Source organism: Homalodisca vitripennis, chromosome X, assembly GCF_021130785.1.
Source record: "Homalodisca vitripennis isolate AUS2020 chromosome X, UT_GWSS_2.1, whole genome shotgun sequence".
NCBI lineage: Eukaryota > Metazoa > Arthropoda > Insecta > Hemiptera > Cicadellidae > Homalodisca > Homalodisca vitripennis.
The window spans coordinates 112,723,298-112,867,476 of record NC_060215.1 but is presented as its reverse complement, the minus strand read 5'-3'; the positions used below and the strand labels follow the sequence as shown (position 1 = coordinate 112,867,476).

The window sequence follows — 144,179 nt, the reverse complement described above, 5'->3', positions numbered from 1 at the left end:
AGAGTACTCCAAATCCAATATCACATTTTGTTACATAATACGGTGGTTAGTTTTACTATACAATCTTTCAATAAAAAAAGCAAAAATTTGATTTATTGTAATAATAATAAAAACATCTGACATACTTGGTAAATATATAATTGATTAAGTCATTTTAACAGTCTTTTAAATCACGTTATTTGAAACCAACTTTCGTACCATTGTCAAATAAAAAATCAAATACCACTATTACCAATATTACACCTTACCTTACTTTTATCATATGTTAAAATCGTTGGGTGGTTTTTAAATAACCATTCATTGGTCAAATACAAAAACAAATTTTTAATGAGCAAAATTAATAAAATAAATAAAACTAAGCACTACTTGTTACTTATAAAATCAAAACAGACTGTAAATTTACTTGACCTTGAACTTAATTTACATGACGCTTATTGTCATGTACCTGTTTATATAAGAGGTAATCAGTTTGTAATTTATGTTCATAATATTTTAATCATTTGTGGCACCTGTCCAAAACTCTACATCGGCCAAACCAAGACGCATTTCCAGAGTCTGTGACCAATCTGCGATACTAAGAACATTTTCCAAGTGCAAATGTCAACCTCACAAGATTTTTCAAATATTTGGTTAGCAAAAGCACGAACATAGGAATATAAACACCCCTTAGAAATAATTCAACTAGCTCTCAAAGCAGGAAACTCAATACGTTAGAACAAATTCATGTGTATAAAGCAGTCAAAACATTAAAAAAAAAAAATATTGAATGACCAAAAGAACTTTCATAGTAATAAATAATATCTTTGATATCTTAATGAAGCTTAATGAACTAAAATCATATCTATTTATACTCCTGTGTACAGTAGCTATATAGCAATAAACGAATGTAAACAACATGAAAACACATTATGTACATTCTAGTTCTATTGATTTTGTTCATTTTAAATGTTTCTACCAATAAATTCGTGTATCAATACAACAAAAGGATCCCAAAAGGGCGATAAAATTTATGAAATATAGATGAATAAGTCTCTCTATACGGCTTTTTGACCGAAGTTGAAAAAATTATACCGGCTCAAAATAACCGCACTTACAGGATTGTTAGGATGAGGTTTATATATAGAGATCATTTAGAGGCAACTTTTCCCTTTAAAATGAAACGTCTCTCATAAGCATAGCAAACAATAAGGTGGTAAGCGTGTTTTAAGTTAACAATGTGCGTATGGGCCTAAAATCAAGTCGGCCGACAGGACAGAAGGGTCTTAAGTTTTGGCTTTACAACAGAAAGCGATGTACCAAAATTGGAGCAAATTGGACGCAAAACACTGCTCTTAGATGTTTACAGTTTTTGCCGCCAATCGAGTGTTAGGCTTCAGTAATAACAGCTTTGCAGCTCATAGCTATCCTGTGTTTTTCTAAGTAGGCACTGGATTCCTTGGATAATACTTTAACGATTACAGTGGTAAATTGTCCTTCCGGTTCAATTTGACAGGAAAAGTTATAGTTATAGTAATTGATATGTCGAAAACCGTTCAAGGTACGAAAAACTGTTTATTACTAAACGTTTAGTTATAAACATTTTCCAGAACACTTGTTATTTTATCACGAGATTCGTAAATAGCGGAATAGTAATTTTTTAACGGCCGTTGTATTTTTATAAAATTTCCGGAGTGGAAGTTAGGTACGTATAAGATAACATTTTATACCAAATTCAGGTTTAACTTCGATTACCGTTATATTGGAACGACATGGCTGGTCGTACTGAGCTGTTCAAAAGACGCAACTTGATATTTTTATAATATCAATTATTTACCTTTTTTAATATGTTTAGTCTTTTTTGGGACTTTTTTTGGACAGTTATTGTTTCCACAAGTCGCGTTACATAGCATAGATATAGATTTTTGGAATCTATAGTCTGGTGGTTTTAGGATCTGGGGATCATATTTATTTGTTGACATTATCTCGAAATTTCTCCAATCTCGAACATTTTCTTTTCAAATATAGCAGGTTTATTTTATTGTGGTTGATGTTATAAACTTCTATCTCATGAATAGTTTTGTTATTACAGAGGTTATTACTGTAATATTGCATGTTCCAATAAAGGAACAGCGTTCCTGTATAATTAGATAAAGCAAGTGCATTAATCCTCTCTAAAAGCACGTGTACTGAAAGGAAATGTGAAAACAATAATTAAAAATAAATCAGAAGCGTTTAAAATAAAGTTTTTGTATTTCAAAATACATGTAAAGTTTACATTACAGTACAAATTATTTACAAATTGTTATTTGTCTCTAAGAGAATAGTTATTGTTTTTTATGAAAAAGGACGAAAGACTTAGAATGTAATGCAACATTGCACTTGACACATTTTATGGTTCTATTATTTTGCATTGTCCACATCTTTTTTGTTTTCTCCATTTTAAATAAGACTGTTTGTTTTGTCAAAAAGAACTGCCTCAACAGATGAATATGATTTTAGGTATGTCATTGAGGCTTCCCTTGTGAAAGGAAAAGATCCAATTGTTTTTCCTTGTAGGTATTTATCCAATTGTAAAGTTTCCAGGCATTGTTAACCGGCATATTTATGGGAAACATAGGTAGCTTCCAATACCACTTTTTGCAACGAATACCATGAATTCGTAGTTTTGAAACATTTTCATAAAGTCTGTCTACATCACCCATACACTAATTGTAAATTACAAAACAGAATGTTCAGAATCTCATCCAAGGAATACCTAAAAAAGTTCGGTACATATACTTTGCTTGTAACGAAATCAATGCAAATATTTGGTAAAAAGAGCAATACAGAAAAAACTAATTCAGACCAAGGCTTCTTGTTTGTGTGTCCCCTGGTAATTAATAAAAAAGTGTAATGTATATAAAAGTACAAATAGAACCGAAACTCACATTACATTTACATGTGCCCCTTCGTGACCACTGTTCCATTACTGCAACGCTACAATTTATAAATATAATTTATTTAAAACTAGCACTAGACTACAATTACTACTGATATTGTTTCAAAGTATCTTTTAAACTTTCATGTATTTATATACCCTTATGTTTCACTTGATTACATTTTGAAAATAAATTATTACATGCGGAGAAAGACAGACAACACAAACCAGTCATCTAGGTGTCCATCGTGTTTAAACCTTCTACAGAATAGCCAACTAAATACTTTAGGAAGAACAATTCCCTTCTCTGAGGAAAATCCCGTTTTAGCAAATTATTATTTTAATGTTCCATTTTTTGAAGAACGGAACAACGAGTTAAGTACTACCATGATGTCATTAGCAATAGGCAGATTGTGTATACAAAATCTATCATACGTATCCGATCAAAAATAAAGTCAGGACGACAGTTTGAAGTTAAAATTTGCCGTTTGGAACCAAGGTAAAGGTGGTTTTAGCACGATATTCAATTATTGGCTGTCTCTACCTCAGAGGTATGATGCTAAATTAATACCGTCGCCTTTTTATCTTGCACGTTTGATGCACTAAACGAGGATTTATGGCGAATCTCGTCTGCCATGACTAAAGAACTACGAAACAGTGATATAGACTTTATAAGCTGTAAAATATGTCCACTAGGGCCTCAGCAGGTTGTGCGGGTTTTACTATATGTAAGGGTTTGGGGATTAAGAGGATTTCATATTGGCAGTAACAAAGACTTTACTGCCATACACTTTCGCTCTTATTCCCTTCCTTCCCAGTATGTTATCGTTGTTTCCATATCTGGCAACCAGCGATGATTTTTACAATTAAATGCCTAACCCTTTTTCTTATCCACAACACTCATCTGAAAATTCTTGAATAAAACTTTTATGTTTCGTTGTACAAAACTATTCAGAGCCCCTATTCAAGCCCGGGAATATCTATTAATTTTTGTAAAAATTTTAAACCTTAAGGACCATAAACAACGATGAGTTATCGCACATACAAACAACGAACGAGTGATTTCAACCTCCTATCTTATGTATCTCAAATGTCCTCTAATTTATTAAAATAAACAACGCCACAATGTAGTTAAAAGCAATTGTTAGTTTTAGTATTCTTATAGATTAACGAACTTTAACTTATTTTTAAATTCAGATTATTGTTTAAATGGTTGTTATTTACAGTATATATTGAAAATCACGAATATTTCATCTTATGAAGGAACTTTCCCCCAATCAGATGTGTAGTCATTGGGCGGGAAATATTCTACAACTACAAAATTTAAAACTTTTTAAAATTATATTTCTTGAACGAATTGTTTAGTGTTGAATTGAATTGACCCTAACATATATAACTAAATAAAAAACATTAGAATAATTCATCATTTTACTAAGAAATAAGTTGTGTTTGTTATAACATATTTGAATTCGCGAAAACATCGATTTTGCTTGAGTCATTAATTAATAATAGTGTACTAGATGGCATGCTCCTACATTGCGTTCAAAACCAGTATTACATGCATTCTTTTGCAATATTCTGAAGTATGTTCTTAATATATTTCCCTCTTTTCTCCGAAATTAATATTTAACAAGATTTTGTTGTGACCGCAAAATCAAAATATTCCCGTTTATTTAATTTAAGCAAATATTACTACCACCACTTTTGTAAATGCTACTAAACTAGTAATGGTCTCGCTTTTCCAACATATTTATAATTGGCTTAATATAATATGTCATATTTTCTATCTACTCTACAAAGACTTATTCCTAGGGAAACGTAATTATCAATGCTTTAAAAGTTTGTTATGTGTAAGTTGTTGTCCAGTTTCACTTATTGAACGTGAAGCAATTTTAGGTTTTAACTGGACCGTTTCACGCGAGTCCGATACATTTAACACACTTTTTATATTATCAAGGAAATTAACAAAATTGAATAAAAATATGTTATTTAAACAGCCAAAGTCACGAATTTTTGATCCTTTCTTACTCATTTTATGGAAACAAATGTAACAGAGAGTTGGCTAGCATCAGTACAGTTCGTAAAACATCAAACTTTCTATAGTTATATTATACAATTTCGGGTTATAGAATTAGCAAATAGTTGTTGCTGTTGGTGTCCAGGTAGTTTATACCAACACACCGGGCCTCTTTTGTAAATGGGCCCGGTGGCCCAAACCCAAGGACGCAAGAGGTTTTAAGGTTTTTTGGAGCTAAAAAAAAGATCTGTATATTAATGAGCGAAATAAATAATAACAGTGAGTGCAGGCGTTCACCTGAAACTGGGCCATGATGTAATAATATTCCAAATGTGTCAATGTTAACTGTAATTATATCAAAGTGAACGTTTTTAAAGACGGAGACACACGTCTTTCTATGAATATTAATATTCATAGTTTGCAACGCTGGGAGCTGGGATTCGGCCATGAGATCGGGAAGCAAGCTAAGATAAATCTTCTCAAAGTTTGTGCATGACAACTCTAGTATCAACGTACTGAAAAGGATGACACTCATTTCTAAATTCATTGTAAATTATATATACATATATATAAGAAAAAACGAATGGCTGCTTAGACCGCATTAGAATCTGAAACGTGTTTACCACTGTTGTGGGTTACTTTATATACACTTTATATGATTTTATCTTTAATAAGAAGTATATGCGTATCCAGAGGGAGGGTGTTTGGGAGTTGTAACTCCTACTCCCCAATGTGTTAAACTTAAACTACAATCGTAGTGAAGCAATGTATCGTGGTTTAGTTTTGCTTGATTTTTTTTAACTAAAACAGCTGTCATGCAGTAAAACACAAGACTCATGACACAAGACTTTGTAATTGTACGGAATAACGATTGTTCTGCGATCAGTAGAGTTTGACAAACATTATACAGACAGACAATGTCGCTTCCACACTTCCCGCGCTTCAGGCGAGAGAGCGCGAGTAAATGGCCATGAACATCTACCGATCATCTCTATGAAAGACTAATTTGGCCTAGTTCTCATCACTTTCGTTGTTGGTGCTAGTCGTGTATTAGTGACTTTTGTTGGTAAGGAATACCGATAGTGGTTGTAATAGTAACAAAAAAGTCAAAGTCGAAGACCTCTAGTTTTCTGATTTTACTATTTTGAAATATTTTATTTCCTAACATTGATAAAGTTTAACTCGTGGTTACTGTTCCACTTCTCAGATATGTTTTCAACCTAAATTATGTAACATATATACAAAATTATATGCTCATCAAAACGTGCTTTATAGCTGACCTACCTTTAAGAATAAAATAATTAACTTTCAACTCATTTGGTGGTGAACTTCTGATATATTATGTAACAACGCATTTGATTTATTTTATAATATATTTTAATCAAATGTTCCCAAAAAAAGGAAGTCCACAATCAAAGTAAATAAATATCGTGAATTTCGTATTTTTAGTGCATTTTACACACTTAAACATGATTTATTTATATCAATTCCAGGAATAGAATATAAATAAATGATTATACGTTATGCAGAATAATAGCATTTTCTCAAATTAAAAAAAAATGGATTAATCCATAATGGCCTCAATCTATGAAGGTTAAAATTTCAATTCTTTAGGATCAAGATGGCTTTACTAATCTTAAAATCAATTGAGAAAACATCCTGTGTGTTTGGAAATTTTAACAAACCAGTCAAGCATGGAGAAAGCTTAAAAACATATTGTTTAATTAATTAGTGAGAAAGGCAAAACAAAATCAGTAGTAATACTCACGTTGATGCCTTCAATAGTTTGTTTAAAACTGTAACCAAGATTATCTAATATAGCATTAGTGTATTTGTTATGACTAGTAGGATGACATTAAAATCGCCAACAAACACAATAGATTTTTCGTCTATTTATATTTTTATACTGTCATCAATTATTACGATAGTTATTTAGACAACCAATGTAAGGAAATATCGTGCTTTGTAAATGATATTTAACTTGAACTTCATTTTATCTATATTTGTTCATCGTTACTGACACGTCTATGCGCAGAGCACGCAATGGATATCAACCGCTCAGCGGCGGTAAAAAGGCACAAAATTATAAATTTCATCTCTCAAAATTTGTATAGTTGTATACACATCTAATATATCCTCTATAAAAATACATACAGGATTTATTTCCTAATACTTTTAATCAGTGATGGCTTTGTTTGAAATTAAAGAACACTTAAATGTACAGTACATATTATTTAAGTAATACCATATTTTCAAGTAAATAATATGTATCCTGGAAGCTCATTTTAGACCTTATAAATTATAGGTAAACGGTAGAGAATGTGTCTTGTAGTTCTAGAGATACAGCCATTTCCACGAGCCTCTGTTTTATTTTTTAAATTCTTTTGTGTTCTCTGGTGGTGTTCAAACGGTTAAATGTTCGCTTATGTTATAGAATTTTTGTTGAGAGCAAAATAAGAATAATAATAATGCTTTCAGACAGTGTTCTAACTTACAATGTTAAATATTATTAGCATTTAACACATTCGTTCTTGGGGGAGGGGAGGGGTAGCTCCCGTGCCCCAGCTTGACTGGTTAGTGGTAATTATTACATCATCCTAGATACGCCTATGATAAGAAGCAAATCAATAAAGGATTATACTTCTGAAACTGCAGGCCTCAACTTAACGAAGCGTAATAAGACTACAGATGTGCATTGTCAAAGGCTACGCAATGCCATCAAATATGTCGATGGTGAGCTCTTTCCGTAGAGTATAAATTATGCATGCCATTAGAAAATCATAACATAGTGTATTAAGCATAATAAGACTACAGATTCACAATGTCAAAGGCTATAGAACGAAGGTCGATTTATCTTTTAAATACCTTACTGGTTTTAAAAGTAAACATTTTGCGAAATAAGAATATTTACAGCTCTAACATGGATAAGATTTTGGAGAAATCTACCTAATTTTGCTAGTAATTAATTTTATGAAACTTGTTCATTTACAGTTTGCATGATTCTTATACATGGACAAGTTATTAGATCTTTTCGATAATGTAGGGAATACGACTTGAGGAATTGGTTTATTGCAAGTTATTACCAAAGTTGCGATTTCCGATGGCAATATTCTTATAAGGAAATTCGGAACAATATCAGCAGATCAGTTTGCTATCAAAAAGGCTATTTAATGCGAAACTTAAATACTAATGTACTTATTGACGTTGCACATTTTAACTTTGAAATGCAGGTATTATGATTAGTGATTGAATAAAAATAAAACCAGCCTCTTTATTTGGATGATTCCAATAGAATGGCGCGCGAATGTCACTATTGGATATAGAGACGACGTATGCTAACCCCGACCCTGCCACATAGTCACACACATAATTTCCACACAAACACAGGGGATTGGAACCGGCCACATTTCCGCCCTAATGTTCACAGAGTGCACTTCCCCAATCAAACACAAATTTTTGTAATTTATAATTTTATCTTAAAGTGATTAGTATATATATAAATTGTAAACGTCATAACGAGACAACTGATACCAAACTACGTATAATACACTGAGTATTGAATACTCGTGAGTATAAGATGCTACTGAACAACCCCGGACAGAAAACCACAGGTGCCGGGCTGATCCCAACCCTCTGCTCTGTGAGTGTGGAGATGTATGCGTCCGAGGCTACTGCTATCAGGCACTTTAGCCGCAACCCTATTTGCTAATACTATAATTCATAAATTGGTTAAACTATTTCAACCAACTCAGAGGTTAAATTACTTAAATTCTAAGTTTCCTTTTCATAAAACCTGTGCATTATTGTGTCGGGAGAATGACCCAAAGAGCGGCTCCACATAATTTCGCGATTACGTACGTAATCAACGGAAAACTACCTGGAAAGCCCCGTATAACATGTTTATTTGTTTACTTTTTATTGTTGATAATGATAACACGATAACAGGATTGTTACGTCTAAGTCCACCTTTAAGTTAATGCGTAGCGATACAGTGTTCTCCCATATGTGTTTTCGTAACAATTGTTGGATTTCTGGCACTCTTTAATAAAGAAACCGAAGTAAAAATATCGTATCTCTGCCAAAAATAAAAAAAGTTCCGTTTGTCATTTACTTAGTAAATGCCCAACCAAATTTCGCCCCACCTGAGGAACCACGGTAGCCCTTGGTGTTTGATAAGCATGATAAGGCGCCTCGGAGCCGGAAGATGGTTAGGACGTCATTTCCGGTTGTCTTCCATGACGTCACTGTCACCCTTATCGGATGTAGTGGGTTAGGGAAGGGGGCAAGACACCACGGGAAATTGAGTTATACACGCCGACTACCTACGAGCTGGCAACAAATAAAGATGTCGCCTCCGCTCCCGACTGGTTATGGCCGGGTGCTGGGGGGAGGAGGGGGTTGTGAAAAGGTTGAGGAAGTCGGGTTTGTGTCGTCAACACCAGTCGCCAACCTTGTTTCCAGGTCTCTTATCAGTGTTTCCTTCCTGCAACGAAGAAAAATATCTGAGACTGCAAAACATTGCTTTCTTTGGGCGAAAGTCCCTTCTTGCTCCTAGATGCATCTCCTATTTTGTTACCCACCTTTCGTTAGAAATTGTATTTTCAAACGAAGTGGGTTAGGTTAATATTATATATTGTATCAGATAATTATATAAATGTGGTTATAAATTAGGTTACGGGTTACGGTTTGGTGTATCCCGAATTCATTCTGAGGTTCAGAGCAAGTAAGTGGTGGAGAGAAGAGAGAGGTAAAAGGAAGAGTTCAAACAGGAATTAATTTTTAAAATGATGGTCGATGACAAAAGCCGTAAAATAATGCATTTTTATTGACCTTAGGATACCGATGACCAAATTTGTTAATGTTTGTTAAAATTAGTGATGCAGTATTCTTCAAATGTATACTGAAGTGTGGTTTATAATATATGCATGTAAATCATACAATATTGATAGTGAAATACAAATCATAGTTTTTTATATTTAACTAAGTTCTCAGAGGCCATGATGCTGTAAAACCTACTTCCCAAATGACCATTTTGTATTTTACACAGATTAACAATTTTAGGATGACACAAATGGATTTCCCTTGTGTTCTTTTTTATAATAAGTTATAGTATGATTATTTTTTTCTGTAATATGTAAATTTTGAGTTTCTCTTCCTCTTCCATATTTACCAATGGCGCGAATGTCAAAAACGGATTTTGTTATGAACCTGGGCATGGAATAAGTTTGCTTGTGAGAGATCTCAAACAATAAAATAGGTTAATAACTGAGTAAGATATTACATTTGATTATTCTTGTGGATTTTATAGTCTCGCATTCGGTAAAATTAATGAAGATCCTAGGTTTCCTTAATAATTACTTACTTACTCATAGCTTTTGAGTGCTGAGTCCAATTGAAGAAGGACTTTGCGTGTTGATACCAAAATACAAAGAGGAAGAATCTATTCTTTCAATATAATAAAGCTCTTTTATTCATTGCATGTTATGTAAATCAGTGCATAACATGCTGATAAAGGTAAAAACGGATCTTTTTTATATAACAATGTTTTATTTTTGTATATCTTTGCATTTACCGTTGTACCAACCAACCAACTTTGTTTGGACATGTAGAACTATTGTTTCAGTTAGATTTTATAGTGCTTGAATTATGCTTAGTAATTGGGGCAGTGCTGTTCCCCTTCCCAGAACGGGTTTGTGGAGGATGATTCAAGGATGATTTTACTATAAATAAACCCCAAATTTGTGATTGCTCATTGTCTTGATAAAAAAAGAGTCGTGGAAAATGAAATTCTTAATGTGACCCGGTCTGAAATGGCGTCCTATGAAAATTCACTCTAAACCTAAATAATTGTAATTTTAAAGCTATAATTAAAAAAGAATAATTCTAATATCTTTTCAATAAGGTTTAATATTAATTCAAATCCTTTAATATTAAAATAATTTAAATACTTATGTTTGTTAAATGCCTTCAATGCTTTAATGTTTTGAATCATGATCAGACAGCAAAACTTATGCAGAGGCAGTTTTGTATCTCTGATGGACATATTTCCACTAACGTGCTATTTGGTTCGCTAAGATAAGTGTAGCAATTCCTATATATTATATATATATATATATATATATATATATATATATATCCTTGTTAAGCTTTTAAGTGTTACCAACAATTGTTTTCATTTTATTTTAATACATTCAGACGGATATTAAAGTTGTAACTATCTTATGCAATCAAAATAGTAAAATTATTTAAGCGCCGGCTATAATGAAGGATCTTATAGTTTATCATCACCCATGAGAACAATGTTAAATCTCATACAGTTTTACGTCTTTGTTTTTGAACGTGGCGTTACACGAGAGTACTCATCAAAACTGTTTTTTGTTGTAAAGTGTATAATTTTCAAATATCTAAACGATCAAGTATAAACATGTTGGAGAATTCTTTTTGAATAGCCTATAAAAATATCACAAAATAAAAAGGCAGTTGGATGAGTATTAATTATATCTTTATAGTGAAATACTTCCCATTAGTCTAACGTAGTAAAGGCAAAATTGTAAAGTCAGGTCGTAAAATTGTATGAGGGAAATATTGGGAACATTGTTTCTTATAGGCTGTAATGGAGATGTATACATTGCATAGTAGGCTGTTAACGAGAGATATACAATCGATAATAATTAAGATCATAAGATGGTTAAAATCAACATTATACAACACACAACAAATGCATGGAGCAGAAACAATGTAAAAATATCAGTAATATAATATAATAGCAACATAATGTAATAGTGAATTTTTTGTATAATATTTTATTCATGAAGAAACAAAATATAATAGAAAATCGAATACATTAAGTTTGAATTAACGTCAATAGGAGAGGAGATACATACTGACCTCCAGATTTCAACATAATTATATTGTTTCTAATATCTGTAAAAACAATAGATTGAAATATTTTAAGTTTCCCTCGTCAGTCATATTGGGAAACGGGCGGAATTGGCCTATTCACCAAATAATCATAAGTTTAGGCTCTGCACTCGTTCTAATGTTAAATGTTAATGTTCTAATGTCACAGTTTTCCTTTCTTTTAAGGCGAGGCGAACTCTCTTTTAAGCTGGATTCTGTCTCCGGTCCCTTTTTAGTCCTCCTTACATGTGCGAGTATAAAGTTCTCCTAATATATTACTATTTTTAATACTCTAGCTAAATATGTAAAATTGTATGTTATGTACTGTGAATAAAATGTTATTACCATGGGATAGCTTATTTTTGCACTTAATGTTTAATAATTGCTACTAGGGATTAATCGTTAGTCTTTGATGCAAGTTAATGTCGTATAAAAAAAATCACGTCGTTAAATCAAATTAGCACCTAAATAAGAAGCGTTTTTTATTGTTAATGAATTTATTGTTATTATTTGTTTAAGCAGCTTACAATCGATTATTATATCATTTTACTTAACCTAGTATTTGTTATATTAATAAATGTGCTTAATGGATTTACCGTTGAAAATAAATAAAAAAGGGGAGAAGTGGACACAGTGCAAAGTCTATGGTAATGACAAAACTAAGGTCACAGAGAGAATTTGAACCTGCGATATCTGATTCAAAGGGGCCTTAGAGAGTGAGGCCACCGAATCTCCAAATTAACTGCAAATGTTATTAGTCTCCTTAAGGCCATCTTTGTCTACGTCGCGCGATACAAAGATGCCAACCACACCAATGACAAACAGTGAAAAGACACTGATAAAATTTATCATAAAATGTCGAGAAATTGGGAAATGGGGTGTTGAAAATGCAGCTTGTATTGGCTTGTCTTAATTTAATCAGTACATTGAAAACACACAAGCCAATATTGATTATCGAAAGGCCTCTCAAAATAAAACGTTATCAGTATTGGTTGGTGTGTTTTCAATGTAATGATAGAAGTTCATTGAATCCAGCAATGAAGGAGTTAAAATGATCTAACTTTTTATATAATTTTTTACCAGAAAGTGTCACACTTTAGGCGTGAGCTAACCAAAAGTTATGGGGTCTAACTGAAACACCATTTACCAATAGTTACAGCTGTTTATGCTATTTTCTATTTTATGATATTTTAACAATTTTGATGAGTTTTGTTATTTATAAACAATTATATACGTAATAAAATAATTTTATACTGAATATCACTATTCACCTTAAAAAGTTGTAGGGATTTAATCTTAATTCTCTGTAAAATTCGATTAAAACCGCGTTAGAGACCGTACTGATTATGATTAGTTTTTAGATAATTAAGATGTTGTGTTTAAAATAGAAAAAGCAGTAACAGATTTGGTCTTTCCCAAAAACCAGCTTAGAAAAGGATATAACCTTCTGATAAAGGTGTACTATAATAAGGGTATTACAACTAATAATTATAGTACTAAACTAAACTGAGATATAATGAGTAAAATACGAGTACTCATCTGAATTTGTGTCTACTCATCTGAGTAGATTTTAATAATTTAATAACTTACATCTAATAAGTCCTAAGATCGGACGAAAATCCTGAAATAGTGACATCTGGGGGACGGTGGTACAAATGCAACATCAGGGTAGTTGCAGTTTAGACTCGTACAGTAAAGTGTTTTTGACAAAAAACCCCTTTTGTTTTACTAAAAAGCAAAGGCGTCACCGAGGCTGCATACAAAATTTCAAATCTATAGCCATAGCCTATGTGTTGAATGTTAACATATCATATGGTTGTATTCAGTTTATTTAAAAATCAACACGTTCTACGATTTTGTCGTTGCCATGATCTCTATCCCTATAAGTCCGATATAAAAATGTTCACTAACGCTCAGCCTTTGGAATGATATGCACCAATCATCGAATTAGATTGTGAGATGAAGGATCATCAAAACTTTTTGGTCTATAGGTCAGTTCGTTATCAAAATATCATGCGGTCAGAAATCAAATATTTCCAGTCCCTTAAGTCAGCCAGTAAACATGGAGAGGACATTTTGAGTCATTCGTATATACAGAAACAAAATTAAATAGGCTACAAATTTAAATCTAGTATTATATATCACCTACTTGGTTAACAAATAATCTTGCGTGTGTCTGATTCGAAAATATTCGCTGAGATGACCTACACTCACTAAAGTTTGGGGAAGTAAATATAGTAGTTAATTCTCTTTATCCTCCACAACATTTAGATAAGTACATAGCTACATACTCATCACTGAGTAAGTACATATAATTGCAAAATAAACTTTAGTTCAATTTTTATAATAACTACTTCTGAAACGTTTGACGAGTTTTAGTTATTTAGTATCTTTCGAAGACAATAATTTCTTCCATCCATGAATTATGAAATATAGGCGCGTAGTTACAGTTTATATTTGTAGTAGTAAAAGGGTTATGTTCAGCAATACGCCTACATAAGTATAAGCCAATGCCACCTTGCGGTGAAACCTTGAACTAATGGCAATGCACTGCAGGTGTCTACTACATGCAGAACACTTACGTTACGAGTGGATCAATCGCTACATTTATTTCAAACACCAAACTCCTACAATAGTGTAAGATTTCACTTTCTTTTGCCCCTAAATCTGAAATATACACCCACCCTCGCCTTTAAACTCGTTTGTGGGTTTTGTGAAAATTGTATTATCAAACTGTTACACAAAAGAATAAATTCGTAATTCTTGTGAAAGGTATCTTTATTAAATGTGAATTGTAATTGTAAATTAAACGAAAATGTGTTATTTTTTTATACCCAAACCATGAAAATTTATTAGCTCGTGTTAAAGTAAACAATATAAGTCACTACACGTTTTTCTTCCTTTCTTTGATGAAAATGACCTAAGAACGTCATCAGAGTTCATGTAGATAGCATTTTTCATTTACTTTAAAACTGGTCAGATTTATAATTTCCTTCAATTTTCTAGTAGGTCTTAGAGCCTTTTAGTAATCCTCAATTACTTACAATATAAATAATTACTCGGTATCCCAAACTTTGATGGTATACATTTTCATTGAATTAACCTGTGTTTAACTGTAGAAAGATGAACAAACATGTTTTTTTTTTTTTTTTTTTTTTTCAAAAATTGATCGATATCTATAAAATTTGTTTATTATCTATGCAATGTTAACCTTCGCATTTACATGTAATCTTTTCACTTATTGATATCGGTGTTAAATTTCAGTGTAAAAAGTGATAGAATCGATAAAAATAATATTGTTTATTGTACAGATAAGGGATCAAAGTCAGATAATAAAAGTTATTAACTGTAGTCACTAGATACTTATAACTGTATGGAAATTTACCGATTTTATCGGTAAATTTTATTATTATTTTAATAATAATGGAAATTTACGCCTATGCAACGTTTCGTTCTGGATTATAGATTCAATGGTTGATTATATGCAACGATTTGTGGTAACTAAATATGGACGCCTATGATGACTTTATTAGCACGCTGTCTGTTGTCTCTCGTCAATGGACGTTACAATCATACTTTCTTTGTACTGTAAAAACATAAATAGGGGGCATTTAAAAATTCTTTTATGTTTTTGTCTCCCATTTTAAAATGCCCAAATACCATGGTTACGTTAGAAAATGTAATAGTTATTTATTATCTACAGCAATAATAATACTTATGTTTTAACATTAAAACCGGTAAAAGGTAGACTTACGGTTTCGCCGTAAAAACAATTTTTTTTCGAAGAAGTACGATTATAATTGTGTAAATATGATGGAACTCTGCATTTCAATTTCTTGCCCATTGAAAAGTTATGCCCATTTTAAACTTTTCAAAGTACAACATTTTTTAGGACCTGGGAAACTTTGAGTAAATAAATTCTTGTACCACGTAATTTTGAAAAAGTCATTTTATAAAAAAAAATTGTTCATTTCACTGTTTATTTTAAAGTTTACAGAAAACCCCAAATTTAATCTAATCTATCAATTTTGTTATGTTTTGGTCTGCCATTTTGCAAACAAACTGGCATTTGGCATTTTGGCATTTGGTAAAATATTTGAAAACAAACTTGACTATATTTTTGTCAAATAGATCTTTCAATTAATGTGCCACATATCATAAGTTTATATATGAAATTTTGGGACTCGAGCCGAGGACCACCAGTTTTGGTACCTTGTTCCTTAGTTTGGATACAATTATTGTAAATAAATTCCCTGTACGCATTTAGGGGAGTTACATTTTGTTGCTTTATTATAACCATATCCGTTCTCCTAGTATACTTCTGGACACGTTATCTGGCTAACGTTGTTGGATATGAACAATATACTATAATTTGATACGGAAATCACGATTGTGTACATTTGAATGTGTTTACGGCTACATAAATAACATGATAAATTTCGCTTACATTTATTGTACATGGTTGTAAATAGTAAATTCTTCATTGTGTTTTCCTAGTGAACAATTGAATGATTTCATATTTTACATCTCATTCACGATGATGGTGTGAGGGGGTCTGGGGATTGGAAAGACATAATTCGTCGAAGATTCTTAAATATGTATCTTACGTCATTATACCTTTTTCTATACATTCTTGCTTCAGAATTAGCCGAAATTCAGAGCTTCTTAACATAACGCTTTCAACTGAATGGATATGTATTTGGACGCTCTTGGAAGGTACAAGGGAAAAAATAATTTTCTCAATTAAGTTTAACATAAATGATATTTTGTCTAATAGAGAACCTCCAGAGGAAGGTTTGGTATTCGCTTTGTGAAATGTTAGGAAATTTCACATTGATAACTTAAAAAGATTTAAAAAAAAGTTTCTTACATATATAAGGAACTTATATATGCCCACTTATGGCACTTAGTTTCTTATGGGAACTTTTATTTTGCCCATGCGGAGCGGCTAACTAAGTCTGAACAGGGGTTAGACCCCTTTATAAAAATATTTTAAATAATAAATTTAATAATTGTTTATTTAATAATTAATAATATGTGTTATTTTTCATACTTTTTGGATATGAAAAATATCTGCAATTTTCACCTCATGACTAATACGACCTAAAATAACATTGCAGGGTATGTGACTAAAAATAAAATACTTTCAGCCAAGCATCTTCTTTGGGGAGGTAGTTTTGTTAAGTTTATTGGTTGAGGATCCATTCTTACCATTTCAAAGGCGTTTATATATTCATGCACATTATTTTAATACTGTATCTATTATGAAAATAAGAAAAAAAACCCTTATAACAGGGTAATATGGAGTGTTCAAAGTAGAGAATTTCTAATTTCCAAAACATTTTTCACAACTAAGTGTTAAACGTATTCTTGAAAGAGCAATAAATTCCCGCCTATGGGAAATACATTGTTCAGTACTGAAACCGTACTCCGTAGCTCAGTACTACCTCCCGGTAGTGGGATGCTCCGGATAATCCTAATCAACGGTTGCCTGGGCCGAACTAATCGGCTAATATTTGTATTTGACTAAGTTAACAGTTGGGCTCCGGCGCGATTATGGCTCGTCACGGCCAGCGACTGGCACTGGGCAGGGGTAGGGGAGGGGTGAATAGGGTAAAGGTAATAAATATCCTGGTGACATGTGCCTTTATTGCAGGGGCCCGGGTTCGAGTCGAGCCAGCTGCCAGTTTTAGTCAGCCGGCCCACTTCCACCGAAGCAGCGCACTTAGACCCTGAGGTGCGCTGTGCTCGGACATTCAACGAGCTGTGCCTCCGTGGATGTGTTCTTATTCATTGTGACTTTGGCAGCAACCGTTTTACACCTCTTGGAATGACCCAGAACGCAATTTTGGTAAGTAGATTGCGACTATTTAACATTATATTTTCTTAGACTAAACAAAGCATATAACACCGTTCAATGAATTAATACACTATATATTTTTAACATTAATAGCTTATGTCATCAATATCTATATTCTTGATTCATACTCTTAGTGATGAATATAATAAAAACTTGATTTGGTAAAGAACGCGAATTTGGTCAAAGAGCCGAATCGATCACGTGCTTAATTAATTATTGAATTCACGAGTGAATTGAATGAAGTACCCCCCAAAATGAATATTATATTAGTTCTAATTCAGAGCGTTATTTTATCGTCGCATATTTCCCTGAATTCAACTATAAATAGAAATTATGTTAAGCTAAAAAAGTATATTTTTATATTTCACTATTTTGAACTGCATATACTGTAATTCATTACAATACAGATGTGATAAATGTAATCTTACAGAGGGCGTACACAAGTAGTTATAACTGGTGCTTACAGTGCTTTATTATTATAGCAAATTCCTGCAATTTTAAGTTAATTTAGGGGGAAAATATTTCCCCAAATGTAGTGTCATGTTTATTTATATTTTTAACGTTAAATGTAATGTTTAAATTTAGTTATATTTATTTAATGATATAATTTTGTGATAAAGACTTGCATAGAACTTAATTTATATTCAGGATTTTGTAATTTGTTTTAGTAGGGACGGTTTTAACAAAAACTGAATTTGTTTCCACTATACTTCGTTCAATAGCTTTTTTCCCTTTTCTATAAAAATAAACACTGTATGTAATATAGGATGTTTTTCTATAGGAAATTTCACAATCTTGATCATTTATGCAAACTGCAATAGGATAAGACTTATCCTACTTGAAGGAGGAACCAGTATGACGCATTTTTATTGCTAACATGACCTAATATTGCTGTTATAATGTATTTGTTGTTATCATGATCCACAAATCTTCCTCAATTTTTAAATTGAAGTTTCAATTGAACACTATATGTAAAATGTATGTTTCTGTACATCTGTAGAAATTTAATGGGAGCGGCTTTGGGAACTACGGTTCTGGATTTGTTGATTCATAATTAATTCGCTCTTACTGAAATATATATTCTGCAAGATCTACCACTATATCAGATCAGTAGGCTGCACCTTACAAGTCTACCTCAGCTAGGAATTCATGTCTCGCGTGTTTCAAGTCTGCAAAATAATTGACTTTCACTACAAATCAGTGTTCTGAGAAGAGTAGGGAGTTGGCGGGTATAAAAATGCTTCGGACATATAACTAATTCACTTTCTTCGCATTTGAAACATTTAGTGAATCACACTTAATATGTCCATTAAAATTAAGTACACTTATAAAATAACCTAATCTGCTTTCCTACACTACACAATTACCAGGTTTTCTTCAGAACAATTACTTAATTGTTCATATTAAAATTTCCATTGTTTCTAAAACAGCCGAAATGCACATTAATGAAATTGTTATCGGCAAATTATTACGCTCAAAATTTGCTTAATGTATGATTTTACTTACTGCTTTATTATATGTTCAGAACAGAATGAATAAGCAACCGAAAGGTTCTTTATACATACAAACTGTATAGTAACCATGAATACACTGGGAAATATCATAGTAAATTAATAAGCTAATTTATAACACTGTATTCAATGTAAGATTTATTTATATAAAATGTGAATTCAGTAAAAATTCATTCTAGTAGGTGTAACCCAATTCGCTGGTTTCTGAATTGTAAAAGTTTTATATGATAGTCTATAGATTATTTTATATTTTAAAATAAAACATAATGACGCAAATATTTATGTTTCAGTTTATAATCTTCTTCCGGACAGAGCAAGGCTTGTTTATAATTATATTGACTTGAATATACTATTTCTGAAATTCATCTATGTGACGACCGTAAATTTTAATAAATAAATGATTAATTATAAATAATAATAACTAGACTAAAAGAGACCGTCAGAAAGTAAATACCCCAAAAAATATTCAGTAAATTTCTTATTTTATAGTTTTCTTTATCACGTTTACGATCAAAGTATAAAAACTTAATATTCAAAATATATTTTACAATTATAAATAAATTAAACATTCTAAATATAATATTAATGGATTTTCACAATGTTTAAGTAGTTTAATACTTTCAACCAACTTTAAGAACTTCCAGTCGTACTAGTCTATTCTCTATTTATGTTAACAGACCGGCATTTGTAGAAGATGTATTTTCAACAGAATCTCATTTTGAACAATTTCATGGTGTGTTCATGACGTTTTGGAGCCAATTATCTGTTTCTTAAATGCTTTATTATTGAAAATGTAGGAGAGAAGAATATAATCCTGACCATAATTATATAATCATTGTTTTCCAATGTATTTTATTTTGCAATCATTTTTAGTAACATTTGTATAAAACTATATTATTTGTACAAAAATTACATTGCAACATATAGCACGAACCTTTTCGACGCATAACCAATCTTGCAGATAATATACTCAAAGGTACTTACTACTCAGTACGCAACAAAGTACAGAGCCCACGAATAACATTGGTTAATAAGCTAATCGCTTTGTTGTTAGTTCGCAAAATTTAAAATAAAAGTTAACATGCAAAGTTGAAAGTATACAAAATTATTATCTGGAGTGTCTCAATTAAATCGTTAAAATTGTTGCACTCTCCTATACAATCCTATACAGCAAACAATCCTCTTCACGCCAGTTAATATGTATTAATGTTAACATTGCATAATAAATATTATCTACTGTTTTTATAGGTACACATTTTATGTTGTTTATTCATTTTGTTCATTATGGTGCGTTCCTGCAAGTATATTAACCAAAAACGTGTCCTGTGATGGTTACTTATTTATTGCAACATTTAATAACAATATAGAATATTCTTTAAAAAATACTAGAACACCAACAATTGCTAAAGGTCTATAAATAGAACTTAAGTATAAACTCTACGAATAATTTAATAAAGTACAGGAATATTAAAAAAGTTTAATTCAGAGTTATTAGAACTGATAATTAATTTTCAAATTTTCAAGTAAAATACCACGACCCGTTAATGTTTATTACTGTAAAACGTTTTACATATTTTTGTTCTTGCAGTTAGTCTCTATAAAAAGTATAAATTCTACTGTTTACAAAATTCCAAATAAAAGATGTTTTTTAAAGATGTGGTAACTGGAAAAGCTGTTCTTATTCCCAAAATGAAACAAAAATAACTCGATCTTAGTACTCAGATTAAAATAGTCTTGGACATTAAAAATTTTCTATTACCTGTTTTTGTTGACAAAAATCAAATTAGTTATGACCAAATCTTTTATAGAAAATCTGTGTTTTGTTTGGTATAAAAATGCATGTAGTACGAAACAAAAGCACAAAAATTATGTTTGCTTTAAAAGTTAGTACTGTGATGATACGTATTAATTATTGCATAATAGTTCAGGGTACGCTTTGTTAACTGAACATATTATTTTATTCTATTATTAATGTTTTATGCGTTAATATATAGGCACATTTTCAGTAACAAAAATATATCTACGAAGCACTGGTAATAGTTATTAAAAATGAGGCTGTGAAAACAAGAAGTGGAAGTAATCTATGCAAATGTTATTATAATGTCAATAGAGTTAGTATGTATATATACGCAGTTATTAAAAAATATTTTGCTAAACTTGAGTCATCCGTGCTCTGCTTGTCTGGCGTCGAACCTTGTTCTCCTATAATGTTATTTTAATAATGGTTATAATGTCACTTCAACCATACTAAGCTGAATAATAGGTCCTTCCTTGTTGTAAGCTGAGCGTAGGTAAACAAGGTGAACACAGAAATCAACATCTACGCACTCTAGTAGCGGTAGATGGAACTGCTTAGTCGACTGCTGACGCGACTATTGGCCGAACATTGTCAGAGTACCTCACGGCTCTCGTTTTGTGCTCTCCGAACAATGATCTCCCCCGAATCGTCCCTCTCCCGGCACTGACCTCCCTTTCTCACAAGGGGCTTTAACCCCCTGACCCACTCGCAGAAATCATGGCCGCCATTAGGGAGCAGGACGTAGTCACCCTTGTCCTATAAAATGGGCGGCGGGACGGTTTCAATGGGACAATCAGATGATGCGAGAGTTAACAATCGATTTCCGTATCGATTGACATCAGTATAAGTAAACAGAAACTTGGTGAATTCCTTCTGAAATTCCTTTATTTTATCGTGTCAAACCAAACTAAAGAGCAGATTTAACATGTAAACTGATTATTGCTTTACATAATTCTAATATCCTGAATCAGCATTCAAGGTGTCAAAACATTATCGTGGTCACGAGTCAAAATGCATCCATCTAGTACTCAAGCCATAAAGTCGGTTACTATGTTTTCCAAGAATATTACATCGCCAATTTATTTCTTTGCGCAATTGTAGAATAATAGATAAAAATAAGTGGAGCGAATAGTAATAATTTTCAACGACTTGATATTTACTCATTCTAAACCAGGAGTAATAGAACTACATAGCTAACTCATAAGTTATTAACTTTGATAACGAAAACAAACTTTCTTGCGATTGAGCTTATGGTGGAGATCAATATTATGTACATAGGGCAGTGATCCAAGATATGGGCATATATTTACATTTAATTTATTAAGACGGCAAACAGTGGCGTGGGGGTAATTGCGTGTGTTTCACGTGTAAGATATTTATTTATACCCAAAAAGAGAAGTGGGGGCCTCGGTTCAACACTTTTTTGACAAACTACTCTTCATTGTGAGTTAATTACAAGTTTATACCTTGATAAACAAATAATTACTTGTTTAAATAGTCAGTTTTAGTAGTAGACCTAGTAATAAAACATCTCTAAGTGTAAAGGAAGATAAAAACAACTCAAACTCAACCACGACTTGATAAATTAATTCACGGTAATCTATGATTTTTAGTAACTCTTCGGCTGACTTTGGCTATGAAACATTACACATAACACGATAAAGTAAGCTAGGTTACTACAAAGTTACAAACTGATGCATTCATTAAAAGTTTTATTCACGATTTGTCATAAAGAAATTTTCACGTATTATTACTTTATGAAAATTACCTTTATGAATCACTGAAAATTATCTTCTTATTTAAAACCTTATATACAAATATTTTAATTCCGATTCTGAACAACGTTGTGTTAACTTTTTTTTAAATAAAAAAGTGTGTAAACCAATCTAGGTGTTATATTCTAATATAGGTACCATTGTCTTAGTACTATGGGTTTTGTGATAATTTTCTATGTGTTTACACTTATTTATTATTACTGTTCTTAAGTTATTTCATGCATTTGAAACCTTTCACCTCGTTTTTATAGGAGTTATAATTCTTTAATCACAGGTATTTTAAGCCTTATTTCTTTTAAACAAAATGCTTGTTTGTACGTAATTATGCGCAAAATGAAGTACATCACTGAATTTATCATTTATTTCTTCATAGTTAAAAGTAAAACTTTGCCCAAAAGTTCTGAAAAATTAAATTAAGCCAATCCTTGCCTTTTGATTTTCATTAGAAATGCCTGATAAGTTATCTTTATTGTGTTTTCCTTGTTCACGACTCACTTGAGGTGTTAAATTGCCGCAATAAGCTTTAAGGTTTTACTGTATTATTAGTATCATTGTTTCTAGTAATTTTACATTTCTAATTCATATTTATCTGGTTATAAATATAATAATAACGAAATATTATTTAAATAATTTTATATAACTATATTAAAATAATTATTAAAACCCACTTATCATGTAAAAGTTCTGAAATCTAAAATTATTTTATAAACTACTCCACAAATCAATATGTAAATAAAATAACGTAATACGGTTACGGAGTTACGGTTTGAAACTCCCTACTCATATTTATTTCGCATTGACCATAGCTTTAAAAGCATTAGCTCCGTATTCAATCTAAGATATATTGCACGATAAATACATGGTATATTAACAGCTTGGAGCTTCATCTCATGATAAATAAACGGTTTTTTTTTTAATTTTTATTGCACTTTTTCAGATGTTAGTTATTCTGAATTAATTTTATGCCAGTAGTTAATGGAAACTAATTTAAGTACGGTTTTTGTATTAATTTACCTAGATAAGATTTAGTGGTTATGTAATCTTTTAGGCGCATGTTACAGAAATAATGTCTCTGTCCCGGTTTTGGCGGATTTACTGAATTCAATTTAAACAGGACAGGTTTAGGTATGTGGGTATGTAATGAAATTTAAACTGGTTTCTTGAAACTAGGAATACATATTTTTAACTGAACCCCTACACCATTTAAAGTTAAAACAATAGCGTTTCATTTTTTTATAAGACCATGTTCGATATAGGTACGTGTTTCTTGGGATGTGTGAATCCTCGACGAAATCTGTCTCCGAATTCTAAATTTTGATATAGAAATGTAGACGAAACATTAATAGTTTTAGAACACTTTTGTTTAAAAGTATCTTATTAAAAAGTAATGCTGGTATCTAGTGCATCTTACTAGAACTACATTAACATCGTATATCATGTAAAATATCATTTGTCGCGTAAAAACCATAAAGTATTGAATTATACAAGTTAACTGCGTTTCGCTTCTCTTGATGACCAGTTTCGATGAGCTGACAAGCTTCATCAATTAAAATCGATGTATCTAACGTCGATTTTGATGACATGTTAAAGTTCTAACAATTGAATAAAATCACATTAAACCAATTATTATGGCTTCAGATTGGATGCTCGATTACCCCATTAGAATATAAATAATAGGTGTATGGATAGATTATATTGCATTACAAATTAATAAAATCTCGTTTTTACTAAATAACTTGAACTTAAAATTAGAAATCGTTGTTAACGTTTATATCGTATAACCAATTGCCTATAGAGAATAAATGAATAGGGAAAGTACACTTAAAAATACTATTATAGTAAATATTACTTATTCAATCAGGATACAATACATATTACACTCAGAAGTAGGCCTTGTAACATTGTCATTGCAGCTAAATAGTTTTGACATATCCATGCGTTGGTTTGGTTTAATTCAATTCAATACCGTAACTCGCAATTTCCGGCGTAATGTATGAAAATATGTCAATTCCGCGTAAGCAAAGTGATTGAAAATCCATGTAGGTTTAAATATTAGTATTGCTTTGGACATTTTGTTTCGACGCCTCCGGAGATATTTTAAACCAGTTTTCTGCAAAAATGTTTCCTTCTCAAATTTTTAATAATTTATCTATGAAATACGTGACTAAAGGGCTACTGAAAATAATCATAAAGAACGCCATTATCAATTTTACTAATTTTACATTAAACATTTTTAATGTCACTAATGCGAACTATAGTAAATATAACGTGTAGTGAGTGACTCGCCAGCCAGACAGTTATATACAGAGAACAGTTGACTGTCGTATTCATTTTTAACTGTTCCCAACGTAATTAAGTCATTTTATTAGATAAAACCAAATCTCTTCTATTGGAGTGAACCACCATAAGACCACCCCGGCTGCTGTCTTAGTTATTTTTTACATAAATAACCAAATTACATGTTTATTAAATACAGGTTGGTTAAGATATAAAGTGGTGTAATACAGTTTTCTTTGGAATTTTTAAATTCGTGGGCTATTTAAGATAACTTTCGTGAACGTTGAAAAAGGATAAACAATTTTCTTAAACATTCCATGAGGAAGTACAGGCATTTAAAGTAGGACATTTCGGCAATTCTGCTATCAGGACCAAATGAAAACTGTTTAGGACAAAAATATATTATAAAACATGTCATTCTTCTAGCCACTTTTCATGTATATGCTGTTAAAACTTTCAAATTCTTATCTTAAACAGTTTTTCTTTGCACCTTATTATAAGCTGTCCAAAGATTCTGCCTCAAATTTCTACTAATCCTCGTGGAGTAGTAAGAAAATATTATCTTTACTTTCCTCTAAAAGAAATAATACAAATAGTAATGGAATGGGTTATGTCATATGGTGTCTTAAAGGATCGTGGAAAATATTGTCTTAAAAATTAAAAAAATCCATATTAAAAACGATTGTACCACCTTAATTATAACGTCGTAAAAGGGATTGAAGCTTATTTTGACGTATTTGTGCTAGATATTTGCTATAAGCCACCAAAAGGTTTAAGAACATGTTTTGAAATCGCTCCCCACACCATCATCTAAAAAGCACGCAGTGCCGTATAACTCCGTGCTGTGCCAGAGCGGGCTTGTATAGTGTTTTTATACTTCCTCCCGTGTAAGAAACAAACACGGACTGAGGGTGTTAATTACGATGTGCTGTATATCACCATGGGTGACGTGCACATACAAGAGATACCGGCACGCCTACGTCATAATCCCCTCCCCCTCCTCCTGCCACCCTAATCTGCTTCCGTTTATTGTTTAAGACGGTCGGTTCAAGATTAGTCTTAAGTGAGAGCTGAAGGACGGCAAACGCCTTTTCACCGATCCTTTCATGATACTGTCAAATGGTAAGTTGAATCTCTTCTTTTCAAGTTTGATAAGTAAGTTTTGAGTAATTTTCCAACGTGCTTTTTTGAACCTTTATACATGCATACTATTCAAAAGTGAGAGTCTATGAACCTAGAAATTATTTACATAGCAAACAAGATTGATTAATGTCTTATTCCAAAACTACTCATACAAGAGACGTAGCCGTACATTATTAAATAAAAGTATTAAATTCAAACTCTGTATTTTCAATGACACCATACAGCAATGAATGACAATTACATGGCAACATCAATAATTAATTGATTCAATCGTCGAGATAATTATTGCTGCAAGACATTCCATGAGAATATTAAGGCGTAAGGCCAATTTCTTAACTTAAAACAATTAAGATGTAAATATGATATGGCCATGCATTATTTCAAACACAATTTTTAATAATAAAATAAAAGGAACTAAAATTTAAATAATAGAGTAAACATTAATCGAAATTTATAAACATAATGACAATAAATATATATGTACTGTATACAAAGGATTACGTCGACACAAAGAAATATTGTAAATTATAAATTATTGACAAATATTCATGAAAAGCATGTTACCGAATAATAATAAATAAATTTATGTTTATTAACTATCGAGTTTTTTTTAAAATGTATACATAAATTCATTAAATAAATCTATTTCTACTGTTTATCTATTATGTATTATGTGATGATATATGTATTGCATATTAAATATAACAAGAAATTAGTCATTAAAGGTTATTTAAATCTTTCTGTTCAAATGTGCTATATATGAAGTTCATTGAATAAGTTTGCTTCATGAAAGAAGAGATAAAGATTTGATAAAACGTTTATAATATTAAAAAACGAAAGTTTACCTTGGTAGCTACGGGCAGAGAAAGATTGGACTTACATATAAGCGAAATGAATCTGAATAGAAATTCCTCTGACTAAAATTACGTACAATTTTTATGATGTCATAGTGTAATGACCTAAAAAGTTCAATAAAACAAGTTTCAGAACTCTAGTACCCTTAGTTGTTGAGAAGCTGATGTTAAACCTTTTGGTGAAATTGGGTTTAATGCTTCAGGTGCAGTAACTTCAGTATATGACTTACATAAATACAAAGAACTAAAAAATAACAAATATGTTATTAAATGAGCCAACATATTATTATAGATAAAATACAGTTTATTGGCATTGGTTTAATATAGCAGACTTATGATCATATGTGATAAATGTTATTACTGTGAACAAGTTGACTTAATTTACATCAGTTTCAAAGTCTAACACCTCTCTATTATTCATTCACAGATTGTATGCTTTTACTAGAATTAAGTAAATTTATTGCACTTAGAAGATTAAAAACACAGTTTACTGGAACTAATGGATGTATTGTTCTAGACTATATCTCATTCAAATGTTTACGTCAAAGCACTCTTAAATCAGGCTTACCGAGTTATTTCAGTTTCAGAAATTTCATTTCCTGTTATTTGATTTTCGAGTTATTTAGATTTTTTCATCCTTGCAGCTAACATTTATGTAAAAGGTTTTGATTTCTGCAACTAGAAAACTATGGTAATTCCTATTTTTAGAATCACCTCGTAAAATTATTATCATTCTTCGTAGAACAACCTGTACATACTTATATTAAACAGATGTATTTTTTAGTTAATTGAGTACGTAAAATTTCATAAATCTTACCATAACTTATGTGTATTATAATTTTATAAATAATAAAAAATAGTTTTGTATAACCATAGGTTCATCATATATATTTAAAACTCTGAATTACGAACAACCAAGAGATAATTTGTAATTGCCATTTGTAAAACCAATTTTGTAGCATTAATTACCTATAAACCACATCCAGATACATAGTTTCCAACAACTAAGTTAATTACTTAATCTGAAGTAACTGATGTGTTACTGATGTTTTAAGATTTAAAATTTCAGAGTTTGTGTATTTAGAACTTTACTGAGCTGACAAATTCCTGTGATATAGCTGTAAATCTGGAAATATTATAATAAAAAAAATAAAATTAGTAAAGCAACTACAAAATTAAATGTGCGGAATACCATATCATTAAATTAATATCGAAAATAGTGTTTAGACAGTTTACATACGAACATTTTATTTTATTCCATACAATAACAAATGTGTACATAAAAAGACACGAAGACAAATTCCTTATTTTTATCATAATAATGTTAAATCTGGACACTAACACAATTTTTTTTTTATTTTAGCCACTTAACTACTTAAAATTTCAAAATAAACTATATCTGTTAATTCCGAAATGACAAATTGTCAGCATGCGGAACAATGCAGAACTAGTTTTTGGCCACCAAAGATCCATCTTCAGCTGTAGATGTATTTTTTGAGTTTAGTTCCAGTTCATCTTTCTCTTACGTGCATCTGATGCTTACAGAAATCTGATGAGACAATGAGAGTACCTCTTTATCTAGATTGCTCTGCATTTTTAGTGTAGACGTCTCTGATGTCGAAATGCTGCAAAGAGTTCGTTTTGAGCTTCTTCGTCCTTCGTCGACGAACCGAATTTTTGGATCCTTTCAGACGAACAAGGCTCCAGATTTCATGAGTGAAGTCTGCGATAGCATCAGATTTCAGACGCTGCACTAAGAGGAAGGTGAACCGAAGTGAAACTCAACATTCGCATTGAAGCAACTCTTCCTATCATAGCTGAGTCATGTGTAAATGGACTTTTATAAAATTTGGATCCACCAACCTGCAGCTGAAGATAGGATGTTGACGGCATGGAGTAAAGTTTTCATTGTTATGATATTTTGACAATTTTAGCTATTAGTACAAAAGCTTTAAATCTGTTTTATAATATAATATGTTTGTATATTAGGACAGCTAGTAGCCTAAGTAATCGATGAACTTTTTTAATCACGCAAAGGGAAACAGTTACTTTGTTTATGCACCCGTTAACCTGTCAAGAAGCCAACATTAGTGAGCTTGTCAGCTCATTAAAAAGGTTTATCTAAATGTGGCTATATCTCATGATTTATCATATCACTGGGTCATGATAAAATATTACTCTTTGTTTCTTAACTTGATAACAAGTGCACACTAAATCTAGTAGCTTACTCTTATTTCAGATTTGTAACATAGTAGTATATCTGAACATTTGTAGACATTTGAAGAATTTGTTTATTCATGTTGTGTCTTAACAGACAATACTCGCCCATCAAAAATACAAAACTAGGAATACCAACAAATATTGATAACAATACAGAATAGTGTACGAAACATTGTTTTAAAAATATTATCTGGAATATATTTTGTACCGAAATTTTTGGATACGTAATTAGAGTTGGTACGATGTCGTAGAATGACATGCTTATGGCTTCGTTTGGCGGAATCTTTTTTTGTACTTTTGCCTTAATTTGTTATTATCCTTAAACTATACCGCGACCGTTCCTAAGTTCTCTGGCCTCTGGTTACAAATTTTCAACATTACCAATACATCAGCACACCCTAAATATGGCAAAAGGGGCATGGCACTCCCCAGTGAAGAATATAAAAATAGATCTTGGCAGGTGAAAGGAGAAGGTCCAACGGCATCCCTGCAGAGGTCATACTAAACAATACCAAACTCTATTATGGGGGTGAGTGTAATAATATCATGTAGAATTTCATTATACTTCAGTTCATTGGAATGTAATCAAATCTTTACACCTCACACAATCCAAAAGTGTATATATTAATTACAGTACACCTGTAGTAATTACAAATTATACAATGTTATACATTCTGCAAGTTTCATTATTTGGGCAGAGACCCGTTGCAAAGTAAACGTTTTAAAGGGTTGGTAATTTTTACTATTTATATTTTAAAAAATGTTTATTTATATATGGAATGGCCTACAAATACGTGATAAATTTACTAGCTATTATATTCGGTTATTAATTCGTTAACGTGAAATAAAACTATTTTAAGAATTCTTATATAATTTGCTTGAATCTTAGTAACATGTAGTAAAGGTTTAGTAAGCAAAGGTAATACCCCAACCCGAACAATGATTATATTAGTTAGAATTGAATAGGTTTTTCACCTTTTGTATGGATTTATTTTAGTGTATCTCAGTGTATTTATGTTATATAGTGTGAAGTATGTCTTAATTATGTAACCACATAAATTTACATTTCTTTCGACCATGTTCTACTATAGAGGGAACATTATTTGGCGATATGTGTTATATGTGATATTATAAAGTGGTACATGACCATTTACTTTCTTATCCATACACGTAAATTTACTTGATACATTGCTGCCTCACTTCTAGACTTCTTCTAGTGGCAATAACAGAACGTAGCTATACTTCCAAATATAGAACGATAGAGAAAGTTGACTGCCTTACCCAGCCTATTTCTGTGGTGCTCGAGGTTATGCCCGGCTGAATTGGAAACAGTAACAGAATCTATTCCTTCCTCCCTGTCCCATGCCTTCCTCTTTATACGGTCCTTATTTTATTTCAACAAATTTTACTTTAATTTCAAGGCAAGATTTAAGTTTCTTATCTCGTCTATAGATGAGCGTGTTACATGAGATAACTCGAGTTGAACAGTAGCTCATAAATAACCGCCAGGACTGTGATAATTATGAGTTGCCTGCCTGTTACATGAAGATGAACAGAGTTGACTCGAAAAATAAAGTTTTTAAAAAGGAAACAGTAACTTTTAAAACATAAAAATTAGTAAGGGCTTTAAAAGAATACAAGTACTTTGTTGAATTTACGTTAATAAGTTTACGGCTTTACTGAGTACTGACACCAAAATGTGTGTTTAAATGCGTAACATTCAAGTAAATTCAAATATAAGTGAAACATATTTCAATTTATTATGAATAGCGATCAATACCATTACAATTATATAAAATTAGATTATTAACAGCTTAAATAATAAAATATTATGTTTATATACAGGTTATATATAGTGCGATAGGCTGCTGTTTGTTTGGCACTTTAGACTGTGTTTCGCTGTACTATATTTCGCAGATAAAAACGTAACGGAGACAAAACATAAATCGTCAATTTTGAAGAACATGTACTGTAGCTTATTAGGTTTCTGGTAGCTTCATTCATTTCCTAGCTTTCTAAAACTCAGAATAAAAATTAAGTGTATAATATTACACCACTGTACCACCAAGAAGCAGAGATAGTTACGATTTTCTACCGTTTAGTCGTGTATTATTTAGAATATATTATTTCTCTCACCCATTGACAATTAGTAACAAAGAGAGCTTTTGAGGTTTAAAGGCAAGAAACAAGACCTGTTTTATTAAACACTAACTAAATAATCAAGAAATATTAATCCAGTAGCGGTATATGTAGTTAAAGCTCATATTAAAGAATATACCTTTATACCACAATTCTTGTTTGTTTTTTTGTACTTTATGTATATTAAAAATCAGATTATTAAATAAAATATAATAGTTATTTATTTATGGATTAGTTTAATGTTTGTTTGGTAAAAGCCAATATCAAATTTGTTTTCCTTCTGTTGTTAATAAAAACGCTAAATTTCTCTAAGGAATTTATTTTTTAGTAGGAATACCCTACCTGCTACGTTTGTAAATTGAACAAGGCTTTTTACGCCTTTTTAAAACAAAACTTTCCTTTTTCAGTTTATTTTATTCTCTCTTAAATTAGCAAAAAATACTAATTTGCTTAAATATTCTCATTACATAAAACGGTTTTATTAAAATAAGAATTCTAAATTACTAATACACCACCTTTATTGTTCATTTGGTTATAATGTATGCGTCATCGGGTATTTGTCTAAATTGAATTGATGGAGTTGGTTCTGCTCTTTTTAAAACCTATTGTTACTTTAAGAAATCAGCACTGGAAGCACTTTGGACTGAACAGTGCTATCCTCTGTGAGAGAGAGCAGGAACTACAAAGAGGGTCAAACAGCTGATTACAAAACACGGCGTCACTATTGCGTATGATCCTCCTCAGTCGGTCTCGTTCACTGACGCGACCCGTTCAGTTAATCCGGTCATTGCTGAGTTACTGAGTCTTCCCGCTAGAATGTTACAGGTCAAATGAGCATAATTGTAATATTATAAGTTTTGACGACTCTTCAAAGTAAATTATATAATTTACTAAGAAACTAACAAATATATTCAGTTGATGGGAAAAAAATGAACGAAACGTTCGTGTGAACGGGTCTTTTTAAACATTGTGATCCAGATCACTAGTTCATCTGACTGACCTGTTCGAATTGAACGGGACACGACTGAATGACACATCTCCAGTCGCCACATTGGCGGTGACAGCGTGATACTGTGAGGCTGTTCTTGGCTTTGGTTTGGCAAGTCTGAATGGGAGACTCGGAATATTACTTCAGAAAATCTTGATTAATTTGCAACAACACTTTCATAGACGCGTGAAAAATTACGTACTCCTTTTTTGTTTCTTAAGAGTGAATAGTTGTATCCAGTCCTTTTGGGACAAAAGCAGTTTAAATTTAATTCAAAATAATTTTAAATCTCCATTTACTGCTAACGGCATGACCAAAGGCACCTTTTTGTACGTTTTGGATTATAAATACAATGATCATTAAGTATATTTCTTAAGAATTTAAATAATTTTGTTCGTATTATTAACAAGGTTCTTTGTTAATAGACATTTCAAAATTAAGGTTTCAACACTTATCAATATGACCAAACTCTATATTTTCTTGTTCCAATGATATTTTTGGTAATTCGTAAATGGTCTTGTAAATCATCCTTATTACAAATTTTAAAAGGATTAGACTGTACAAATAACAAATAGGTGATTAATATTCAACCATGTATCTTACTTTCTAAACATCGTGATTTACAACTCAATCTATTAGAAAGAACGTGGAAGTAATGCTAAATATATATGATAAAGAAAAAAATTTATTTTTCGGCTATGTTAACTTAGTGTATGTTTTGTGAGAAAACCCATTACTTAAAAAGCAATTTTTGTGTACAAAACTATTGAACATTATAAAAGCATTAAAAGCTTTCACTTTCAAGTAGTTGTCCGAAAACATTATTCGTTGTTCAGGTTTACGTCATAATGGAATATATGTTTTACCGTTCCCCAAAGAATATGCAGTGTTATTTAAGTATTACTGTGGATTATCATTAACTATTTAGTGTTGGAAAATTAATTCCGGTAAATACTTAGTATTCAGTGTAACATATCATGCTAATACTACTATATTTTAATCCACCGCGCTGGATCAGACTATGTGGTAAGATATATATGTATGAAGACTACCATATGTCTGAACCTCCAGCTTTAGTCTATTATTTTTGTAAATTAACTTCTGCAAAAGATCCCCTCCTTTTTCTGTAAGAATATAACAATAGAATTACTTAGTTCGTTGCCATTACGCTCACAACATTAAAATAAGAACTAAATAGATAAAAGCCCTGAAGATGTGTATTGGAATACCTTCAAAACTGCTGACAGTTTTAAATATTTGATATAAACCATGCAAATTTGTATAATATAGTTCAATCGACTGAAAGACATAAAAACGCAAAACAATCTATCTGCATTTAACAAGCACATTTAAGACAGGTCGATGACTTTTGAGCTTAATTAAAACAAGTCTATCGTCAAATCTTTATTCCCTTCTTTATGGAAATTTACGTCATTATGTCAATCTATTGTCAGTAAATCTTAAAAAACAAATTATATTATCTCTTAACTTACTTTTATTTTCTCTTTAGTTTTAGCTTGCTTTAGTTTTCTGTTTCCTTAATATACTAAATATTTTTACATAAAAACAAAGAAGACTTTAATACATTTTTCGAATTTCTTCTACGGTCCTGTTCTAATCCAGAAGGTGAGCACTCATTTAGGTAAATAATTGTATCTAACTTTAAGGTACAGTATTTTATTTTTCTTGAATATATATACATTCCGGGTTTTTTTGGTCCTGATTATAAGATGGCCGTAGGTTCAAAAATCTTTATTCAAACAGTTTGAACCTCCTAACCTCAGGTCGTTTGTTTCTCAAGTATCTCCTGGAGACTATACAAAGGTCTCCCAACGAAGGGGGTTTCTATATGTATTTTAAAAATTCTTCTACAAATGCCTACCACTTCACTAGAGTTGTAAACATTATTTTTCTTTAACAAATGTTTTATTCTAAACAATTATAACAATTATTCGCATTGATATACGAATATTAGGTTTTATTTAAATATATTTTTAGAATAGTTTAAATTGTTAAGGCTTTCTTCCTATAGACAGAATTGTTAATTGCCATTTCTGTCTTGTACTCTTGTTGGTTAGAGCTTATTATTTATGACTGTATTTGTTATTCAGGAAGATGAGTAAAATTATATTCAAACCTAAATGTTTTAAACTTATTTTATTAACATGAAAAGAATTTTAAAAATCATAATATTTTGTGTGCAGTTGTGATTTAAGTAACTATGACTAATTTTAAATTGAAATACAGTAATAACTGTAAATGTGTTTAGTTTTTTAGTATATTTATAACAAACCAATCAATCAAGAGTTGTTTTCCAATTGCACATTTTAGGAATGAAATTTTTCAGATTAATGTTGTATTAACAACGTTACGTACAGTTTTGCCATGTCTCACACACGAAGAAAATGTGGGAATAGATCAGCAGGACCAGACACGGTCACGGGTACGACTGAATGCCGCTGTAGAACAGGCCAGGGGGACAAAAATCGCACCCTTTTGTCCTTAAAGTCATTAATCAAAAGTTCGACAGTTCCTGCTGGGGTATAGGGCAGACAGCTGAGCAGCGGGACCTACATCTGGGCCTACCCCACAGCACAGTGGTTCTGTACTGCCCAAACAGTGAAAGCATCATCTATACTAGGTGGCAGACACAGCATGACGCATTCCATAGTTGCAATCTGCCCTCAGTGCTTAGTCACAGTATAGTGACCATAGTATTGTTCAAACAACTGATATTTCAAAAAAGCATTCATCAGATTATCCTAAAAACTAGCGGATCAGCATGGCTTCAATTGCATTTAATCGTGGCTTATCGCAAAATAATAAAAAATACAACGACTAAATAACGAAACAGGAGCCAAACAACAACCCTAGTGTTTCTACCGTCATGCTATTGAAATAAAAAAAATTGAAGCAGAAGAGTAAAAGTCTTACAAATGTAAAGGTGGTATTTAAAGTAACACCAATACTTGTGGAGAGACGAGCTCATTATCTTCAGTAGTTCCTAGGATTTAAGTAACTGTGCGGAGCCCGGACTGGAGAGAAACGCCTCATTCAGTGATCACCTAAGCGGTAAGATTATATCTGATCAAAATCAATGACATGTTATGTTCAGTACTTTTGTTAAAAAAATTTTCTAAATTGTTAAATTGATAAAAATTGAATTAATGGAAACCTATATGGTCCAAGTACAGCTGAAGCTTTAAGATTGAAATCTGAAATAGTTAGGGGCATGTAATGATGACAGTGAGTTAGCGGGTTTTCGCGGATTTCCTTAGATTGATTTTAGAAACCGGCTCGCAGAGAACTCCTGTAGCTTTTAATGATTGCGGAAGTCGAAAAATTGTTCATTCCTTAGCTGTAAACAATGGGGGGGGGATTTTGTGGCTGATTGAAATGCTGGTGGTGTAATATTATCTCCCACTGTGTACCCAGAACTGAGACTAACATGTCTTAATTTGATATAAATCCTCCTATTAAGGTTTGACCCTGAAGTATTTGTGGTCATCGGAAACTGACAAATAACTATATATTAAAAGCCATTAATTTATTATACTACACAAAATCGTCAAATGCTGGGTATTGAACACATTCACTCCTTATATATTTAGTTTAAAACTAATAAAAATTACGTAATAAAAACTTAAAGAGTGAAATTCAATATGTTATTTTTTGACAAAAAAAGTTTTGCAATACTGCAGTACTGATCACTGGTGTGTAAAACGGTTTGTATATTTCTAACCCTCAAGTGAATAGTCTTATACATTGTACGGAAGTACCTATTATCGAAGCTGAAGGTACTTCCCACTCCCCAACCCCCTCCAAACCATTGTACCGATCAGTATACGAGCACTTTTATAGAGGAGCATTCAACTTCAACCTCAACAGACTTGGTAATGGTTTCGCTCAAAATCACTATACTGTTTTAAAAAAGTGTTTACCTTAGCTATCAATGTTGGAGTGCAAATTAGATTTCGTAATGCTAGCCCAGATCTGTGTTTTTTGTTTTCAAATATTAGTTATGGTGCTCGTAACAGATTCAGATATATGGTATCTGACAATTAGCATACTGTAAGCAACTCTCAACAGAACTTAGTGAACCCATGGTATCTGGAAATTACCAATACAAATAAAATGAGGTACTGAATGTAAAAATAGTATTTACAATTACCGCTTAATTAACATTTATGTTAGTTCAAGAAAAAATATGGTACGGGATAAAGTTAACAAATGTTCAATAATTTAAAGGTTTGAGTGCTTGGGTAACAATGTCATTAAATATCTTTAAAATGAAAGTATAAAATATTTAAGTCAAAACTTTAAGACCCATTCCCCGAAAGTTACTATTATTTACACGCATCAATTAAATAATATTAATTGCCAATTTCCAGATTCTTTGCTGTTTAGATAATAACGTATAGTTCCGTCGCGTCGAGTCGGCCTGTTTACATGTTACATGTAGTTTATACTGTAATGAATTTCGTATTGTATCCGTTATTATTTAAAAATTTGGAATAAAAAAGAAAATTAATGGCGATTATTCCTTACCATAAATTAAACTATGATAAATAAATAGGGATACAATGCAGAGCAACATTTATCATTTACTTTGAACTAATTTACATAATTAAAATTCGAATATCCCCCATTACGTTCCTTGTCATACTTAATATAATATGTGATCTTTTTCATTTGTTTTGGAAAATGATGATGTGTCTTACTATTTCACTAGAATGCCGTTATAAATTACAATGGAACCAAAAGTACACACACTCTTTCAGTGGCGTAGCGAAGGGGGGGGGTCCAGGGGGTCCGGAACCCCCCCCCCGAAATTTTAAGACTTATTAAAAAATAAAGCATGGAGCAGGAGAAAGAAGGACAGTTATCATTACTCTTGTCTACAAACATTAAATTGATTGATTTCACTGATTGAAGTGACCGTTGTTAAAAAATATAAATTGTCCTTTCATCATAAAGTATCAAACGATACTTTTGGGCTCGGCCTTTCGGATAGTTGTAGTGTAATCACGGTATTTCTATACAGCGCGGTCACGTGACGTCGCAAAGTCACCTGAACCGTAACACGACGAACAGTTTTAAATTAGCGACCACTTCGTTTCAAATTCGTCGTGGGGACGTAAAGTGACTGCTTAGAATTAAGTTACGACGTTGATTTTAGGTGTCATTAAATTTGTAAACGTGTATATAATTATTGAAAAAAATCACTTTCGTACGGAAAAATACACTTGAAAACTCTACTGATTAGAACTTCAACTAATTTGAACTTCAATGATTTGAGGCAAACGTGGGGTTTTCGATTGAGTTAGGACGACGATTTTTGTTATCATTAAACTGTACACCGTACCTATATAATTATCGAGGAAAAAAATCACTTCCGGTCGGTAAATACCGAAGAAAAGCTCTCTACAGATTCAAGTTTTGACAATTTTTGGATTTCATTGGTTGAGTGGTTGAGGTAAAAGTAGTACTTATAATTAATTATGTTTAGGACATTGAATTTAGAGATTAATTCAACGCCGACTAATAAATATATAATTATCGAGAAAAAAAAACAAAAATAATCACTTCCGATCGGAATATACTAAGGAAAATAAAAAAAAATACCTCAGTCAGTGAAATCCAAAGTAGTCGGAACTTCTTATCTGTAGAGTTTTTTTTTCCGGTTAATCACTTTAAATTAGCGACTTTTTTTCCTATGGAGTCCCACAGGGATCTATACTTGGACCAGTCTTGTTCCTTGTGTACATCAGCAGGCGGAAACTCATCGCTCCTGAGAGGGAAAATGGTCCAGTATGTTGACGATACAAACGCTCTGCATTAAAGCTCCAACAAAACATGAATTAGAAATCATTTTCCTTTTTAGAACTGAATTCATGTATTCAGTTTTTTTTCTAAATTAAATCTGAGGACCAACAACTTCAAATCAAATGCACTAAATTTCTGTTTGCGGCAAAGAGAGATTGAGGATCGCGCTGCTGTGATGGCGGACGATGTCTTCATAGAGGAAACTGATTCCACCAAGTTCCTCGGAATGTACCTTAATCGAAGTCTGAATTGAGACAATCACATTGAAAGTACCTGCTCAAAGGTTTCTTCAGGCATTTATGCTCTACGGAACCTTTCAAAATTTGGATGTACTAAAAATGGCCTACTTCGGCTTTGTACACCCCCATCTAATGTACGAGTTGAGGCTATGGGGCAGCTGTTCTAAATACAAATTTGAGCGAGTATTTAGAAGTTAAAAGAAAGCTGTCCGCATCATTTCAAAATTGAAATCCCGAAATTCGTGCAGAGATGCCTTTAGGGAGCTTGGATTTCTAACTTTGCCCTGTCTCTACATCCTCGATGTCGCCCTGTACTGCCGATTTAAGTGCGAGTTCGTCCGGGGCAGGGACGTCTATCAATATGGGACAAGAGGCAGGGACAAACCTTCGGTTACATCCGCACAGAACAGCCACATTCAACCGTTTGCCATCCGAGGTTGGTGTTAAGCTGATCAACAAGCTCCCTGAGGAAATAAAAAATTTGAATGAACCAACAAAATTTAAAGCTCGATTGAGACACTTTTTGGCGTCGGAGGGTGTTTTATTCAGTGGAAGAGTTTATGATGAGCCGCTGAGATGAAATTTAAAGTAATTCGGTCATCCTCTATTTTCTGGTGGTAAAATTTAGAAGATTTTAAAACGTATGGCTGTAAGTATGTATCAGTCTTAGGAATGAGTGTGGACTGTGTATGAACGGGTATGAATGGGGGCAATTTAAAATAGATATACATATTTCTAAATAATTTTAATTTGACGATTGTACGCAATTTTTATTATTGTTGACACAATAAAAAGTATTATTATTATTACCTCCGGTCGGAATATACCGAGGAAAAGCTCTACTGATTCAGATTTTGACGATTTTGGATTTCACTGGTTGAGTCGTTGGAGATAAAGTGGTACTTAGAATTATGTTAGAACATTGATTTTAGGTATCAATTGAACGCCGACTAATATCTTTATAATTATGAAAGAAAAATTGAAAAATCGCTTCCGGTCAGATAATACACCGGAAAAAACTCTACAGATAAGAAGTTCCGACTACTTTGGATTTCACTGACTGAGGTATTTTTTTATTTTCCTTAGTATATTCCGATCGGAAGTGATTATTTTTTGTTTTTTTTTTCTCGATAATTATATATTTATTAGTCGGCGTTGAATTAATCTCTAAATTCAATGTCCTAAACATAATTAATTATAAGTACTACTTTTACCTCAACCACTCAACCAGTGAAATCCAAAATCGTCAAAACGAATCAGTAGAGAGCTTTTCTTCGGTATTTACCGACCGGAAGGGCTTTTTTTTTTCTCGATAATTATATAGGTAGTCGAGTACAGTTTAATGATAACAAAAAAATCGTCGTCCTAACTCAATAAAACATACCACGTTTACCTCAATAACCAAAGTCCGAAGTAGTTGAAGTTCTAATCATTAGAGTTTTTCAGGTGTATTTCATTTCCGACCGAAAGTAATTTTTCCGATAATTATATACTCGTCTACAGTCTAATGATACAAAAAATCGTCATTATATAACTCATTCATAAATACCCCAATCAGTGAAATCCAAAGTGGCCGAACTTCTAATCAGTAGAGTTTTTCCGGTGCATTTTCCGACCGTTGCGTTAGTTTTGATCTGTACCCGAGCAACGCTCGAAAATCGCTCTTCTTTTCTAAAGGGTTTTCGGCCGTCAGTGGCCCAATGTCCCCGAAGGGGTATTTCATTTTCTCCACAGAATATAGTTGAGTCAATTATACGCTTGAGTGAAGCTCTGTTGTGTTCTTTTTCTTTCTGTCACTTTGGTGCCTTCTACCCGGCCAGAATCGAACTTCGTAAAGTTTCTGTAGCTATACAAGAAAATTTGTGGTACTAGAGTTGCTGTGAGAGTTTAATTTGCCTATAACATATTTCCACTTTCTATAAGGCGTAGTTTACTAAAGCTCCATGTTTTTGGTATTTACCTTTTACCAGTGAATTCATTGGCAAATAACACACAAAACGTCCCCGATCCCCCGGTTTCGGACCCCCCCCGAACGAAATTTCTGGCTACGCTACTGCACTCTTTCCAATACCGTGCAGGTAAGAAAGCACGACCAGTTCTAAACTAGGAAGTGGCGCTGAGTGATAAGATAGTAAGAGGGAGAAGGAAGAAAAGATTTCTTGAAATATCTTTGTCTCCATCCAACTATTTAGTATACAAGCAATGTTTTAAAGACGGATAGTACACATTGGGCAGTGGGTAACGGGCAGTTGAGGGATGATTTTATTTTTCTCTCGCCTCTAGCAGGGTACACCAATTTCGGAGAAATAATATTTTGGACTAACGATATGCCCCGCGGTGTCCCCACCAAACCCTTCTTGAGAGGAGGCCGTCATCGAATTTTCGTGCTGCAGTAATAATAAACTAAATTTATGAGAGCATTAGAAAAAAATATTAAACACGATAAACTTAAATTGTTTTATTTTCAATAGCTTTTTTGTGGTTCTTTTTACAACCTTAAGATCCGTATAATTCACATGAAAGTATTAAATAATCATGATTATGTTTTTATTCCAAAAAGTTCGTATTTAATTTTACAAAAAATATATTAATGCAATTACAATACACTAGTAAGCGGCATAATTTCAATAACACCTTGTGTAATGGCTCTGACATTTCGTACAAGGACACGTCATTGCCGGTTGGTGGGGTAGTGTGGGTGGTGGGTTAGCGAGTGGTGGGTTAGTGGGTGGTGGGGTAGCGGGTGGTGGGTTGCGTGCGGCGGTGGTAAAGAGGGATGCGTGAAGAAACACCTTGTGCTTTGCCACCCACCCACTCCACCCCGTAACTACCAAATCCTGTGTTTCGTTGTTACATTATGTACACTTGTGCTCTTTAACATATCACATTAAAGATGTCGTAAGTACTTCATATTACCAGCAGATGGTGTTGAAGCGAGCGGCGGTGTATCGGAAGGTAGTTGTAGCGGTGGTTTAGAGTGATGTGTTAGGATACATATTGTGTTTTGCCATCCACTACTCAAGCAATTACCAAATTTTGTGTTATTTTGGTACATTATATTCACTTGTAATATTAAATGTAATATCATTTCGGAAATTTGCATCGGTACACGTACAAAATGCATAACACAACGTTTCGAAGATCTTCCCACCTGACGAAGAGGATAGATTTTAATTCTCGAAACGTTGTAGCATACATTTTGCAACGTATATCATGGCCAATGGCCGAAATATTACTATCCTTTCTTTCCATCGTCAATAACTAACTTTAAATAAAGGACATTATATATGTCGTAACTACTTTATATCACCAGAGGGTGTTGGGGTAGCGGGTGGTGTAGCTGCGAGTTGTAATTGTGGCAGCAGTGAAGAGGGATGCGTTAAGAAACCTAATTATAGTGCTCTGCCACCCACTATTCCATCCTAAATTACCAAATCCTGTGTTATGTTGGTACATTATGTAAAGTTGTGCTCTTTAACATATTGTATTAAATTTGTTCTAACTACTTCAGATTATCCGCCCGTTGGTGGTGGGGCAGCGTGGTAGAGTACATACATGTTGATGGGTTGTGGCGGTGGTAAAGAGAGATGCGTGAAGAAACACCTTGTGCTTTCCCTCCCACTACTCTACCCTATAACTACCAAATCTCGTGTTATGTCGCTACATGATGTCCACTTGTGCTCTTTAATATCACGTGATGTCGGAACTACTCAAGATAACCAGCATACTACTCGATAAGTAAGCTAACACTGAGTTCCAAATACGAAGTAAGGACAGTTTAAATTAATCGGGAACGGTTAACTAGCGTCTTGGGAATTTACGGTAAATTTAACACGGTTTTCTTGAATATTGCTCTTTGTTGTAATGATCTTTTCTTTCGCCATAAAAAAATGTTAAAACAGCCTTTATTAGTATAGATTAATTGTATGGTATACCACATATTTTAAGCTATTCAGTGAATAACATATTTACTTTTAGGACTGTTTCAAAATAATAAATTACGCAGCCGAACATTATGAATGAAATTGAAAGGGACCTCGTAAGAACTTGCAATACGTTTATTTAACGATAACCAGGATATTTAAATGCATATGAGATTTATATGTTTGATAAAAACAACTGATACCAATTGGTTAATGTCTAGGAATTAATTTTCTGGAAGTACCGGTAATTGCCATGTTCACTGTCAGACATTGGGTCTCTGAAGGGCACAATTTAGGTCCAAGTCCTGTCTGTCTTTGACCTAATAATTGTTTATCAGTAGGTACTTTCCATCTGAAATGTTCATGAGTTCAGGGAGTGACATGTTTTATTCGTTTACTACATGGGTTTTTTTTCAAGACTAAAGGAAATTGTATTTTTGATAATTAAATGAAATTAATATTTTTTAATAACTGCAATTTTATTAAATAAGTATATTTTCCTTAACAAAATTATTATTAATTATTTTAATAAAAAAATGTTACTCTCTGCTGTTACTGATGTAAATTCTGCAAAGATTTCACATTTATTTTCAGCTGTTTTCATTTGGGCCTAACTATAAAATGCCTAACTATGCAACTTTCAATACCTTGTCATTTAACGTGGAATGATCAAATCTATTACGTTTTTTTTTATTCATAAAGAACTGTGAATTTAAAGTGAAAAATAAATTGTCGGAACCCAAAATCTATTACAATGCTACAATTTTCGGCCTGTTGAGCGACCAGAAAGAATCACACTAACACTAGAATTACGTGCACTCCAATAGAATAAATAATATAATATACTAAATGTCTTGCGTATTGAATCAAAAATAATAATAGCAGTCGGGGTAAGGAGGGGCGGAGTGCGCATGCTCGTATATGGAGGGGCGCCCCAAAAGTTCCGCCCTTACTACTATTCCTCTCATTTGAAAATCATACTCTATTGCGTATGTCCGGAGCCACCAACATCAAAGTAGACTGGAGTCTGTCGACCTTGTCAGGCCAGCCGTTGCCACAAGATGACGGCTCATGTAAGCAAATAGAGTAATATAATTGGTTTCCATTGAAGTAATGACCTTGGGACAAGTTCCCATCACATGTTCGACTGCCGAGTTTGTTTACCGTCTGCCACAAGCTAACGGCTTATATAAACAAATAAAGTAGTATATTTGGCTTCATCTGAAATAATATTACTAGATGACTTTGGGACAAGTTCCCATCGCATGTTTGGCTGACGCATGCCACAAGGTCACGGCTGATGTAGACAAATATAATAGTATAATTGGCTTCCTTTGATACAATATTACGATATGACCTTGGGTTCAAGTTGGCGTACATTTTGCGTATTTCAATAGGGCTCATTGAAGGAAGTAATGTTACTAGATCGCCAACCGATAATTGTTTATGATTTGTCAGTCGCATGCACATTGTATGATGTTTAAAGTTTTTTTTTTATGAAATAACCTGGTGAAATTACCTCATTTTTAGTATGCAACTTTGACAGGCGTTATTAAATGGCAAAACTAGAGTTACGAAATAATCGTAATAATCGCACTCGCTGTAATAATATACTCAGCCGTCTATTCAGCAGTTGCTACTATATTGATAAAAAATGCACATCCCTAACTCATTCATGCACTGCAAAATTTGTAAACAAATCTTTAATAAATAACCATTGAATTTAACTTGCACCTTTAAAACCAGATATACTCGTATATTTAATATATCTTACTCTAATGAAAAGATATTCAAACGACTGTTAATCATATGACTATACTCGTAATCTATACAAAACTATCTGGCTGTCTGACCAGATACTCGGTGGACTTATTCTCATGAAAGAGAATTAGAGTTATCGTAATTGAACTGAAAAAGGAAACAAAAAACTCCCTTAGTTCCTGTGAATACTAAAAAGTTTTCTAATTAGAATAGTTCATATATTCGAGCTGGTCGTTGTATTGGGTGTCAAACTGTGGTGCAATCTTGTATCTAATCATAAAGGCCATGTTTCCAACCCACCCTCCCCCTACCAACCACCCATTCAATGACATACCGCCATACACTTGCAATTGAAAACAGTTCTCTGTGGTACATTCTGCCAATACTCCAACAATGTTATACATACTACACTTTATTTTATTTAACTAAACGTAGTGGCACTATGGATTTGCTATGAACAGAAAAGTATGAAAATACGAATATTGTACTACTACATCTAGAATGGAAAATCAAATGTTTTACTAACAAGCGGAATCCGAATATTCTAGTAATTAATATTATCATAATCCTTATGTTTTTTTTAAATATAGCTGGAAAAGTAAAGTTTTCAGCAAAAAGGACTGAAAATTAATCATATGATGACTATCTAACACACAATATACACAACTGACGATATCTTCAGGATATTAGTATTTAAAGTTCTTTATCACTGAAGGAGGTCCATAGCGATGTAAACCATAAGCTTTTGTGCTCCTCTAGCAGTTCCCATTACATTCTGTTAACTTTTTCGGCGAACATCTCTCACAACCAAGAGCTGAGGGAAATATTTTCAAACCCACTTTTGTTCTCGCTTTGAGATTGTTGGACAGTACAACTAAATGGATGCCTGGATGCCACTGAGTGTACTTCGCCATAAAAAAATCCTTAGAGTCTTGGCCTTTTGTTATAGGCTATTACAATTTCCATAAAAACAAAATATTTCTTTTGGTAAGGTCAAAGCCATTGTACTCGTATTTGTCTTTCCCAAGAAGGTTTCTGAAGAACCCTGACTGTTTCTACAGTAAGATTGCAATTCTCACTTCTTCACAAATATCATCCCGTAATTAAGGAGTAAACCAATTCGAGGTCCGGACCTGTCAATAAGGACCTTGTTCCATAAGGCCAATTTCCTATTTTCTTTCAATATCTTCACTACCAATCAATGGCTTTGAATGAAAATGGAAATTTTTTTACAGATTGTTCAGCAAATAGTGAAAGCTTTGCAACGGCCACGAATAATACTTAGACCTTTACTTGTAATTACACAACTAGTACAGTCAATGATTAGACGAATTGGCTATGTAGCTACCCTAATACTTCCTGTCGTTTAACTTTAGGAATTTCATATCTGTATAGAAATAATTACCCCTTTTTCCATCTTTGTCTCTCTGCTAGTGGATAGTACCAAAGAACTGGTTTCTTAAATGTTTTAACTGCTGAAGGTGAATACTCTCAATCCATAGTTAGTTTCTTCTTTATGTTGTTATCAAGGACTATACATTTCTTTGTAAGTAGCTGTTTTTCCGTGTAAGTTGTTTTCTTACTTTGTGTTGTATTGTTCTTGTCTAAATTTGACTGGCCCTTTTATGCAATAATACTACATGTAGGTTTTTAAGAACGGTGCCTGAACTAAATTATGTGGAAGGTAAATTAAACTGCAATAAAGTATAAGCTTTGTGGACATTTGTGACAGTACACTGATAACATCGACATCTAATTCTCCACAATCGATAGATTTTAGTTGTGGTTGATTCCGGTATACAATATATCGTTTGTCAGGTGTTCATATTTTCTGAGTAAAGGTTTTAAGTTCTCGCAGTCTGGAAGCATATATATATATATATATATATATATATATATATATATATATATATATATATATATATAGAACGGTTAAGATCAATGTCCTAGACAATCTGGAAGAGCTGTTTCTCACAAGAAGTTACCATTCATAGACTTCCTAAGTGGTACAAGATGTACTACTTGACATGATGCGTGTCAGTATATTGCATGAAACAAAGGTGCAGCTAGTTGAATTCGTATTGATTGGTATTAACAACTTGAGAAGAGGTCTAATTTTAGGGTATTCTCTAAATGTTGACGAGAACTCCAGATCTATTGAAAGTCTGGATCTTCGAAATTCTAATTCTACTGGGCTTGCGATTACACCTCTACAACCAACAGCAGTCATCAGAAAGCCGCCAGGCAAACTTCGATCCCTAAAAAAGATGACTGGCGCTTCACAAAAAAATATGCAAGTATGCCGCCCCTTACCGAAAACTCCGCACATCGTTGCCTCGTTCCCGGATTGGTACTAGTTGCAAATCTTGGCCGTGAGTTTCTCTGTTTCTAGATGTGGTGTTGTTTTGAGACATCAATTTGATTCCTCAACAAATCAACTTTCTGATGTCGGTAACAAGTATATAATGCTTACCGTTCAGTGCACTACAAAGAGTGATTTATCGCTTTGAACAATGGTTTCAACATGTAAATTTTGTCCCAAGGACTGTTCTGTGATACGCATCCTGCATGAAACAGCAAATGTATACCCGCGGTTGTGCGTCAATATTTATGAATAGTACCAGTAGGCAAAGATGTGGACGACTTGCAGTCCCCGAAAATGTCGCGCCTCCGTGCAAAAAATGTGCGGACGTCGCAGAATTCTCTCTATATGTAAAACACGGGACTACCTCCGCCACAATAGGTGCGAATGGCAGGATGCTCCCGCCAGTTTACACGGGACGGTTATGAGGTGCCACGCGGATATGAGGGAGTGAGAGGGCACTATATAGCGGGCACGAGTGGGACAGAGAGAGGAATAGAGGGAGCGAGGCGGCCATAGTTGGCACAGTGAATAATTAACAGAGTGACCAAGAGTGAACGACGCGAGCGCTAGGCCAGGCTGTGCGGCGCGAGATGGGATCAATATAGGGCGCGTTTGCCGCCTCCTCGGCCCACAGCCCGCCATTCCGCCCGGAACTTCGCTCGCAGCTTACCGAGCTCACTGCTGTCGGCCAAGTATATGAAGACCCAAGCACCTCGGGAAAAAATTCATCCGATTACGTCTGAACAAACGTGAAGTGGAAGCTTCAAAATATTTTGTAATATGATTCATATTTTTTTCAATTTTATAAAAATCCAATAACATGAATTCTAGAAATGTGTAACATTAATATTTACATGTTAACACTAATCGTTAACATGTTAACTAAATAAATATATCATATTTTGTCTTAAATCTTCTTTAAAACTGTAAAGTAAGAGCACTTTCACCCTAAAACTGTCCACTAAACACCGTTGTCGCCAAGGTAGATTCATCGCAGCATAAACAACCCCACTATTCAACTATTCAACCAGTGTGAAGCTGGGCTTATCTGTAACACAAGCCACATTTTCGGCAAGTTTTGAAAGTTTGTTCGCCGTTTGTTGTCGAGCCTTTGTATGTGGCAGTAAGCTACTTGATTTCAGAACTCCAGAACTCAGAGCTCCTCTAGCCCACGTGTCTTTCCTGACGTGTCTTTCCTGAATTTTCAAGAAAATAAGGTAAATGAAAAGTAGGTTTATTTAGGGTAACGAGTTACAAAAGTTTATACAATTTTGTAAACTTTTCAAGAAAATAAACTAGGCACTATGTGTGTGCATGAATAACAAATATTGAGACAGCCAATGATTGAGCGGTCTAAGACGTCTGAGTTAGATATAGCGCAGGTTTAACTCCTGAAAATAATCGAAGCAAATTTTATCAGTACCAATGACCAACTTACGTCCTTATTCAATTTAATAACATACTCACACAGGCCAGAGGTCCATGAGGACAGGTGGAATAAGGCTATAAAGGGGAGCGACCTCTCCTGTAAACAAATAACTATATATGCGCAGCTACAACTCTACTGTATACAGATAAACGTGGCCTAGCTGCAATAATAAAATATAATAAAAACAAAAAGTAGGAAAGTAAAGTATTGATAAATGTATTAACTTGTTAAACGTAGAACATATAATGTAATATTTTATCTATCTGGTAATCAAAATGAAAGTAATAATTGAAAAATTAATTTAACCTTTTTTCTCCTTTTTCAAATTTACTTTGTATATGTGTTAAACAGTTTTAGGCAATATTTCGTGCAGTACCGGTTATTTATCACATACATAAAAAATGTTATGTGCATATGTGTGTAATCAACATGTGATATGCTTTGGTAGGTACCAAATGGAATATTAACGGTATAACCTGCTAAATTTATACTTAGGTCATTGACGGACTTGCAATTTTCATGTAAAAATGTTTCCAGTATTTGTTCAAATTATCTTGACTGTTTAACTGTTTTAATTTGTAAGCATTAATTCGTTTCTCAACCTAGAACGTTATAAAATAAATGTGATATAATTAGCAATAGGTTTTTGATATTTGTTTTGTAAGTTGCATAAATATTGCTCTATAATATTGTAGGGATTATCTATCTTGCTTTGTCAATGTTTTAAAAAATTTGAAAATTTTCGTGTACAATTGTCTTAACAATAAAATAAATATCTTGAAAGAATCCACATAAAACGCAGTTATTGATGCATATGTACAGATGTTGTGGTGTATTGCTACATGTATTTGGATGCTTATTTGATGAATATAGATTTATTATTATTATTAAATTATAAAATAAATAAACTTACAAAACATTAGCAATTAAGTAATGAAGTAGAAAGTAAATGGAGGACGAACCGTTAATATTGAAGCACTTAGTGATTGCTTTAATGGAATGTAAATGAGATAAATCTATTAGGCTGGTCAGAGCTTGGGGAGGGACCATCGTCGCTGCCGCCTCCAAAACCTCCAACGTCGACCCCAACTCTATAACTTCATATACCTTTTATTCCTATTTTCTAGCCACAACCCATAAAAACTGTGTGGGTTTATTTGTTTTAAATCGTTTTAATTTGATCTTCCGGTGATTAACTTTACTTTTAAAAGTTATACATAATTTTCACTTAAAACAAAAAAACACAAGTAATGTACTGCAAGAGCCTAATTTGTGTATGAGTTATATTTTTAAAGCGCTTAGCGTTAAATACATTTTATTAATTCATACGATATTAATTTATACAATTGGGTGGCTTCTTTGGAGCTCCTGTAAAATGATTAGGGCTGTCAAGTTTTCATCTTTTATGTGTTAGGTGTATATAAAATATAAAAATAAATATACAATATAACTTCTTCTAGAATTTTATTGCATTGTTACCTTAAGTGCTTGCATTGGTATGCGTACTTTCGAAAATCCTGGACCTCGGAAAACTTTAACTGTAGTATGGTCCTAATTTTTTAAATTATAAAAATGTTTATCATTTATACACTTGATTTCAGGTAATGATAAGATTTCGAACAAGTATTATTACACAACATTTAAAAATATAATGTCCTGTACCCACCAAACTATTTAAAGATATATCTTAAAAAACATTGTTAATAAGGTCTAAAAAATTAAGTACAACGAAGTGGATTACATTAAACTGTTTGGACCAAAATAAACATTATCATGATTTGACTGTATTACGCTCTATAAATAATTTATATTACTAAATATTCCATTTCGTAGTGCTAATTCCATAACATGGGAAATGACTTCACTGTATAATTACTTGAAAAACAATGTTTATATATTTATGAAAAAATTAATTGTACTGTGTCATTATTTGCACAGTCTGATTATTTTTTTAAATTTTCCAAGATTTGAATCAGGTATTTAAGGGTTCCTCTGGGCTTGTTTAGTAACTCAGCAGCTACCGAATAATTTTTCGGCGGTACGATTCATCTCATCAAGACCTTCATGACATATACCTATGCGTACTGTAAGAATGTTTCTTAGCATTCATAAGAGTGGGGATAATGAATTCTTTTTAATTGCATCCAATAACTCCGTGAGATGAAAGCTTTAACTCTTTATAGTCATTGGTCAAAACTAATGGAAACGTTGGCACTTTACGGAAGCTCTATACACAGTTCAACAAACCGTATGCTACATTGAATAATTTATTTGGACAAGCTGGGTTCTCATTATCAAACTGATGATGACAACATAGCTTGTCGAATCTGATTACTCTCTACATCATTTGTATTGCTATGTTACACAATGATACCATGAATATCATTATATGTGTAGTCTCCTAATGAGATCAAAATTTTAAGAATTATGCTCTTTACAGCTGTTTTGACCAACTTATTTCCAAAGTAATTTGAATTTATAATTTCACATACTAGTCCTTTTATAATTAAGGAATTTTCAATAAAATTAATTAAATTTTTCGACTCGCTCTAAGAAAATATGCGTACTTAAAAAAGTTTCTTAGATTACGTTTGACATGTCGGGTGTCCAGGTCATATTGAATTTTTTTGAAGAGCTCCATTAATGCATTGTTTTGTTTTAAAGACACTCTTCTATTAAAAAAGTAATCTTGAAATACATAAATGGATAGTAAGATTTTAAAGTCTCGTGGACGCACATTTCATGTTCTGATTCGTAAAAATCCTTAAATATTATAAAATGTAATGAGAAGAATCTTTTGCAAACAAACACAAAAATATGTACAAGTTTAATTTTTGTATGTTTTTGACTAGATGCCGGTCCCTTACTCCAAAACTTTTTTCCAATAAGTTATGATCAGTTGAGTATATTTGTTAGCTCTCTCAGAAATTCTAGATCACCTAACAATGATGGTCTAGGATCGATAAAACTTTTATGACGTAAGACTTCAAAATTGTAGCGGCTAATCAAATCTTGTAGAACTTTGATTTGTTACGCTATCAAAATACTTTTGCTGTCAGTGTTAGCCCGTTCAGACACTAGAAGTGTCTGAGCTTGCTGAGTGTAAAGAGCTTGTGCTCAGATAAAGATGGACTAAAAGAAGAATTTAAGAAAATTGAATCGGATCTCAGAAGCAATGGATGCCCTCAATTAGTAATTAATAAGTGCAAACTAACCAGAAGAATCATTCCTGAGTCCGAAAAACAGAATTTTGATAAATTTGCGTTTATTTCAATCCCTTATGTGCTGGGATTATCGGAGAAAATTAGAAAAGTAGGTAGAAAGTGCAACATTAGAACCACGTTTAAAACACACAACAACACTCTTAGACAAAGTCTCGTAAAAACAAAACCAAAAAATGGCACACAGGATTCCAAAAACTGTGTTTACAGTATAAAATGTAGCTGCAATAGGGAATACATAGGCGAGACAAAAAGACCACTAAACGTAAGGATAAAAGAACACAAAGAAAACACGAGAAAGGGTTTCACAGAAAAGTCAAAAATTGCACACCATTGTTGGTCCGAAGACCATCATATGAATTGGGATGAAGCCCACATAATACATCGGGAACCACATTTCTTCAAAAGGAAATTAATTGAGGCAACATACATTAAATTGGCAGGCCAACCAATCAGTCAACCATCAGTCGAGATTAGGCCGCTTTGGTTGCCAATTCTAAAAAATGAACTAAAGAGAAAACCAAATGTATCAAACGGATCGGATATTTGTAATAAACCAATGCGGAGTCACAATATGGTTTTAAGAAGTTCATCTCGCATGAACCAATAATAACGAAAGGGCCCATTCCTGTCCCCCTTCCCTTGTATTTCCGCCATCTTGTTTTAGCCAGCCGTCACGATTACCATTGGCTAGTCCCTCTGGTCAGTCGTAGGTGGTTAGTAGACGAGTGAAGACGTATTGTGACCTGTATTCCGTAGTTTAGTTTTAATGATTAGTGTTTGGTATAGTTTTGTATTAAGTGCATGTCTTTAGAGTTAGTGAAGTTGACAAACAACATGTAGGTTGTGATTTCTGACTTAGGCGTGCCACAACGCTTTAGTAAGATTTGTTTATTTTAACCTAGTTTGTAATTATGTATTAGGTTAGTTCTTTACCTGAAGAAGAGATCAGATTGCAGATCTCGAAACGTAGTGTTACTGTTTTCTTGTTTCACTGAACGATGGCAAATGTCCGGAAAAATCCTGTTTCCTTCACTAGAAGTACTTTCCAATCTTTCTATTTCAGTCATTAAAATAACACCAAAAAACTGCGGGCCTTTTCAAAAACGACCCAGCTAAATTTATGTAAGGTATTTAAAATATATTTAATTATTTACATAATTTTATAGAGAACATCGTTATTAAATCTTATACGTTTAAAACCCCTGAAAATCGCCCCAAAATATTTGGATCTTAGGGGCTCGGATCTTAGTTACATCTATTTCTTGATAATTTCTTGGCAATTGTAAGAAAGAAATTATGAAAGTTACGACCCTAACTTGAGATTTAGTGGAAAACCTCATATATTCAACCTCAATTAATTGTAAAATATATCCCTTTTGATATATGTTAAAATATTAAAGGTAGAGTTATTTAAACGTTAAGCAAATTATTTTGTAAAACCAATGCTAAAAGCTTGGAATTAAGTTGTAACTCTCAATTCAATTTTTCACAAAACTTTGACATGCGGAGTGGTGTCTGGACTGATCGCAAGAGCCCAAATCGTAAATCTTTTTTTTAGGTTTTCAGCGGGTTGGACCGAGAGTCATTTGGGTCCGACCGTCCACGTTTTGAAATGAAGATAAATGAAAAATGTCTTTGTTGTACAAAAAATTGGTCAGTTGACGAGGTTAGGACTATTTAGTGTATATTTTTTTGCACACGGAGATGCAAGAGACACGGCAGCTCTAGACCCTGTACAATCATTCACTCACTCTTCTTTGAAGTTAAACAGTTAAACAACTGCTACGACAATAGCATATTTAACTGGCGGTATAATACACACTTATGAATACATAGCTACACTGCTATGATAACTTAACTGGACTTAACTCATATACACCCAAAAACTAGAGAAATTTACAATTGAAACCAGTTTCCTAAGGATTCCCTTATTTTTCCTGTAGAGATGTGTGGACATGAATTAAATTTATTCGTCTTATTCTAGGCTTCCGATATATCAAGAGATTTAGAATGAGTAAGGGAGGGTGATTGGGGCAGCCTACAACCGAGATCTTGTTTAGAGCCACCATGAGGAGGGATAGTGGACACTATCTCTGCCATAACACCTTGGAAAAAAGGGAGGATTTCTCTTTTCAGCGTCTAAAAGGGACTGGGGTGGAGGGCTCGCTCACGTTTAAGCTTGAAAAAAGCCTTTAAAACTATGGAAGCCCTTACTCCTTCAACAGTCGCCCTGTGCTTTAATCTAGACTTATCACTCAAGTTACCACATCATTCCTCCATGCCTCATATATTTGAGGATAATACTGTGAATAGTAAGCTGAATTCGTAATAAAACTAACAATATAAGGATTAAATCTACTGAAGCAAAACCTGTTTTGTTAAAAATAGTAGATAATACCCGCTGGATGGGTGACCGTTGAAAGAGTCTGCCCTTGTAAAAATTTGCCTTCTTGGCCATGTGTGGAAATTGGGAAATCACTCTTTAAGTCTTTGGATATTAAAGAGCTTCTTAATCCTAATTTCTACTGGTAAATTGAGAATTCCTGCAACTTTTTAAAATAGGCAAAATTCTGAAGCGAGACGGCTTTTATGGGAACCCACACATCATATGAGTTTTCTTTCAACCCTCCACTTTGTATTCAACAATATCTGTTGGTTAAAAGGCAAAAGATCACACCAAATATATTCATCATTTACATCTTGATGTCGATAAGAAGAAATCTTTCAGACAATCGATTTCCATGTAACACCAGAACCCATTCTGATTGACTATACAAAAAATAACTGGAACATTATTTTGATGTTAAATTATATTTTATGATATGCCGTGAGGATATTAATGCATCATAGTTATTTTTAAAATAATTATATTAAATAAATAGTAGTTATTAACTAATTATTATTTAGTGTTGTTAAAACTATCTGATATTGTTTTTGCTCTACATCAAATAGCCCACACACAAATTCATAACACGATTTTGTTGCATATTTTCATCTAGGTTCATTGCATACCTAACTAGCAGATATTATTAATTAACATTGCCACACTTATATTATAAATGCAAAATAACATGACATTTATTCTGCTTGAATTTACTTTAAATGCATTCAAACCGAGAATGTTATTATTAGTTGTCTTTCAGTTATATAATTTTAATTTTGTTCTCAATCGTATATTTTACGATTACTATGATATTGTGTGATTGAAAACTCGATTGAAGTTGGACTCGGTTCTAACACAAAGGTTTTTGTACATGTGAGAACATTCTCGAGTAATCTGTTGGCTGTATATTCATATATATGTTAATCAGATAAATAAATAAATGTAAATGTAATTGTATTTTTCGCAGTATATTATTTTCCGCTCATCAATAGATGCAAAAAATATGTAGATTTTACAATAGGAGGTTGGCATATAAAGTACACATAAAGATAACTGAATGAAGGTGAGGTGGTTTTAAAATCAAAACTGTAGCCAAAGAGCAAGTCAAAGCCTAGCCCAATAGAGAAGTTGGAGTGTGCAGACATAAGAAACCAATGGCACAGAAAGAACCCAGTGAAGACGCCCAAATGTGATGAGACAATCGGAAGCGTTCACAACCCGTCGTAACCCACTTATCCCAAGTTGAGGCAACGTTTACGCGACCGGGCGCGTCACCCAGTTTTTCTCCCTTTCTACCGTCACATTTCTATCACGCTTAGGCGACTCAGATCAGAATTTGTCACCATCACATTACCACAGCAGCCTTTCTCTGTGCCAAACCACTTTTCCTGTTCATTTGGCTTTTGATTCAGTAGGAAAATTAATACGACTTAATATGTTTGTCATCAGAAGGGCAAATGTAGAGATCCACTCTTTAATTAAATAACGTATTACCATAGAATATGCAATATAACTTACATAAATAAATAATAATGTAGATCAAAATAAACACATTTTTGCGTAATGCTTATCCGTTTATTCTATTTGATAACTTCCTTCCATAAAGCTATAGCCTATACAGAGTTGGACGAAATAAACCAATGAACAAATATCTCCTTGAAAATATGCCGGAGGATAGTATTATATACTATGTAGTACTGATTGCTTTAAAATTCGTAACTTACTCTTACCTGATTTTTAAAGATCATACAATCTATAAATTTAATCAAATTTTTGAGATATACCACCCCATAACTGGTTTTTACAACAATAAACTTTTGTTTAGCAAAAATCAACGTTGTAGTTTTGCATTAATATTTGTGTTCTTATAACGATCCAAACCAGGGCTGGAAATACAATCAATAAGATGATATGGATTCTAAAATGGCGATGGTTTTACAAATGTGATGAAAACTCTACATAGCAGCAAATCCGTGGGAAGAAACGTAAAAAGACCCCGAATAACACTTTTATTTTGTTAATATCGACATGAGATACAAATACATATCACATCCAATTATTATTTATCTCCTTTATACAATCTTGTTTACAAATAATTAAAAATATTACGAAATTATTTGTAATCCATCTCTGACAAACTAATTCTTATTTGTGAGATATTTTCTTTTTTTTTTAAGGAAAGAATAATTTTAACTATGAAGGTTATTTCAGAGACGAGTAATATTGTTTTAAATCAGAGGAAAAAAGGTTATGAAAAATATAAATTTATTTACGAGAAGCTGTGATCGATAAAATCTTTAGAAACAGCTGTGCTCCAGGGCCGTACTCAGCTTTAGCGGACCCGGAAATGATATTCGCCCAGGCCCTATCATTTCCCGCCAACGCGCCCGTTTGTCGACAAGGTCCCTTCAAATTGTTTACCAAAACCAGATTGAGTGGGGGCCTGGCTTTTACCGTGTATTAAGGTAACACAAATAAAATGTAATACTTATTGTGGGTTTCTGTAAATTTCGATGTCCTAACACGCAAAATATACTATGAACCTGAAGTAAATTGACTATATTTTATCTTGAATGCCTATCACGTAAACAAGACCACGGGACACCCTGTTAATATAAAACATACCCGTCATGTATTGACTGATTAATAAAATTGGTATTTACACTAAGTTTAAGGGCGAATTTAACATTATTTTATCAATGTTATCATCTTTGTAACGTATCTAAAGAACGTAACAAAAGTATTTGGTTATTGGGGGAGGGGGAGGAGAGCTGTATTAGCCCTTTTTTATAACTTGGATTTGGAAACATATATAGGCTACTGCTCAACCTTAACAAAATTGAATATAGGTTCAAAAGTATTGAATATTGTGTAAGCCCATCCCATTTTTCTGCAAAAGAACGTAAAGTAAAGGAGTCTGAAGTTTTGTATCAAACAAAATCTTAATTTCCATAATTTTTACGATTATCCCTACCCCAAATTATAATATGTACTGCAATACTTATGTAATAAGTTTCCAATCATCTTTTAAGGCATTACTAAAGCTCAAACATTTATGTATTTTCCTACTTAGAGTTAAAGTAATAATAATATGTGTACTTGATTGTAAGCAGCTATATAAAATTAAATACTACTTAAAATAAAACTTAAATATTAATGCCAATAACTTATCTCAAGTCAAACACCAACAACTATTTATTCACTTGGTACAAGCAATGTAGGAAGTGAGGAAGTTTTATTAAATGTAAATATATTCTGAGCTGAGTTTGTGTAGACTTCTTCAATTTATTGTTCCTTCAACATGTCGGACACAAACACTGAACTTACAGAGAGACGCAAACAATGTTTTAACATAAATATCTTAACTACAAGATTGCTTATCTTTAGATATAATAACACGGCGCGGCGCGGCGCCTCCAGGCGGCAGGCCTAAGTAGTTCACCTTAAGTAGTTCCATCAATTCGTGTTGCAAAGTTCCACCAGAGTCCTCGGCTACTTCAGAATGAGTTTCAAACTTTACCAATCATGGAACTAGAGTGAATTAAATGATGTCTATTGCTTTTTTGGACCGACCATTTTTTGTGCATCAATCCTGGGTAAAATTCCGTTACATCTCCCCATTCCTTAAACTTACCCCATTCAAACTAAATTTAGTTTTGTACTGATGTGCCACTAATAAATATCATTGTTTGACTTAGTAACTGCTTAGTAATGTCAGATAAATACTCCCACGAATCAGGCGCATACAGTGGATGCATTATTAAAAATTAGTCCAATAATTAATACCTGAACAGGACATGCAACTAGATTTAAAGATTAGTTTTATTTTCATTTTGGAAATAATGGAACAAATGTGTTTGAAATTAAAAGTCAAGGAAAGGGGGTACAATAGAAGAATCTGACCAAACCCTGTAACAGGTGTGAATGAAATAACACCACACAATAGCTCTTCCTCAACTGCTGTTTTTGTAAGATCACAAATGGATCGGATGTTTACTACTTAACATTCGATCGCCCTATATTAAATATTATTTTTATAACGATGGGAATATGTACTTTGAGCTTCTAATACACCAATACAATGAAGAGTAGCAGAACCTAACCAAATTTAAGGAACGTCTTTACCGAAAGTATCAGTCTTAGGTTAACGATTATTTTCAATATATTCAGCTGTCACTATATTTTTTGAAACCTACCAATCCAACCACTTGTAGAAACTTCATCAAATTTGTTGGAGTCACCATCATCACTTTCAAAATATACTTAGTTTGCTTAAAAATTTCTTTGTCCCTCGGTTTTTCACGCCTTTGTTAGACCCATGTTTAACTGTTAGAATTGTATTACTTTTAACCTTAATTTTGACCTTTTTACCTTATCCGCTCTAGGACTCCCCTATTAAGAGTTATTGCACAGGCATACAACTCGATCTTAAGAGGGGTCTGTCGGATCCTTAATAATTACCTAATAACAAATGTTTGACTCGCACAACCCTGATGAGTGATTCGAACCAGCTAGTATATGTATATTGCATTTTAAACCTAGAATAACTACCAAACGTCTTGTGTATTTTGTAAATAAACTGCTTGCTTTAGATTAAGTTAATTGCACTTATTACTTTTGTAAAGTTAAAAATAGTCCTACAAACATATTCGAGATCTTGTAAGTTTTCAATCTGGTTTAAAAATATTGATTAAAGTTTTTTTTCAAATTCTTGGTTATTTTTTCCAAACTGTGTACCGCGTTTTACCTTTTATATATGTTTTGGATTACAAGCTTGTTGTTTAAATGTTGTTTTGGTCAGACATTTACCAAGAAAAATAATAAGTTAATCACATAGAAGATTAACAAATATAAAAATACCGGGTGTCCCCCCCTTATTATATTTCTTATGAATAGAGATGGAGTGAATTACTTTTGTAATGTTTATATACAACATTAGACTTAGAGGTTTTATTTATGTATGAAAACTTCTTCCCTCCCCCCACCCAAAGAGGTACTTACCCAAATGGGTGTAAAATAAAACTTTTAAATAACAACCATTAGCAAGTGACATCTCATTTTAAAGGTATTAAAAAAGAAGAAGAATGCACAAACTAGAGGTTTCTATGTTACTATATCAAATTTAGTGGCAAATTAAATTTTTAGTTTTTTATAAAACCTTCACAGTTTAAGTTACATATAAAGTTGTTGTAAGGCAGATAAAACTTTGAATTATTTGTTATTTTGAGAATTTATGACACGAATAATAAAACAAGTTATCAACAAACGTCAACATTCATGATTAAAATAGCATTTATTAGGATTTGCTTTGTCTGCCCTAAGCCCATTAGGAAGTCCAGTGAAAGCTGGTTTGCCACGTTACGTCTTATTGGTTACAAGTTAGTATTTGAGACACATTCAGTCCAGTTACTGTGTCAAAATAGCTCAGACAAAACAAAACGAAGGACACCTGTTATATTTTAAATTCAGTCTGTAGTACAGAGTGGTGCCGATTTGGATTTTCAAAACTAACCGATTGTTGTATTCAAGATTCAAGATTTTGCTATTGCAAAACTTAATAATAATTTTAATGGCTGTGTCTTAGGCTGGAAAAAACCACAAAGTTGTATTAATTTCAGCAAAAGTATTCACTTAGGTTTTAAATGCAGTTGTTTATTGGAAAGTTCTTTTTAATTTAATAATAATAATGATATAACATTTTACCGTATTATTGTTAATGGTTCAGGTTACAATAAGGAAAATTTGCCTTTCAATTTAAATCCTATCAATCCTTTTTTTTATGCTGTTGGCGATTTTTACATTCTTGGTAAAAAGGCCTGTAGGGATTGATGTAAGATGATAAATGTAACAACAAGTTATTTTGTATAAAATTTATTAACGGCATTTTTGGGGGTAATTGGGATAAAAATTGGATTGGACAATCAGGTAGAAAATAGTGACGTTATAAGAGTTTTCTAGTAAACCCTAAATAGGGTATATTACTGTACACTCAAGTGTTGCAAAACAAATTCAAAAAGTAAAGCTGGGGCCTAAAATCTGGTGTAACACAGGATTTCCTTAAAAGGTAGATCTATTCTATGAGTGCCTCCCCCAACCCCACAAATATATGTGTAAACTTCCTGCAACGTATTATATTTAGGTTTCTTTATTACAAATTCAATTCTTGTATAGCATGATATATTGTATTTCCTTTTTTGTATTAAAACTTTATATGGCCCCAGTTTTTTTATTATTACCAAAATGCAATGTTTTTATGAACATTTTAATGATATCTTAACCTTTAAAATTATATACTAAGTTATATAAATATAATTATTATAAACCATTCTTGGTAATTCTTTACTTTGACAAAGTAAAACAACCTGTCAGCGAGTTGTGTCATATATTCCGAAAAGCATATGAGACTCGCTAGGGATACTGGAATTTGCATGAGGGAGTTATATTAAATAAATAATTATAAGCACCCTTACCACTCGGCTGGCTTATACAGATTTGTTCTAATGCAATAATTGTTTATTTTTCAGATACCATTGGTCCATGGAGGATTTCAAAGGTAAATGCTTTGTTTCTCAATGACCTAAAACTACTTTATATATTTATTGTGCCGTGTTATTAGTACCTGAAGAAATACTTGTATTATGAAACACTCTTGTATCATGTCATATATGTGACTTTACTATGTGACTGCTATTTTAGATTATTTAATATAAATTCCAACACGATATCATTACTACGTGTACTTCTGTAGTAATATGAAATGTAACTTTGTAGGATTTTCGCACGAAGTATTATTTGAGAACTGATATGACTTTGATTACACGTAAAGTTGACACTCAAGAAATCAGTTTTATGGTCGAGAGCAAGGAAAAGCTCCGCACTTGACGACAATGAAAAGTTGGATTTATCACCATTGAAAGTCAATGTCGGATTAAGTTTTTCCGCGTTCCGACCAAATATTTGGAATATGACACCCGATTCAGGGAATAACAAAAAACCGTATCTCCACGTCGTGGGGTGCAATGTTTCACTATCGGGACCAAAATGAATATAACAATGACAGTATCGTGATAACAAAGTCGGGAAGCTAACCCGTTTAATGATTTTACATTAATACAGCAAGTCGCGGGGGGAGGGGGATGCGCGGGCAGGCAGTGTGTGCGACAGAGAGTGAGGTATAGGGGAGAGAGAGGGTAGACCGGCCGACGCCCATAGCAGCAGCATCCCGGACCTGACAATGATCTCACTTGGATCCGCGAGCGTTTCTCTTCAAATGCCCTCCGATTCCATCCTCCGTTCGGTGAGTTTTATAGCACTATCATCAACTTTGTACAACACATTGTAGTTTGAGCACAACCACAATTTTGGCACTGTTTGTTTATGAAATGACTGAACTCGACCAGGATGCCATCTTAAGAGAAGCGTTATATCCTTCTATCCACTTTGATTCCACCTGGGACATACTTCTCGTATTGATGTTAGTGCACTACTGCTGGTCAAAACTTATCAATAATACCTTTAATAAATTAAAATATGTAAAAAAAAATTATTTAAAAAAATGCATGAGTGTACTATATTAAAAGTATAACGAAAATACTGTCCACCATTTTTTATTACTATGTAAAAGTTACTATCGTTTTCTGTTGGTTGGCATATTTTAAATATATTTATACTGATTTGATTGTATATGGTAATGGAAATATTTACATATTTATTACAATTTGACTGTAAACAATGATGGAGCTCTACGTTTTTGGCTATTTGTTATTATTCAGCACAAAACTACTTGTCATAATTTCATACACTTCAGTAATTTCAATGCTTAACAGGTTTTCATCGGAAGTTGTGATCATAAAGCATTAATGGTGGGTCACTCTGCGCTGAATCCATAAAAGCAACATTCTGTGACATCAATTTTGTTGTCATCAGCACTTTTAACTGCAATCGATGAACGTTTTCTCTTTTTGAGACTAACTGGAATAAAATCAACGAAAAAATTTTATTAAAATTAAATTATGAGATTAGATTTATTACAAATGTTATGTGAAAATGTTACGCTTCCTCTGGTTGTATGTTTAATGCAAAACTTTCCATTTTAAATGTTTGAAATGTACTCAAATAATACTAATTTCGGGAAATAAATATAAAAATAAAAGTAATAGATGAAAGACAATAGAATATAGCTGGATCAAAAATGTAATCAAAATATCCTATTATAACTGCCAAATTTATGCATTGTATTATATTAAGATTCATAAAAACATGTTTTAGTTTTATTTATATAATTACTTGAAAATTATGTTACAAAACTATTACACCAATATTATTTGTCTGTTTAGTGCAAATGTGACTACCGATTTACTCGATTTAAACGAATACACGCGAGGGTGTTTACACATTTGCTGGTCTAAAGCAATGTTGTTGCAGCGTTGTATCAGCAATCCTAACAAAAAGTTGGCGTATAAAAAGATTTGAGGTAACGGATGTGATCAAACACGTCTGTACGTTCTGATATTGTGTTATTCGACTATCTATTCGTAATTCATTGACTATCGATTGTTACAATTCGATTATTGAATACCGTTACCTATAGTTTTAACGATAATCATGTCCTTATAGTCAGTCCATATTTATTCATTTAAAAATTGTAGGGAAATGTATACTTGACCGATTACTAAAAGGTCAGCTGATTGTAACTACTTACTTGGGTGTGTGATCGGTAGCGTTCCGCTCGGCTCCCCAGCGCCCACGGATACAGTCAGTGTAATACATTGAAATGGCACAACTGACGGTTTATCATCGGTGGTCGCTGGTGAGTGCTGTTGTGTGCTACCAATCGATTGTGTAGTTGGTCATTCATGGTCGCTATCAATTACCTGACCAGTGTTGTTGTAAATAATTATTGGTTGTAACCTGTTTTATGTAATTATCTTATAAATGTATTAGTGGTATGGATAAATATAAGCAAAACTCTTAGTGATACCAATGGATAACTGGTAAAAGGGTATTCATAAAATAGTGTTTATTTTATGTAATGAATGATTAGACTTTTAAAGTCTATTGATATTGATCAATACATTGGATAAAAAATATAAGTATATAAATGTATTAGTACAGTATACACATAAATAAATAAACAAACCGGTTTACGTCTTTGAAAGAGAAATAAACTATTACGATATAATTTTTTTAAAACAACTACATACATCCACGCTATAACATTAATAAGTAAATACCCTAAAATTGCATGTATCTGGATAGTGAATCGATTTCAACATATGTAACGTTACAACAAATCAAGCAATCTTATTCAATGCACAAATCTTTACAAGACTGTTAATGTGTTAATACAGTGAATTAGTTCTGAATCGAATCAGCTATAGCATATAGAGGAAATAATCAGTGTTTGGTTACAATATTTGTTAATAATTATTAAAAGTATGGTTACGGCTCTTTAAGAAGACAGAAAAAAATAGAACAAAGACTTTTGATCGATACACGAGAAGTTATATACGTATATGAAGTAGAATTTAGTGGTATTTTATAGGGTTCAGAAAAAACAGTTTGAATGAAGATAAGGATATAAAACCATAAGAGTAAGAAAATAAAATGTGATGGGAAGGAATTAAATATAAGCAAATAATTTCCTCAAGGGAGATTTTACTGTATTTTTTTAAAATTATACATAATTACATTTTAATGACCTTCAATCATATGTCGCAACCTGAGATTTAACTAATGTACATGTTTATTATCTTCAGTCGTTTCTGTATGTCCCTGATTACACAATTATCTAAATTTCAAATTTTAATCGCCCTTTAATTCCTCATGGAGAGATCCATAACATATTTCATGGTTTTTCTCTCCAGGGAGTTGCCCAAACACATTGCCTGCGGCGGACGTTAGCTACTAGTTATCCGGCTGTACAAAATTCGGTACATGCCATATGTCGCAGTGAAGGTGTTAAAAGTGTTCCGACTATAAAACAAAACATGTTCAAACCAAAACGAGACTTCACTACGGCATGAAACGAAGCTATGGCGGTCAGAGTGAAAATTAGATAAACTAATAACAATAGTAGTAACTAAAAAAATACCTATGCTTTAAGTTTATATCTTGTACTCCTTAATCAAACAAGAAATATAATGCTTAGAATAATAATGAATTATACGCACAGTTTTGTGAGTTTGTATCATCAACTGAACGTTATCGATATCCTCTCGTGCCTTTCGGGTTAAACCTCTCTCAGACGTAATACGTAAAACTGTTATTAATGTTATATATGCAAGTTACGAGGTTCTGTATAGAGCGTGTAACATCGCCTAACGCGTGTAACAGTAGCTCGCCTAGCGTGAGTTTCATATATATATATATATATATATATATATATATATATATATATATATATATATATATATATATATATATATATATATATATATATATACACACATACACAACCGAGATTCGGGGTTTTATCAATTGTCCGTTTCATGGAAGCTAGATCTAGACATATTGATTCTTCGACTTGGATTTTGACATTCTCTTTTAATACTCCCCTTCCACACGTCCTACGGTATAAATTGCCCTTTCTACATGGATCAGAGGGAAGGCATCTATTGGTATTTAGGGAGGATTTTGTTATAATTTAAAAAAGCAACTGTATTCATCCAATAAAAATCGTATGAGTGTTAATATGAGTATTCTTTTAAGTACGTACAAGTATAATTCGTTCATCTTCGTACCCTATATTCGTGTCCCTCAATTTAAATTCTTCGACAATATTCCGTATTTTTATTTTTTTATTACTCATCCCACAAATTTGAATTTTCTCCCTGCTGGGCTCGTAAAAACTCCATATCGTTCTGCCATAACTGCTGTCATGCCATTTTTAATATATTCATATTTTGGATATAAGGTGTTATATACGGTTTTTTAAGTCTGTAAATGTGACATAATCTTATCTCAAAAAATTATTTTTTCAATTACATAGATTTACTGATTTAGAATTGTTCGTCTGTAGAATAATAGTTTCAATAACATTATTTTGTTAGTACTTAAATCAGGGATGTACTTTTTTTAATAAAATAGAATTGAATAGAATATAATTTAATAACATAACAGGTTTTCGTGCAGTTTTTTTAAAGGATAACAATGTCAATTAATACAAAATAAAATTTAACTCTACAGTTACTTTCATGCACATACAGTAAAATACATAACCTTATCTTGAACCGCTTTTATTTTGGTCCTTATTACAAGCAGCCCATAAAAGGGCTACCAATCTTCGTGGAATGACAAATTCGAATTGTATAACAAACATTATTCCGTATAAAACCAATTGCAACACCTCAACTTTTACAGTTAAGTAGAGTTTTTACGTCAAATGAGCAAACCAATTTACACAATTCCAGCTTAAACCACTCATGAGCTATTTAAAAAAATCTAAATATAATCTGTTAGGTGAGCATAAAATAGAGCGGAACATATTATGTTCGTAAGTACTTTTAGTTAATTTACTGACCTCAACATATTATGTATGAAATACTGCACACCCATTACACTCACACCACATGGCGGTATTACAAGTACTTTAGATAACAAAATTATGGACATTTGCCATGATAATATTTTGCGACTACTGAAACACGACGGTTCGGTTACTTGTTCATATCTTCTTGTCTTGGTTTAAATTTATTACCGGCGATTGATTATTTAAACTAATAAAAGCACTACAGTTTTTTGCCATCGTAATGCGTTACTGTAACGAAACAAAAAGTTTCGATTAGTGGTATCTGCCCACTTGTTCTGTTAGATATCAGTAGTCATTAACTGACGCTGGATGATGATGAGATTATGGACGTTATGTGGTACAAGAAAGTATATACGACATTTCGTGGACCTGTTATATCTGACCTGTTATTGTTAGCACCCTCTCATCCCATTAAAATATTAATTGTTAATAACAAACTTAAAAATCACGTTAAACCTCAGGAGAGCCTCTTGGAGGTTAAGTGGCGAAGAGGACTTTGACGTAGTCCTAAGTTGACCTCTCAATGAAGTCATTACTTTCCCATTTATGTAATTCTGAAATATTCAATAACTTACACCTCTGACGTTCTTGGAGATATTTGACAACAAAAATCCTTGAAAGCTGAACTAATACAATTTTAGAATAGATCTTAAAAATATAATTGAGGTGTCTGCATTCAGGGAACTGATTTCAGGGAGTTTCAGGACGTAATATAGAAATTAAGATGATTTTCATATAAGAACATGTGTCTCGAAGTACCGCTATTGACAGTTACAGCCTACAACGTTAAGCAAGAACCATATTTCCCTTTATTAATGGGTCAATGTACACGGAAAAACTATTAGGTCACTAGTATTTTCCCATAACTGTGGGTGGGTGCCAAATACCACCTGCACCGTAAACATCAATCGCTACGTTTTATCTCCAGGACTAAGGCTTGTAGAGAACTGCATAAGAGATGTATTAAAAAACAAGTCTTCTCTTTCTTACGTATATCTAGAAACGTGACTTTCCTCTTATTTGTCTAAAACTTCTTCTCTCTTAAATAATGAACCTCCCCTCCTCAAATCCTTATAAAACTAGTGTTTTACAAATTAGCTAATTTCTTGTACCACAAGATATCCAGTTTAAAATGTTTGAGATCATTTATTACATTTCGATTATACAGCTTATTATTTTTGCCTAATTTAGAGTGAGACATATTTCTCAAGATTTTTTTCTGAAAAAAGGTGAATGATATCTTATGTTACTAGATGGATACATGCCCATTTGAGGATGAACCTTATTTTTACCTCTGGAAATTCCCTTAAACAGAATTTGGAAAAGATCTTACACCCTAATGTATATGCATCTCATACGCCAGTATATTAATGACGGTATTTTGTGGAAATTTTTTATTTTACTGGATCAAAAATAGTGACAGATATTTTGTTATGTAATTTTTTACTGGGAACTACTGTATGATATATAAATGTTTTTCTGATAAAGGGTATGTTTTACGAAAAATGAAAGCTTATTAGAAGTCTGGAAATGACATAAAATTCATAAAGTTTAGAATACTCGAATAAAACTGCAATAAGGAATTAATTTAAGGTGTATTTAAAAATCGTGTATTCCAGCAAAATAATTCCCTTCAGTAAAATGTGCCAAGAAAAGTTTATTCAACAATTTCGACTTTTTTAATTAATATAAAATTGCTTATTTTGTTATAAAAAGTTAAAATATTACTAAAATGAAATGGCATTTTCTCAATGATTTAAAATTAGTTTGGATTTTATATTTCGGTTACTTATTTCTATATGTAGTTGTATATATTTTCCTTTATTTTATTAAACAAATATGTCACCAGATATGATTAATTTAGACTCAATTAGTAGTAATGATAGACCTTGTTCATATTAAACAAATTGTGTTATCACTCAGTTTGCAAAAATCCCACAAAATTACTTAAGAGCTTTTCACAAATGTCTTAAATTAATGCTCAATTTCATCATTCCCTTAACACCTCGTGTTTGTTATTTATTTAATATTTAAAACACACGTTAAAAAAACGCATTTTACAATAAACAATTATTATATATCAGGGTTGTTTCCAGGGTGGTTCCCCCCCACCCGTCTTATCATTGAAAAATCAAGAATGTCAAGTTTTAAAAGTCAAAGATACAGATTTAGGAATGATATATTAGCATTGCTTACGTCCCGTGAATCCTGAAACCAAGAAAAAATCACTCCAGATATATTCTATTAGTTACGCAGTAAGCAGGTGGGTGTCACTTGCATTAGGACTGCCGTATTCTATTCTTTATCTTGTTATTTTAAACACGTTAATTAGCATATCAAGTAAACATGTTTACATAAAATAAGTGTTTATTAAATCTATAAAACCTATCACCTGTTCGGTTAATAAATATTATATACACATAAATGTAGAAATATTCATTAGACGTTCAAGCACTACATTAATAGCGTTATCTAGAAATGACCGTAACTCATTCACGTTTACCTAAACAATAAGTAAAGTAAATAGCACTGGTCGGATTAGGTTAATTCTGCATATTTAGGGACATATACTAGTAATGCAGAATAGAGACTATAAACTAAAACTAACTTTACCTTAAGAACTTTACTGTTATAAACATTACACCAGAAGCGTAATACCAAGATAAAAAGTTTTGTTTAGTTTAATCCATTTAACCATCAGTTTTATCTATATTGTCTGAACCCCGGCGCATTAAATACGTTATATTGCAAATAGGATATAATACTACCCCTCCCTTATCCAGAACTATAAAATATGAGATGACGGGGTTTGTTCTCTCACTACAGTTAAATCCTGGTATGCTGCCGCTGTTGCAACAGAACTATTTTCTCTACAAGAATATATATTATTGCCTGTATTGTATGGAAAAGTCTTCGTGGTGAGGCTACTACTCAAAACTCCATTGCTCTTCAAGTTTTACCATTGAATGAATGGATGAATGGATGAATGGATGAATGGATGAATGGATGAATGGATGAATGGATGAATGAATGAATAACGTTTATTCCAGCTGTTTATATATACATATATACAATCTTTCTTAGATGAAATAGTAATTATTATATATACAGCAGATTATATATAGAAGAAAATGTAAGATAAGTGTAACAAATAGCACAATAAATATAACATTAGTTCGAGCTTCTTTGCTAACTTTATAAAATGCACAATTAGTTGCTTAACTTATATTTTCTAATTATTACACTATAAATTACACCTGTTGATGTACAATATGACGAACAATTCAAATTAATATAAAACCACTCATAGTAAGTTGCAGAGAGGGAAATCTCGTTGAATGGGAAGAAAACTTAGTACATTATGGCGAATGGAGGGTCGACAGGGAGTTGTGCGCATGCGCTAGTGATCAAGGAACAACATACCTTAAGTGTGGCGGCATAAGGATCAATATGGCCCCTCTCTACCTTTCGACAACAACACTGGGTTGACGATATTGTATTGTGTTTTGAAAGGAAAACTCGCGGAGAAAAGTTTTGTTTCTCTCCAGATCGTTTTATTCATCGTAATATTATGTTTTTTGGTTGTGTTCCTTGCGTTTTACTGCTGACGCAATACGCGGGATAGCGCTTGTTTGTTAGTTGTTGTTAATAACACTAAAGGTGAATGTTCCCTTTTACAGGTGTTTTACATATAGTCAGTGTTTGAAATGTAAAAATATAAGATTTTAATGTCAACTACCTTTAAAATCTCTAAAATATCATTGCAAATATCAGTAATGTAACATTAATTAGACTGGAACAGATATACGGGTTTACATAAGTTACATTCCATAATTATAATGAGAGGAAATTTCGTTCGCAAAATTAATTGTTCTTTTCCACTCCTATTCATAATAATGTTAATTGTACTATTACGAGGTGACGCCATCTCTGTGTCTTACAGACTTCTCAGAACACACACTACAGTCTAACTCTATTACTTTGTATGGGCGTCTTAGAAGAGGAATCAATTGTATCAAAAGTATTTCAGTATGCAATATATTGCAAGATAATTTTAACCCTGTACTTAGACCTTAATAAGTACTTTTAAAGATTTTATTGTTCCTAGACTTTTTAACGCTAATGAAATAGAGGTATTTCCACGTCATTGATGGTACTAACATACTTTCCCGACAATCAAAAGTTGGGAAGGATTCTGAATAGAGTCAAACTTCTTTGAAAGCAATTTTAACTCGGCGACATCGGACCAAGTTAAAATTGCTTTCAAAGCAGTTTGACTTTATTCAGATCCTTCTTGAATTTAGCATCATTTCAGTAATGATTAGGACAGGTGAACTATGGAAGATCAAATTGCAGTGCTATAACACTGTTATAAAACCATTACATGTTGTTTATGTGGCAAAATCTATATAATTAACCAATATCATTTATTCTCAACATCTGATTGCATACATATTACGGAAAATACTTTGCATAGGCAAACGCAAGGTTAGGCTCGATGATGAGGCATAGAGCCCTTCCAATCATCACTAAAATTTGGAATATGGCAACTTCTATAACTTTGAAATATCTCTAACCCTGTATTCGTACGACAATTTAGTGACCTGAGTAGGTTATTTCAGATCATGAAGTAGTTCACATCCTAGTAACCATACGATAATGTAAAGGATTTAGTATCTGATCTGAAAAGATCTTGCATCCCATAAATGAGACGAGAGAATAAGGGATTTGATATATTATCATAAATTCTAAAATAATCTTTAGAGGATACACTCCATGAATCATACGATAATATAAAACTGTGATATATTCTTCCAAATCCTGGAAGACATTGCATCTCAGTAATCCCACACATTTGGAATTTTACCGAAGTAAAGGAGTGTGTTCACTAGTAAATAAATCTTAGCCTTCAGTGCTGACAATAATTTATTCTAACACTCTGCATGATAATATAAACCGACACATGTTCCGGTACTTCTCTGGTGGAAGGAACATTAAGTTACAGGTAAAATGTGATGTAAAGACGAAGTAACTGATAGCAGATTTTGTTGTGTACGTTTTACTCGATACTTTACTCCAAAAAAATTCCGTTGTTTCAAATTTGAAAGTATTTATGCCTAAACGAGCCAAGAAAAACTTAAATCGAATTAATATTTTGCACCAGCGCGAAGTTCACCTGATTCGTTGGCGCCAAAGCGGCGCTGTGACGAGAGCCTATTCTCACTTCGTCATTGTCGGTCATTGTAAACGCTACAAAACACTAACCTATATATCAGTTCCGAGTTGTTAGAGTTAGTTCAAATTAGTTTTTATTGCCACTAAAGTTCAAATATAAACAGTTTAGCCAACCTAATAATAATAATGTCTTTACTGAGTAGAAAAATAGCACAATTGCATTGTAATAGATAATAGTTTTACATTAAGTTTACCAGTCCAATCATTCAAACTCATACATAGTGACAAATCAGTTCATCAACACCAAAATTCTTTCGTTCGATATCACTTCTAGCACCATTCTAAACTATTACAATTAATTAAAATATTTTCTCAGCGACACATCATGAAGAATCAATAAAATAGAAAACCTTAGACACTAATATGTGTTTTTATCGAGTTTTAAACTTGTTAGGCTCTTATGTTTGTTTCATGCTGTCTGGAAGCTGGATTATACTGACACCAACATGTGATAGCAGTTGTTCGAATGTTTTTGTCCTGAGCTAATAAACGTGGAAATTGTTTCTGCCTCTAGTCTCATACGTGTGAACATCCTTAACTCTCATGATTTTAACTTGTTATTATTAATAAAGGATCACTTCCAAGATGTAAACACAGGGCAAAGTAAAAAATCCAAGCTTCCTGAAAGCATCTCGAATTTCACTTTAATTATAATCCTATTTAAAACCTATGCTTTGAGCAGCTTCCCCATGTTCTTATTCCATATAGTAAGTGAGGATAAGCTACCCCATAATATACTTAAGAGACGTCAGAGTAACAATATTTTGCTAGGTCACGCAAGGCTAAAATTCCTGATACAACCTTTGAGCAAACTATCCCTATGTGATAACCAGAATTTAACACATAATCAGTGTGCATTCAGAGAGACTTTTTAGAATCTGTATCATTTAGGAGAGCATCTTCCAAAATCCTTAAGACTTTGGAAACATTTTCATGCTGCCGAAGGCTAAGATTACGTTGTTTTTGTTAGAATAGTGTCCGATTTAAATTCTGAGAAAGATTAAATGCATGGTTTAAGTTCAACAAAAGAATTTACCTCCAAATTTTCAATATAATGTTTATTATTTGTCTCTAATGCCATTGCCTGTCACCACAAATGCATCATTAAAAGATAAGCTTGTGTTTTTCAGTAACTAACTGTGCCATTTAATTTATGTAATTTTGTCATATAAGATTTCAGTGAGAGGCAACAAGTAAATATCGCTTCTCAGAACTGCAAAATATCCAAATATAGTACGCTATTCAAGGAAGAGTGCAGAAATCGTTCCATCAGCCACCCCCTTGCTCACTGTCAGTTCAGACTACCGTCCATGAGCAAAAGAAAGCGGGTAGTTTTACCAGGTAACGTTACCTCACTGCTATTTTGAACCCTCCAACGATCTATGTTATAAACTTTAACACGCTTTTAAGGATCACAGGAAGGTCGTGGCTATTGCTTTCAATTTCGATTGTACGATAGACGGGTACTATTCAGTAATCCTTCGTTAAGCATTACCGAAGAAACTATTACCGAGATAGGTTGAAAGCTTTTAATTTCTTCATGGTAACCTTTTCAGTTTAGTTGATGTTTGTGATTTTCTCCAATAAATAGCATTTCAAATCAACTAGTTCTTAGAATTGTAATTAATTGTCACACTTGATAAGATTCAATAGTAATTATTAGAGGTTAGCCTATATAGTAAACTTATTACTCACAGTTCTAAGTGGATTTTGAATCCCATGGATCTCAGCCTCATCTATACTGTATTCAACTTCCAAAGCTAATCACGTCACTTAATCACCTCCCTCTGGTGACCTTGACAATTTGCAGGAATTCATGTCATTGAAGGACCCAGTGTTTATTTCAGGTCATGGAAAACTCGCCCTCAACATACCTTAGCCACAAATCATGACACATTTTTTTAACCCCAACCAGCTTATTCACAGAATTATACTATCTATTCCTATACTGGTGGAATAGTAGTGTTGTTCTTACTGCCATTTCACACTTTCTTTCCTCTATAAAAGTATAGTAGTTTCAGCTAAACTTTATCACAATTCATTAAGTTCTACCCTTTATGGTAGTAGTTGTAAACAATATATACTTTACCGGTTTTGATTTGTTCAGCAGGCAGTGTCACGGTTTAAAAATAGTAATAGTTTCCACAGAACAAAAACCAAATAATTAAAATAGTAAAACAGTGGGATTAATATAAAAACCTATATATTAATCCCTTTGTAATCTATATAATTTGAATAGTAAATATTACAAAAAAATTCAATGATTGTTGGATAAATATAATGTTGGCAAATTATAACTTATTAAATAATGTAACCATAGAAATTGTGATACCTACCTACTTTTGAACACGGAAATAAAGAGTGTCATTTGAAGCTATACCTATGATATAAGTACGGTTAGTAAAATTGTTCATCATAAAAATAAAAACAACTTTTGTGAGTGAATCCATGAATGGGTGCAAGATTCAAATGTGCATCAAAATTATGAAAAATAAAGTCAAAAGAATATCACGAAATAACTTTTAATTCAGCTCATTGTGTTATGTGTATATTATGATGTTACTCGTGTACCACGAAAAGTTTCAAATTATTATTTTATCAATGCAGACGCTTAAAAGAACTTCCTAAGAAGGCTTAATAATCCAAATTATTTTATGAGGTATTATGTATGAGAAAATTAATGTCAACTTCAATCCATTCTTCCAACTGGTGTTGAGACGGAAGATCTATTGCTTGTAAATACGTTCTCAATGTTACAGAATTTTGTGTTTTTGGATTTAGTCTGAAATGGTGAAAAATTAGGCATTATGGTACATGCCAAAAGTTTAGTTGACAAATCCCTAGATCGGAAAACTTGATGATTGCTCACACAGGCAATTAATTGCGGTCATACAGTTGTAATAAGGACAACAATTTCCTGGAAGGACAAAGCTATACTGACAATTGCGGTTACTACGAACAATTCAGGGGTTAATAAGGAAGGGTAACTATGTCCCTTGCTTGCGACAGTTTGTATAATTTGCTTGGATCAAATATAAGTCAGTGATACATGAACGATCAGGTGTTCCATAAACCTTTTCTCAGGGAAAATCCAAATCAGTGTATTGAGGTGCTTATACTTTTATTACAGAACATATTATATCTAAAATTATTATCTGTTTGATACACACAGCGCTTCCTTCTCAGAACATCTTTAGTATCGGTTTAATATAAAAAGACATTTTCCTTCAGGCCATGGATAATTTTGGTAAGAAATCGCTCCAGGACATTATGATTTTTATAAATAATACAAGAGAAAACTCTTTTAATTTCATTATATAACTAGTAAATTTGACTAACTCCACTAGTAAGTTCATTACGCACTATGTATTAAATTTATGCATATGGTCCTGGACAAACAGAAATATTGCAAGAAATTGATAGAACGTGAGGGAGCGCAATGTTTTTTCAGGAAAAATAATATAGTGTAATGAATCTGGTACTAAAATGTATATTGAATAGTTGGCTAATGTTAGAATAATATTTTTTCAATATTCTCTTCCCAAATAGACACAAAACAACAATGCAATAGCACCAGAAAGAATATTCAAATGTCATATGATTTGCAGTGTTGCCAAACTTTGTAACCTTTCATGCAAAACAGTTGTTTTTATTGTTCGAATTTTTAGGCAAGTTTAAAATATTATGACATCCAAGGCAAGGCAAATTTTAAAGTTGTGTGCATCAATATGATACACACGGCCGGGAGAATAGAACGAAAAATAAATCATATTGTCACACAAGACCTGATAAAATAGTCAATGAAAACTACATTTGGCCTCATAGTAGCCAAAGGGTTGTATACAAGTGGTTGGAAGTTAAAAGTGGTTATTAATAATAAACATTTCCTCATCATTCATCGATCTCTATATCCTTCAAATATATTGCTTCCACAATAATATTGCTTCTTCCCTTTTGTAACACTTCACATGAACTATTGATAGTCCTGGAGTGTTAGCAAGTATCAATGTGCGCAGTTGTCACCGTACGTAATCGACAAGGCAGCCTTATTATAAACAGCTTTAGTATGTCAGCCTATTGCATTGTACTAAATAAAAATGAATAATATTTTTAAAAGTTTCCTTTGAAGTACTTGTACATTATTGTAGCTTCTTTTAGCTACAAAATTCATCTTGGTAATGCTATGTCGGATACGGCAAATTCACTAAATTACAAAATAGGTAGTTTCTCTTTATTGAAGCTTTATTAACAAATGTTATTGGTCACCGTGTCATGCCTGTACAGCATTTGGAACAGTCTGCTCAGCGGCCTTACAATATCCATAACGCCTGCTATTTTTAAGTTAGCAATCATACTTACTTACTGCTATAATAACTGCCGCGTACAGTTCGAGGACTTTAGCTGCGCGCGTGACCTTGAGTGTGTGGTGATTGGCGGGAGGGGTGGCGGGGTAGCGTTATGCGCTGCGTCCCGAAAACATTTCCTGTGACTCATGGGTAAAACCCTCCTTTCAGGAATCGTATTGGCCCCAATAACCCACCACACTCGCTAAAATCAGTCTGTTTTGTCACAGTCCTGATTGTGGTGGAATTAAATAATAAGAAAATACCAAATAATAGCAATAATAGGACTTATCCTTGTGTTTCCGTTGTTATAGTGTTGTTTAACGTGTTTTTGAAAATAACGTATTTGTCAACACTAATCTGCAAATCAAAATCGTGAGTTTAAAGTCGTTAAAGCGATTGTTGCGCCTTCATCTCACCGGCTGGCACGCAAACGCAACCCGCCACACAGATAGCGTTTACTTGTTGAAAGGGTAGTATTAGGGCCCTACGAGCACAGCTAAATTCCTCCAACTGTACCAATTACAAGCGTTATAGTTAGTGTGGAATTATAAATAACATGTAGTAATATCCAAATTAAATATTGTTCCAAACTTAGGCTGTCCAGAATTGAGTGAAATCCTCGATATCAAGTGAATAACCCATCTCTATTTACAAAAATACAATTCAATTATGGATATAACCTTGGCGATCTTTAACCCCGTAGAATGCGGCGAGCTGAGCGCAACCAATGCTACTCTCGTGTTTACTGTCGAGTAATCACTTGCACTGCTACTCACGGCTGGTTATTGTTATATAGGTAAGGCGGTATTTCGATAATTAGTACTTTGTAATGGTTACTTCTCTCCAGTACAGATACAGATCCGTTACAGATAACGGATACCGTGAGCCAAAAATACTAATAACAGATATTTTGCAAAGTACTATGTATGGTTACAAGACATAGATATTTTCTCGTACTGATTACATTAATATTCCTCACTGATACTGAATACTGAAATACTGATTTATAGTTGCAACTAGTGACCCGGCCCGACTTCGAATGGGACCAATAAATTTTTTATTTACTTTAAAAAATATTTCTATATTTAATCAAAAATAATAATGGGTTTTTATCTTCAAGATTCTAATATTGTACAGAATCTTCCTATAAAATAATGTAATGTAATAATTTATCAACATATGATGGCCAGATGTATGATCATTTTAGTGGTAATATGACCAACGCACGTTCCCCTGGTGCTGAGGATCGACGAGTCACCTGAGAACAAAACTGTACATCCGCCCATAGGTAAACTTATGTTTCACAAACCGCGGATTGGTTGTTTTGTTTGACACGATAGATTCATATCAAACAATTAATTAGCAGTTAAATATTAAATTCCCTGTATTACTCTGCATGGAAATGCTACAAACGCTGCTCACATCTTTAGTAGCAATGTTCATAGGTAGTTTGAGCGTCGCAAGTGAGGTTCTGCCCCCTTCTAAAAGTGTAGCTGCAATGCCAGATGATGCGACAGCCAATGCATTTGTTACGGATGATCTTATTATGGCTAAGAGTAAATTTATTGGGAACCTTTTCCTTACTTCCTGGAAAATCAAGGAAATATTTTTCCTTCGTCCCTATCAATTGATTTTAATAATGCAACATAAACTTTATCTTAATACGAGTTCATGCAACGTTCATCTTGAGCTACAACTTTGATTGTTCATAAGAAGTTTCTCTTTTGTATTCGGCATTAGTCAAATTATGATTTGGCTTCGGCAATCCTAATTCTTTGTTTGATTTACTATTTTGTTTAATTGGAATACAGTGAATACTGTTTTCTGTGAGGTAAACCTCTTGGCCAATTTTTCTTACGATAGTCATGTATCCCCCTTCGTCTGTCGATCATCGACGATTTTTTGTATATCCATCGTCGCTGGCAGATGCTTGGTTCTGAAATGATTTAGGAATTTTTGTACACTTGCCTTCTCGCATACATGGAGAATTAGGATTCAAGGCAAAGCAGGGACCAGTGTTTCTTTACGCTTTAGGGCGGAATTGGATCTTGTTTACTTGGAAAACTTGTTGAAATAATGGTGTTAATTTGATTTGGCCTAATTTTATTGACTAATCATATCAATAAATAAACATGTGTTAAGCCACGTTTTTTCCATTCAATGGTGTACATATGGCATCGATATTGATCAAATATATGAGCATTTTTATTGAGGTATAAGAGCTTCTGCAATTTAAAATTAGATATTCTATCTACTATAGCGTACCTGTATTGTGGTGTTAAACTTGCGTTGATATTTTCTTTTATTTCTGGCTAATTTTGGGTACATGTTGCAGTTATAAAGAGATCGGGTTTTCGGTAACGTCTCACTTAAGGCATTGCGTCTTGCGATTTTCTATGTAAATATCGAGGCCCGCCTGTGAACGATGAAGGTAGAATAACCGACTGTCCAATGTAACCGCTGTGTTCATTCGATTGCAAATCATCCTGGATGTAATGTTCTGCTCTCAGTTTAGTTTAATTGTTATGTACGTAAGCTAATCCCTTTGATTCAATTTTCGCATATTGGTCAACCAAGTATTGGTTTGTCAATGTACCTTACATGAGCAATAGGTTAAAATTTTTATTAAAAGGTACGCACATTGAACCTGTAGAAACTATGGGATCATTCTTGTAATTAATTGAAGGATCATAATTCCGGGCAGAATTTACATCATTTGGTTATAAATTACTATCTCTTATAGATCTGCGGTTATTTTGTTTATCAATTTCAGTATTTAATCGATCATTTCTTTGTTCAGACGTTTGGAAAGCTCTATGAAGCGATGTGTTTGTCGATCACGACTAAGACGAATCTCGCTGTCGGTTTCTCTTTCTCTTCTTCACGAAATTCTTTCTCTAGCATTTGATAGCCGAATTTTCCTCTCTTCTTCTTGTTTATGAACACGTTGCAAACGTATTCTTTTTGCATTTCTTGTACTGCTACCTATACTTGTACTACTCCTTCTTTAAGACATAGTTAGTCCACTTTATGTACCAAAAATCATAAACAATTATTTCCTGACTACAAATGAATCCATTAGATATCCCAACGTACAAAACTTTTACGTATAAGACACTCAGAACAAAACTTTTATAGGTTATGTTTACTCAAACAAAGCATCTGTAAAGCAATAAGCATAAATTCTTCGTGTTAATTTTTTGACATTTCATTTTGTTTCATTTCTCTTTGAGCTTGGTATTTATAACATGAAGCAACACGTATTTTGTCTTTAAAATTTATTAACTGATTCCAATTAGTTGACACATTTTTACTTTAACTTTTATTCCATACAAAATCTTAAATATATTATTTGTATTTTTAGTAGGTGGTAGCTATTCTTAAAAAACCTAACATTTTACTTATTTGGAAAAAACTTTCAATCAAACCAAAACGCCTATTTACATTTAAACTTTTCATATGAAAATACTATGTATTGATACTGTACATATACCTACAATAATATAATTGAGTTACCTTGCTATCACAGTTATGTACTTTTGAATTACCAAACAAATACTATACTTACAAAAAAGAACCTTAGACAAGAATTAAATTGTTGAAAAATAAAATTTTTTAAAACAATGTTACAACAATAGAATCACACTAATTGCTAAATTTAAAGATATAAAGTATATTGAGGTAGTAAATTCACTAATAGGTTTTACTTAACTTTAGCTAAAGTTACTTAATCTTGAATATCATTATTATACTTTGTAATGAAGTGTGGTATGCTGGCTCGACCAATCAGGCATCGTTCATTGGTCATAAGTCGCCCAACGGGGTTTTAAACATATAAAACTACCAAAATATTGATCGAAATTATTTGCTTAAAGAATAAATTGATCTAACTAATCTTTAAGTATCTTAATGCATTGATACGAAAACTTTATAGATTTAAATAGCTTCGGAAATGCTAATAAAATGTAAACTTTAAAAGAGAAATGGTTATTGTGGTATAAATAAATGCCAACGCATATTTTTTAAGGCTTTATCGAAATTACAATTCTGTAGTAACATTATTTTGTGTTATTAAGTCGTAAGTTTTAGTCAGTACTATCAGTAAAAACGCTTAAAATGTAAATTTTCGCATTACACAAATCTTTCTCTACTTTCTATGATTAAAATATTAATGTATCGTATCTTGGAACTTACCTTAGTTGATAACGAAGCTGTCAGTGAAAACCGTATTAATATCCGTTAGGTATTTTACAAAATATCGATGCTTAAACAGACCAACACAAAAGGCGACTTTAATTCGTTCTTTGATTCAGTCTGTCTTTATATATTCACATAATGTATTTGCATTAAAACTCTTTGTGTTCAAAATGATTAGATTTTGTTTAGTTACAATAATTCAGTGTGTCTATATATTGATGTAGTCTTAAATTATATAATACACTGTATTAAAACTTTTGAGTTGTGTAAATATAATTAGATGTTTTTGATTTTTGCTTAAAATAACATACCAAAAATACCCAAATGAAAATGAAAATTACCTATAAAGTAGAATTTTTTCTTTATAACCTGTATACCTAGTATACCTATTTGAATATTTTTATAGAAACAGCAACTCATATTACAATATGGATTACATATCAAGCAACATAAACTTTATAATCGTAACAACTAATTTTGTTCGTAGACGACACAATAATATATTTCTACTTTAAAATAATTTTAGTTACAACAAAGCGTTTTTTAAACGTTTTACTAGGAAAATGCGCAGTATTTAAAACGTTATCAGTACAGATATGCTTATTTAAAGTCTCCTACTTATCAGAGTAAGGGTATTTGGAAACCAGTGCTTGCATTCAGTACTGCCGAGTAACGGTATCAAAAGTAGCAGTTACAGATGTGTACTTTCTCTCTTCTCTATAGTATTTTAATCCTTCCAGCCAACGGAGCATTGACTCCTCTCTGGTGGCTATTTCTAGTACTAAGACGACTGAAGCGCATGTTGTTGTCAGTCTGGTTGTCATAAAAACATTGACAGTGAAGTTCTAAAGTCTATATTTGGTACTTAATGCTTTTGTTTTGTATGGGTTTGTATTATTTTTACACATAAAAGTTATTATACCAGTAATACATTTTATTATTAACAATGTCTGACTAAACGAAATAAATGAATAGGTTACTCTAAATCTCTCAGTAGGGCTATTCAATTTATTATTCAATATATTGGTTTTTTGTATAGTTCATAAGTATCGATTTTATGCTTCTATATAAGGTGGAGAAATTCATATATATTCCATTTTCAAGTCATAGCCCTTTTCGCTAAAGCGAGAAAAGCATATAGAAATTCACTTCACAAAGAGTTAGTTACATAAAGTTAAAGTAGAAAAGTTAGGCAATTTTCTACTCACAACGACACAATAAACCGCTAAAGATAAAAATTTAAGTTTTTACTTTTTTATTAAACAATTTTTAATACATTTGTTTACGACTATTTTACTTTAAATATCTTTAGGGAAACATATGTTTTTAAAGAATTACCAATTTGAAAACTGTAATTTTTAATTATATCTGATTAACTAAAATGTATTTTTAATGAAACGTGAATTTAAGAAATTACTGTACTGTACTCTAATCAAAATGTTGTTTAAAATTAAAAAGAAAATATTTGAAATGAATCAATTAAATTACCCCACTCAATGCAATAATGTGTACCGACAAATTTTTTTAATATTTAAAAAACAAAATTGACAAATTAAACCAAACATTACTTAAATTAATACATTAATGCAATGAAAAGGTGCTATAATATAGGTCTGTGCGGCCCTAAAATGTTCAACTCATCATTGAGACTAAAACCTACGACAGTGGTCAGAATTCCTAGAGACAAACTGCACCACTCGGCACTTTTCAACTCAACAATGTTGCTGTCGGCAATGATCGGTAATAACTGTTTCTCAATCTCTTCACAGTTTAAGAATCTACGCTATTTCTCATGGTTTTTCTAATACTAATGTAGTAAATGGTGTTATACATACGGCATATTAAATTCCCAATTTCTCGAAAACATATTTTAAGTTGGTAAGTTATTAATAAGGGACATTTAAAAATACTATCATGCTCAATAGTAATATGTTATTTTCATCTATAGTATATATACATATATATATATATGTATATATATATATATATGGTATATATATGTATATATATACATATATATATATATATATATATATATATATATATATATATATATATATATATACCATAGTGTGATAACGTAGATCTGTAGAACAGCTCCCTCCACTACTTTAGGGACGGGTGTATCTCGTAGAAAAATATACTTTAACAATATTTTTCGGTATGTTGAAATTTAAATATAATCTCCGAACATGACCCCTTCCACCAATTGAACATGTTTTCAATCGCCATCGTCCCCTGTGCTACATTATTGGATAGGGGACGAAAGCCAAGCAATTTGTTGCCAACATGAGGTTTTTTACTAGTTTTAGTTTCTCTAGATATATAAGGTAAAAAAAGGTTCGATTTAAACTTACGAGTAAAGTTGGGCTATAAATGAAAAATGCTCATTATTGTGGAAACAAAATAGGAAAAAGTTTTAGAAAGATATGCACATCTAAATAATGAAATCCGTTCAGTTATTTCCTTCACAAGTGATGAGGTTGCTAGTAGCTGGACGTCCCCTCGAAATGTGTAACACGTCAAAGGGTAAGTTACACTGGTCTAGAAATACTGCCCAAGTACCCTTTTCCTGTATACCATCAAAAACTGTGAAATTATGAGTGTGGGTTTCGAACAACCAAATATTAAAAACTATAAAAATATTCTAAAATAGGGTTTACCATAGTTCTACAACGAAATGTAATTGAGCTAAACACAATTCACAAATAGTAGGAACTGTTACAGTTTTTATTTCCTTGTATTACATTAGGAAGGATTGGAACATATACTTATGCCGTACACGACAAGGTGAACACGGATTTACCCCACTCTGTCTGGACTGAGACGCAGAGGCAGTTGATCCATACTTAAGAGGAACGTCCGACGCAGCGTGGAATGATTACAAATTGACAATAGAACGCCCAAAACTCTTTATTTTATCAGTGTTATGGAAACTTTGCATTTCTTTTGGTTTTTAGGCATGATGAATGAAATGTTACAATTTCCACTATCGCTTAACCACGCCAGAGGTAATCCCACTATTCAAAGACTTACAAAATATTCATTTGAGGATGCGCTGAGATTTTTATGATGCACCATTTTTCTTAAGTACTGTAAATTCATAATAAAATCTTTTATGCAATTATTCTGATATAGGACTTCGTTGATAACTAAAAATTACCTATTATACAAAATTCTAACGATGATTAAATATTCCTAATTCATAGTGATTAATGAGTTACACCAGTTTAATGGCGGTTTGTAATGAAGCGTAGTTTAGTTTTACCTCGTAAAACTTCAATTACGTTTATGTGGTGAAATTATGTAAGATGCATCATTTAAAATGTATAATTCTATCTTATTTATAATAACAATCACTTTTTAGCTTTGCTTGTGGGCTGTACGATTTCTGAACATTTATACATTGAAGTACGAACAAGTATATACATTTTTTTAGCGACCGATAAAATATCTAAAAGTCAAAAAGTGTTTGGGTGCGTATTAATCATACTTAATTAATCATCTCTCATAATGCTATGGCTGAAATAATTACGTAAAAGTGTTTGAAGTATAGCATTGTTCCTGTCGGGCTAAAATCAAAATGACTGCCAGTACAGCCGGCTTATTAGTACCGGCTTATTACTACGGTTTTACATTACTGTTCTGAAACGTGTCTATCACAATACTTTTCACCACTTAAGAATGATTAGATTGTCACCTTACCCATTCATTTATTGCTCAGATGACAACATGTTTATTAATTCTTATAAACTAAATTAAACTAATAAAAACATTATTCTCTAGAATAATTCCTAGAGAACGCATCTTTTTAATGTGAGAGATGTAGCCTCTAAAAGTGTTTTATAATAATAACATAATATTAATAAACTTTTTACACTTTTAAACTTTTATTTTTCGTACGATGTACATTTCGGAATCATTGATTCCATCTTCAGGTACAAAATAAGGTTAAGTTAAAATAAATAATTAAAATCAATTTGTCATGTGTTTTTTTTTTTACTACCTTGGTGGCTAAATTTGTTGTATTTAATTTCATGTGAGATCATTCATTGTATATTGTTTAAAAGTCTATCGAATAATAAATTTTTTGTTAGAAAATCTTTGTCGTTTAATAATATATTATGATTAATTTTGGCACTTTTGTAAATTTCAAAATGTTCTAAAGTAGATAATAAGCGACTTTTTTGCTTGTGTGTAAAATTTCAAGATTGATTTCGATGTTAGTGTATGTATGGCCGGTGTTGTTTAAATGGTCTGCATATTTTGAATTTGATGATGTTTTCAATGCTTTTATGTGTTCATTAAATCTAATTTTGAATGATCAGCCGGTTTGTCCAATATAGTGGGATTGACAATCGTTGCAATTTAATTTGTATACTCCACTATTGTTGAATTTTGATTTTGGTTTGTTGAATTGCTTTTGTTTTTGATTAAAAGTCCAAGGTTGTTCGATGTTTTGAATGCCAATTGATATCCTTGTTTATAAAATGATTTGTTAATTTTGTGACAATGTTTACCAAGGTAGTTTGATTGAATGTATTTAGTATTTCTTTTTTCTTATTTTCATTCTTTTTGTAATTCTTCAATAATATATCAATCTTGCTTGGTTTATATCCATTATTTTGGGCTATGTATTTAATAATGTTTAATTCTTTATAAAAATCTTCATTTGTCATTGGAATTTTGTGTAATCTGTCGATCATTGATTTGAATGCAGCCATTTTTTGGTGATATGAGTGATTCGATGAGGAAGGAATAACTAAATCTGTGTATGTCGGTTTTCTGTAAATTTTGAAATTGTGTTTTTTTGTTGATCTTGGTTATAGTCAAATCAAGGTAGTTTATTGCATTATTTTCTTCAATTTCACTGGTAAAATTTAGATTATGATGGATTTGGTTTAAGTAGTTTTTGAACATGTCTATTTGTCTTTCATTTCCTTTGAATAGACATATTATATCATCAACGTATCTGTAATAATAAATTATTTGTGTTAGATGTTTGTTTTTATCGCTTAGTATGAATTTGTCTTCTATGTTGTCAAGGAATAGATCGACAGATTACAAATAAAAGTTTAAAAGTGTAAAAAGTTTATTAATATTATGTTATTTTTAATGTGCCTTGGTCCTCCATGCATTTGTTCTTTATATTAAAAAATTTATAAAATCAAACTATGGAGTGAAATTTTGAACTACTGTAAACTTCCGTTAATCCGGCATGTTCAGGGCTTGAGACATACCGAATTATCAAATATGCCGGATTATTGGATATATATCATAGAAATAATGTAGACATAATAAATAAACAAACAATCACAGTAATACACGATTCTATTATTCAAATATAACCTTCGGGTAGTCCTCGTTATATGCGGATCTTCTATTTTTAACGGTCTATTTACAGTGCATAGTTTACGCATCAAAACAATTGGGCAGAACAAGGTCAAGGTCGAGGTTCATCACAGCCCCGTACTGTACTGCCACTGCCAGCCTCTCTAGACACTGCTTGTCTGTCTCAGAAGGCAGTGGCGAGACGTCACAGTCGTTCAGAGTTGTCCTTCCATCACAAACCTGTACTGGGCACATTTACTGTGGAATTGACCTACCATTACTAGACTCAACTGAATTGATACGAAAGGGCAACTGGTTACAAGCCGACAGCCGACCATGGTCAGTCACGTGACTCTAATCGATATCACTCGAAGTCGGCCGAATGTGAAGCCTAGCCTCTAGTCCTCCTCCGTAGACTAATGGATATAGTCTCGGCTCTCTAACTGAGAGATCACGGGTTCAAATCCCGGGGGAGGTCCAATCAGGCATAGACACGATTAGAGTACTTTGCAAATAAATGCCAGTGTAATAAATCAGAGTACTTTGCTAATAAATATCAGTGTAATAATAAACCAGTGTACATCGAAGCCAGCATAGCTTAAAGCTGAGGCTTAAAAAAGAGAAAAAGAAAAAAAAAAAAAAAAAAAAAAAAAAAAGAAGCCTAGCCTCTTCTCCACGCCCGCCTAAACGCTGTGTCTACCACGAACGAAAAAAAAAACGTTGCGTATTAAATTATTGATGTTTTGCGTTGTTCAGGAAAATTTTATATTTCCAAAAGGTGAGCCGGATTACAAAGCGTACCGAACTATAGGATGCCAGATTAATGGAATTTTACTGTACACCAATATACGTGGTCGTGTAATTACCAATTACTACACCAAAATCCCTTAACAGTTTTCTTGTACCTAAATTTATGTTGTTTTGCTGAACTTTTTTGCTGCTTTTTACAGAGACTTATTTGTAGAGTCTAGTTAGATGTATACTTTTTTTTATAAAAAAGTTAATTTTAATGCCTTTTTAAAATTTTTTTGTTATTTTGTAAATCATCCAGTAAGCCTTTTTCACTATATATATATATATATATATATATATATATATATATATATATATATATAGTGTATATGACAAGGATATATATATATCCTTGTCATCATCACGCAAAGAAGCCCATACTCTATCTGTGCATCGGATATTTCCATGGTACAAAAACACCAGAACACTAGAAATAAACTACAAAATCCTCCAGGATGGGTGACATGCTCCAACTAAACGTGGCAGCTATCTGCACTGTGCGAATACAGTGACTCACCAAGGTGCAAACACTCGTGGCAAAGGAAGTGCTGACGTAGTAGAAAACGTCAGAATTACTTGCGCGACACATGATCGTGATAGAAAAGTTATATGCGCAATGCAGACAACAGAATAAACAGAAACAATATAACTATGCGATTTTGAAGTTAAACAATAATATCAGTAGTCCACTTTTACACAATCCCTATCGATGAAATACGGGGTCAAACCCGTTGAAGTGTTAAAAAGGGGAATTCGAATAAAATAAATTATCAATATATTGTTAAATTTTCTATTATATTTTATTGTTTTATTGAATTGTATTTATAACATATTTTTGTCACGGAGAAGAATATATATATATATATATATATATATATATATATATATATATATACAATTCGGTACGGTAGATCTCTGAGTGTGAATTCTCTAACCATGCTCCTCTTGTGCCTAAAACAAGAGAAGCTCGCACCGTGTGCCTTAGTTTTCAAGTCTTAGAATACATATTTAGAAGTTTTTGAAGTATTAGAAATCTTTATTTTAATTCTCTTATTAATATAAATAATCCTGGTCAGTGACTTCAATTGAGTGAATTTGAGGCTTCATCCAGCAAAGAAAATTAGTAAGTCCGATTTCGGATGTAAATGAGGACACGACGAATGTTTGATTAAAACTAAATTGCTTTGTTAACTGGCTTTCATGCAAGGAAAGTATAATCGGCTGAATGTGGCTTTTATGGCATGCATCGTAGTAAGCAGCCTATGAGACTGACTTTTCTCAAATATACAATTATGAGATCATCAATACGTATTTCAGTACGATTTTTGTCGTGTACTATTCACGTCAAAGTGCTGAATTAAGTAATTAAGTAAACTATTAGCGTGTTAAATTTACTACTTACGGTATGTGTAAAAGCACTAAATTAAGTAACTATATAAAAGCATAGTTCTATTAGCGCGTTAAAACCAATGGTCATAGGGAATGTCCAATAAAATATAATGGTGTCATCCAAGTAATAAACTAAACACATACCATGTTTGATCCAGGCATTATTGGACCGAAGTGTAAACTAAAAAGTTTTTCGTTACAGCACTTCACTTCATTATTACGCCCCTATAACGACAGTGTTGAAACAAATACCAAACTATAAATTCTTTACTTAAGGGGATGAAATAGGGGATATTCCTTTTTAATAGTTAATTTGTGCTTTAGAAACGTAAACAATTAATTAACTTTGAAATAAATTTGTTTATTTGTTTTTTATTTAAATAACTAATTACTTTTGGTGAATTACATAAACAAACGGCAGATTGTGATGATCCAATGAATTTTCTCTCAAAATTAACAGTAACAGTTCTTTTTTATTTACACACGTATTTTTTTTAGGTAAATCAATGCTCTTATTAAACCCCGTAAATTTCCTGTGACAGCGCATTTTGCAGGAAAATCGTAACACAGATACAAATTGCCCAAAGCAGTTTTATTTTTATGTTTGGGGGCTGGCAGTAAAATTATTGGAGTGTAGATTGTGATGTAGCAGTTTTAGAAGAAGATATCAAAATATTAATAAATTTGTCGTTTGAACTGATTGGGTATTGGAATAATGCTGAAATAAGATGTTATGAGTATCATATAAAAGAACTTTTTACAGCTTCGACCCAATCTAATACCAGGACCAAACATTCTATATTTTACAATATTTCTGTTTTGATGTCAAGAATCATAAATTTGCTACAAAAAATTGATGACTCTGAGAGATGAATGGGAAATATAACGGATTTTTAAGTATTACATAAACTTTAAAAATTACAGCAACGTCATACTAGATTTAAACTTTTTTATAATTCTCTGTTAACTTACCTCAAATTACCGACAGTGCAGATTAAGATTGTTAAATCATCTGCAAAAATACATTTGGACATATACGGTCCAAATATTCGAATATACTTGAGCATGCCCATGAATCTAGATTTTAAATTAATGTGCAATGTTTTGAGGTTTTAGGCAATTTATTCAACCTTCAATGCGCACTGCTCGTGACTGTATAAGTTTCTTATGAAAATATTTTTCTCATCGTCTTACGTAGAGAGCATTAAAAAATTACAATGCCTTTCTACATTTTTTTTATTTCTTGTAATACTTCATGTAAAAATTTGTGGAATTACATAAGATCGTTCAATGACTATGCATTGACAATCACAAAACCTCCTCGTTCCAAAAAGATTGACGACCTGAAGCCAACATTATTCTCTGTAAAACGACCAGGTATTATTTTAACCCGACTTACTCCTAACGGAAAAATATCGCTAGGGTTAAGGACATCCGAGTAAGCATTTTTCTTCGGCTTTCCAAAGAACAAATGTGTCTCAAGGAGATACGGGGTCCAGGGATCAGCTCAGCCAAGCCCCAAGCCCGGATCCGCCCACGCCCTTGGCTTAAGCCCAAATCTGGCTGGCGCAGTGCCCGCTCCCTCCCCTCTTGCCCATAATCTCGCCAAATTGTTTTGCTTCTCGACTTGCTCAATACTCTATTGGGAGCCTTTCAGCGAAATGTTGAGCTCTTTTTGTCTCGATTTAAGTAACTATTTTTATAGAACTCCATAAAATACTGGCGCCGATGATCACCGCTGCACCGCGGGTGTAATACTTTATCCGTGGGCGGGCGTTCATCCGCGCGATGCATGGCTCATCTGTGACATACTTACAGAGGAAAATAGCCAACCAGAAGTTATAACTACTGCGTACTATTCTACAATCCTAACACCTATCAGCTTTCTTATGAACATACTACAGTATTTAAAAACCCCAGCTAGTTTAAGGCATTATAGTGTAAAACAGGATATATTCATAATAGTATTTACAATACCTTTATACAATCATAATTTATTGATAAATATAATAGGCAGACTATGATTGTTTGAAGATAATTTTTACCTTTAATAAAGTGAAAAATCGATCTTTTCTCGGTAATGTTTGAGGTTTTTACATTGTATTTTTTCTTTACTTTTGTGTAATTTTTTTAGTAATTTAAAATAATATAATAGTTTTATATACCACAAATATATTATAAACTGTGTAAATAATATTACTTTATTTAAACTTTTAGCTCTTCTTTGTTAAAACATAACAGTAATTGATGTACAAATAACTATAAAATAATCTTTTATAACCACAATATTTCAGTTATTTCACTGTAGCCTAATCTTTGTTATTTCAGTTCACTGAATATTAGTGATAAATAAATATAAGAACTCGTAATAATAAAGTTCAAACATGAATAAATATAAATGAATATAAAATAATAAGAAATCTAAAATATTAAAACAGAAATTAATAATTTTTACTAATAGCACATTCCTAATAAGAATTGTAGTTTCCTAATAAGTAAATGCGAGCTGGTAATATATATTTAAATTTGAAGAATAAGTAAAATGATAATAAGGATTTAAGTTCAATAAGAAAAATTATGTGTACTTACATAACGAAAATCGTTTTATATGAGCCATTATTGAGTTGGTTTAAGCTTTTTAAAACCTGACATGAAACATTAAACGGAATCAGACATTAAACATAAGTAGACATAACACTTGTTCTTGGTTTGTGATTGTTTATCAATATTCAGTTAAACGTTTTGTAAATAGGCGTTATTTCTCTTTCTCTATATGCATATCATTATTTTAATTTTTATAATTATAAATCCTTACAGTTCATGTTTTTTTTTTTTTTTTTTTTTTTTTTTTTTTTTTTTTTTTTTTTTAGATATAAAATGCAAAATTTATATATGGCTATTCTTGAATGTATTGTGTAGATATGCTACATCTCAACCTTTTGAAACTTAGATGTAGAGTTATGAGAATATTATTCCTGAGCTGAACATCATTTTGTGCTCAGGCATTACCGTGTCTGAAAAGCAGTCCTCATCCGTCTCTAAGATGGCACTGGATGGCTGCTGGGTTAACCAGACAGACTTCTTTTGTGGACATCTTCAAAGTCTTAACCGCCGACTTTTTTATCTCTTAGGACGGCCCAGTTTCTAGGAATGTCAGTTCCGACGCTGCACTAAGCGGAAGGTTAAATGAGGCCAAACTCAACATTCGCATTGAATCAACCCTTCCCACCATAGCTTCGTTATGTGTAGATAAACTATTAATAAACATAAAACAGCTAATCTTTAATAAGAGAGGAAAGTTCTTTTGTAGATTCATAACTGGATCAATTAATCTTCATTGACGTCTTCTGTTAAATAAGTTTACATCCTCTAAGGAGAGTCGACCTCCAAATTTTTAATTTTTTTTTCGATTTTTTTATCTTGTCATATTTTAGTAGCTTAACTCTTCTAGTTTATGGCAATATATAACACTATATATGGTTTATTTTGTTTAGGCCATACAAAAATGTGTTAACACAAGCTTGCACAATGTTATGAGTAAAATTTACTGTCGCGCCGCCCAGCTCTGAGCTACAGAACTTTTTACAGTACTTATGGTTTTGATTATTTTAGCTATGGTCTTTGTATTTAGAGGTCTTTGGAAATACTACTTTTTATTCCCAGCTGATTTTTTTTTTTGTATTGGTACGACTGCAAATAAACATCATATGCCCAGTTTAGTTGTCTGTGTTTTGATGAATTGTTGTTTGTGAGTGTTCAAGAGGTTTTTATTTGATAAATATTTTTGTTAGGTATTCTATAGGTATTTTTGACAGTGCCTAGAATAGGAAGAGTGTTTAAAAAGAGGAAGAATGTTGGCTGGCACCATGTTACAAGCTGTAGTGCTAGCACCAATGAACAAACCCCAAGTACGAGTGGAACTAGGCCAACTTCTTCATGTAAGTTCAGCCCTAAGGATGAAAGTGCATCAAAAAAGGAAATTGACAAGGCACTCAGTTGAGTACAATCAGTTCAGGGACAGTTCCTTTCAATATGATGTAGTAGATTTTGCAGTTTTGAACCAATTGATCAACAACCTAGCAGTGTGTAAGGAATGTGGTGGTTCACTGAAATTGATAATATCTAACCGAGTAGGCCTAGCGTACACAATGAGTTTGGAGTGCGACAACTTCAAATGTGAGGCCAAAGTAAGCCAGGAAAACAGTGCTAAAGCCACTGTAGAAAATAGTAACAGGATTTATTACGACGTAAATCTCCGGTTTGTTTACGCACTTCGAGCAATCGGTATCGGACAAGAGACTGGGCGAACCTTTGCAGGCATAATGAAATTCAACCGACCTTCAAAGTTTGCTTTCTACAACAAAGTTCTTCTGTCAGCTTCTCAAAAGGTCTGTGTTGAGTCTATGAAAGAGGCTGTTGAAGAAGCGGTGGATGAAAATGATGGTTGTCGTGACATTGCAGCTGCGTTCGATGGCAGTTGGCAAAGACGTGGGTTTTCCTCGCTGAATGGTGTTTTGACAGCGACCAGTATATCAACTGGCCAAGTTCTTGATTGTGCTATTTTTTCTAAATATTGTACCTGCAAATTGAGGTTTGAAGGCAAACACAACTGTATAGCCAACTACGCAGGAACTAGCGGCGGGATGGAGGTAGAGGGCGTGCGGCAGATCTTCAACCGATCGGAAGAGAACTACGGTATACGCTACAAGTATTACCTCAGGGACGGAGACTCAAAGGGATTTAGTGTTATCTCTGCAGAAAAACCCTATGGTGACCAGCTTGAAGTCGAAAAGTTGGAATGCTTAGTCCATGTTCAAAAAAGAATGGGTTCACGTCTTCGAGCCTTCAAACAGAAAAATTCTAAGGTCGTGTTGTCCGATGGAAAGACTATCGGTGGCAAAGGTAGGCTAACCCTGGCTGCAATAAATACCATCCAGCTATACTACGGGCTAGCTATAAGAAGAAACAAGGACCAAGGTGTAGAGAAAATGCAGAAAGCCATATGGGCCACTTACTTCCACCTCTGTTCTACAAACGACAAACCGCAACACAATTTGTGTCCCAAAGTAGATAATACCTGGTGCAAGTATCAGAAGTCGGTCCTGGAAGGTTCTCCATACGATCATGAAAAGCACACTCACCTGCCAAAAGTTGTGATGATGCAAATAAAACACCATTTCAGAGACCTATCGAATCCGTTGCTTTTAGCAAAGTGCATACACGGCGGTACCCAAAAACGTTAGTGAATCGCTGAACAGTATAATATGGAGCCGAATCCCTAAGAAAGTGTTTGTTCGAGTTGATGCTCTGAAAATCGGTGTTTATAAAGCAGTGTCCAGCTACAAGGGAAATGTGTCCAAGTGTCTCGTGTTTAAAGTGCTAGGCCTAGAACCGGGCCAAAATTGCGTCACGGCACTAAAGAAAAGTGACGCGGTACGAATTCAAAAAGCCGAAAAAGCCGTCAACGAAATAGCAAAGAAATACCGAAAAGACACTACATTAGAGTCCAAAAAGGATGCTATTAGAGGAAGGTGAGGAAGAAGGTGAAGACCCTGACAACCCATCCTATGCTCCAGGACAGTACTAAAATGTAAAATTCCTACAAACTTCAATTACATTTATTTTCATTCGCGATTTTGAAAATTATGTTCTTTTTCCCTTCAGGTACATTTTTTTTCGGAAAGTATAATAGATAGAGGCCTGAAACTTTTTACACATAGTTTAGAATATTCATTGAGTATTTAGATGAGAGATTATTAACAAAGTACTATTAAAACCCCATTTTTTAAAAAAAATCAAAAAACTAAAACTTCAAAAAGTTATCAAAGCTTTTTTAAAAAAAAATCATAAAACGGTTGCCAAGCAACTTAAAACAAAACAAGCTCATACAAGTGTGTACTAAATACCGTAAAATAAGTATACAAAGTTTCAGCCTTGTATCTCTGCAGGGTTTTGTGTAAAGTGTACCTAAGTTAACATCGAGAAGTATAGGAGGGCGACTGCCCCTAATAAGGGGGAAATGTTGGCTTTGAATCCGGTTCCAACAGACTACTCACACAGCCATGATTCCGGTTCGGGTTCAAAATAGAATTGCATATATTGATTCCAATTGGTCATTTGTAATAGTAGCTCACAAATTAAGTAGTTTGAAACTTTCAATGTTAGCCAATTATAAAACTGCCACTTTTTCATGCGATACAATAAATATACTTAAATACGAAGAGAATCTGCTATAAAACATGAATTTGGTATGTCGTGTTCTGCATTTTTAGACAGCCGGAAACGTCCAACGTTGGAGTGTGTTGGGCGTTAAGCGGTTTTCATGCTAGAGCAAACCATACACGAATACACGTAGGTGTACTCTTACCAACGGAGGGGGTGTTCTGACCTGCCGCACGTAATAAACTCAATAAAAATACTGAATCAGTAAAAGTTTAAAAATTTTCGTTTACAGAATCTAGAGATTTAAGTACTACACAGAATGAGGACAGAACGTGTACAGGATTCAACTCTGTCTGATATAAGAAATGTCTGTACAAATTAAATCGGCGCTCCTACAATATTTTAAATCCTCACTGGATGAGTGATATTGGCTAAAAGCTACTAAATAAGACACAAAAGTAAGGCGCTGCTGTCAGCCGCCAGATGCGGTGCAGTATTCTATTATATAATTTATATTATTATAAATAATTATATAATATTATATTATATAATTTATAATATATAATATATATTTAATAATATATTAAATTATATATTATTAATATTATATAATATTATTATAAATTATATAATAGTCAAAATAAACAATATGAATACTAAAACTAATGTTAATCTTGATAAAAATAATAAGGATAGTGATTGTTTTAATAACAACTTGTTCTGTTGTCAAGTTAACGAGTTCATAATTAGAAATTAATTAGGTTTTAGATTTTATGCATGTTTAACTTTGTATATTAAGGGATTTTCATCACCTGAAGAACAGGTTAGATTCTAATCCTTGAAACGTTCGGAACTTGGTATTACATTTCTGTAACATATAACGATGGCAATTATTTAAATCCTGTTTCCCTTTCTCTTTAGTTTATTATGTGTGTTATAGGAAACGGTGGGCTGTGATAATGATTTAAACTGGAAATATATTACTGCTTAGGATATTTAGAGAATAATGAATGTAATCAGTGCAGCCTTACGTTTTCTGGTCTTATTAATGAGTAACGATATTGTGAATTTTATTCAGGACATATTCAAAATTGCAAAAATATAAATTTTTACATAAGTTTAAAAAATATTACTTGTTAAAAATGTATTTTAAAATTTATCATTAAAACTTCGTTGAATGGACTGTACTTTGTTCAATTATTCTTGTAAATGAATATAGTTAGACGTAGTTAAAGGTTAAGTTCAAAAGTTATTTTATTCAACTAACGAGCGAACTAATATGGCAAATTAAAAGATGTTGTATTTTTCAGATGACTCAACTACAGAGGAAACCTACGTGAGTTTATTCTTATGAATAAATTTGTAAAAACTGGAGAAGACTTGTAACCGAGGAAGCCTTTGGCAAAAAAGGATTCAAGTTGTCTTTAAAGCACGATTGAACAATGAATCGGAGGTAAGTTCCTTTTCTAAAACCTACTTTAGCCAATAATAAAAAGCATTCATTCTTTTAGGAACACAAAGATTTATTTAAGGTAGTCCTGTACGATCCTCTTGGCTCTTGTGCCAGTTTCCTAATAATTCTACATCCGACTTCAATGTGGAAGAGTGGCGCTATAATGTAATCATTTCAATACGTATTTTATTTCATTCAACTTTTTGAGTATAGTTTTATTACACGTGTTGATTTATTTATTCTGTGCATAATGCCATGGCAACATTGAGTGCTAGTTAACGTATGAAATTGAGGAAAAGGATCTGGTGTTTGTGGTATGACATATGTCAGTAGCATAACCCCACATATTGAACTGATATACTGGCGAAACTAAGTGAACATACATGTCCCTTCGTTTTGTCACTCTGCGGAACACGGACCTAATATGCACGTTGCGCACATTTTCGTCACTGCTCTGTTAGTACAGTGGCTATAATACCGAACTGATATGTGTTCACGAGATCGAGTCCTGACATCGGCAGCTAACACCTTTGATGATCTAATTGTCAAAGTCCACGCATAAGTATTGTAAATTAAACTACTACTATATTATTAATATTACTAATTGTAAAAAGTGTATTGCACTTCATCTTTGTTTAATGTTGTAGTTGTTATTCACTTTAGCTTAAATTTTTAATATTTTAACAATTGCAATATTATCTATTTGTTTTAAAATGTTGTTATAATCTTATTACGCATACAGGCAGACTACAGGATATTATTAATTTTGTTATTAGGACTTTGTTAGGCAAACTTTTTAGTTTTAACTCAGGTGGTACTATGATGGAAACCACTTTTGAAAGTTGATTCACTTAAAAGACAGTAAGGAGAAAATTGTACTCTCTCTGTTAAATATCCTTACTGACAATAATTCCGGAAGTTATTTTGAAGCATTGACAACACACATTACAAGTTTGCTTTGTTTTGTGGACAATATTAACGTAGAGTCAATGCAAAGGCAGGAAGAGCTTCAAAACTTACGAACAGAAATGAAAGTTTTAGAATCAAAATGTCGTCTGGAGAAAGACATTTAGTCAGGAGGAGACCGATAAGTATTTTAAAACTCGAAATCAAACGGCGTGTGAGATTCAATCATTAAACGAGCGCATCTAGAGTGGCACTGCGGTAACGAGACTTGCACATTTCATCTTTAATCGTTGAGAGAGACTCCTTTAAACATAAGGTAGATGATATACACACTAATATTAAAATTTGAATTTTCACAATGAAACCAAAAAGAAACTAATAGAGAACTTGAAGAACCTCTTATGTAAAACTTGTATCTGGGATATGGAAAAAAGTCTAAGTATGAAAAACTTTAAGGCCAAAGCTCAGCCTGTGACTGAGCGTAAAGATTTGTGTTGTAGTGCTCCTAGTAAAATGCTTGTGACATCTGGGGTAGTGAAAAAGAATTATTGTAATCGTCTCCAACCTGACAAAGATGGAAATGTCACCGTAACTAATAAACCTGAATTCAGTAATCTATTATTAATAGGTGACTCAATCATTAGTTTTGTTTGTGAAATAAGTCCTAGGAGAGGAGCTACGTTAGAACTTGACCCTGGAAGTAAAATAAAGAATATAAAAAATAGACTATTGAAGTGCACTAATATTTTTTATTTTATTTTTTCCATTTAAGTACAAATAATCTTAAAAAGTGTTATAAGGGCCGAGCGGGTTACACCATTCAAACCGCGGGGTCCAGCGGTGACCATTGAAAGCGCGAGGCTCTGCATGATATAAGCGACCTTTAGTTACCACAAAACGTTTTGTTTCCTAATGCTACGGTGTTTGTTAACAATATATTGATAAGATTGGGTATGACATATAAAGCTTTTTTCAATATACTTTTTCTCAAGGCAAATTGTTGGGCGAAGAGATAACATCTTGGAAGGGATGGAAGACAACTGAATAAAGAAGAGGAGGGGGAGGTTATTCTCGGATGTCTTTGGTGCAATTCTTGATCGTGACACTGGTTTAAACTGTAATAATGAAAGCAATGTTTCCATGTGTAATGAACTGAGTTCCCAAGTTCACTAACCAAATCAATCAAATCTGAATATTCCAATAATACAGAAACTTGTTTTTAGAGGAAAGAACGTCTTAGGAGATTCCAGAACCAACCGCCAATATTCCATGCAAACTGAAGTTGGTTCATCATAATGCGCAGTGCCTTGTTAGTAATTAATCTGAGGATCCGGATATTGTATGTGTAACTTAATACTATTAATAGATTTTGAATTAGAAGTTACACCCTTACACGTGTTCAATGGCATCACATCCTACTGTCGTAAATCTATCCAAAAGGGAGGAGTGTGTATTTTCGGCAGACCTTCAATTGAATCTGAGGCAATTGATGTTTCGCGTTTTTGCCTGGAAAATAGGTTTAAGCTTGCCTCTGCAAGGTCTTTTTAACAACAATACCATTTCTTAATTGTCACAGTTTATGAGCCTTGATGTATATGATGGATGTTTTCAAGTCATTTAAAAAATAAGGAAATGTCTTATACCAGAGCATTTAAAACTCTATGTCCTTGACAGATCATGTCAAGACAGATCTTCCTGATCTTCCTTTTGTTATTAAGACGAATTTCCAGAGAAGAAAGTAATAATGCCATACCAGTACGTAACGCAGCAAGTGATGTTAAAGCTTGGTGATGAAGTTGCTCAATGGTATTACTTGACTAAATATTTGGAAGCTTCTGACGCAAAAAGACAACATTTTATTCTTTTAGGGGCAGTTTTAGATAAGGTAGTTAATGCTCAGGATAAGGGAAAATCTGTTTCAGGTCTCTTTTTTATGTACGGAAGGCATACGATATGGTTTCTAATAATCTTCTGATAGATAAACGTAAAAGCAATACGTGTTGCAGTAAAAAAATGATTTCATAATATTTGAGGGAACCCCGACTAGTAGCTATGATCACTTTCGTTCGGGGTTTACTTTAATGCGTTGTTATTTTGATGTGCAAACACTGAAGGCGGTATTCTACTAAGGCTCCATTCTCGGGCCTCGATTGTTCATTTTATACATATCAATGACATCAGGGGTTGTGTTGCAGATGCCCATTTATGTTTGTTTGCAGACGACACGTCAAGTAATTTAGACAGTTAATGGCGTGAGGCCTTGGAGATTAAAACGTGTAACCGAACATGATTGTACAGTGGCTTAGAGAAAATGGATTGACTATAAACACTGGTAAGACCAAATGACTAGTTTTCACAATTACAGAGAATCGCTATGATAGTCTCGGTGACGTGGGGGCCGTTTCTGTACACAATGTTACGTTCTTCGGTCTCGGCAATCTGGAGAACAGAAATAACTAATTATAAGTGTATTTTTATCTCACAAAAGAAAGCATTGTGAATTATTGCTGGAATTCATCCAAAAGAGTATTGCAAACCTATTTTTAAGAAAGTCCTAACTTTCTCTTGGATTTATATATTTGATAAATTGTTTACAGAACCATATTATGTTTTAGTCTCTTACCCCACAACCTAAATATAGTCTTAGAAACACAATTAAATGAAATATTCCTTTCCACACGTATTTTTTAAAATCTCACTTATTAACATGCCAAAATGCCATAGTATTATTCAACACACTGCTTGAATTTTTAAGAAATGAGTTAAATCTAGACAATTTGAAAGGAATCTTAAGGTATTTTACTTGAAATGTTTTCATTCTATACAGGGCTATTATTAATAAATTAAATATTATGTTTGAATATTTAGTTTGACACAAGCCAATGCATTTATTTATGTTTCATTGCAATAAAGAATATTTTATTTTAACTATGAGCCGTCCCAAAGCACCAATAGTTCGCTAATATTTATTTAGTATATTGTGTGTTTTAAAGAATGACATTGTTTAAAATAAAGCTATCAACAATTAACATGTATTGAAGAACATTAAACGTGTGACATATTATACGCTAACTACTAAATTACAAATGACCTAGTACTAAAAGTAACAACAATGATTTGGGCCTTAATTTAGTGTCAAAACTTCCAATTCGATTTAGTTTTAACGTTAATTTAAAACCATTCATGTTCAGTAAGGTAAATCTTTGCAACCAATTATATCGGATGTTTAAGCATTTTCGTTAGTGTTTAATTTTTGCGTACGCTTAAGTTAAATACCTTGAGGTATTTTGACCCCTGATGAAGAGGATATACTGCAATTAATTCTTGACATTTAGTGTTCTACTTTTATAACAGTTAACGCTGGTGGGCATCCTAAGAAGAAGAAACCAAAGTGTTCCTGCCGTTACACACTACTTGCTGATGCTCTGAAGGATTCAGTTTTTAAATTCGACACGGACGAGGTGGACGTTGTGATCGCAACAGCTGCTTATGTCGCGTTACGTAAACGAAAAAGTAAAAATTAAACGAAAAAAGACGTATTGGTTACACAAAGTATTTCGGGCTCGAGACGATTAGAGAGAAATACATCCTCTTTTCGAAGGTTGAAGGATGACCCGCTTTGTTTTATGAGATACTTTCGGATGGGATTTCAAAAGTTCAAGTATTTGCTCGCCTAAGTCCAAGGTCGAAGAAAAGCACTAAATGGAGGAAGTGCATTTCTAATGAAGAAAGACGTCTTGACCCTTAGGTCAACATAGGTAACATAGTAAGTTCTTTATTATTTATAATTTATGTTACACATTTTAAAATTTCTGCAAACTTTCCGTTTTAGACCCCATAAGTATTCTGTTGCAAAATAAATTATGATTTATCAGGCTTTAAACTCTTACAGAAAAAAATTATAAATTAAAAAAATGTAAAATATGTATAGTGAAACCCATGAATGTAATCAAATAAAACATATTTATATCGCTGTTTGAATTTAATCACCTAAAACTTGTTACTCCAAAACTTAAAATAACACTCTTTACACACATTCATGCAACGATATAAGTTGAGGAGACCTCTCATTGCACCTAGTCATAAAATTTTGTGCTACTTCAGGAATAATGGTATACTCAGGATGAGTAGGTTAGGGATAGATGCCACCTCCTGAGATTGGACGTCAAATCTACCAGGAGAGAGATGGATCTATCTCAGTCATGGAAGCAAGGGAGGGTCTAGCTCTCTGTTTTGGCCTTTTCCAGTAAAAGTGTGCAAGGGACACTATGTTTAGGCTTCCAAAACCCTTTCACGCAAAGGGATACCCGATCACTCTAACGTCATCTTCCGAACTAAACCAGAACTATCGATCAGTCCTTTTACCCCGATATATCGACATTTGCTGTTAGTGATATGCTGCTCTTGGACATCTATTCGGTTGGAAAGATGTAGATAACACATCAAGTTCTTGCTGCATCCAACGTAGGTCTAACTGGATGGTATATACCGGCAAGAACTCATCCCTCCTGTGTGCCCATAAATCTTATATGGTTTACTTAAATGATTGGGTCGAATTTGGTTAATTTTTTTATGGCTAAGCGCATTAGAGAATTCGTATTACAAATATTATTAGAGAAATTACAGATTATATTCATCACTCATGTAGAAGGACAACATTTATTTATTGGCGATAGATGGGTACTTTCACCTATTACTTGCCTTAAAAGTGATAAAAAGAACTAATATAAGGGTCTACAATTACCGATGATGGCATCTGTCTCTATGTCCTCCGAGACTAGTATCACACTACATCACGATACCGCAGGACTTTAATCATCACGATTTAAACGATCACTGCAGGATGTTAATGACCTTTTTTATTTTGACCTCCAAAGTATCTATTTTGACCACCCACATTGGTTGGCCACCCCCATTTGATGAATTCTAAGTGCCTCACTGTTTTCAGGATTAAAATTCTGCCCCTTAAAGATTGTGACACCTCTCTTTACGTACTTCCAACATCACAAATTGAAAATAAGAGTTGTTAGAATATAAATAAGAACGGAGAGGAATGACAGTAGAAGCACTTATACTCAGAGGCCAGCGGCTTACACGTGATCTAGTATGGTCCCTCAAGCTCTGATGGCTACCACATGTTACATCTTGTTACTAATATTCATGTTACATCTTGAGGCTACCACAATGCGTTCATGATGCATCTTGACGCTAGCACAATGGGTTTATGAGGACTCTTGATGCTACCACAAGTTTGGTGGCATCTCTGTATCACGAGAGTGGCAGTTTCTATATGGTAATGCAAACCTATATATAACCCCATTCATGTGCCACCTCCTATATAATCAATTCCCCACAAATTAGGACCTAATTAGTATTTCTCATTATAAGTTCATTAAGGTAGAGTCATATTTTACTGGAATTGTTTACTGTGAGTAGTTAACTTTTAAATCTGTTGATCAGGTTGATGATAAGCTTTTACTTCAGTTGTTTCTCAAAAATTAGTTTTTTTATATATTATTTCTGTTAATTAATTTTAGCTGCATGTCATAATGTACATTATTGAATATATGTATTAAAGATGTCTGCACTTATAATTGAATGCTATGCAAGTGAACTATACATAAATATATAGTAAAACATTTAGATATAATATATAGTAATATATATATATATATATATATATATATATATATATATATATATATATATAGTACTAGTAGTTTTTAAGTGATAAATTTCCATATAACTATGCATTGTTGCAAATAACAAAAACGGCACCGGAAACAAGTTTCTTCCAATTCATTCTAGGGTTGAATTCCATAATTTCATCATAATCCCAGTTATGCATGAAGGAATTGTGGCTAAGATTCCTTGCTTTTATGACTGATTATTCATTCGTGACGAAGCAGCATAAAGATGTAAATATGCCCTTACAGAGTAAATTCCCTGCAGCATTTTTGCATGAATGGACGAATACTGTCTTAGGGAATTTTAGATAATATTGAAATGTGAAATATAAGAAATAGTTATGGTTCTCTGTAATATTAAAAACTTATGATAATAAGTTATTAATAAGTGACTTATGGATATGTTTTTCGTATCTGATAAGCAGCAAGTGCGCCATTATTCCCATTACTCCCTCTAATTAATTTCTCGGCTTGGGTAGGATGGCAATAGGAAACTCATGCTGTGTATCAAACTATTAATGTTAGGGTTTTGCGTACTTATTGGAACATCTCCAGAGGCTCCTTCCAAGTACAAAACCCTTTCACATATTCACAACTACGAGGTCAAAACAATCCAACTATTTTGTTTTTAATTTTTCACTTGTCTTTCCAATTCCTAAATATAAACCAGATATCAATATTCTGGCCACTTATTCTTAATCGTAGTTAGAATCCTTATGGCAAATTACAGTTAAACACTCTTAATACAGTTTAAATGATCAAAGTTTACTAATGTCAGTTCAATTATTCTTTATTACAGTATAAAGACGTTCTATAACAATTTTTAAGACCTTCCTCCGGACCTGAAATTGATATAAGACATATAATTCATAATACAAAATATAATAAGTTTGTAATCAGCCTTAAATGTTTTATATAACTTATGTGAATCTTTTAGTTACAAACAACGAACTATATTTTACAAGGTAATGTCCTATTAGTATTAAATATTTGTTTTAACAACAATCAAAAACACAATGATTATTGGTTATTGACAATGGTTAATTTGAGAGAAAAACATAATTTCGAACATTTGCCAAACGTACAATACAATTCTCGAAATTTAGTGTTCTTGTAACAAGTAACAATGGCAAAATCCGAATCTTCTTTCCGTTTTTCTAGTAATTATATTTTTTATAATATAATTAAAGAAGATTCAGACGCTCTTAGGGCAGAATATTAGTTTTTTGTATAGATATAGTGTAACCATATTGTATTATACAAAACTTTTGCTTAAAATTCTTTTGTACGACTATAAATAAACATAGATTGTATGTTAATTCAGATAATGCATGCTATAGGCTAGGTTAATAATGCGAGATTTTATCGTATTAAACTAGGCAACGCGATTTCAATAGATTTCTTGGCAATAAATGATATAACAGTGTTCGCCTTTTATGGCGCTTCATGTATTACACATTGTTTAGCAATTTTGTTTTGTTTTGGTTTTCATAAAATTTGACTTGTTATCAATTTTGGTATCGTCATGTTTTTTAATCTACGTTCAAAATTAGGTCCATAAGAAAGAAAAAATTTGACAAACAGACGGTAACATTTGAATTTCCCAGTAATGTGTTTATCTACTCGTTAAAACTTTAATATAAAGAGCTCACTTTCATAATTTATATTGAAAAGACACCATAAATTAAGTAATCCTGTAATCCTTTTACTTCTATCATTGCTGCTAAGCGCACCCTTCTTCAGGGTATCCAGTCTCTGGCACTTGTCCTATATTATGTATGTAAAACATGTGATTTAATCCAAGTAGTGATTTCTGAATCCGGTGGATTTAAATAAAACTAGTATGTTTGTCAAGGTCATTCCTAAGCGCCTACCAACTGTCAGTCACCTCATTGATGGAACATTGATGAAACTTAATATCTATTGTGCTTGTTGAGAGGAAGTTTAATATTTACATGGTTTACTGAATAAATTAGACACAGAGAGCATCTTTTGGGGAAATTAGCCATATCAGAGCACGAATATTAAACCAAACATACATTTAAATTCTATAAAAAAGTACTTGCGAAAATTCCAAACAAAGAAAATTAATAAAATAAAATAAATAATTAAATAAATAAATAATATTAAACAATAAAATACATTTTATAATCAATAAATAATGGGAATAGCTTTAACAAACAAGATAGCATTAATTTATCGAATAGAAGCCATAATTATTTCTATATTTATTCACATAAGGTTAACACCATGTTTACAACTATTGACATGTATAATAATAAAATCATCAAGATGGCACAGCAAAATAATAATTTAGCTGCAGTCAATGATATCAGCACATATGTATCACCTTAACCAAAGTGTTAACAATCAGCAGTATTAAATTATATAGGTAACTTCGACAAGGGTACTAAGGGTTACGCACAATACCATATAACATATAGTATAACAACCAACTAGTAACAAAACCCGAATCGCTGGTTGGCAATATTGGTTGGTGATTTATTGTACTACAGGCAATACCTATACAGCACTCACCTGTACTGGAGGATGTTCGTTATTGGCTCTCCCATTTTCATAAGCATCTGACAAGTTTAGGTAGTTCTCCATGGCGAAACCAAAATATTTTACTATGATCATTGTGTTATGGTTCGAGACACATCTAGCCGTATGGGCAGTTCCCACTTACCCCCTCGCCATGCGGCGTTGTCAATCAGCTGTTCTTAATATAAGGTGACGAGACGATGTCTCGCTTCTATTTTTTTGCGGTTGTTTACACAAGTTTTGTTCTTCAGCGTTCGATTATTCTGCATATTTTTTCTCACGTTCTGTGTCGAATTGTAAACACGTGTCAATTTAAATCGTAATGGTAAAAGAATCAGTAAGAAAGATTACAAGTAAAGACTACTAGTGATAGTGTGAGTATTAGGGCAGACAACTAGGCGGCTCCACAGATTCCACCGAGAGGCAAACGGCTTGGAAAAGCTAACCCGAATACGCAGAGCACTGTAGCAAATGTTTATAAATGTTTTGAAAACTTGTGTAAGAATCCCGAAATGTAAAAAAAAACTAATTTTAAGTAAGTAACTTACTAAAACTTACCACTGAAGCGTGTGGTGTGTATACAGGCCAGATAATAAAAAGGGAATCTGTTAGATCGGCTGGAAATTAACCTAAATTTAGTACACACGAAACACATTTAAGAAACCTTCCGAGGCCAGTTTCAAACTGTATAAAAAGTAAGATTAGGTTCAGCAAAATTTGTAATCAGAATATTCAAGCATTTAGGACTGAAGTACAAGAATAGTAACGAATAGTAAAAGGGAAGCATTTATGTTGGAAAGAAGTGACATTACCTTTTCAAAGACCTAAGTTTTATTTAGAAGACACTTAAATAAGTCAGAATTACACCAGAATAACAGCTTGATAAGATTCAATTGACAAGGGAAGGCTAAAAGTGTTGGTTAGAAAAGGAGCATGGTTAATTGTTAATAGGTTCATTCAAAGCCGGATTCTTATCTGGATACAAATAAATATTTCAATAAGAAAATTCTAAACTAAACAAAGCTACCACTCAGAATGAATAGTGTTTTATTTAAGGGATGATCAAAACTTTTCTGGGTCTATTTGAAGAGGGATCCGTCATTGACATGCACAATGCGAGTTATCATTCCGCTCTTACTAAGAAAACACCAAGGTCAAACTGAAAGAAAACTCATATACAAGACTGGCTGAAACAATATAAAGTTCCGTTTAGGGATAGTGAAGTAAGGACTGAACTTCTTAACAAGGATGCAATTAAAAATGCCTCAAAAGAATATGAAATAGACGCTATAGCATGATAAATGGGCTATGAAACATTAGGTTTACCTCCTTACTATGCCCAATATATCCCCATAGAGCTGAACTGGGCTCAGGTTAAAGGATATGTGACCACATGTAACAACACCTTTAATATGGACTACAGAAGTTCATCAATAACTATCGATAATGTGACTGAGGGACCAGGAGGAGTGCGTTCACCACGATGAGAGGTTACAGGATGAAGACTAAAACCCCAAGTTCGCCTATGATGTGATTGATGAACCGTGTATAGTAAACCTCGGCCAAGATTTAGATGAAAACCTCTCAGAGAGGGAAGAGGAAGAATAGAAGTTCAAAAAACAGGCTACTGAGATCAATCTTTTTAAATGTATTCAATTAAAGTAGGTAAATAAATTATATATTTTATATTATAGGAAAACTTAGTATTTTTACGCTTTTGTTTTAACTGTAACATTCAGTTGAAGGATAAATTATAATTTAAGTTTATGTGTTTATAATCACAACATGGCAGCATGCTGAGTTGGCAGTGATACTGCACCAATCCCCGAGATTCTCTGCGAGCGGCCGTGTGACGAACTTCCTCTTTACAACTGATTTTTAACCTAAGATTTGTCCAAAGTATAAATCATGAATAAATATCTATTAAAACTAAGCACCTCTCAAACTTTATGGAATGTTTTAAAATAATTTTAAACAAATAAGGAATTCAAATGCTTATTTTCTTTATGAGGTTCAATGTGTTCTTTTTTTTTAATTTTATTGATTGTCAAAACATACTCTCATGGTACCTTCTGCATTCCTTACAAATTATCTATACTATACTTAGCTATATGACAGAGATGTTGATTTATTGCATAATAAACCAGGAAAGGAGGGAGAGTTAACACTGGGTATATTGAGATGGGAGAAAGCACGTGGCATCATCACTCGTACACGCCACCAACACCAACATGTGACTTTGACTTTACCTGTCCAGTCGTTTACTGTAAGAATTAAATCGAAACTAGTTTCAACAGATTTCACTTGTTACTTAGAGGCTGAAGCAGATCTCGCCTCCCCGTCTTCTAAGGTAGCATGGTTTAGATAGTGCCCGCTATCCCGCTAGTTGTTGTACTGGTGCCATGCGAAGAAGGCTGCACCAATCATCCACTTTTGTCCATTCTGAGTATTCTTAGTCCAAGAACCACTCAGAAGATCTTTTGGATTTATTGTGACTTTGAGTATAAGTCCATTACCGCATTTACTAGATATTGCTTTATTAAGAGACTTCATATTACTTTATGTAAAGATGTAAGCCAGTGGAGGAAATAAATTCATTCGTTTTTTAATGCCTCAGGACTCCTTACATCTGAAGAATAGGTTATATTCCAATTCTCGAAAAATAGTGTTCTATTACTGTAACTTATAACGATATCAAACAGGCTACTTTGGCTTCCAATCAAAAATTAATTAACTTCGTAACGCAATACACCTACACATTGAAAGACATACTAATCAATAACCACGAGTCTATAAAATCAGCTTGAGATAAAAAATCAGGAACATGACTGTGATGTGTGTAAAAGAATGCTCCCCCACCACCCACTCTCTGGCTGACCTATACAATTGTGTATCTGCTGCTGGTATTACAGGATATTCTGTAGCTATCTGTAGTTACATTGTTTTATTTAGTTTGGTGTTCATTTGACAAGCAGCTTCTCTATTGCACAGTTACGCTTGGTTGTGTCCATAGCCATTTTTATTGTTTAGTAAGTTTTTCTGCATTTTAACTTGTATTTTAGATTTCATCACCTGAAGAAGAGAGTAGATATCAGTTCTAGAAACGCCGTAGTAGTTTTCAGTTATTTTTGTTACTCCAAATAATCATTGACATTCATATTCACTCACCCTTCGTTTTCAAAACTGATCCTAAATAATTTTTGAAAATTCCCAAGAACCGCACATTAGGGACTATTTGATCAAATAAAAAAAAAACTGGGGAGGAATCTTTAAAAACAAAATGCTTAAGTCCACACAGTCTTCAAAAGCACCATTAAATTTACTGATATGGTGTAGTTCCGTTTATAGGAGTGGCAGACAGGTAAATGGATAACATAACAAAGATATTGGAAATACCAATACCGAATCTGAAACAGCTTTTCTCTCTACAACCTCTCCATCATTGATGTCATTTTTGATATTATATTCCTCTTCTAACTCATTAATGGACTGGTGGATTGCCCTGATCTTCTGGTGTTGATAGATTTGAGTGTACTAAGGAGAAGGAGATCCCTGTCAATCAGCAGCCGGAGATTCCTCCCTACATCCGATTCATACAACTACGGAGTGGCAAGGCTTCAGAGGCTTGGTGACAGAACATCTGGGAGTTTGGACTTTTTTCCGTGGGTCTATTTCTTCTTTCAAGAGGAGTGTTATGCAAATTGTCAATCAGTTATGATCTATCTATTCAATTATGTCGTGCATTACACTTGTGTTGTTAGCTGTATACTCTGCTACGTAAGATCTTTTTCTGTTGGTCATCTTTTCTTAGATAATAATTGTTCTTTTATTAAATTATTATTAATATTTCCTGTTATTGTTATAATTTACAAATCTGTAGGATTTCTTACAGGAGTAAGCAATTATGGCATTGTTTGTGACTATTATTGCAATTTGTTATCGTACTTTGTTGTGGCTTGTTACTTACGAGTATGTATTTATTTAGTTTTTTGCATACTGTCTACTATTAATTTATTTGTACTTTGCCATCTAACTTGCACCTTTATTGTTAAAAATTGTCTTTACCGTCGGAATAAATAAATAAATATTGAATATTCGAATACCAATGCCCGCCATCTTGATTTAGTCATAGATTTAGAATTCGGTGCATACTAGTTGCTGCATATATATCTCCCTCCACCATTCCATCCATCCATGCCGTCTTATTCCGCTGACACCTGACCATACTTGAGGTAGTGAGGGTTATACTCAAAGTGAATAGAGCGGTTATACTCATCCTCATAACTGGTTAACTCTTTTGCGACAGGTTAGGTGAAACCGTATCATTCAGTAGGTCAATAGCGAAGCGACTAACACTTTCGAGCATGTCGCAGTACGGCGACGTTCACTGCGAGAACTGGTCTCCACTGATTTCTCAGGAAACTGAAACGCCCCGGATCATGGATGAAGGCTGTATACAGTGTCGGTGCATAGACCAAAAGTTGTTCACGTATCGTGCAGGCAGTAAACGAGTACAGGATTTTCACTATAACTCCGAAAAATATTTACTATCTGTATGTCTTCGCGTATATCGTCGTATATACGATACTTTGTGATACACAACTTGTCATGGGTTTCAAGAAGCATATATGATCATATTATATGTTTTTTATTCTATTTTTGAAAAATTATGTTTTGTTATTCATTATATCATAAAACGAAATCAGTCCGAAATTTCCGACAAGGTTTGACCTTGACCTTTATCATAACATAAAATGGTTTTTCGAATAAACCGGTTTAACACTGAACGAAATGTTTATATAACAATTTAGGTGTTCAAATATTGTAACCTTGGATGCATACAGAAGGCAGGCAGCACTCTAAAGTGTTGACAAAAAATTGAAGTTGAAAGCAATCAATATTGTCTTTTCATTCTAGCTATCAATATTGATGTTTGTGTTATCACGTGTTGTGCTAATTCGTGAACTCTGATTTCTAATCCAAACCCCTTAAACGTAAGAAATCAAATATTCATAAAACTGTAACATTATTTTAAATCAGTGCAACACTCCAAGTGGAAGTGTCATCCAAAATCATGTTGCAATAATTTAAGTGGAAGATTGTTTAATAAAGTGATTTAAAATTAACATAACTCTGTTTGCATTAATTTACAAGTACAGCATCGTCTACCTGCAGAGCTGATGTACGGAATGCACATAGTCCTGTACCTACCAGGGGTTCAGTAGAGAAGTTAAAGTACGAGAAATTTCTTTTCGGAAACAATTAGGACTGGTGTTAGTGCACTTCGGTATCGAGGTATCACATAGTAGATTCTCCAACCATGCATATCAAACAATTCCTTAGATTTTCAAATTTTTGTCTCTATGGAAGCATGATCAATTATGAATGTGGAACTTTTGTATTAAAATTGCTTCTATTATAATCCAATCATTATGGTACCATCAGAGCCGGTCCGTAAAATTATTTTGGACCATGTGAAGTGCTGATTTGACCCACCCCCCCACAATTTTACAATTGTATAACAATCAATATAATAGAAGCTAAAATTTAAACTTGAGTTATTTGTTCCATAAATTTCATAACATTACAATAGTATAACATTTACTAGATGTATGAGGGATTTGATCCTTAAGCGAAAGTCGTATTTTCGGGCTGTATTGCTATTAACATAACTATAATTTCGTAATATGTTTGATTCTCCAATTTGTACAAACAATATAAAATAAAGCATTTTTCGAGATACCGGCACCTTTCTTAGGATTAGTAAAGAAAACAAAACGACATTATAAAATAACGCACGTTTTGTATGTTATGTTTTAAATTCTTGAACAAGCTTTGAAATTTTAGATTAATTACAATCAATATTCGAGTTCCTACGAAATATTTTATGTTTTAGCATTGGTTATAGGTTGTAGAAGACGACCTTATAACCTTTTTCTATATATACAGGGTGTCCAAAAAGTCCCGGGTCGGTTAAAAATTTATTTTTCAAAATATTTAAAATAGAGCTGCAAAACCTTACACAAAGTTACTGGACATAAAAATCTATTTTATCACATATTCAGTGATCCGCTACTTCCTCAGGGGGACGGCCGGCTAGGAGTCAGAAGAAAATCTTAAATGTAAGCATAGGTTGATATGCATATCAAAGGAAACGTCTTTATTAGTAGAGTACAGAGCCGCAAACCCGACCTCAAACGGATGACCGAGTCAAAAATGACAGCCGTTCAAAGATGGCTAGAGTTTGGGTCCAAAAAGTCCCGGGTCGGTTGAATATTTTTAAAAATATTAAAAATACAGCTGCAAAACCTTACACAAAGTTACTGTACATAAAAATCTATTTTATCACATGTTCAGTGATCCGCTACTTCCTCAAAAAAGTACAATGATGAGCTCAAAAGAATGAATATTTTAACATCTGCTATCACTATGGTTACTTAGTGGAGATGTGGTGTTTACTTAGTACTGGATTCGCCTTGCCTTCAACTACATTTTGGCTTGCCTAACTCAGTATTGGTAAAAAATGGACATGAAGTGTTTCGGGTCGGGTTTGCGGCTCTGTACTCTACAAATAAAGACCTTTCATTTGATGTGCATATCAACCTATGCTTACATTTAAGATTTTCTTCTGACTCCTAGCGGGCCGCCCCCCTGAGGAAGTAGCGGATCACTGAATATCTGATAAAATAGATTTTTATTTCCAGTCACTTTGTGTAAGGTTTTTGTAGCTCTATTTTAAATATTTTGAAAAATATTTAACCGACCCGGGACTTTTTGGACACCCTGTATATACCTATAAGACGATATTTTCTCATTAATTTTTACTGTGCACTTAAATCATTATACATACAAAAAATACAATACTAAAATCTTGTCCGTGTCCATAGAATTTAAAGTTTCTGTTCCTATTGCTAGCGTTGCCAAACCACTTAATCGTTCCTGTGAAATGATAAACTTAAATAATTCTTAATCAACATGAGTTTTGAAAAGCGCTTTATTTTACTCGAAACTGAAATGGGAATAGTAAGGAGAATTCTTAAGTTAAGAAATGTGTCAACACATGAATTCACAGTTAGACAAAACAACGTATGTTCGACTTTAATCTTTTTTGGTAGCAAAGGTGATATAGTTAGAAGCTCTTCCACCAACTCATCTCCGTCTTTGAAGCACTCGATCTAATCAGTTAGACCTGATTGGAAATGTTTACACAAACTCTAAGTGTTTTCTCATTGTGTTATATACTATGTACAACGTACAGGATTTTCATTGCTATAGATCTTTCTGTGAAGGAGTTGATAGTTGATCTATAATGACATAAAAATTCAGCTCTAGAAGATTTTATTCCTAGTGCTTAGGTTCGTCTTCTAGTTCGTAAGAAAAATGTATCTTTAGTTTTCTTGGTCTAATTTTAGGTTCAGTTGGAATATCTTCAATTTTAATACAGCTCTTTGGCATTAATATTGTTACTATTTTAGCCATTCTGTGATCTAATATTTTCCACAAAAATATATTTAACCATATCAATAGCACCCTGTAACATTTTTATTCTGAAGTTTTTTTCCAACTAATTGATATTTTTGAAATTATGTATTAACTTAAATTTAAATAACCAACTAAAACTCGTTTCCCATCGTACATTTTCGAATATAGCAACAAATTTATAAAATTAGGCTGGACGATGCCGTAGCCTATAACTCTAGAGATTGAAAAATTCATTTCAGTGTGTCTGTCCGCACGGTATCTCGAAAGACATGACCTACAGACTTGAAAGTTTGCTATGAAAGAAAAATTATATATCTCGATTAAATTTTGCATGAAACTGCATTTAAATATAGGCAAGAATGATGGTTCGTGTCCAACTGTGGAATTTTGCTGAGGTCTGTCATTGAACCATATCATTCAGTAGGATTATTCGATTCCTACTCCGTCTTCCAGAGCGATGCAAAAGATTCTTTTATGTATGTCTAGACACGTATCTATCTGTCCGCAGGACATCTCGAGAATGAAAAGAGCTATATATTTGTAATTTTGCAAGCAACCTAAGCGAAGCCTGTTACGCGACACGTGAAGAGCGTAATTCTACCTTGTTATAATTGTTATCAATTTTAAAACACTACATTTAATTTTTGATGAGTATATTATATTGCATGTTATTTAATGGATGGGTAAAGTCATTATTGCAACATGTTAACTAGATTTTTTTAGTTACATATAATTTTGAATTTTATTACATATACAATTATTTTAATTCGCTCAAAAGGCTTCGTTAAGTGTATCTTTTGATTTGTAAAATGTACAAAAATTATAACACATGTTAAATTGTGTTAGTTTAAATATTTTAACATTAATTTTTAAAATATCTCTGTTTTTAGCTTAACAATTTAAAGCTGACAAAAATATAACCGACTTCTTCAGCGCCGCGCCCCTAAAGTTCACTGGTCACCAGGCGTAACTGCATTGGCAACTTTTGCGCTGCGCGCTCCTATTTTCATTGATCAGTTGGCGAATGGGTCGCCGCATGGTCCTTGGACTAGCCCTTTGTGTAATTGTAGGTTCTTATTCATAATCAAATACATTCATTACTGAACGTTTACTATAAAAACAACAGTTTCAATATTTTACAATAACGTAAAATAATTTACTTTCACATAAAGTAATGGTAATATTTTACAACTAAGTAGGAAAATATAACTAAGAAAATTTTTTGGAATATCAAAAGGTGTTAAATATTTAACTTGTTACATAAATTTTATAATTGGCGCGATGAAACCACTTAAGAAAAAGACTAAAGAATCACAATTCATCTTAGCGTCATGGTGCAATTTTCCAGGGGCCCTCTTAAGAGAAAATTGTACAGAAAAGTAATGAAGTTGTAGGAGTCGTGCTGTAAAAACCGAGTGAATATAAATAACATAAATAGATAACAGAAAACAACACAGAAAGTATGAGGGGTACAGGCATAGCTTCGCACGATGCATCTTGCAGTAAAAGTCTCAAGAGCTGCGGAACGTGCGGCATGTTTAGAAATAACGACACCCGTGTCTAGAGTATCAGGAGAGTAGAGGCGTGCAGGGGAGTCGGCCCGAATTAGGCTATGTCAATGTGTTGCCACGCTTAATGTCTGCTAGTCTACCTACCTGCAGTCAATTTTTATTGACTGTTAGGATTTTTTTCATGTCTAGGATGAAACTCGACGTAGGATTTACATAAAAAATATGTGACAGGCAAAAAAGCAAGTTCGTAAGTCTTGGTGTCAGAATACTCTTACCTCATGTCTGACTCTATACTTTGAGTTTATTTCTTTAAAAAATTAGTAACAATTAAGAAACCAATGTTTAATACATACTTTTTTATATTTCAGACAATTACCGGCACCCAGTTATTTAAGATTTAAGATCTTTATTTGGCCATTGGATACTTTTTTTTAATAAGCTAAGTCAAATATATAAAACTAAACTTAATCTAGGCACAACTTAGAAAATAGTTCATAAAATAATAGTAATAATAATAGCTACAGATTTGCACACCATGAAAGTCTATGAAATAGATAAGTTCAGTGTTAAAGATGTATAATCGATTTACATAGTAATATAAAAATAAAATAAAAAGATTCTTCTTGTGTGTATTAAGTTTGAGCATGAACCCCCATTCAAGTTCCTCTGGTAAGCTCCTTTCACAGCGTCACAACGTCTGTAATAAGAATTTCAGAATTACGTTGTTGAGTACAACACTACAATTGCAATTGGTCGTTGATAGTAGAGGCCAGCGACCACTGGTGAAGCATGGTTTTTAGTTGAGCTGTTTATGTTATTATAGGCGATTTTCCAAACTACTTGCCTCACGTACTCATTTTGTAGTCTTACGTACGATTAAAAGCCTAAACACATGTCTTTGTACTTCAAATCACTTTAATATATAAGGAATATAAGAATTGGGGAATTTTATCTTCATCCAATTTTAAATTATTATAGTGCGTGTAAAACATGACTCCCTGTAATAGTTTTTGCAAAGAAGTATGTACATGCGTTGAGCTTCGTTTTTTGTATATTACCCATTACAACATTAGAGCATTTAGAGCATTAGAGCATCATCAATTTCCAACAATATCATTGACACTCTCTGTTGATGGTATTTTGTCATCGTGAGTCCAAACTTTACGGGTGTGCTTGTAAATGATATTTTTTGGGTATTCTAACACGAAATAAGGTCGTTAGAATACCAACTTTTAAGGTTTTTTTTAAAATAAGGAATAAAAATATAAAAAATTAAAAGGTGATTTTATGCGTATTAATCATATCTCTAAAACAAAACGTATCACATAATTGTAAGACTAAAAATAAATGTTGTAAAAGTATTGTTTGAAGTCGAATATTTGCCATGCTGAAAATACTAGCTAGAAATAAGCCTAAGGAAACGTCCATTTCATTTTAATACACTATATTCTAATACATCATACAGAGTAAATGCCAAATACACTCGTCGAATTTGAGATCAATCAAGTTTGTACAATACAACAGTATTCGTCAGTTTATATAAGCCTATTTGTCATTTAATATAATCGTAATTTAGTACCTTAGATTCATTATACTTATTTACTACTGGATGTGAAACCTACTCACACTAACACACTAGTTTTATGTGAAATAGATAAAGGATTTTCTCCTAAGGAAGGAATCGATTGTCTGTCTGCTGGGGCATAGGTCCATCCTGCTCTCCAAAGCAGTCCACACAGTAGTTAATAGTTGGATAATGGGTGGTGCTATCGGTGTTCCATTTGTATCTGGTCACAACCCTCCTTTTCAAAAGGCAGGAAAAACAGACTTTTTAAAGGAATTTTGGTGGTTTCAGTCATTAATCTACAGTTTATTACCTTTAAGACCAGATTTATGGGTTATGATAAGTAGTAGTTTTTATCACTATTTTTTTTGAAATACAACAACCAAAATCTAACTAATTTTATGTTGTATTAATAAATGTCGTTACCTATTTGACCTATAGTACCTATTTGAATTTAAAAACATACGTATTTTGACCAGCTGGCTTATCAGTTTGTCATGTGTTTCTGTTTTCTGTTCCTCACCTTTCTTCACAATGTTCTTATAATAAAGTAAAAACAAGTTATATAACTGTAGTACTTTTGGGTTTAAAAGTATTGTAATAAATAATAATAATTTATAAATATACCTAAATTTTGTGAACAGGGTGTTCAAGAAACTTAAAACTGTGTGGAAACCCAAAATAGTTGTAGTTTACTACCATGAAGCTGGTGATAGTGTTCCTAGGTCTGCTCCTGAAAATAAAAAAGTACAACTCAGAATACACGTTAAAGAGATGCTGCAAATAGATGACAATTGAATCAATAAAATTTGTATTTGTGTACAGTGTGGTGAATCAATGTGCCTTGTCCCTGGAAAACGAGTGGGCCTAATTGTAAAAATTGAACTTTGAGCTGCTGATGAAATATTGAAAAAAGAGTCGAAAGAAGAAAACTCTGGCTAAAAGGATTTCTAGGATCAATAAGAGGCTGCAGAAGACACTGATAATCCATATTATGGTGCTGGAGTACTCTAAGGTAGGTCATTCATTACTGCAATCTTTATATTTTATTTCCATAAAGTTATATTTTTATCCACAAAAAGGTTCATTTTCTCAGTACCTATGAAAGATAAATAGATGTGGTTTTTAAAATTCGAAGATGATTATGATGCTGTTCAGGATTTAATAAAGCCTTTTTCGATATTCATTCTAAGTTATTTATTTTTATTTAATGATAAAAAGAATTAATTTTTAACTAGAAAACTAATAAAATATAAAAATGTTATTTTTATAATTAATAAAATGTTGTGTTAAAATATGCACAAATTTAAACAAAATAACATAAAAAATAATTACTATGCTATCTCTATAAAATAAAGATTCCTCAACATTCTATAATTTACATTGTTTAGATACGGCTACCGATTGAACTCTTAAGTAATACCTTATTTTATAATTCCGAAAGTCACGCTTTGACCTTATAACTTATATACATATTGTACAAAATTGACATATTTATATTTAACAGTTTTGTTTGGGCTTCCGATTGCCCCAAGTTTCCCATTTTAAATGCCCATATATCTTGTGTTAACAAATTGTTTCTTTTACTTTTCTGACTTCATGGAAGTTATCTTTTAAGATAAATGTGGTTTTAAGATTGTGATTTTGAATGTAAAAATCATAACCTAATGAAAAGCCGATTTAACAACCCTCAAGATGTACCACTAGTGTAATGTTTTGACAAAACACTTATTATTGTCTATATAAATTACCCCTCAATCTATGAAATTGTACACAGAAATTTACAAATGATCGGTAATAAATACTAACCCTATCCATATAAAACATATATTGATGGTGTTTAATTAGTATATGTCCCCCCCCCTCTGAGGCCTAATTTTGTTTCTAATAAATTAGAGTAATGGCCTACACAAGCTTTATCACAAATCAAACAGTCAATAAATACAGTTTGAAAATGCATTATAAACTAAATCTGTGCAATTTGAAATAAAAATTGCCTGCAAGTGACTTCAACTTTCTGTACTTACCTTTAGTTAAGGTAGTGAGGCATTTTCGGTAATCGCTTGTAATGGCCGTTCTCGGATTGGCAACGCTAAGAAAATATCCAGCAAACCCATCCTTTATAAGACCTAAGTTCATGATGCTCCAATTTAAACTCCTATTTTAACATCTTATACATTCTATTATGCTAGACGAAAACATTTCTTTTTGTCCACAGCCAAGAAAGTTCAACTTATTATTTTACAGAGATAATTAATTGACTATGAAGTTTGCACATAGTTCGTAGATATTTAAATTTAAAAGAATTGGTTCAACGCTTATATTAGTAAAAGGATACTGTTTGTAAAATAGTCATTTACATTTCCCTTCACTGGTGGGCTTAACTGGCGGCCATTTATACTTGAGGCCCATAAGAATTTTAACCTCAAAGACTTTTACATCCTTTTTTGTTGCAAAATTGTGGAAGATGTCTCATTTTATATATATAATTATTTCACATCCTAACTCATTTTATATTTTTCGATGATTTATTTTTTCCAGAAAGAATTTAATTTAAAATTGCATGGTGATTATTAACTAAGAAATTACACGTACAAGAAAAACGAAAACTCTTTTGGGTGCGCATTAATATATTTAAAATTAAAGTCTCCCTTAGCTCTAATAACAAAAATAAGAACCTAAAAGTGTGAGATTTAGCACGGTTCTTATGGGGTTACATTCAAAGTCGATTCCCTACAGCCGGCTGAAATGTTTGTAAATAATTTTTTTTTAAATAAACATAACAGGCATGTGCCAATATACGAACTCTAACTTCGCTAGTGCCTTACGTTATATCGTGTGCCTGTTATACTTCTATGTTGCACATTTGTATTCAAATATAGAAGGCACACACTGTTCATTTTTAATCGTCACTTTTATTCTTTTTGTGTTGTTTTGGAACAAACACTGAATAGTCGTTGATACTTTTTTAAATTAAAATTCAGTTTTATAAATCTTCTATTTACCTGTCAAAGCACTTTAGGTGAGTAAAGCACTTTCTGCATATTCTACTCTCGAATGTAACTTATACTATTATACGAAGCCAAAAGTAAAGGTAATATCAATAAAAAAAATTAATATATAAAATAAAACATATCCGCTTTAAACTTATTTACTAAGATTTTTGTTAAAAATGAAAGTAAATTTGTTAGCAGTATATGGGCTTTGTTCCTATTTAACAACATTTGGAGCATGGAACATTATAACTCATTTCTTGCATTACAAGACTATCTCCTTGTACTGGTTATTTTTGAGTTCTCAATTATCATTTTGGAGACGTTTAACATTAATAGGCTGTCAACGCAAAGCTCATTCATTTGTTATATTATCTATAACTTTTAAAACCCCAACTACTACCAAATAATACCTAATCATAATTTCTCTGAAGACAGTCAAAGGAGAAAAGTTTTATCACTTCATGATATATTACAAATTTTTAAAGTAGGAAATTTAGGCGGTTTTGTGATCAGGCTAAAATTAAAACGGTTCAAGATAAATATGTTAAATTGTTACGGTAGTACAATAGCTGCAGCTTTAGGGAGTGACATGTTTTTCATTAATTTATGACTTAAGGAAATTACGGCTTTAAAATTAAACACGTCAGTAAATGGCATATATTTCTTTTATTTAAGGTCTTAAGTAAATTAAATGTTTCCACTGAAATATATTTTACGGAGACTTTTAGCAATATGATTAACAGTTGAGGATATATTGTCGTCCCATTTATATCAATATCACTTGTAAAAGCTAACGAATGTTCAAATTTTGACTGATGGGAAAGATATGTCCATCTCTATTTTCTTGATCTTTATTAATCTCAAAGTCTGTTGGAAACAAATAAGCTTCATTTTTAGGGTAATTAGTGAGCGTACCTGAAGACTCTTGAGAGTGCACATTTAGACCTAGAGTAACCTCGCTTGAGGTAGCTGTAGACGAGCTCGTAGAAGCAAACCTTTGAGTAGAGAAGGACACAATTTTGTGCACTTTCTTTAAAAACTCTTGTTCCTCACGTTGCTTTTTAGCAGCACGCTTCCTAAATTCAGCACCACTTTGTTTTTTTCTCATATTGCAATAAAACTGTAAACTTAATTAAAAACAGGCTAAATTAAAACATTAAAATGTTGTTATGGAGATGGAGTTTATGTACAATGTAGGGCAATTTATTATCTAGCTTGAAATTCCAGAAATCATGACAAATAACTTGTGCATGATACTGTTTATTGCAATAAAAGTTAATGGTGAATTCTTCGATTAATTTATTATAATATAACATATGTTTTATATATATATATATATATATATATATATATATATATATATATCATATTATATAAATACTTAGCTTGTTTCATCCACCAGAACTTGGTAGATGAGATATCAGTGTATTAATCTCTTCAAGGTTAGTTTCTGTAGTAACTAAAATTTTATGTAGTTCACTGTATTCCTCAATATGTGCAGTAAACGACAGTATTAGTGGTTTTGGGACCAGAATGCACTACCTTGCATAGGAGTTTTACTTCAAGCATTTCTCGCAGAGGTAATTGTCTGTTTGCAAACATTAACATCTGGTTGTTCCAAAATATTTGTATCTATTTGGTTACTAAAAAATAAGGGTTTTTAAATAGTATTAGTAGCCTATTATATACAGTTTTTATGGTAGTTAATGAGTTGCGTGCTGTTTAATAATTATCTTATATTCATAGACATATTCAGAGGAGGTTTCGGGTGTTGTAACCCATTATTAACCCATCATGTTCCCCCATGTGCAACTCGTAGGGATTGTGAAATAAAATAAAAGTCAGCCCCTTTCACACATTTCCCGTACTTCAAGCGAAGTCACTACCATCTTGAAGTTCTTCTCTGTTTTTCTAATTTTATGAACTGACTAATTTGATTGTTATAAACTTATACTGTTTGTTAATTAAAGGGAACGCTCTGTTGAATTGTTTTTTTTAACATCTGTTTTATTGAAAACACTATTCGAATATTCTAGTTACAATATTTTTTGAAAGTTTTATAAAGTGTTCATAATAAAAACTATTACTTTTATTTTTTGTGTTTAGCATAATTGCTACTGTAAAACAGCTAAATAAGAGGCATTCTTGGTCACACATGCCAGATTGGAGAGTTTATAAACTTGCTATGTGACATGTGATCAACAATGTTATCAATAATGTATCTGCTCTGTCAGTTCTCAGGCAGATACCTGTAACAGTTTGTCTTAAACTGTAATTGATATGGTATTAGAGTATTTGTTGTGATTAGTAACATAACATTAAAATCTCCAGACGAAATAATCGTAGATTGATTTTTCGTCTATTTATATTCGTGTAACCTCCGTTCGTCCGTTGTTATGAGTGTTTGTAGCATACTTTGTGTGTGAAAACCCAAAATTAGATCACCGAAGTAAGAAAATATCGTGTTTTGTAAATATTTAACTAGAAGTTCTTACTCGTATTTTCTATGTCTATGTCTGTTCATCGCCGTGCCGCGCCGTGCCATGCGTCTTACGTGCTTTTGCATCAACCGCTCGGCTGTTAAAAAAACAAGATAACATATTTCATGTGTGATTAATTGTGTAGTTGTGGCCTAAATACAGTAAATATATACTTTATGATATATACTGGTTTAAATACCAATGTCTTTATGTCATGGATCGCGGAGTTTTTAAAAACATTTAAATATAGGCTACAATACATACTTTTTAAACAGTAAAAATATATTTCCATTCTCAACTAAAATGGATATATTAAGGAAATCTATTTTATAATATATACATTCATGATAAAATGTATAAGATTTTACTTGTAGTTCTTAAGATACAGCCATTTTCCAAAGCTTCTGTTATTCCCTTTAAACTAGCGTCGTTTTCTTATTTTTATGTGTTGACGAGGGGTCTTCAACAATTTTGACTTAAGTTATAACCGTTTTTGTGGGCATTTAATAAGAATAATATAATCTCAGAAGGCTGCCAAACTTGCAATTTTAATATTGTAGCATGCTTGCCGCAGCTTGATTGGGATATATAGAAAATCCCTAGAATGTTCAGAATTATAACATAATGTATTTTGTGCACTTAGCTATTTAATGTGTAGTTTTTGCCTGAAATAAAACTATAGGCTAAGAATTTATTTTACATTTCCTTTGCTTTGCCATAATTGTATGTAGACTCTATGTGTTTTTAGGACTATGTGACGAGATTATACGTTACCTGATTGATGTACTCTGTGACAATGTGTCCGATTTCAAGAATTACGACTTTGATGCTGATCCTACATTTGTAGCTGCACACTTGCAAGAACCAGAGTACAAAGAAGATGAATCTGTGGTAGAAGAAACTCTACAGCTACCGTCCTGCACACCCAGATCCAGATAGAAGAAATCCCAGGCCAAGTAGATTTGTTTGGAAGCACAAGGAATCCTTTAAACTTTTACCAACAGCAGCTGATTATTTCCCGAACGAAAATGTAATTACAGGTAATCCCTTTGACCATTATAAAAGTTACATATCTGAGTTCTTTTCTGATGTAATAAATACAGCGAGTAACCAAAACTACCAGTAAAAAGGGAAAAGAATAACGAAATCTCTTGAAGAAATAAGAAAGATTTTTGGTATTATTATAGATATAAACTAAAATTTCCAAGAAGGCGAATGTACTGGGCAAGTGCAACAAGAACATATGCTCTGGTAAACCACGAGTAGGGAAATGTACTTGCTCCTGAGAACGGACCTCAAACTGGTTGTCGATCCTTTAATTGCTGATGAGACTAGGAAAAGTAATAAATATTGGAAGTGTAACGTTAATTGACAATATCAGACAAGCTTGTCTTGCCGACCTTAGACCCTCTAAATTTTCGATTGGTGAGCAGATGATTCCCTTCTGGAGTAGTAGTCCTTCCCGCCAGGTATTACGATCAAAACCGAATCCATGTTGTTTGAAAAATGTTTTTTCCACCAGCTCTGATGGGCTCCCTTTAGATTTTTGCTCTATGAAGAGGCTGGTAAATGTATTAAAGATGAGCCTGCAAATACAAATTTGAATATAGCAGGCAAGGTTGTAATGCAATTAGCTGAAACTCACAATGCAGGCACCAGTTTGTAAATATATCATTACTTTACTTCTGTTTACCTACTTGATTTGCTCCATTCTGAAAGATTAATGCAAGCCATTAGAACTTTGGATTGTAGGAGGGTACGAAAAGGAAATAACATTTAAGTTAGATACTGAATTGTTGAGAGCAGTTTGGAGATCTAGGGATCAAGTTTTAAAAGATAATGAGTATTTGTGGTAAAATGTATGACAACGACCAGTAATACTTGCTTCTTCAAATGAAGGCGTTTTTCCACCTCTTATTTGTCACAGATAGGACTAAAAAAAACAAAGTCTATATTGATGTTAGCCTTCCATCTTCCATCATAAGTTATACCGTCAATATGAATCTATATACCGTTGGAGGAATCGATCTATTAGATCGCATGATCGGCTTTTACAGCATTTCCAGGAAACTACAAAGTGGATTATCCAAGTCATTTTCCATTTATTTGATTTTGCATTAGTAGCAGCTTGGATTTATTACAGAAAGCAACAACAGCAACAAACCACTCTTAGACATAATCAGCTTGATTCATCCTAGTTTTCTAGAGGACTATCTGAACATTTGCTGTGTTCTTCAACTATAAGAAAGAAACTCGGGTGTCCACGAGCTGGAGGGGATCAACAAGACAATGACAATGAAAGACCAAAGAAGAAGAAGCGCACATTTCCTCATCCCCCGCCAGACATTAAGACAACAATGGCTCTCCACTTACCCACAATACCTGATGCAGACAAATGCTATCGCTGCAGGATGCGTGGTTGTAACAGTAACCGAGCTCACTTTCAGCGCACTCACTACTTGTAAAATGCAGCTTTGTATTACTAAAGATCCAACTGTTTCAAAACATTAAATGAAATGTACTTTATGTTTTTTTTATGAAGAATTATTGTCCTATTTTACAAACTAAACCTTTGTATCCCAATGCATTGCTGTAAATATTTCATATCTAATGATCCAATGTTGCATATATGCTACATCAGTTAATTTAGTTAAATGGTATAAATAAAAATTTTGAAAAACTTGTTACCAACAAAAATATTTTGAATCAATATAACAGTGATTTTAAAATATTTTCACTCATTGTTGTATTGGCCTGAGGAGGTAATGCAGTATTATTTACTCCAACTGATGTTAATGTTGGGATCTAGGCAGACAATTCTTTTATGCATATCCTTGTATCTGTGTATAGGTACGAATGCTGTAATATTATTTTCTCGAGATATTTTATGACATTATATTTGATTGAATGAGAACATGGGAGTATCTGGAATTATGAAATGAGAAGGGAGGGTTAACACTACCCTAGGATTTGGTGACATTCCGTACCTCCCAGTCAAGCTGGGGGTCTGGAGCACCTCCCCTGAAAAATTATTGAAAGCTTATATTCAAGACGAGAATTTTGAAGTTTCCTGAAAGTATACTACTCACTTCTGTTATGGTTTATAAAACGGTTATAACTTGGGTGAAAATTTAACCTTTTGGAGGCCACCCGATAACACGAAAAGTAATTCTCTGTTTGAAGTTTGTTTTTGACGATGGAAGTATTGTGAAGGAAACAGGATTTTTCCAAACATTTGCACTCATTCAGTGATACAAATTCAGTGTTACTGCAGTTTTAAATTACTGAAAAATGGCATATGTCTGGAAAAATCCTGTTTCCTTCACAAAAAGTAAGATAAATACCATGCTACTTGCAGGGAATTTGCCAAGAAGTTTCTGGAAAATGGCTAGACTACATTTTTAGAACCATAATTCATATCCTCTACCTCTTCTCTATTACCTATACATGATAAAATGGACTTCCAGAATATATGTTTTTACTTGAAAATATACAAGCGTCTATTAGTAACACTTACAATACGTATTGTAAACTTTAATATTTCAAACCACCTTATCTCAACTATAAAAACTATTACAATGTAACCAGTATAATTTTTTTTCCACTGAACAGCTGACATCCGCATATATATGGTAGACACATGGAGATGTGGAAACATAAACATAGAAAATATGAACTTCGAGGTAAATGTGACTTACAAAATTATCATATTTCATTAATATTGTTATCAAACCCATGCACAATGCTTTTCTATACACAAAACTTGAAAAAATATATTAATTGATCAGTAAATGTTGGAAATAATAATTGTAATAGTTTTTAAATAATCAATAAATAATTTTCCAATGACTTTTCATCTGTAAATAGATGCTTTGAGGTGCACCAACTTCAAGGGCGACTCAAGATAGAAACTTAACCTGTGCTAAGTTTTTTTGTAGAACATTTGTTATATTCTTAATAAATATCAGTTCAATAATAAAAACTCAAAACTTCCTAACAGCTGTAAGTTACATAATGTTTTTACTATGGGTGCAAAATCAAGGTGGAATTCAAAGCATGTGCAATTAATATCTTGGACACAATAGCATTTTTAAATACAGAAAGAAGAAAGGAACTGTGTATAATGTAAAGCAAAACTTTAGGAATAGGTAAACAGATTGTATTACCCAGAAACTCTATAGATGCTGCTAAAGTGATCGGAGTTTAATTTGGTCTTAGAGTACAAAAGTGGTAGTATCTTATACAGACTTATCACATTAATACACATATATTATAGTTCTTAAAATAGGCTTCATTTACAAACTTCCAGGATCAATAGTACCACACACACTTCTCAATAGATTGGGTGTGCACAAATAGCTCAAATATTGTAGTACGAGTGGAAATAGTACAAACTGGACTCTCTCACCACAGGACTCAGCTGTGTTCCCTTAGTTTCCCTAAAAACAAAAATATTCCCTATTACAAGGAACAGGCTAAACGATGACAATATGGTAGTGCTACAATCCCTCTTGCAATACCAAAACTAGAACTATGTCAGAAATTCACACTGCTTTAAAAATGCATTTGACACTTTGCTCTGATACATCAAGTGTCATTTTGAATATGACATGCACTCCCTCCCAAAAAAACCAAGACCAGGAAATATTTCAATAACGAACTATTGCATCTTAAAAAGGTCTTTTGGTGGCTTAGGGGTTATTTGAACTTATATGTTCTGCAGCAACAAAAAAAAACAAGCACATGACATACAGTTATACTAACAGACCCAAGAAAAAACAAATTGTTATATGAAGGGGGAAACTTCACGTGGATCTTCCCTTCACAAGCATTGCATTGAATTCAATCTTCATGATAGTATTCTCCATGGATGGCAGATTTTTAGCCTTTCTGCAGAGTTGTATGATAGTTTTAAGAGCTATTTCCTGTGTACAGGCATCATTTGACTGTTAGAAGTCTTCACACCTTCATACAACATTTCTTCTTTTTCATCATTAAATGTTTTGTGGAACATCCTTAGCAACATGAGGTGTTGCAACATCTTTCAGAATTATTTTAACACAACCTCTCATTTGCAATTCCTACTGTATTTTTTACTTACTTTACTATACTTTCTATTTTCTTTCATGATCGCACACTCACATAAGTGCAGGGTATTAGAACTGGTTGTAAATCTAACCTGTTAGTTACCTAATGCACTTCTTCAATCAAAAATTTTGTTTTTGGTTTTTGTTATTTGTAATGTTATCTAATTGTTATCAAAATGAGTATTACTTAGTCCTTAAGTTTAAAATCTAACTAAACAACCTAGGACAGAAAGGGCAGGTGTAGGGCTGGCCCCAGCCTTTTATGCTTATGAAGCGACTACCTGGCTATAATAATACTATAAGCATTGAATATGTTGTCTAATACCACCCAATTGTAACATGTCCAGTATTACTTGAGAGGCATGAAACGTTTGAACAGCTGTCTTGCCACCAGCAACAAAGTGACTGACTGACTAAATTTACCCAACATACAGCCCAGGAAATGTTTTGAAAGTACTTACAACTAAATACATTTACGTTTGGAGAAATTTTTGCATCTTCAAACACAAAATCATCACTGAAAACTTAAATAAACTCTGAGCAAAAATAAAATCATACATGTAATCAAACTAAGATTGCATGTGCCCAGCTGGTTTATTTCCACTGCCTCACTGACAATGTGTTAGGTGGTGCACTAAACAGAATGTTATAAAAACCGATTCTGTCCTTCAAACCTTAAATACCTTAGAAATTCACTTATTGTATCACCTTAAAAGTATATTGCTATATTCTGCATTTCTTTTGGGCAGTTGAATTTTTAATATCAGGGTTGCTCGGTTACTAAAGAATACATTGATCATTTTTGCATCAGTTGATGTAGTTGTATAGTGTATTTATTAATACAATCAAAATTTTTCAGATTTGTCAAACAAACAAAAAGATGAAGAAGCTAAAATAAACAAGAGGACTAACATGTAAGTTATGTGTAAGAGGTATGTAATAGAAAATATTTTAAATTATAATGCAAATTAATATATTTTTATAATAAACACAAATTTAATAGCCATTGTAATATTATAAAATGTGAATGTTCAAAACATATTCTTTGCATTGTTTTGACACCAGACTACAAAGAAATCTCTCTGGTAAATGATTCAATTAGTTTGTTTTGGACATCGTAATTGCCCACTTTTTTAATGTCTTCAGATGGAGTAGACTCCACATTCCAAAAATCATGTCAGTGAAAGTGTCAGATTTCAGACCCATTGAACTCACCATTCACATTGAATGAAGCCTTCTTACCGTAGCTTCATTATGTCCGTATGTTTCAATGGAAGGACAAGAATTATTTAAATTTTTTTATGGCTGTTTTAATATATTCTCCTTTAATAATAAGTTCTTTATCTTTATAAGTGTATTGAGTAATTAAAAAACTGCAAATTTAAAATTCTACTCCTCCGTATTTAAAGGAACAGATCTAATCTTTGCAGAATTGCTATTAATTTGTGGTATTTTGAGTAGATATTTGCTGTGAACAGAAGTAAAGGTTACATGCTAAAATATGAAGAATTTTGACACTGGAAAATTACTTACAGTTTCTATAAGTTGCTTTAAGATTTGTTACATGTAAAGATTTGTGAGTTATGTACAGCAAATGGAATTTTACTGTTAAGTAAATAAAAAATTAGAATAATGTAGATATTATGTTGTCAAAAGATCTATGAGGTTAATATAAACAGTGTGAAAACAGGATATATACAGAAACCAATACATGCAGTTTTCACTTTTCCTCACTACCTTGGAATTGTGGAAATTTTATATTATATATAAATATAACACAACTACAGTTCTTTTATTATGTAGGTGCTCATGATTTTGACTTCCTTCTAGATAATTTTTTTTTTAATAAAACAAATAAAATAAGAAATTTTTAAAAGTTTAAAAGTCTAAAATTGAAAATTTCCTCTGCAGTTACTAATCAAACTTACTTCCAAAATTCTGTTATAATCAGGCTACCTGTTATATCCCTATGTTTCACTCCAAAAAAGTATAATTTCACTTTTATCGTTAAGCTGCAGACCAAATTTGGAGATCAGTCCATTCATGATCAATGTGTTACTCACCGAGTCTCAGTAATCTCACTGCCCTTTTATGAATTTTTCAAATCTCATTTCGGAATATGTACAAATATATGCCTTGAGGGCGTTTTTGATGGATTTTACAGTTACCCCATGTCACAAAGATGGAAGGTAACTCCGAAAATTGTTACCCTTTGAGTGATTGAATGATACCTCAGATTAAAGGTCTTGATGAGACAAAACCAGCGATCAAGTAAATCAATTTGTAACTACTTTGTTTATAATGGAAAGTGTTTGAACATAGGTAATATTCTAACTTTAATGGACACTATGTTGAACAGATTCAGTGATAATTTTGTCTCAGTCTTGTTATTTTATTAAGACCTACAGAATGAGATTAAAACCTTTTACAAATGCCTATTTTTGAGGATGAGTAAACATTGTTTATCAGTAATCTTACCTGTAATCTTCCTGCACTGTACAATGAAACATAAACTATTATTGCGTGTTTGTTGTATTGAACATTTACATTTCCATAGGTATTGATTGTATCCAGCAGACTGAGTCAATTTCATATCCACTGAGTCAGAATAGAAAAAAAGGAAGCATGGATATGGTGTCATGGATATGGTGTCACTCATTTAAGCCTGAGAGAGTATTCTGAAACAGGTTAGAACTTTTGGTAATACTTTTAATCTGATAAAGTGAACCACAATGATCGCCCATTCTTTTACCTACACAGTTTCAGAATTTTTCTTTAGTTTCATATGATATAGTACTTGACTAAGAGTGCTAAATCTTGATTGGACATGCCTGGACTACTGGGGTAGAAAGACATGACAATTTTTGATCAGACTTGATAAAAATGTGATCTCATGACATTATGAATACTGATTATACCTGAATTAGTCAGTTAATACAGATTAAGTGTTTTGATCAAATTTGCTCTATTTGTTTGTTTGCTTGATATCAAAAGTGATCAGGGTTAATCTGTTGGGAGTGCTGACTCTTCTGTACTGTTAGTAGTCCAGATACTGGATATCAATTTGCATTGTTGAGCTTGCTGTAGTGAGATGAGTTTGAGTTTTACACCAGAAGAACAATGTTAAAATTTAAAAACTTTTACACCACGTATTTTAAATCATAGAATTATTGAAAGAGGTTAATTTTAAAGATAAAATTAGTACATATCCAATTTTATTGTAATTTTAGTTGTAAAGTGACATTTTTTAAAATATTTAATTTTGTTTCTATCAAATAAACTAAAAAGCACTTGGATTGATACTAATCATATCTTTATAGTGAGACACCTCCCATGATTCTATGAATAAAAATAAACCAGTGAAAGTGATTGAAGTTGTCATTATTCTTAAGATACGAAAATCAAAATGGCTGCTTGTACAGCCAGCGTAAGTACACAACCCAGTTGTTCATGACATCAATTGTCAGTAACGCTAATTTTGGTTGAATTGTCAGAATTGTCAGTAGTGGGGTCGAAATGGGAGAGTATCATAAAGTTAATGTTAAATAAACCTTTTTCTCAGATCATATTTACTTAGTTTCACACATTTAAAAACCAACTGATAACATTTAAATAAAAATGAAATGACTTAAATAAAAGTACATAATCACTCTTTACCATTAATACTTGCCAAATATTTTTAATATCTTTTCATTATACATTACTTAGGAGAAGAAAATAAACAAAGATACGCTGTTCAAGTAATTGGGAATAAAAACCAAAAGTTGTTAACCTATACAATAAACATGAAGTTAAATGTACCTTGGACATATATTTAATCATTTATAGGTTTATAAAGAACTTTGAAAATTTGGGGATTCCTTAAAAAAATATTAATTTTCATGTCTTCCCAGGTTTGACATCCCACTATATCTGCTAAGATCTCCTCTGCTCAACTCGAAGGTAATGTAATTACGGTACATATTTAAAAAATAAGTGATTTGGAAGAATATTTTGAATAATTAAAAAGTTACAACATTTATTGTGAATGGATGGACTGTTATACAAGAAAAATTGTTAAGGAAATATAAACTGAGATATTCATTGGGTATGCCTTGGACAATTTTAATTATATCTGATTTAACAATTAATAAATGTGATAATTTATGAAGAACTATTTAGAGAACATGTCACTATAAAAAGTTGGTACTTGAAATTAATCAAATTCAACTATATATGTATATAGTTACTATACTGTATAATTAATAGTTACTTGGATGTTTAAACTGTTTTTAAATCTACGTGTTTGTCTAGTTTTATATGACTAGTGATATATTGTACTTTTTTTATAGGTGTTCTGGAATTCTACCTGTTATGTTTCATACTTTGAGTAATAAATATTGATAGTAAATCATTGTTTCTCTGTTGTTTTGAAGACAATTGAATGTTAAGTTATTGTTAAATATGTCATCAACAGTGTTTCACATTAACAACATGCAAGTATAGAGTGAGTGAGTGATAACAGTGAGTGCAAGTTGTATACAGGATCTGCTCTATCATTCTCAGTAAATATAACTGGTTTTTTGGTTGTGTGATGGTATAAATGTTGTATTAAAGTGATCAGTAAGTAATCCTCAACATTTGTGTATATTGTATTTTTAAACAATTTCACAAGAAGGTTCAAAATTTAAGTTTTTTTACAATTATTTTCATATTTCTATTTGGTCTGTTTTCTTAAAAGCAGATAAGAGAAGTCTAGAGATAAGGCCTGAGGAACTGATAAGTGCAGTGATCAGAACTGACATTTGTATTGTTTATTGTCAAACTTCTTATCTCACATGCTACAAGGGCACATGATTTTTATAATGCACCTGTTAACTGGCCAGTATATCAGATCTGGGAGCTCAATGATAATGTTGAGGACTTCCATAGTAAAAGTTCTGAGTTCAAATCCAACTATAAGTAAATTTAGGCGTATATCATAGTCTGACTCCTTTGAACTCCACGCCACTCCATAATAACACTAGATTAAAAAACAGTTTATGGAGTACTGAAACAAAGCTGGAGCGTTTTTCAATGGTTGGGAAAACTATAAAAAAAGATTCCTAAACCTATATCTAAGACATATAGTGGAAATCAAAATCCCATTGAATTAAGGAACCAGTTTGAGAATTTACAAGTTGAAGAAGATGAAACTTCAAGTGTTAGTGATTTCAGTATTGATGAAATCCACATGTGAGACACATATGAATAAGGTGCTCATTTGTGCTGATAATCATGGATGAGATTTAACAACTTGGCACCTTAATAAAATACATGAAGATCATTAAGCAGTGGGTTTTATGATGCCTGGGGGGGCGTACAAGACAAATTTTAAATCGTAAAAATTAGAAGATGTAAATTTAAATACAAACGATTACTTTGTGATGGTATGCGGTACAAGTGGCAAAAAATGAAGCAAATGAAGCTTTTACTTTAATATCTGAAACTTGGACAAAGCTACAAATACAAACATTATTTTAGTAGATCTCCCACACCGTTATGATCTGTCTAGTTGGTTCTGTAGCAATAAATAAGTTTAAAAGACAAATAAGCGCCTCGAAGAGCTTAGTGGCAAGTATACCAACGTCACTCTAGTGAAATCTAGTAAAGCAGAGAGAGCTTTACACAATCGTCAAGGACTCCACTTTAATTTTTGGTTAAAGAAGTGGTTAGCTGAAGTAGTAGCAAAAGCCATAACTGCCAAGAAGGATCCTGACCACAGGTTGGTCCTATGAGAAGTGCAACCTCCTCCTCAAGGTACTTATGATGTGTCAGGGAACTTCTTACCAATTGGAAAAAAACTACAGTAAACAATAAAAGCTCACAAGAATCTAAGGACTCATTACTCGTTGTTTATCTCTTAAATATTCATTGTATAAGAAATAAATTAGAAGAATTAAACCTATGATGAAATAACTTAAATATAGATGTTTGTACAATAAATGAACACTGGCTTTGTCAGCAAGTGTCTTTTTATATGTGGATTTTGTTTAGGTAGTGTTTATTGCCGAAAGCCACCCCTTAGAAGAGGGGTTGTAGTATATATGTTGAAAAATATAACATATAAAACTATTGAATTAGAACATTTATGAGTAGATTTCATTTTTGAGGTTACATGTAAATTTTTAGTTTGTTTGAATATTATCATTGTAACAATTTATCAAAAACCAAATCTCGTATTAATGGTTTATAAATCTTTTTGATGAGCTACTTGGCTATATAAATAAAAAAATTTTCTAAAGTGAAATTTATCATATCAGGTGATTTTAATATCAATATAAAAATAAATGGTGTCAAGGTAAATTTGTTTTTCCCATTTGAATTCCCACAACATGTATTGCTTAAAAAATCTAGAAAACACGAGGGGTGAGGCATACCTTGATAATATAGTTACTAATGAAAAAGAAGGTACTACAGTATAACTTGTAATGTTATTGAACTTCATTTATCAGATCACACAGCAGTTTATGCAAATTTTTACACAATTGGTGCTCCAAACAAAAGGTATTTCAACCAAAATCATTAGAACGATAACGCCATATGCTATTGAAAATGTTTGACTCATGTAGACTGGTCACAGCTACTCACATAGATGCAGCATTTTATTATTTTAGCTTTGTTTTGATAAGCACTTTTAATTTTTGCTGTCCTTTTAAAGGTATTAAATTAGGTAATAGTGACAATAGTAATAGGATAAGTAGTAAATGGTACACACAAAAATTGGAGAATTTTAGGAAAATAGTTGTTGCGTTTGATGATAAGCTTAAGAACAGTAAGGGTACAGTTCATGAACTACAATGTAAAATTGTGTACACAAGAGCAAAAATTCTGTATAGATCTAAAATTAAATAAGAGAAAACATTATTCAATAAGACATATATTATGAATTCAAACAAACAAATGTAAAGCTGCTTGGAAAATAATTAACAACAGTCTTTACCCTGATCTTCAATTAGTTGGGATTAATAATGTGTACACATAATGAGGGATTATCACTTATACCATTCTCCAAAAATGAAATGTTACCTGATTATTATAAAACAAGAATTTGTAAGGACAGTGTAAGAAAACTTAATAGAAACTTTGGAAAACTGATAACTCTCAGCAAGAAAAAACTGCGTACTATTCACAAATGTATGAAAGGTTGCCTGAAAGTTTAATTGATAACAATGTGAGGGAATATTACTGATCTAAGAACTCTGGATCTACAAAGACAAGATCCTGGGACATACCCTGATGATTAAATCATCTATGATACAAATAGTGTTAAATCTATATTATGTATCCTTATGTATTCTGCATTATTAGAAACTACTTTAACAAGAACGTTGCCAGGAAAACAATTTTGGGGGTGGGGTTGGGGTTCAGACAACTGATATTTTCCAGTAGTGTACAGAGAGTAAGGCCCCATTTTGTTCCTTAAAATTTTCTTGACGCGTTTATTTGTTGAGAATAATGTTGATAATACTGAACTATTTAAATAACAATAATCATTTACTAACAAGTAATTGAAAAAATTTAAAATTTGGGTTGGGTCTGGACCCCTCAGACCCCCTCGCTATCTACGTCCTTGTGCTTTAATAACGTTTGTTTGCCAAAATTTGTAACATGAGACCTATTGGTTATTTGTTTAGCTTAGTCTCAGATGACACTCACTGTGGCATAGTAATAGCTTTTAATACATTTCACTGGGAAAGAAGAAGCACTCCTAGATGGAGTGATAAAGTTACTGATGGACTTTGATGCTAACACCTATAATGCCATATGAGACAGTAGGTCAGCAATTATTTGAGATTCTGTAAGATTCAACCTGAAGATATTAAATATGGCTGTGAAACTACATTCCATACTAGGGTTAGAAGAGAGGTCATCAAAGTTAAACTGAGTAGTCTTGTCATCAGCAATCAGTTCAAAAAGTCGAGTGTATTTGATTAACCATAATTTTATAAACATGTTATAACTTTTAGCCTGGGGTCCAACTAGAACCCTTTAGCATTTACCTAGGAACACTAATCAAATTAGATGTAGCACATTGTTAAAAAGCAGTTTAGCTCGAAATATCTCTATAGGACAGAATCTACCTGGAATTGAACTGGGCAGTTAAAGAGTTCAATCAGGGCAGTGATGGAAATATACAAATCCAGGTACAAAAAAAGTTAAGTAGCAGAGAGATTCCCTGCTCATCTGGAACAGTTACAGTACCTGGCTGGAATCCGATGAGAGGTAACAAAATAATACGATAGAGCCAAAATAGTTGTACATACGGTAATAAATTATAAAACAGGACAGAATACCCATAAAGACATATTAACATTATATAATAGGGTGATAAAGGAAGCGAAGAGAGAAGTTTAGAAATTTCTGTGAGGATCCCTGCTTCACTCAGGCTTCATATGGCAGGGTTAGAGGAAGGATACATTTTTAAGACTTAATAGGAGGTACATAGAGTATGAGGAGCAAAGAGCTCTACCTCTCATATTCATGGAAGTGTGTTTTATATTTGAAAAAGAGTTTCAACATCATCCTTTTATAGTTCAACAAAGGTTTGCTGAAGAGACTGGAGTAAGAAGACTCTCCAAAAATGAGTGAAAATTTATAGTGAAAGCTATCACATGATGTATTATTATATGGCATATTTGTGCTGGTTGTGTTTTTTTAACTAATGACATGTGTGATAATTTCTTGTATTTGTTGTTCTATATAAACAAACTCCTCATTATAAATAATCAAGGTATGCAATAGTGTAAAATATTAAATAATCAGTTCTTTATTTACTTTTCTCTTTTCCAGTTGTGGAATTCATCCAAGGAGTAGAATGACCGGCTAGAGAACATCTGGTCAGTGCACTTTTCACTCTCTTTGCTTGTGGTGACCTCACATCTTCTGGAAGATGGTTGAATAGTTTCCTGCTTGTCTATGATGATGTCTTCTCAAATAGTGTTGTGTGGTGCCATGATAAGTATAAAATTGAAGTTTAGCGGGTATTGTAGTTATGGAAGTCATATCTTTGTTGTAATTTCTCCTTCTCAACATGAACTATAACTTTCACTCTCTTTGCTTGTGGTGACCTCACATCTTCTGGAAGATGGTTGAATAGTTTCCTGCTTGTCTATGATGATGTCTTCTCAAATAGTGTTGTGTGGTGCCATGATAAGTATAAAATTGAAGTTTAGCGGGTATTGTAGTTATGGAAGTCATATCTTTGTTGTAATTTCTCCTTCTCAACATGAACTATAACTTATCTGATGTGTAGGCCAATTACACTCGTGTGGGGAGGCATCTCTGCATCTTGGACTGAGGTCATACGTGATCCAGATTGCTCTTTTCTGTAGTAGCAGGGTTGGACTTAAGTTTCCTGCAGTTGCACCTCCCTGAACTGCGCGGCTGTATCTTTGGTATGATTCTAACAATGTATAATAGGAAGTCTTTGTAATTGTGTCTTCACTGACATGCAGAAAAGATTTGGGTCATCCCTTCTCACTAAATAACAAGATTTTGTATAGATCAGTATGTAACAAGTTTAAAACAAAACTGCACTGTACTTTATTTAAATTTTAAATATTGCAAAAAATGTCCATACTTTATTCATACAAATTTAAATAAAATAAAAGGAGCCTTTTTGAAGTAAACCAATGATGCATAAATAAAAGTTTATGGTGTGATTCGTGTTGCCCAAGTTGCTGATTTTATGGTGTGATTATGCTGTATTCTAAATGCGGTCATTCGTAGCATTTTGAAATGTATGAAATATGCGTTTGCTTTAACATATTCCATTTCTACATTGTATGTTTGCTTCCCATAGTTGTGTTTCTATGTATTTTGTGAGTTTAATCATTTTCCAAGACCCATAAAAAGAATTTTTAATCGCCCAGTTAATACTGCATACTTATTATTTCTAAAATTGTTTACAAGTTAGATTGGCTTAATTGCCTTTAAAAAGTTACTTTTATTTGAAAGTAATACTCTTTTTAGTGTTTCAAATTGTTTCCTCTTCATTTGTAATTATTTAACTCTTCTGAAAAATGTACAAAGTTCTGATACACTTCCCAAGCTATTTAGAGGAATTACTCTTTAATTACAAAGTATTTTATCTAACACAAAACAGAATAAAATACATTAAATTTATATGGTTTGATTGTAGTTTTTATTTGAAATTTTAAATAAACCAAACATTTCAGTTTTAACAAGTTTTAAAGTATGTTTCACTATGGAATAATTATAAGAAAAGAAAACATATTTACTGCTAAACTAGAGTCATAATCAAAGTATGTAGGAACACTTTAGTCTCTGGACTAGTAAAAAAATCAGAAAATTGATTAACTCCATACTGTACTAGTATGAATAAATTGATATTTCTTTCTAAGTTGGTGTTGACAGTCTATAACAAGAGTAGTCAACAGAGGAAATATCACTTCTTTTTTGTTTTTTCTATTGTTATATAACTTTATATTTTAAATCACTAAATGAAATTAACAATATTTATTTTTCAGGTGGAAAACATATTTGTATGTAGTCTGTCAAATTTAAAGAAATTGGAAGAATACTATTGAAAATACCAAAAATATGCAACAAGACAGTGTTACGTAAACAAATAGTTCTTCAAAAGAAGAAATTCCATGAAACAAGCCATACTTTAGTAAATGAAAAGAAGAACTCAAACAAAAAATACTATACTGAAGACTGATTATTATTTTAACCTCCTCAAAACATAAAATTGGATCATCAACAAACACATAAGGCACATTCGTGATCTACCCTGTAGATCCGGGCTTTTGTAGATAATTAAGCTCAGAAGCTCGTCTCTACAGGTATCTTACGGATGGAAGACCTCGCAGCTCCTGTGTTTGCACCTTGTGACTTCTCAAAATTCTACATCTCTAACAGAATAGGAAGAAGGTGCACATACATACATAAGAAGAGTAAGTTTTGGATTTTTAGTGGTAGAAGTATTTAAAGTTAAACAAATTATGTCAAAAGCATTGGTAAAAACCAATCAATTTGATATTCTGTCCACATAATATGATTTAATAGTAAAGAAACATTGCACAAGGAGAAATTTTGTTGAAATGTTTGTGTATCTCTCAAAGGCTTTTGTTAATTTTTAAAGTTTATACTGAGGTAATGTGTTTAAAAGAGTAAATTTCATCTGATGGGAAGTCAACCGTTTGTAAACATAACTCATAAATAATAAAAAAAACTTTAAATGTTTAAATTCAAAAATATAATAAAGCAAGTTAAAGATCCTTTGACCTATTATCTTTGTATATTGTTTGAAGAATATTAATGAAATAATATTGTTGCACAAAATCAGACCATTCAAATCAAAATGTTTTCAAATATTTTAAAGGATAAATTAAAGTTCTGTATGTAATAGAATTGGATAATCTGTAACAATTAAGACAATGAACTTATATCAGTCATAAGAAAATTTAACCAATTCACTTTAAACAGAAAAATTTTACTTTGATCTTCTAAAGGCAGACTCCAATAGAAGTTTCTTATACTGGTCGTTCAGTGTCACTTGATGTGAAAGAATATAATACATTTGAACTTGATAATAACAATTCTGTGTGGTAAATGATTAGGTAAATGGAGGTTAAGTTCTAAAATAAATTAAATTTATTTTGCATATATACATTAAAGTAGCCATTTTGGTAACACAAGTAAGGAATATACAATCAAAATCTTAAAAGTACAACATCAAATCAGTATGATTCAATTTAGTCTTAATGCTTTAAAGATTGGTAGAAGTTATTTTAACAAATCAAAATAATACAAAGTTTTTAGACGTAAAATACAAATAACCATTTATATTTAAAAAACAATGAAAAACAACAAACTTACATTTAAAATAAATTGCATTAGTATAATACAAAACAAAAGAAAATTGTGAGTGATAGTCAAGAAACTCAAGGTAAAAAAAACAAATGTACTAATACCAAGAAAAGTGTCGGAAAAATACTCATAAAAAACTAATGTCTAAAATATTGTAGATGAATTTCACAGACAAATAAGAAATATTACTTAGATTTAGTTTCATATTAAATACAGTAATTAGAGTATTTCAGCAATATATTTTAAAAGTGTAAGACACTATTTGCTATACTGCCTTGACCAAATTATGTATTTATTTAAGGTGCAAGTATAATTTAGAATTTTCTATAACAACAGAACTGTGTTAATATGTCTAATACTATGTAATTAAATATGGTATTGTTGGGAGTGTTTGATTAGTTCCTTCTAAACCAAATTTATAAAAGTATTTAAAAATAAGCCTTGAAATACCAATATTTTTACACACAGCCTGTATACTAGGGTCCTTAGATAAGATGAGAATTTATATCTAAAAGATAGCAGGTCTTGTTTTGACCTTATCAGCTTGACTGAAATTTTAGATAACAGTATCATTTATATTGAGACCATGAACTGGAAAGAAGAGATTTTTAGCAATGATTTAAAAAGGTTTTAAGAGCGTATTGGAAGTTTACTAAACACTGTTATTGAAGAAAACATTGCTGCTATTGAGAAATAATAAAGATATTGAAGCTACTTTAGATAGTAGAATGACAAACGCCTCCTTCATTCTTCATGAACACATAGATGTAAGGAAAGTTTCTTCTTGGTAGAAGCCATACCGGTTGACTGAAGCACAGAAAGAGGCACATGTAAAATTGTGTCTAAAAACACTGAATAAATTAGCAATGCTGACTCTTAGCAAGCGGTAAATATTGTGGATTGAATTCATCATTTTGATGCTAAAGACTTTAATCTATCATTTGGGCATTCAGTAATCAGTAATCAGCATCCTTTATGTACATGATCCTTTATGTATCATGATAGAGTAATGGTGTAAATTTATAGAATATTGAGACAGTAACAAATAACTACTTTCAAGACAATATTAAAAAAATGTCTTGGTCAGTTTTCTTCACTGCAGGAATCATCAAGGTTACAGATAGTTGCTTGATCAGCCCTCAATCAAGTTACATCGGAGTTTCTTCACTTGAGTATTTTGCATATCTGTTGGCAAAAGTTTGTAGAGCTTGATTCCCATGAACTTCATCGCCCTTAGGCTTCCTCTCATAAAGAGCAGTTCGATGTACGGGCGAGATATAGCTGAAAGTTGTTCTTGTGTTGTATGTATTAATGTCTTGGCCTCTAGTTTGCGTCCCACCAACTATGTTTAGCAATACCTTTCTAATAAACATGCCTATTATTGTCATGACTTTCAGGCTTACAAAAGGTTCTCTGCAACTGTCTCTTAATTTTACTCCATGTAAGATTCTTACAGCCTTTTTTGCAGCAGAAAATACAGTACAGGTTTCCTGCTGAAGTTCCTCCACAAAGTGCGATGCCATATCCTATTACTTCCCTGATGACTCAACCAAAGTTAAATCAGGATTGATGATGATGGTGCACTGCATCCATTTAACAAAATTTAACAGTACTAAAGTAAGTGTTCTTTTTGCATGTGTGGTACGTTATGGAAGTGTAAAGAATTATTGCTGAATAAAATAAATAGAAATTGTTGGTTTGAAGTAAATTTGTGTTTTTTACTGGATTTGTCTTAAAAAAACTGGAACATCTACGACCATCCATTATTACAGCATCCCTAAAGGTCACAATATAAATCCTCATGTGTGCCGGCCCCACATGTGATGAGATGAGAATGGTGACAAAAATTTTATCTACTGAACATGTTGCCACAGTTGTTCTAGAAAAATCCATAATATTGCTGATGAATTCTACACGAATATTTATTAACCTCATGTAATTAACAAGATTACAGAAAAATGGTAAGCAGTAACACTCTTAAGAGTTATTCTGCTTAATCATAGGACTGGATTGTCCCACTCCCACTCCCCAAAAAGTGTAGATTTCATTCAATAGTCTTAGCTTCAATTGCTCATCCATCTACCATAGATAGAGTCCTGATTTGGAACCTTGTGACTTGTCCTGAAAGAGAAAATCAACTTTATAGGAAACAATTTTCAATATGTAAAAATGCTATTGCAGATTCTGAAGAAGAGATGCTGGAAACATAAGCACAAGTAGTGCTTTAAAGACTGGTTCAGCAGGATGAATCATTTTTAATATTTGAAAGAAATGTAATTCAAAACTGGTTTATCTGATTTTTTTTACCTCAATGGTATATACATTATTAGTGATACACTTTGCATTGTACTAGTTGAATATAAATTTACAATCAAAGCTACAGCATAAGCAAAATTATACTCAAAGCCAGAGTATTGTTTGATATGTTTTGCTTTATAAATCTTTTTTGGTTCGTTGTAAACCACGAAAACACTTATTTAAAAAACCGGAATCACATTACAATTAAAATTAAAATAAAAATATTTATTGAGTATAAGATTTATCAAGTAGTTCATCAATTGGGAATATACCAAATCAAACGTCTTAAAAATTGTTCAAAGATATTTATTTAAAATTCTATCATACAGAAGAGCCAAAACATTTAACAAAGAGGAAATCTTTAAATATCCTTCATTTTTCAGGTAAACATTTTAGAATTATATTTCCATTGTGCACTTCATAATGCATTTAACCATTACACTACTTGTCAATCCATGGTATAAAACATTTCATGTAGAATGTTCAAGCTATCATATGCTGAATTCAAATATACTAAATGTAAATGTTTCATACAACCATTTATTATTTAAGAGGAAGAAATATATTTCTGCTCATTTAGTTTTATTAAGACAAACTATAAATAAAGTACATGCACACATAAATCAATCTTTATTTAACACAAATATTATTTTATTGTCGTTAGAATCTTGATACCTACCTCTAGTGATGATAACTGAAAGCTTTGTGTTACATAATAGATTTATTAAAGTAGAGAAGTCATGCTACTAAGCAGAAAAGTGAAGCTCTAGCTAGCTAAGTGTTTTTACCAAATAATAGTAGGAAGCAAATGATCATCTGAGGGAGAAGTGTGGTGGCAAGAATATTTAATCAACCAATGGAAGTGTAGGAGTCGTGGCTAAGGAGGATGGTAATCATCTGACATTTTCACCAAGACTGTTTTTTTGTTCTTTTAGGACAAGAAGCTGAGAAATTGCACTTCGTCCTAAAAGTACCTTTGCATTGCTTGCAGAGTGAGAGGATAATCAGGATGAGTAAAGTTGAGAGAATGGGGCTGCCTACTGTCGACATCCATGACGAAGGATTTTGGACATTAATCTCAGTTTTGTATCCTTGGAAGACCATAGCAGCTGATTGGTCTGTTTAGCTTATACCCTAGGTCTGTCTCGACTGGGAAGTGATCTCATCAGGTGTAGAGTAATATTCATGGAGAATAATGACTTTAATCAGCCTTTTTCTTCACCATCGCTTTGCAGATTTTGCCCAAGCAGTGCTAAATGATATCCCCAATTTTTAGGACGTAGGTCTCTCTGAATTTATTTTTTTTATAGTAAATGGGATTTGCAAATTTAGTTTGGTTAGTTTTGGACTAAACAAGAATAATTTAAATAGTATAATTAAGTAGTTACAGTAATTTAATAAAACAATTTTACAACTTTATGTTAATTAGTTAATAAACAATAAAATAAAACAAATAAAGCATAAATTAAAAACAGTTGTATGTTGACTATTTAGGTATAAGTGATCTTTTTGTCAGATACATAGTTAAACTAGTACCTTCAAAATCTTGATGGAGTTGTTGATCAAGGGTGTAATTCAGGTACGCCAAGGACCATTCAGGTCTGGTGCTGTCGTGCTCTGTCGGCAGTAAGTGTTGTAATTAAGGCAAATATTGTTCAGTAATGTTGGCTAACAAACTCCTTTTGCACGTGGGTCAATTAAGATGAATGAGAGAGAGACTAATTTGAAGTTCATCTTATCAGGTCGGTAATTAAAGAAAGGTTATAAGCTTATATAGGCATTTGAAAAGTTTTAGAGTTATTTACCACTATATTACCTGGTGAATCTGAAAAATCATATAATGAAATGGATTATACTTAAGATTTTTAACTTGCAAATATCTTATTTTTAATGAGAATCAGAATCAGAATCAGAAAATTTATTGTGGTAAACATTTTCACAAATGCGACACAACGTCATGCTTAGGCTTAATGATTATTTGACTAATTACTAAGTCTATCTACCTGACTTATTAAACTAACAAACTCTTCAATATTGTAACAGCAGAAATCCAACAACAAACATTTAATTTTCATTTTAAAAGGTCTTAAGCTAAGTTGTTGGATACGGTTTGGTAACAAATTATACAGTTTTTTGCCTATTTCTAAAAAGTTTGATTTAGTGGAATGATAGTTGTAGTGATCTAATCTAAGCATATTACAGTTTCTTGTGAAATAACCATGTACAGAACTATTAGTTGGCACAGAATTTAAATGAGTTTTTACATACAACAAACATTCCAATATAAAAATAGAATAAACAGTTAAAATCTTAAGCTGTCTAAAATATGGTTTACAGTGAGTTCTATTCCCCACCTGACATATAACTCTCACAGCCCTTTTTTGTAATACTAGTACCCTTTTTACATTACCATCATTACCCCATACTAAAATTCCATACGTTAAATGGCTATGTATATGGGCATAATAAACAGCTATTAACACTTCTCTATTAACAATTGATCTTAACCTACACAACATAAAAATTCCTCTAGCCATCTTTTTACATAACATTTCAATATGAACATTCCATTTAATATTAGACTGTACATAAACACCAAGAAATTTAATATTATATATATCAACATCATTTCTTAAACTAAACATAAGATTTTGGGTTTTACTCTGATTCAAACATAAAGAATTTGCTGCACACCGTTTTGCTGACACAAAACAGATTGCAGTATAGATTGCATCCTTGTTCTAGATGGATGTGGTATGTTTATAAAAACGGGGTTAGATTTAAATGCAATTAATTTATGTAAATAGATTCTGTATTGTATTAGAGGTATCCGATTTGGTTTTGAATGGGATTAATACTGATGTCACCATTTATCTTACACCTAAGCAGATGTCTGTATTTTTATTTATTTATTTATTTGAAATTTTGATTATGTTTATGACCCAAAATTACAATGAAGCAACAATAATAACTGGTGATTTCAATATTGATATAAAAAGGAACATATTAAAACCTGAATCATTCCTAAATATGCTTAGATCTTACAACTTACATTCCCTAAATGCTGAGAGCACAAGGAATAATGCATATTTGGACAATGTTATAACTAGTGAGTTAAAAGAAAAATGTAACTGTGAAATATTTCAACCTTAATTATGCTGGAGTGTTTGTTACATATTGTTATGACTTAAATCTGAAAAATGAAAATGAGATTATGTATCTTAGCATGAGAAATATTAAATCAGGTGCAATAGCGAACTTTAAAACTAAGTGTCAACAAATTGACTGATGGCCATTTAGATTGTATAGTAGTGTAAAGGAGGCTTTTAACTTATTTATTGATGAGTTGTCAGTTGCATATGATAACTGTTGTAATTTAAAAAGTTGAAATAAATTGTTTGAAAAGCAAGCTAAAAGTTAAGTGGTTTACACCTGAACTACAGGTAATGAGAGGGATGTTGTTAGTTTTGTATTATAGGTTAAGGAAATATGATAATATCGGAGATAAAATTTGGCTTAAAAATTACTATACTGTGGCAAAAATTACTCTATGAATGAGAATAATATGATGATTGTATATCTATATTTACAATCTTTGAGATTATAAATAGTGTCATAAATACATTAACATTAGGGGAAGGAATTTTGCAGAAACTCTTCTAGCGTGTAGAATGGGGGTTCTATTAGCCATTCATGTAGAGCGGTCTTCCATTTCTTTCCTTTTTTGGATAACAGGTGAGGTGGTAGGTGGTTGTAGAGCTTCACACCCATGTATGAAGGTTTCCACTCGTAAAGCCTCAGACGATGTGCTGGAAGGTTGTAGAGTTCAGCATTTCTGGTATTGTAGAGGTATACAGCATTGTTTCTTGGAAGATTTACCCATTAGCATACATTATTACTTCTTGAATGTTAAATGAAATGACAGTGAGAATCTTCAGAGACTTGAATGCCTCTCTACAGCTTTGAAAAGGCTGGAGACCAGCCAGTGTCCTAACACATTTCTTTTGTATGATTAGTATTCGTTGATGATTTGAAGCAGTAGTTCCACCTCAAGCAACTGGACCATAACGCAGGTGAGATTCAAACATAGAAAAGTAGGTTAATTTTTCAGTTTCTGGGCTACTGAGAGAAAGAATTTGTTTAAGCGCCCTGTGTTGAGTTTTTTGCTAAGGTTTTCTATATGTTTGATCCAGTTTAGGTTGGTATCTATTGTTACTCCAAGAAATTTCAGCTGCCCTTCAATACTGAGGAATGTCTGGGAATTCTAGTGCTCTTCTTCCAAAAGCAATCTGATCAGTCTTTGATGGGTTTATTACGAGATCATTTCCATAGCAATACTGGATGGCCATGTATGCTGACAACACCAGTCTTCTGAACAGTAACAAATTAATAGACCTCTTAACATCAGATCAGAAAAGGGCAGTAGAAAAGTCTAAAGATTGGCGAAAGACCAATTCTCTTGTAAATAGGGACAAAACTGAAAAATATATTTTTTTGAATTGAATTAACTTGATTTATATTAGTACATAAAAAGTACATGAATGGTGTCAGTCATTTACAATTAAATAACAATTATATATTTTTACTAAGGATTATGCTATAATTGTGTATTGACTAATATGTTCTTACCCCAAGCAATCCAGCAAAAATAAATCCAAAAAACCTTATTTTACAATACTTACAATTTTGTAATCTCAAAATATACTTAAAATCTCATAAACAATACACAGCTATGCTTCAAGCTCTTCAAAATTATATAAAGTTTTGTTAATAAAGTAATATTTTAGATAATATTTGAATTTTTTAAACACTTCACTTTCTATATATTTAGGTAGATTTTTTAAAAACATTTTGCACCAACGTAAATTGCTTTCTTTTTAAAAAGCTGCAGTTTATGAGATTCAGTTGCTACATTGCCCTTTTGCCTGGTATTATAACAGTGATTGCTTACTATTAAAAGTAGTTTGTTAGCTGTCATTAATTGTTTAGTGTAGTGTAGAGAATAGCTTAGTAGGAGTAATGACTGTCATGCTAGCCAAACTAGAAAATTTAATTTTTACTGCATCATTCCAATCAAGGTCCAAAATAATACGAATACACCTTTTTTGTAGTATTAGTATCCTTTTTAAATTAAATTTGGATGTAGCTCCTTACATGCATAAGTCAAACGCAATTGCAGAGTCTACATAAGCAAAATAAAGGAGTCTTAAAGTATCAAATTCAGTAATTCACATATTATCTCCTATTTGTCACTTAATTCCGAAACCTGGCTAAACATTTTTTTCAATAACAATAGTAGAGATTAGTTTATCTAATAGCGAATTATGGCATACACTACCAAAAGCCCTACTAAGATCTTAAGAGATCCCTAAAACCTTCTCTCCTCTATCCACAGAATTAATTATAGATTCAATAAAATCAATTCCTGCAGTGACAACTGACCTTCCTTTTCTGAAACCATGTTGATCAGGGTCATGCCATTTTCCTCCAAATAAGTAATTAACTGATTGTACATTGCTCTGACAAAAGTCTTTGAGAAGGAGCTAAGTAATGAAAAGGGGTGATAATTATTTAGTTCTTCACGCTCCCCTTTTTTGTATAATGGTATTACCTTAGCGGTCTTTAATCCACTAGGAAAGAGTCCACTAACAAAAGAAGAATTGACTAGATGAGTCAAAGGGAGAGCCAAGCTGATTGAGGCATATTTCATTACAGGCATCAGAACCTCTTCAAATCCTGTTGACCACTTATTGTCAAATGAAGATATTATTTTCAACATGTCCTTAGTTGACACTGTTGCACATT

The 144,179-nt window shown here is 32.5% G+C and overlaps 1 long non-coding RNA gene across 1 annotated transcript; it reads left to right on the top strand.

Annotated features, from left to right (window-relative positions):
* Positions 1-26,092: 26,092 nt before the first annotated feature.
* On the top strand, positions 26,093-122,340 carry LOC124369794. The gene is made up of 5 exons (XR_006923094.1): positions 26,093-26,156; positions 60,053-60,081; positions 93,821-93,963; positions 114,483-114,672; positions 119,882-122,340. It is a non-coding gene; the product is annotated as an uncharacterized LOC124369794 (long non-coding RNA).
* Positions 122,341-144,179: the final 21,839 nt, after the last annotated feature.